Raw genomic sequence first — 144179 nt, 5'->3', positions numbered from 1 at the left:
GACCCTGGTCATTACCCTGCCATTATCCTAATCTCAAGAGCACTATAAGTACTTTTCTTTGGTCACCATTGGTTTCCCAACACCCCTTGTTTCTGTCTTCTAACACCTCATCCTGAAGCCATTCTTGCCAAAGAAGTACAATGACTCAAACCAACCAGGCTTTCTGAATGTATCTGCCAGCAAGGTTCCCCTCCAGGATCTGTTACTTAACCCTCAGGGCATAGCTGTCTCTCCCTGGCATCTCCTTTACCTCAGTTGACAGAACCCATTCCTGCTTTCCCACTGTTCATTTATAGATGCCTCTTAACTGCCACAAATCCCCCAGTTATCTCCTCCCTACACAGTTGGGGGCTTTTTGAGGACAGTGACCATCCCTTTAATCTCTGAATTTCTGGAACTGAGATCATGTGTGACCCATGGAGTAACCTCTGTCACATGTAATGATTTAATGCAGTGGTTCTCCACCTTCTTAATACTGCAGCCCTTAAATATAGTTCCTTATGTTGTGGTGACACCCACCCATAAAGTTAGTTCTTTGCTAGGTTGCAACTGTAATTTTGCAACTATTACGAATCATAAATGTCTGGTTTGCAGGATATTTGATATGCTACCCCAACAGGGTCTCGACACACAGGTTGAGAGCCACCGATTTAATGACTGTATTGTAAACCTCCATTCTTCTGATTCTTCGTTATCTCATTCCCCTCCTAGCAAAAATGACACTGATTTACTTTTAAGAAGCTGACACTCCTCCCTTGTCCCATACAAGGCCAACATGACCATATTTTAACCCTGAGCAGGGGGACACAGGATTTAATAATTTTGGTGATGGTGCCCGAATGTTCCTAACTGATGATGGTCAGTATTCGCTGAAGGAAAGGAGACGAGGTAGAAGACAGCACATTGGTTAAGTCTGCAGAGCCAGCTAGATTGTGTCATCCTGGCTGAGCTGCAGACAGGGCATCATAAACCCTGGGGTCTGGGTACCTCCTGCCTTCTTCATTAAACAGCTTTGTATCTGAATGGCTGCTTCCTCGCCTGAACTATTTTGGTACATCTATTATTGGCTTCCGTTTAGCGTCTGTTTATTTAAATCTGCTTTCCACTGGAACATAATTCTCTTGATTATTGGTTGATGCCGCGACACAGTAGGAATACAGATAATTGTCACTGTGCACATTCTGCTGGAAATGTAAAATTATTATCTTTAGAGCTGTTGAGTAGGGTGTTTGAGCGCTAATGTTATACAGCTCGGGCACGTGGAATTTGTAGAGTGCTAATTTGTTGGCTCCCTCGCCTTCCTCCACTGGCTGTCATCTGAGCCTCCCCAGGGACCCAGGCAGACACCCAACTCCCGGGAGCATCTACTATTCACTCCCGAGGAGGGGAGAAGAGAGGGTCACTTCCAAGCACTCAGAATATTGGGGCTTTCTTTGTGGTTATCAGAGACCCAGAGGTCTCAGATGAAGATCCCACCCTGGCCCCTCACTTGCTCAAGCCGTCCTTGGCTTTGCTGGGATTGTCTTACCCAACAGCAAAAATCAAAGTGTGTGGGGTATCCGCATAGCTCAAGTCTCACAGAGCAAAGACGCGGCCAGAGTGGAGGATGTGTCCGAGGTCTCCCCACTGTCCACCCATCCAATTCCTACCCCCCTTCTCTTTTCCCATCCACCCCCCCCCAGTCCCCATTCCTTTCTCACCTGCTCCAATCTCCACGTCCTCCCCCCCCTCCGCTTACCAGCCTCCGCACACCTACCTCCAGCTGTCAGCTCCCCACCCCAAACTCGCTGCCTCTTCATTTACAAGCAGCATCACTAATTGCTTTTTAGGGTCCCTTTTCTGCTCTCTGTTCAAAATTCACTGGGCGTTCCCAGCCCCTTTTATACTACTTTTTCTGAATCTTTTCAGCCTCTTTTACAAACTTAGCACTTTCTGTGCCTCTTTTAGTCTTTAGGAGAAGAAAGAGACTTGAGAGGGTTGGGTGTTTTTTTTTTTTTTTTTTTTTTTTTGGCAGTAAAGCGCCTTCTCTGGCACCCCCTCCCCCCGCTCCCTCCCCCCTCTGTCTCCACCCCCACTCCCCGCACAGCACACGCATTGGCCCTCCTCCCACTGAATGGGGCTTTGTGCAGGGAATTTCCGGAACATAGCCCAGTGCCCAGGCCCCAGTGTGAGGAGAGGAGAGGCCCAGCCTGCAAGGAGACCCTTAAGCCCACCCCATTACCACGGTCACTGTTTGCCCCGGATTCTCTAAAAGGCCTATTGTTGCCCGTTGCCAGGTGTTCCTTAGCAACGCTTGAGCCAAGCTGCCTACCCTATTTAGACCCAAAACTTTTCAATGGCCTCCAAAACCCGTGCTTGTCAGTGCTGTAGACCGCTCCTCAAACAGCCTCAGAAGGGAGGGAGAAACCAAACCATCCCCCAGCCGTCTGCTTTTCAAATATCTGTGTTTGAGGCTGCTTTGGGGCTTCTTGTCTTTTGCCTAAGATCAACGGGCCAAACAATCGCAATTAAAATTTCTCTCTCCTAATGCTTCAGCTCCGGGTTTTTTTTTTCCCCTTCCAGCCTCCACCCCCACCGAGTCACAGACCCCTCTCTAACTTAATATTCAGCCAGGACTGGGTTTCATCATGTTCTGCAAGCGCCTCATGACTTTTCTTCTTAAACCATTTCCAAGGAAATTGCTTTATTGCTCTAGGACAGTCGGGTGGGCTTGTGTGCAGGAGGTTGACCCTTCCTCTGCTCTGGTGGGGAGGAAGGTAAGAGAATCACAGACTGTGTGCTCCAGGAGAAATCTTGATGACCGTCCCAGATGAGGGTCTGGAAGTCCAGATCCAGGAATGGTCTGGCACAACTCACATAGTGATTTACAAACAGATGGGGGATTCTGGACCCAACTACCCCTGACCCCTAAACCCGAGTTTTCCCTGTACTCCATTGAGATGAAGAGGCACAAGCTGTACAAGGGAGATGGCAGAAAGGAACAAAAAGAAGAGAAAAGAGAAGAGAGGAAAGGAGGGGAGGGGAGAGGAGAAGAGAGGAGAAGAGAGAAGAAAGAAAAAAAGAAAAGAAAAAAGAAAAGAAAAAACTCTGTACCTCACAGATAAAAGCAAAACCGGCAGGAGAATAGGTTTGGTTTCCTAGGCATTTGAAGCATTAAGAGTTACCCACTCTCTTACCTAGGCCCTAGAGACAAAGCATGTCTTCTAAGGCATCCATTACTCTGAGTATAAACTGTCCCCGCAGACTCGTGTCTGATACCTGTTTGCTGGGCAGTGGTACACTTTAGGGAAGTTCTACAGACTTGTAGAATGTGGGTTCTTTCTGGAGGAAGTATACCACTTAACGGTGACCACTCTGAAGGCTGTACCTGCCCCCAGTCCTCTCTTTGCTTCCCTGAGGACGGTCACGTGCTCTTGCTACCATGATGTCCTGCCCAAGCAGGAGAGGCCAAAAAAGCATATACTCAATCCTCAGAAGCAGTGAGGCAAAATATAAGCCCTCCCTTAAGGAGCGAGTGTAAATAATATATCCTTGAATTTCTCTTTATCTATTTCCTTTCTGAAAGGTCCAGGAATCTCTGTAGATCCTGAATTACACAGAGCTGGTTATAGCATGGTGGAAGTTAAGAGCCGGTCTACAACGTGACTCTCATGATTATCACTTGGTGATAGGAATGGAATGATTCAGCCACGGCTACAGGGCATGCAGAGTAAACATCAAAACGGCTCTCTTTGCTGTCATGTCCAGGATGATCTGATGCCGCAGATCCTGTCTTGCCCCTCTTACACAGGCCACTATGGACCCTTGGACACAACAGGCTTCCTCTAGTCTCAGGACCTTGCTCTATTCTCTGCGTTGATATCTCTGCCCTTGAAGTCATTTTTAGACTGGATCCATCCCCATCCCCTGTGAGCAGATGATCCCAGACTCATACTCTCCAGGCTCCGTTTTTTTCTTGGTCTTCTGAAATTTCTATAACGTTTGGCATTATGCACACTTATGATTTGTTCTTATTTATGAGTTCTGACAGCTATAAGCCTATTCCTCATCCTCATTAAAAAAATAATTGCTCTATACAGGCATTTGTCATTGAGTTATCATACCCCAACCTCAAGCATAAACTCTCTGGGAGTGAGAGCTTTTGCCTTGTCTATGACCACAGTGCCCGACCCTAGTTCACAGTCTAGTACTGTGCCTAGGACACAGAAGGGGCTCACTGAATATTTGATAAATGCATAAGTGAATGGGATATGTTCGTTGGTGATAGAGAAGAATTTCCAATTTGGCTTCTTTCTTCCTAGGGGGAGAGTCATAAATGAGAAAGGGAATAGTTGTAAAGGGTCTGACTTCCTTGATTGGTTTTGTTGTCTACTTCTGTTTTCTGTTTGTGTTTGTGTTTTGTTTTGTTGTTGGGCAGGATATGACTTTAGAGCCTAGGCTAACTTTGAACTGGTGATGCTTGAGCCTTCATCACACAAATGCTGAAATTGAAGGCATAGACCCCCAACTGTTCTAATGGGCTTTTAGAGTTTTCTTGTGTTTCTCAACCTTGAAAACTGTTGTCACTTCTCTTTCTAAGGGACCTTTTGCCTTTGTTTTCCTCCACATGGTCCCCCATGAAATGATCAGATATACTCTCTATGTAGAATGGCCCTCAGAGGGGTTACTAATCATGGCAATCTAAGATTTCTTCCCATTTCAGGAGCCAAGTTTTGTGCCAAGTATTACCTCTGTTAAAAAAAAAGTGCATTATAGCTAGGACTATCTAAAATCTACCTGTTTCTGATGGTGCTACAGAGAAGGAAATCCACTGGATCTCAGATGAGAAGAAAAGGAACATTATCCAAGAGCTTAGGTTGGTGAGAACTGGGACCACAGGCTGGGCCTGGATGCAGACAGGAAGCAAGCAAGTAGGAGGTGGAATGATGGGAGAGAAAGAATGAGAAAGATTGGGGGAGAGATAGAAGATGCAAAGAAACCCAGTGGCTGGTGTGCTATGAGGAGAGGAGAACTGGAGATGGAAAGGCAGTTGCTGTCCTTGCTTCATGGGAAATGGTAGATTATACTGCCCATCAACAGAAATAGTAACAAACAGAAGTACTGGTGAGCCTATGCGTTTTCTTTTGAGAAAAGGAACACCAAGTCACTAGGACTTCCAGAGCTGCATCCTACCCAGGAAAAAGAGCAACACCTGCAGAGTGGACACCCACAGCTGACTGGACATGCCCAATTGTGTTTGCTTCTCATCATTAGCCTAGCTGCTGATCTCTCCAGGTGGTTGCGTGGTTCAACCACTGACAACTCCATGTTAAGTTACAGTTTTCTGTGTTGTGTCTGTGTCAGGGATTTATTTCCTTTGGACTCGTCGCATTGGACAAACATCTAGCCATCCTACTTTCAAAAGAAGATATCATTACTGATGCAGTGGGTGTGGGAGCCACTCCAGTGAGCAGATACCAGAGGGAGAGATGGGAGAGAAAGAAAATTAGAACGGTTTGTGCACCATGACGAGAGGCAGATCTGGAGACAGGAGAGCAGTAAGGAACAGCCTGATGTGAGTAGCCTGACTTGACACCTGAGGCCATGGGGAAGTCCCCCTCTATACTGCCACCAAGGGTCATGTCCGGGTCCATGGTCCTGCAGCAGAAGAGGTCTGTGATCATGTCTGGGTTACATGTTTACCACCAAAAGTCAAGCAGATGGCCCTTGTCTGGGCTGCTGCCTACAGCCGTGTAGATGTCTTAAGGCTGGGCAGAAATGGCCCCACCCCTCGCTTGCTGCAGCACTAGGAAGATCCCATGAGCCATGCAGTTGTGTAGGTACAAGAGAGATGCTACAGAGCTGGTCCTGGTGGCAGGGGTGCAGGAGAGCTGGTTCCAGAGTTTTGACTTAGCCCGTCCCTAACATCTACCCCATCTATAAACTGGAGCACGTGAAGGGGTCAGTCCTGCAAAACTAAAGCTGCAGCATCTACAGGACACAGAGCACTAGAAGGATATCCAAGAGGAGACCTGGGGAGGATCCAGAATTGAAAGTGTGGCACACACCTGAGGCCTTGAAACAGACCAAGGACTTATTGCAATGAACATTTGCAAGTGGAGCTATTAGTATAAAGGGTTTTGTTTTGTTTGGGGCAGAGGTTGCAGGGTGGAGGGCACATGTGGAGGGATGGAAGATGAGCGGGATTGGCATGATATGAAATTTACAAAGAATCAACTTTTTTAAAAGTTTAAAGAAAAGGAAATTTTGTTTAAAAACAGAAGAACTCAGACCACAAGGAGTGAGAGGACAATGACCTTTGCTACCTTTGGGCTTCAAGCCTGGCCTTCATGTTATACATTTCACAAAGGTCTTCAAAAGGGCTTTGCAAATATCCTCTTGCCTTTAATCTGAGCACTCAGGCAGCAAAGGTAAGGAGATCTCTTTGGGTTCGAGGCCAGCCTGATCTGCATAGCAAGCTCTGAGACAGCCAGGACTACATAGAGAAACCCCGTCCCGTCCAAGCAAGAAAAAACCAAACCAAACCTTTGGCTTAGGTTGATATGGGGTCAGAAACCACAGACTGTCAGCTTTCTACTCAGTCCTTGGTCAGACCATAGGAAGTTTCCTAGAGCCAGTGTGTTAGCTTGAAGTGGGTTTCCAACATGCTGTCTTGGAATTCTAAAATTTAAACTATTACTACCAGGTATGTCTAAACAATTACTACCAGGTATTTATAAAATAAATAAAATAAAATAAGATAAAATAAAATAAAAGTGCACTGAAAACAAAACACAAGTTAGATGTGGCGGTGCATACTTTTAATCCCAGCACTCGAGAGGCAGAGGCAGAGAATCTCTGAGTTCAACACAAGTCAACTAGGCATATATAGTAAGACTCTGTCTCACAACAAACAAAATGAATAACTTTTCCTGACACCTGCAAAACTACTTGTCAGTCAGAGATTGAAATGGCTGCTTTCAGCATACTCCCTCATGCAATGCACTTACTTAACAATTATTTCTCAAATCTCTTCTATGTGCCAAGCACTGTGCTGTGAGTTGTAGGGGCATTTTCTCCTTGTAGCTGTTTTGTTTACATTTCTATGGGGTATCAGGAAATCAGATTCATTCTTTGTCATGTGCAGACATAAAGGAATAATTATTAGTCTTTCTCAAATCGATTATTTGTTCTTAACAACATGACAGGAGTCCTACAGTCTCTCTGGTAGAAAAGGTAGGTCAGTAGAATGGTTTAATTTTCCACTGTGCAGCCCTAACTGCATTGTTGCCCATCCAGCATCCTCCATTTCTTTCTTGTGGCCACAACAGGCCCTTATTCTTTTGGGAACTAAGCTCTCCTATTCTGCATGGTTCTGGAATGACTGCAGTAGAGTGTCTCACTTTGCGCTTAGATGGTAGACAGACATTTTCACAAGTGTTTGTCACTGAACCTGTGGACCCAGTAAGACTGGAACTTTTTATCTGTCTGTTTCCACCTCACTAAAGTTTAAAAAAAAAGACTGTGTGGTGATGAGACCAGATTCAAAGGTACCAACGTTTTGTAGGCAAGGGGCCCAAAGAAAAGTATAAACAAATGCTAGAAGTTGAGGGGTCCCCAGGGATCATGAAGGATCCTGTCACTGATCTCACGGTGAAATGAGAAGTCAGAACTATAGGCCAGGCAACTGGGGCTCTGATAAGGGAGGTCAAGGGTTATGTTCCTGAATATCTAGATTTAGACGTGGGAGTCAAACCAGGAGTTTGGAGTTTATTAAGGAAGAGTTCAATACCGGAGAGCAAATAAGTCAGCAGCTTGCAAATGACACCTGGACAATTGCTTCATATTCTGGGTTGCTCTCTTTGCTGACTTTGTAGGTCAGTGATAAGGTGAACCCAGTGAAGATGAATGGTGGCTAACAGCACCAGCCCAGAAGTGCAGACCCTTGGAGGGTACTGTTTCTTCTTTTACAAATTCCTTGATCCAGGCCTGAGTTGTTGGCTCAGTCATTAACACGCTTGCTGTCCTAGTGTGAGAACCCAGATGGAATCTCTAGCACTCACCTGAAAGGCACGACCTGCTAGCATGTGTTTGCAAACTCAGTGATAGGAAAGCTGATCCAGGTGGCTCTCTGGGGCTCCCTAGCCCTCTAGCTGAGCCTACTTCCTAATCCTTCAAGAACCAAAGCACAATGAAAGAAGACTCTGTCTCAAAAATCAAGACAGGGGTATCCATTCTCTCCAGTCAATATAGTGCATGAAGGCTTAGCTCGAATCACAAGACAAAAGAGGAAAATTAAAAGAGATACAACTAGGAAAAGAAGGCAACTCATCTCTATTTACAGATGTTAATCTATACGTAAGAGATCCTAAAGACTCCACCAAAACACTTGTAGACATGAGATACATTTTCCGCACTCAGTTCAAGCTTCCAGATAACAGATTTATAGTTCATAGTAATTTGCTATAGCAACATTACTAAATGAATACAACCTATATCTCCTAATGATTTCAATTTTGTAGATCTATGGTACAACTGATGACTTGAAAAACTCCATGCTGATATTTTCCAACTCAGCTTGCTTCTCAGTGCCTTCCTCTGTAATGTTGAGAGCATCCCTGTCTACCTGGAAAAGACACATCAAGGAACTTCAAGAATCCTTTGATTCTTTCATTCGTTGTTTCCTATGAAGGATGGTTCGATCATGTCATCTGTTTACCTACTGAATCAATTACCCTAGTTCAGATCCTTATCACCGAGATGTAGACTACTCAATAGCCCCATCACTATCTCTTTCCCAACCACTCATAGTCAATGCCAACAAGGTCATCTTGGACAGCTAAGCCATCCTCTTACGGAGAACGTGACCTAGTCTGCACCAGCATATCTACAAAGCAAAGTCCAAGCTCTTTATCCAAATACCAATGGCATCTTGCTGCACTGTGTTACTCTCATCCCTTACCACTCTTTTCCCTTACACTGCACATGCATCACACCCAAGCATGTACATGGGTATGCATGAAGACAACCACAACCTGTCACTCCAATTCTCCTGTATTCTTCAGCATACACACCTCTTCTAATCCTTTGTTGTCCAATGTCAGTATGATACTACCCCAACCCTTCTCTCTCCATACCCAGAATAGACTTTATTTTGTGTTTCCACACATGTTATCCATGCTCACTTGTGGTACTCATCAATTGTACTGTGGTCTTTCATTTATGCATCTGCTTTCCCCACTGAAAGGTGAGCTCTTTCTTTGTTTTAATGACACCGTGGTTTGCTTCATCTCTTTTCTCTTAAACACCTGAATTCTAGTTTGTTGAACTTGGTGTTACTTCTGTGAGAGGCTATAGGGAGGGATCTGGATCAGCAGTGCCTTGTTTCTTGTTTCTGGCACACATGAACAGGTATAATTTAGGAATAATGAATGAAACTAACCTCTTGCATAAGTACATAGCAATAAACTTTCCTTTTTTAATTGATTCTTTGTGAATTTCACACCAGGTACCCCAATCCCACTCATCACCCTGTCCCTTTGGAGTCACCCTCTGCCCTTGCACCAAAGAAAAAAATCTACCCACCAAAAGAAAAAATAACTCATTGTGGAAGCTGTAGTGGAGTATGTCCCACAGGGCACCCATTTTTCCACACATTTTTACTTGCAAATGTTCATTGCAATGAGACATTGATGCGGTTTGAGGCTTCTGGCTTCTGCTACTCTATCCATGGTGGATCGTCACTGGAGCATCTCATGGATGGATAGCTTTTGTTTCCCCGTGTCGTGGAGATCATGCAGCTTTGGATCTTTTGGACAAGTCCCTTCATGGACCACGGCAGTTCATAGATGGGGTAGATGTTGGGGTAGGCCAACTCAAAGCCCAGGATCTGGGTCTGGGTGGTAGCTGAGATGGTCAGCTTGCCAGCTCTCCTGTGTTCACACCACTAGGGTGAGCTCTCCGCACTACCTGAGCAAGCTTACACAATGCTGCAACCAGCAAGGGGCAGAGGCTGCTCTCGCTCTCAGTCCCTTGGGGATGCTTCAGTTGCACCCATGCCAGCTCCATTGTGCTGCCCAGATGAGGTACCGGGCCATCTCCTAAGTGTGTACCCTATGAGGTACCGGGCCATCTCCTAAGTGTGTACCCTATGAGGGGCAGGGCCAGCTCTCCTGCCTGAGGTAAGTAGTAAGTGGCGAGAGGGACAAAAGGTATCTCTCCATCACCTATGATGTCAGGGCTGGCTCACCCATGCCATCAGTGGACTTTCTAACTCCGTGGCAAGGCATGCCTTCCAAGTTATGGGATCCTGGGATAAATATTTTGGTCCTTATAGATTTGGGGTTTATTGACACAGAATTCATATTTTTTTTTCCTCCAGAGGTATGTTTTCATGTTTAATGGAAGCCATTAGTTACCTGTAAAATATTAAATGGAACAAATTCATGTTGCAATAATTTTCACTTATAAAGTGCTCTCAAAGGCAGAAACCTACAAGGCAGTTTTTATTCAGGAATTTTCTATATATTTTTTAGAACCTCAGACTAACCTTATCCAGCACCTTCTGTGAAGTGAATTCTGGAGCATCATAGAATGACTAAGGTAAGGATTTGAAGTGGTCAGTTCTTCCTGGAGTGCACAGGACAAGCATTTTACATTAAGAAGGCAAGGAAATGAAAGGCAAGAGAGCTGCTTCCCTGTTTGTTGGTTATTAGTTGGCCAGTCAGTCAGTCAAGTCAGTCAGTCAGTCAGTCAGTCAGTCAGTCAGTCAGTCAGTCAATTAGTCAGTCAACCAGTCAGTCAGTCAGTCAGTCAGTCAGTCAGTCAGTCAGTCAATCAATCAGTTTTCATCAGTACAACCAAAACACCTGACAGAAACAACTTAAAGGAGAAAGGATTTTTTTTTTGGCTTGTGGCTTCAGAGGTTTCTGTCCATACCCATGCACTAGAGCAGAATGTGCTATCAGTCAGAACATGTGGTAGAGGAACTTCTTCACACTGTGTCAGACATGAAGTGGGAAGAGAGGAGTGGGCCCAAGACCAGGCATAACCTTAAAAGGCATACTTCCAGTGTCCTATTTTTCTCTAACTAAATCCTACTTCCTAAAGTTTTCAGAGCCTTACAAAAAATAACATCACCAACTAGAGACCAAGCATCCAATACGGTAGAATTTTATATTCAACTCATGGAAATATCCAAACTGAAATCTTGGGGCAGTGGGGATATGTCTACTTTTTAAATTGTTTTAACATCATATTTGGCATGAGTCAACTTTCAAATAAATTATTATTGTATTATAGAAGTGAAGGCTTTGGGATCTGGGGAGCTATCTCAGTTGGTAAGGTACTTAGAGTGTAAATATTAGTACCCAAGTTGCATCACCAGCATCCATGTAAAAACCATGCCACAGTAGTGTGACATTGTCATCCTAACCTCAGATAAACAGAGATAATGGATCCCTAGGGCTAGCCTAGACTAATTTTTAAACTCCAGGTCCCAGTGATCCTGTCAGAAGACAATATATATGGCTATTAAGGAAAGACATGCACAGTTGACCTCTGGCCTCTAGGTATGTACACATGCACAAACATTCATTCACACAAAGTGAAGAACTTCCGTGTGTGTGTGTGTGTGTGTGTGTGTGTGTGTGTGTGGTATCCTGTAAAAGTCACATCACAATTGGATTTTCTTTTCTAACATTGTGCTGTGCTGTTCTTGGTGGACTCCTTGACTATTATAAAGGGTAGATATGCTTTGTGAGGAGTTATGCTGGGAGTCTAAAGAAAGAGGATAAATAGAGTTATGAGATAGAGTTAAGAGTTGTGTTTCCGAATCTGTCTCCATGTTGTTGTTTCCCAAGAAATCAAAAGTACAACTAAAATAACTAAAAATTAAGGATACTAGAGAGAATACTAGAAGCCTAAGGGAAAAGCTTGTAATTTTCCAACCATTTGTTGGAAAACTAGCTCTAGAAAGATGGAGTAGGGAGGAAATAGGTAGAATACAAAGGCTTACTGGAACTTATTATTCCTAGTTTACAAGAAGCAATTTTCATAAATTGTATGAGTCAACTGCTTTAATATGGCCACAATGAAAAATTTCATGAAATAAAGTCACAACAAAATTAGTAATTATAAATGAAGTTACAACAAAATTACTAATCATTTTAAGTAACTAATATTTAGAACTCTCTACTCCCTGTTTGACTATATTTTGTTATTGACTATATTCTGAGGTTGTTTTGTGTATTGAATTTGTGCCTACGTGATGAGAATGTTATGTTAATGGTGTACTGCTTTTCATCACTTCTCAATTTGTTAACAATGCTGTGCTGGTTGTTTAAAACTTGCTGTGGCAGGAGGACTGTCTTCTGTGAGTCATGACAAATTATGTGACTTACAATGGATGCTTCCTTTTTTCTAGCAACACTATTTATTAAATATATTCTGATCAGAAACAAAATTTGATCTTATGGCTACAGGAATATTTACCAGAATAGTTACTATGTCTGATGGGAAGCAAAAGACACGTTTAAGCCCATACTGTGTAAAAGACTGGAGGACATAGTTTATATACATCGTGTCCTTTGATAATCGTCATACAAGCCTGATGATATTAGCTCTATTTCTATCAACAAGGAAAGTTAGAATCTAAAGTAAAAGATACCAAATCATTCTGCCATACACTGCTTTCAGTGGCAAAGATAGTCAAAAAGAGATGAGAGTCTTTCAATCCACAGTGGCTTTAATTTAAATGAGTAGTCAAAGCACATGAAGAGGGAATTTTTTTTCTTGGTTACAGAATGCTAATGTCAAACTATCTAAATCAATAAGAAAATATATTGGCTCCTATAACTACAAAAGACCAGATGTGCATATTTAGTTTGTGGTTCCATATAATGCCTCTACCACATTTCTTTTTGGTCTGCTGGCTTCACATCCTCTGACCTCATCTCCATACCTGTAGTAGCTTTGGACCTCACTGTGTTTAAAACTGCATCCAGATGGAAAGTTACCATTGCTTCCCCACAGATGATATCTCTTCAAAGAAAACCTTCTGTGGTGGTTTGAATAAGAAAGTACCCTTTTAGGCTCATGTGTTTGAATACTTATTCTCAGCTGGTAGAACTATTTGGGAAGGATTAGGAGGTGTGGCTTTGTGGGAAGTGGGCTTTGAGGTTTCGAGACTCCAGTAAATTCCAGTGTCTCTTTTTCTCTGCCTACTGGTAGTGACTCAAGATGTGAACTCACAGCTTTCCTTCACTCTGCCATCATGGATGTAAGCCAAATTAAATGCTTTGTTTTATAAGTTGGCTTTGTCATGGTGTTTTGACATGGCAACAGAAAGGTAAGTGAGCTACCTTGCTTAGTTCTAAGGCAAATTTGAGTTGCAAATCAATAATTGAGATTCTCTAGGGTCATAGAAAACCATGTACAAAATGCCTAAATTACCAGTCAATCACCCATGTTCACCCCTGAGAGTGAGACAAGCCTACTCTAAGCAAGGTCCTTTATTTTATTTTATTTTATTTTAATTAGGATGGATTGATTATATGTACTCTCTTCTTTAAAATAATCATCAAAAAAACCCAAATTAATAAGCAAGCAAATACCTAAATAAGACAAATAGACATAGATAGATAGATAGATAGATAGATAGATAGATAGATAAAACAATGATTTTCTAGATATAGAACATCTCAGATAAAGAAAGGCAAAATGAAAAACCAAACAGATAAACTCTTTTGATATCCAAACTTCATTCTAGAACCCAACTCTGAGCTGTACCCATGAGGAGTGTGAAGGGTCCAAATGATGCTTGTCCATATATCTGAAGGCTAAGTCTAAACATCTAAAGAGACCTAGGCAACCAGACACTGACAGCATGCAGTACTAGAGATGCGATAACTCCACAGAGAGTCGTAGAGACGTTCAGGGGTCATTCCTAGAGCCATTAGTGACTGCTCAGCAATGCATAGCTTTGAGGGACATACCCGACACTTTGGAAAGAATTGCCTGAAAGAATTAAAGCAAACAATCCCATGTCACACAATGACAATAATAATAATACACATTATCAAAAAACAGACTCAGAAATCTCATTTCGAGGGCATCAGTTACAGTTCTAAAAAGAAACATAAAATGATTTGCTTAAAGTAATTAACCCTAGTTTAAAGGAATGACTGGGTTTCTAAAATAAGAATCCCCCATAACTCTTAAATCAGTTTAACTATATTCCAGATTAGAGCTCAAGAATACGTGTAGGAATGTAAGAACATCTTGCACACAATAGGTTAAGCTCAAAATAACTCTGGTAATTTTCAAGCAAAAATTACCAGGCAGACACGCAAAGAAACAAAACAATAACATGAAAAATCAACTATTCAAATTGACCCAGAAATCTCAATGCTAGAATTAATAGATGAATATATTAACATAGTCATAACTATATAATTCAAGAATCCAAGAAAAGTTGTACATGTTAAATAGAGACATAGGAGAAAATTTTAAGCCCAATTAAACTTACAGAGATAAAAATTAAAATGCCTCAGATGAAATGAAAAGACTGATCCTAGCTTATATATTGACAATTACTGGATGTGAATACATAGCAATCAAAGAGATCTTAAGTGAATAGAAAAAGGAGAGGCCTAGGCTAGATGAAGCAGACAACAGTGAACATGGCAACACATGTAGCTTCATGTGTGCAAAACTGTAGACCGTAGGGGGTGGGGACCTATAGACTGTATAATGGACTAATACCAAAAAATGCTCAAAACTGAAGGAAGCTGTAAATTCATAAATTCAAGAATCTCAACAAGTCTCCAGTTAGGAAACATGAAGAAAATTACATAATAGTGAGGTTAGGATCAAATTGTTTAAATCAAAGCATGGAAATAAAATCTAAAAAAAAAAAATGAAACAGGAAGGAAGGTTTTATCACGCATGCGGAGAGCAAATGTAAGGAGAACATTATGCATTTCATCAGGAAAAAAAATACATGTGAGAAAACAATCCTTACAGGACTGAGGAGGTGAAGATGAAGGAGGGAGGAAGACCCTCCTCCCTTAAAGATGTTTTCCTGGTGAAAATAAATTTGAAAAACAAAGATGAAATAAAGGGTTTTGCAGACATAGAAAATCTCAGAGCTCATCGTCAGAATAAGAATATAGAAAGGATTATTATAAAAAGATGTAAGTTATACAAAATGAATATCTTGATCCACCTAAGTAATTAATAGCATCAAAATTAAATATACGAGAAAGAAATGACTGCACCGGTAGAAAGGATCATGTCTTACTCACAGGCTTCTTTTCACCAGGGATCAATCCCTGTAGAACCTGTGTAATTTCCAGGTCTTAGCAGTAGCAGCATATGTCAACTACTTCAGTGTATCAGTCCCTGGAAGTGTGCTTATGGTGAGGTTATTTGTGTCTGTTGTTGCTGAAACAGCATGTTCCTTTATATGTTAGTTTTCCTTGAACTCAGGAACCTCCTGACATTTGCTTGGATCCTTCAAAATGCTGGGATTATAGATATGAACTATCATGGACAGCTTTGTGAGATCCTCTTATCCTCAGTGGGTCACATAAGCGCATGCTAGTGAGGTGGTTGATTGAGCTGCCATTGAAAATCTCAAAATGGATCCTCCCAGCCCACCCTCATGTGTTTGGGACTTGACCACTTGATGTGGGTCCAGGGCCCCCTAGTTCTTCCCTGCTGTCCTTTCAGTCTTTTTAGATGGTCTTCATTCTTTTGTAGCGCCTACCAAAGCGCAGAATAGCTCACTACCAGGGACCTCAGACCTACCACACTCACATGCCTGAGATTCAGAGACCTCATAAGCTAGGACCCAGAGTGGACATCAAGAAACCAAAGAACAGAACACCTACCCAGTAAAGTTGAGACCATATATCTAAACCAAGAAATACTTCAGTTGTCATACTGTCAGATGTCTATATCTCAGTGAAAATGCACAGACCTGGACAACCAAGACGGTATGCCTCCTCCAAAAGCCAGCAACCCTATTTATTGTTTTAGGCTCTGATAAAAAGAAGCAAAAAAAGACAAGGACTTCGAAATAGCAATCACGATACACTCAAGGGCCTTAAAGAGGGTATTAATAGATGCCTTAATGAAGACCATGAGAATACCAACAGTTGAATGAAATCATGAAAATAATTTAATATATGAAAGTAGAATTTAACAAAAAAATTGGATCATTAAAGAAAATCCAATTTGAAATAAAACTAGAAATTAAAACTTAGGAAATCAAAGAATTTCAGTTCTTGAAGAGTAGATAGAAGAAATGAATACTCAGTAAAAACAAAAACAAAAACAAAAGCAAATTATGTTAAACCTAGAAAAAAATCAGCCACTTGGCCAAACCTATAATTAGTTATAGAGGAAGGAGAAAAAAACCAAGTAAAAGGGAAAGAAAAGATTTTTAGCAAATTCATAAATGACAATTTCCCCAATCTAATGAAAGAGATGCCTATCAAGGTACAAGAAGCATACAAAACATCAAATAGTCAGAATGAGAAAAGGAACTCCCCATGACACATAATAATCAAAACACTAACCTACTGAACAAAGGATATTAAAAGCTTTATGAGAAAAAGATCAAGTCGTTATAAAGGTTATTATAACTCCAGACTTTTCATATGGAGTCTGAAAGCCAGAAGCACTTGGATGGATATTCCACAAGTTCTAAGAGACAACAGATGCTACCCCAGAGAACTATGCCCAGCAAAATGATCAGTCACAATCTGTAAAGATAAAAACAAATTTAAGCAATTTCTGTCCATCAACCCAAGCTCCGTAGAAGCCACTAGAAGAGAACCTTCAGTCTAAAGACAAAGTTAACTATACTCAAGAGGACATAGGAATATGTAATCCCAGATCAGTTGATCAAAAGAGGAGGAGAAATACACCAAAACAAACAAAATGTGAATCAATGAACACTACGCATTAATAAATCTCAATACCAATGGTCTTAATTACCCAATAAAAAGACAGAAAAACAGACTAAGTTAGAAAACAAGATTCATCTTTCTGAGCATCAAAGAAACACTCCTCATTAACAAGGACAGAAGAATAAATAAAGTTTGTTCTTTTTTTTTTTTTTCAAAATCTTGAAAAAAGTTACAAGAAGATGGAAACATCTTTATATTAACAAGCACAAAACACAGATCTTTTGTTGCCTGGGATGAAAAAGAAAGCCAGTAAAATGAAATAATTGCAAAAGAGCACCCTGGAATACTTTCAGAAAAATATATTCATTATCTTGATTGTGATGGTGATGCAATATATATGTGTGAATATATTAGATATACACATATATATGTGCATATATGTGAATGAGTATGTCAAAGTTATAAAATGGTTCATATTAGCATATGCAATACAGACTATGCTAATCATTTCTAAAAATTGTTTCTAAAATGATGTTACAAGAAAAGAAAGGGGGGAATTGAATTTTCTTTAACTAATGAATGATAACTAAAGAGATTGGGTTTTCACCAGAGTCTTGTTAGTAATGTTGGATCCAATATTATAAACCTAAGCTATTTTATCCCACAATCACAATCTATTTGAGTGACAACTTGAGAGACATTGTCATCTATTGCAATAACAATGTTGTGTAATAAACCATCCCCAAAGTAACATTTGCTCTTGGTCATTCATCTGCAGTCCGTCTAGATGTCCAATGATTGACCCTGGGTGTGTCTGGCCTTGGTTCTAGGTATAGATTTGTGCTTCATAGAAGGACCTGGAATGATCAGAAGTTTTTGTCTTGGCTGTGTTAGATATACAACTGAGCAATGTTGACTTAACAAGAAAACTTAACTTCTGTTGGCAGTATGTCTGAAAATGTCGCATTGAACACAATAAGAGATCTTGAAAACCACATGACCTAACAACAGATGCAAAGAGTGAGGAACTGAGAAAAATAATGCAGTCTACCAAGAGCTGACCATTAAGAGAAAGAGAAAAGGAATATTTAAGATATTTTCAGGGTGTTTAAGGTTTGCAGAACTGGATAGGATAAAGGCCAACCAATTCTGTAGAGAGGCTTGGATAAACTCAAAAGGTGACAAAGATGATGTAAAGACAAAGGTACAGAAAGAAGTGTTGGGAGCAAGAACACAGAAGTCAACAATATCCAGGCTTCTATAATTCAGCTAAAGCAACCCCTCATTTCTATTGATGAGTATTTTCAACCTCAGGGGAGGCTCTGCAAGGCCTTGAAACCCTTGTAATGAGCTTTACTCTCAAACCGAGGCTAGAGTTGGAAGTGAAAAGTTCAGCTAAAGCTGAACTCAAGAGATTTTGCTTCCAGGATTATCAAAGGTATCTTCTGTTACAGGTTGTATAGTAAATGTCTCCCATCTATTAAAGGTGTGTTCCCCAATCCATGATGCTATTTAGAAGTGGTATGTGTAACTACTGGAAAGAAGTTGTTGTCTATTTTGTTTTGACTTTAGAGACAGAGCCTTACACATGTCACTTAGGCTAGACTTGAACTCCTTCTGATTCAGCCTAAGTGCTAGTATTGTAGATGCATACTATCACCTCCAGATGGGAGTATCAATACAATCTGTCCATACTACTTCTTTTTTTAATAAACATTTATTTTTTTTCATTTTGTGAGTATCTTCTTCATTTACATTGCCAATGGTAAGACCTTTCTCAATTTCCCCCCTCCCAAAAGCCCCTCTTCCCAACGATTCCCTACCCCTCCTCCCACCCCCTGCCTCCATGTATATGCCCCTCTACCTGACACAGTCCCACCTCTCCCCCAACTCTCCCCCTGTCTGTTTCCCTTTGTTGTGGCCTATATTGAGCCTTTACCTAACCAAAGACCACTCCTCCCACTGATGCCCATCAAGGCATCCCTCTGCCACACTTTTGGCTGGAACCATGTATAACCCTTGGTTGATGGTTCAGTCCCTAGGAGTCTTGGGGTGTCTGGGTGTCCGAAGTCATTGTTCTTCCCATGGGGCTATAAACCCCTTCAGCTCCTCCGGACCACCCTCCAGATCCTCCGTTGGGGACCCCAAGCTCAGTCCAATAGTTGGTTGCTAGTTTCTGCCTCTGTATTTGTAAGGCTCTGGCAGGACCCCTCTGGAGACAATGTGTGGAGCAGAGTCTGAAGTAAAGGCCACCCAGCAAGTGCCCTACCTGGGGATTCATCCTATAAACAGTCACCAAACCCAGACACTATGACAAGAAGTATGTACCAAAAGGAGCATGCCATGGCTGTCTCCATACTACTTCTTATAACGCAGATAACTTTCTTTAGCATAGTGGTCTTGGGTTAGAATAGCTGTGTTTGAATATATGCAGTAGAAAAATCATACGCTCTGTATGCAGTGACTTCCCTATGTAATTACGGCAAGACCTATGAGCCCTGCACAGATACTAACCTTTGTCTGCAAAGATAAAAGTGAGGTTGTGATAAAGAGAACAGAGAGGAGTAGACACTGAATCACTAAGCTAATGAATGAGGGATTTTTAAGGTTACTAAGAGAGGTGGTCAAACAAGTATCTCTTTGGTCTTACCCTTAGTTGGTCAAGTTGAAACAGGTCTGGGGAAACCAGCCATGCAATAATTTAGAGCTACCACGGAGAAGCATAGGCTGTACAGGTCATAGCATGTGAAAACAAGCAGGAGCTAATATTGGCCTTGTCAGAGACCCTGGAGCCTTAAAGAGCCTAAAACAGGGCCATAGCCTTTCTTCTATACCGGTTAGGAGCATCGGATATTTCCATGGTAGGAAAAGTTTCCATTAAGAGAGAGTGGGTCCGCTTTGTTGAACTGTGAGAAGACATGTATTGAGTTGAATAATCAAGCCAAAAAGGAGGTTCTTTTCATTAGAAAAAATCGGGGAAATCTCCCTGGCTTCAGAGAGCATGTGATTCTATTGCACTCAAAATGAAGTGCAATTTTAATAATTGGTATTAATTAAAATATTACTCTTTAAAAATGCTTTTAAGTATCTAATTATAGATCATCTTGCAGAACTCATTATGGACAGATAACCAAGATAAATGCAGTATAGGAATAGCCTTATTCAATCTTTGTAATAGTTCTTTGACATAGAGGATGTTAATAGCTCTTTCTTACAAAGAAGGGAAAGTCAGGCCTTGAAAGCGAGAGCATGTGTCTAGAGTCGCATAGAGCAAAGTCTCTACCTTAAGCCTGCCTAACTCCATGCAATCTGCATTTCTTTCTACTTCATCTTTCTAGGTACTTGTGAATACCACTGAGAGATGCATTTGCTCATTCCATTTCATAGAAGGCAGACTTCAACCAATCAAGAGACTTCTTCTCTGTAATATCACTCAGTAGAAAAATGATCAAAGAAGATCATCGGTTGGCCATACAGACACAAGGCATCATGGTTAAGAAGGGAAAAAATGTCTAAAATCATGTAGGATTGCATTCAAATGCTTACCGCTCAATGTATTACAGCGATTTATCAGGATCTCGGGGCTGTGCAGGGCTACATCGATGCCTCTATAAAAGGGGGATTTCAAAGTCTAAACAGAAAATACACATACCCAAACCGTACATGTTTTCATTTCCTTTTATTGAGAACGTCCTGTGTGCATGGTCATATCTGTTCTCCCACTACCCTTCCTTTTTAAAAATAGTTTAAAATGTTTATTATAATCTGTTTAAACACTGAGCTCAAATCATGAAAATGTGGATTTTGAGTATATTTAAAACATTGAAAAAATGTTTTTGTTTTTTTGTTTTTATGTTGATCAGATATTTTCTTTATTTACATTTCAAATGTTTTCTCCTTTCCAGGTCTCCCCATTCGGAACCCTCCATCCCATTCCACCTCCCTCTGCCTCTATGAGGGTGCTCCCCCACCCAACTACCCACCCACTCCTGTCCTCCCGCCCTGGCATTCCCCTACACTGGGGCATTGAATACCCTCAGACCCAAGGGTCTTTCCTCCCACTGATATCCAACAAGGCCATCCTCTGTCACATATGTGGCCATTGCCATGAGTTGCTTCATGTGTACTCTTTGGTTGGTGGTCCAGTTCCTGGGAACTCTGGGAGTCTCTCCTGTTGACACTGTTACTCCCTCCATGGGGCTGCAAATCCCCACAGCTCCTTCAGTCCTTTCTTCAACTCCTTCATAGCCCTTTCTTGTCCTTCTCCCACTCCCATTAAGTTCCTTCCTGTAGTCAGCAAGTCCCCTTTCCCACCTACCTTCATCTCTTTTCCTTTTGGGAACTACTGGTTTTCATTAGGGTCCCTCCGAGAGCAATGTGTGTGAACACTTAACACAGCGCAGACAATGAGAGGGCTGTTATAGCACTGGGGGAGATCGTTTCTCCCCCAGCAATTATTAACTGCCACTGATTGTTCTTCTGGGATGGGTTGAGCTTCATGAGTCATCACACATTTAAGATGGAATTTTGGCAAGGACTTAAATGTTTTCTTTAAAAAAAAAAAAAGACAAAACAAGTCCTTGGCATGCTCACCAAAGAGAGAGAATACAAATACTAGAATGAAATAGGCAATTACTATAGACACTGCAGAAATCAAGAGATTCTTTAAGGAATATTTTTAAAAACTATATGTTGATAACTTAAAAAATTTAAAAGTAATCAGTAAATTTCTAGATACAGATGACCTAACAAAATTTAACAAAGAACACAGAAATCTAAATAAATGAACCACAGGTAGGAAAGTGGCAGCTGCAACTAAACAGAAGCTTTGCAATCAAGTCAAAGGGTCAAACAGAAAACCTAACATTGTTAATCCTCAATAACATTTCATAAAATGGAAATTTACAAATGTACAACTGGACAAAGCTGGTATCACCCTAATCGAAAATTCTGACATGGACGTTAGGAATAGGAATAGGAAAACGATAGGCCAATATCAGCAGTCAAATGTTTACAAATTAAATTCAGCAATAGCAAAATAACATACAACAGCAACAAAACCACAAGTAAAAGCCACAACGAAACGAGGACAAAGTCTGACCATGCCAAGAGGTGAGAGACAGAGCACCTAAAACTCCATAATAAAAATGCTAAAACATCAGAGAAAGAAATCGAGGATGCCAGAGATGTTTGCGGGGAAGGAAAAGTGGTCATTTTAAAATGACCGTACTGCCAAAGTGATATGCAGAGTTAGTGCAACTGCCACCGAAATTATAATGCAATTCTTCACAGGTATTCTTTTAAAATTTAATTTTTCGTGTATAACACCAAAGACTCCAAATAACCAAACCAGTACTGAGTAAAAAGAAGAAATGCTACATCAATAATAACAAAAAACAGGGTGGTGTTGGTCTAAAGATATATATGGAGACCAATGGAATAAAAAATGACCTAGAAAAATACATCCAATTCTTTCTTCACACACACACACACACACACACACACACTTACTCACACAAGGGGGGGTTGGAGAGAGACGTGTTGGCTAATAAAAACAGCCTCCTCAGCAAATGATGCTGCAAACACTAGATTATACATATTCACACATATAAAAGGTTGAAACTAGATTCCTACATCTCACCGTAAATAGCTCATAATGGATTTGAGTCTGAAACCCCTAAAGGAAAACACTTCAGATATTGGTACATGCAATGAAAATAGCAATTGGCATACAGGACTACATCACATTTAAAACAAATAAACAATGAATAAAGCAAAAACAAATGAGCAAAGAGCGACATGTTAAAGACTATTGTCAACCGAATGAACGCAGCAGCACCTATAGAATAAAGAAAATCTTGGCCACCAATTTATCTCACAAGGAACTAATATCCTGTATATATCAGGGACTCAAAGAATTTAGTGACAGGAGATGGTAATCCAGTCAGCAAATGGGAAAATGATCTAAAGAGATACTTCTCAAAAGAAATAAAAATGGTCAATACATACATGGGAAAGTTTTTCTCACCACCTGTATCATTAGAAAAACAAAATAGAAACTTGCAATTCTGTCTCTGTCGGGATGGTTATCATTGTAATATAACATTTACTGGGGAGAACGTAGAGACAAAAGAAAGCCTTGCATTTATGGTTGGGAGGGAGGGAAAGCAGTTTGGAATTTCTTCAAGGATCCCAAACTGTAAGTTCTTCATGGTCCAGCTATGCCACTCCTGGTATATGCTCAAAAGAAACAAAGTCAGCAGTATGGTAGACACCCATGTGCCACGTTTGTTGCGGTGCTGTTCATAGTAGTGGAGCTTACTTAGGCTCCCATCTAGAGGTGAACAGAAGAGGGGAAAAGGAAACGTATGCACACAATGGAGGGGTTTTTCACTGAGGCATAATGATTCTTTGGGTGGGTATTATCAAGACATTTCATATGAGTTCTCCAATGTGAAGAACTTGTTTGTGTTAGCAGTTGAAACATTGTCCCTCTAAAACTGTGTGTGTGTGGGGGGGGGTGTATGTACCTTGCTCTGTAGATTAACCTTGAACTCATAGTTCTTCATGCCCTGTCCTGAGATTAAAGGTGTGTCTCGCTAGGCCTGGACTTAAGTTTTTCACCACCTAGAAATTGCTTTGTCCCAGGCTGACCTTGAACTCAGAGATCTACATTGCTTTATCTCCCAAGATTGAGATGTGTACCAACATTACTTAACCTAAATTTAGCTTGATGGGATCTTGCCCCAAGGTTACCACTCCCTTAATTCAATGTAATATTCTTGAACGCAGGATTCAGCTCCATTTCAGTTCCTGGTGCTCCTTTAATACTCAAACAATATATATTTTTTCCACAGTGACACACCTTCTAATCCTGCCACTCCCCAGGCCGAGCATATACAAACCATCACAACATATTTTCACAGCGTAGTAAAAGCTGGCTGAGCCGTGTTGGAGGTCATTATGTAATCTGCACTGAAATTAAAAAAAATGTTCCCTAAGCCAGTAATTTTGCCTTTTGATATCTAGCCTAGGGAGACTAGATAGATCACATATATATGGCAGTATACCTAAGGAGACCTTTACATGAACGGATGGCAGTGCATAATGTATAATGTTTAATGGCTGTCTCTAGAAACTAGATACAACTTTTGAAATTTTCTGTAGCTACTTTTATTAAGTGTGGTCTGTTTACATTACATTAATACAGTTCTTCACCTTCCTAATGCTTCAAGCCTTTAATACAATTCCCCCCATTGTGGTGATCCCCCAACCATAAAATTATTTTCATTGCTACCTCATAACTGTAATTTTTCTACTGTTAGGAATCATAATGTAAATACCTGATTGCATGGTGCCCAATATTGGACCCCCAAAGGGGTTGCGTGTGACACACATATTGAAAAACGCTGTCCTAATACATAAATAAGACATGTTTAATGTATTGTTCAGTTGTTTTAAAGATAAATTTAGAGTAGTATGTAAATGTGACATCACATATACTTTATAATTCATATACATGTTTGATTTTTTAAGAGAGCAATCTACTATAATTATATTTTTACATTATTTCATTAGTTCCTTGAGAATTTTATACTGTGTTGATCATAGTCACTTGAGCTCCCCCAACTCTTTGCTTATCATGATAATCTGCAGGCTCACCCATTTTTCTGCAAGTATGTGCACTGTAACTTTATTTTTTTTTAAAAAAAATATTATTCACTTATTAATGCTTATGTGTAGGGGTATGCATGCATCACTTTGGATGGGCATGCCAAATATGCTGGAGATGCATTTGAATGAGCCACTGGGGAGAACTGCTTTTAGAAAACCCATGTTTCCCTGCTCAGGCACCAACCTTAGCATCTCAAGGATTGCCTGAATGTGCCTGCATCCCCCCAGCTCCACCCAGTCCTGTTCTCCGTTGCATGACCTGTGCTATGCGGAGACACCTATGGATAAGACATCACTGCCTGTATCCTGATTGACCTTTACTTGGCTTGACAGCATGAGCTGTAAGATTTCTTTCTTTGGTAACAAACAGTGCCTGGCAAGGTTAGGGTTGGAATAATCCTCTTGTTCTAGATCAACTTTGACTGCATAGACAACACACTCAAGAACCTTGAAAATCACAGCTGCATAGGCTGCACCCCAGAGTCTCTGGAAACAGAACCAGGTCTCTATATCTCTGTGATTCTCAGGCCCTTCAGCACACCTGCCAAGTTTGAACACCATGCAGCTGCCAGGATAAAGTTGCCACCAGCTAGCTAAGTTACTGAAAGCCAGCTAGTTTTAAAGCACGTGATAGTACCAATGGACTCATAGACCACGGGGCCTTTGCTCTAGCTAGAATGCCTCCCCTTTAGACAGATGCTGGGCTGACTCCCTGTCTCCCTCAGGTGACTGCCAAATTACACTGGCCACCTGCTTCTTGTCTCACTACCCCTAAGCCCTTTTCTGTGGTTTGGCTGCTTCTTGCTGGTGGGTTCTGTCTTTTCCTTTTACCTGGTGGACAGACAATCAGCTTGTTTCTCTATTTCCGTGGTCATTGCATCTCTTTAGAATAGAAGCTTTCTGAACGCAGGGAACTTGGCTGCCCTCCTTAAGTGCCATCAGAGTCTGAAAGGATGACACTCACGAGAAGGTGTAGTTGCCCACAAATAGAAACCACAGGCAGAAAAGGCCTGCTGGGTGTCTTGCTTCTCCAGTGTTCTCATTGCTCTGAGAACAGCATAGTCTAGAGAAGAAAACAACTGGCAGTCCCAGAGCTGGCAGTGGTTAACTGTGAGCAGACTTTCCCCTGCCCACTACAGGTTCCCCAATCAGCATCCTTTCACCACACCCTGAGCAGGGTTCGTGTCCCACGTGTCCAAAAACTGTTACAAACACACAGCCATGGAACACAGCCTTTGTTTCTGTCTCAAACGTTCAAGTAGAGGACATTATTCACACTAGACATGGGTAAACCCCTTTTGAGGTTTGAAAATATCACTGAGCTACAGAATTGCTCTGAGCCTAGAGACCACCTGGGAAGATTTTAGTTTTAACCGGTCTTTTTTAAAAAAAAATTTTTTTTTTTTTGCTTTGTGTTGTGTTGTGTTGTTTTCCATAATCTGGGCCGAAATAAAGAAGCTGTGAGATCTAGGCTTTGAATGGTGTAATGAGCCCCCTGGTCCCCACACTTTTCAGCAAGATAAGGGCAGAATGGCATTTACAGAAGAGCCTGGCTATCTCTCTAGCAATCCGGCTCCTGTGCAGGCCCTTGGTAACAGCCTGGCAAATCCGCAGAAAGAATGCAACTATAGGGTTGGTGTGTGGACTGGGGAGTTAGTATGGCTTCCAAATTGCCTAGCAGGTCATTAATCATAGGCCAAGATAGGCCATCCCAGCAGCCCAGGGTAAAAGCAGACTGTATAATGGCAGCGAAATCATGTTTAACATGCAGCTTTTGGAGGCACAGATATGGAGGGGGAGAGGGAAGGGGAGGAAAAAAAAACCATTCCCCTTTTAGGAAAGAAAACTTCTACTTATCTTTGATTTGCATTCAGTCCTCCCTCAATAGTCCTTAAGCCTGTTATTTAATTCATTTTGGTGCCAGGGTTCATCACAAAGCAAAAACCTATGCAGTCTGTGACCTTCAAACCCCGTGTCTTTTCTTGTCAGTTCTATGTCATTTGTGCAGTTGAACTCCACCAATTTGAAATGCTGACCTCTTCCGTAGACGACCGTATTCTCCTTCAGTGAAAGAAAAGCCCTGGGCCGACAAACCACTCAAGCGGGAGATGGCAAGAAAAAACTGGTTGACTCGTAAATCAATTTCCACAGCCCACCCAAAACCCACACACACGCATTAAATTTGTATAAATTAAAAAAAAATGCTGAATGTGTTGATGAAGAGGAGGCCTCCAAGAACAAATTAAAAAAAAAAATATATGAATTGGAGTCAGGAAGAATGGAGGTAGGAACTCTGTCCCCAGCCAGCTAGAAATGCGTGGAGGCCCCTCTTTCTTTACACCTGTGCTTTCTGAAGTTGTTTGAAAAGAAAACGCCGAACATAAAATGCAGAAGAAAGTTGCTTGTCACTGCCAAAGAGAACAAAAGAGAAGTGTTTTCAAGGGACCAGAAAAATAGGACTCGAGTCATCGAGCCTAAGAGTTGATAGTATGAGGCCTGGGGTGTGTGTACGACCCAGGTCATAGGTAGGTGCTGTGTGAACCTTGTGCACATGAATAAGTGTTTCCCATTGCTAGGTCTTAACTCCTGCCTGCTGAAAATGTAGACCCTCCCTGGGAATGTGCAGATTTGTGTGACCACTTTTTTTTTTTTTTTTTTGGTTTTTTGGTTTTGGTTTTTTCAAGACAGGGTTTCTCTGTGTAGCCCTGGCTGTCCTGAAACTCACTCTGTAGACCAGGCTGGCCTCAAACTCAGAAATCCGCCTGCCTCTGCCTCCCAGAGTGCTGGGATTACAGGCGTGCGCCACCACTGCCTGGCTAATGTAACCATTTTTAATGCCCCCATTGCTCCTCAGCTAAGAGATTTTCCCAGTCGCTAGCACTCATCAGTTGTATGCCCTGCCATTTCATTAAACTCTTCATGCATTGAAAATCACCCGCGTGTCTGCCCTACACACTGAGAGCATAAAATATAGTCCCTTCCCTAAATGTCTAACAACTTGGTGTTCAAATAAAATATAAAAACTACCTCTTACATGGGAAAAAAAGAAGTCAGGAGAATAGCACATGAATCTGGTTCCCTTGAGCTTTGTTTCCCGCACCCCTTTGTTCTTACTGCTAGGCGGGTTTTGACCGAGAAGATAATTTCCAACTGAGAGCGCAGCATTTTGCTATAGATTATTCTTTCTGTTCCCTCGGCCTCCCGACTGACTCTAAAGAGTTAAAAAGAATAGTTCTCTTCCTGCGCTTGTGAACATTGAGTTTCCCCATTATGAGGCACAGTCTAATGAACTCTTTTATTTCAGTTTACTTTCAAGATTCATGCAACATTGCTAGACAATTAATGAGGATTCACAGACTGGTCTAGCTGAGGGAAGAGAAAGCCTAGTGGAGTTTCTGGTTCCCTTTCATAAGGGGCATTGTTCTCCACCCTACAGAATGCTCATTGTAAACTCCCGGTGGTCACTATGAAGACTCTCTCTCTCTCTCTCTCTCTCTCTCTCTCTCTCTCTCTCTCTCTCTCTCTCTCTCTCTCTCCCTTGCCCCCTCCCTCCCTCCCTCTCTCTCTCTCTTTCTCTCTCTCTTTCCTTTCCTCTCTCTCCCTCCTCCCCCCCCTCTCTCTCTCTCTCTCACACACACACACACACACATTCTATCAGACTATCAAATAAATGTGATTCTGGAAATTTGTCTGAATTTGAAGCGAAGTTGATAGTTGCTTCACTTTGACCATTTCTTCCTCCTAGAGCAAGAAGACGGACGAACTATGGAGAAGTTAGGGTATACAGTGAGCGGAGATATTAATGACAGCAAGGCATATGCATGTGTCAGAGGCGATGGGATTAACTTGTTGAAGTGGAACCGAGGAAGACTTTCCAGAGAAAATACTGCTTGAGGCACCAGATTTGTAAAGAGAATATTGACCTAAAAAGATACAAAGAGAGGAAGAAACAGACTGTTTGCTACTTAGGGCCAAAGGTCTAACAACATGGCTGGAGATTGTGGGGAGCCGGAGTCATACTTGTGAGCTTCCCCTGGCCTGGATAGCATGTTGATCAGATCCATACCAAGAACTTTCACAGTCACAGACTGAGTAAAACAGCCGCTATCATGACCAACGAGACACTAGGAACATGTGTGTCTAAGACAAGAGATGTGATAAGATATGATCCCGTGTTGGTGGCAATCATGTAGCCTCTACATTGTTTATAAAGTATTCTGGTGGCCACAAAGTGAAAGGCAGAAGGTAGAGAGACAAGAATAAAAAGACTAGGTAAGAGGCAAAGAAGAAACAATAATTTTATGAACAAAACCAGAAGTGCTGGGTTCAGAATACAGAAGCAGAATGTAAGAAACCTAAAAATGCCTGGAATCAGATAAATAATCATTTGCTGGAATATATATGTAATATTTAATATAATATACAATTAATATGTGATATATGGTATATGATTGATAGGCTATTCTGTGGTTTTTTTTTTTTTTTTTTTTTTGGTTTTCGAGACAGGGTTTCTCTGTATAGCTCTGCCTGTCCTGGAACTCACTCTTTAGACCAGGCTGGGCTCGAACTCAGAAATCTGTCCCAAGTGCTGGGATTAAAGGTATGTGCCACCACTGCCCAGCTATGGTATATGATTGAAATATAATATGTTAGAAATATATTATATATAATCCAAGGAAGAACTATAAAGAAGTTAGGGTATACAATTGAAGGAGAAATAAATAACAAAACATGTGTGTGTATCAGGGGGAATATTATGTATTTTTTTCTGGATTTTAAATTAAAAGCCAATAATATTTCCTTCAAATTGCAGATACCTTCACTGACAAATGTCTCTAAATATGAAACCTAATGCCTATAATTATTAACCTAGGTATGACTATAATAAATAACCTCAATTTTTTTTCTCTGGTTTCTAGAATTTGAGACATCATGCAGAAAGCCTTTGGACTTTGATATATACTGGAAAATGGACAGAGAAAAATGGCAAATGACTTGTTTCTGGCTGAAAATGTTGCACAGACGGAATATACAACAAGACTGGGAGAGCAAATTGGGCATTGTCCTTATAATAAAAATGTTTTTCAGAGCCAAGCAACTGTTAGTGAGTGTTAAATTAAGACCTTTAGATACCCTAGGAATGGGAAAAAAGGAAAATTGTTGATGTTCATTTCTTTGGGTTTGGCTGCCCAGCATCTGTGTAACCCTCCTTGAATATTGGCAGAGTCTAAGTTTCCATTTTCCCAGCCTCCTTTACATCTATGCCGTAACCAGCAAGGACATACAGTCCTGTCTGGATGGGTACATGATGGTAGGACAAAGAAGTAGGGACAGGGAACTTTGGTGTCACAGGGCCACACAGGGCTATGGCAACCATCCTGTCTGACTGGCGACACCATTAGCATCTAGTGCCTAGTCCTGGGGTTAGTATGTATGCAAACCTTCTTATCTAGAGACAAGAGGCAGCAGACTGTCACCAGATCCGTCTAGTCTGGGCAATACAGAGTTTGGGCTGCCTTGAAGCCTTGTTTGTAAGGCCTATTTTCCATCTCTGGATTTAGCATTTAAAGAAATTCTATAATGTAGCCAAAGTTCTTTCTCATTTAAAGGACAAAGTTTCTCTTTCTTGTGAACACATCAGGTGTGCTTCATAAATGATCTTCACACTCTTCCTCCTCTACTTACTCCTCCTCTCCCTCCTCCCCTTCCTTCCCTGCTTCCCCTGCTCCCCCTGCTCCCCCCTCCTCCTCTTCTTCTTTTGACAGTTCTGTGCAGTGTATTTATATGTGCCCTCAACAGGTGAAAAAGAAACTGGGGCTGTGTGAGGTTAAGCAACCTCTTCAGGACAACACTAGATAAAAATAGAAAGTGCTACTTTCCTATGCCAAGCAGGTAGAAATCTTTTTATTAACATCTTGCTTGTTGGTTTACTTATGAATTAAACAAGCCACTTATTTTCAAAGCCAGCAGAGGCAAGGGCTCTGCTAATCCTTATCAGCGTCATATCTTCTGATCTCTTTTATTCCTGTCCAGGTGGCTTTATTTTTCATTTGAAAATGCCACCGCCACGTCATTAGCAATGTGCTGCTACCTGACAGTAGGAAGGCTCATCCCCAGGCTGTATGGCCGGGTTGAATCTACACGGTCACGGTGTAATCCCCTTGAAATGGTTTCCCTTTGCAATCAAAACCGAATTTCACACTCTACCAAGATGGGCACAGCTCTTGTCTTCCCAGGAGTAATATAGATCTCCCCAGGCAGCCAAGGCCAATGGAAATGGCTTTCTTCTCCAGCTAGCAGCATGTGGGGGGCAGGGCTGGGAGGTCAACTTGAATGGGAAGAAGCTTGGAGGAGGGGAGGAGACACTAGGGAAATCAGAACCCAAAGCACTTCTCTCCATTCAGCCTCTCTGGATGACCACCAAGGATGGCCAACCCAAGTGACTTGGCAACATACATTTATGGAATATGTATGAACCTTTTTTTCTGATAAGTGGCTTTTCTAAATGACTTGAAGCTGGCATTTCTAGAGTTAATTATTTAGTATGTTACCCGCCCGCCCCCCAAACACACACACAGGTTGAGATGACTAGCTATCCATGTGCTGATCTTCTATCCAAGCCATCGGGTTGTTTAAAGGCCTCGTGAACGTTAAGCAACTCCCTCCTCCCATTTCTTAGAATGTATCCCACTCTGGTCACCTGTGTGAGAGTCCCTAATCTGAGTAAGTGTGATCCCAAAGTCAATGTCTCTGGTGCAATAAGACAAGCAGAAGAGAATGAGATAGCCCTTTTGCTTATTCAGCACATTTGTCGTGGTGATTTTATATTTGATTGTGTGTTAAGATTTTTGTGTCACATAAGGACATCCTAACACAAGTAAGCACTGTCATTGAGCATATGCGTTTTTATTTTTCAATAAGCAAACACCAATTGGCAAAGTTGTTTAAAGATTGGCAATATGCAGTGATTTGCATGGAAGTTGATACAGCGCTGATGACTTCATAATTGATTCAACCTTTCTGAATTCCAGAGGAGAAAATAAATTCAGATTTCTCTGACAAAGCAGCTTTCCTTCTGTAGTTTTGTCCTGAGGATAGAATGAAATTGGTTATAAAAAGAGGAAGAGAAAAAAAGTCTCTGCAAAAATAGATGAGAGATGGGGGTGGGCTAAGATATCACCCCACATTCAATCACCATTTAAAGTCTCATTGTAGAAAACAAAATGTTTATAAATATACGATCACTAGAATTTGAATTTCTATCTTACCATACCAACTGGGATGGGATCAGGGGAATATTTTGCACCATAATATTCTAGTGGTTTGGGACAGAATCTGGGAAAGTGTACATGGATTTAATAATGAATCTAGTAAACATACTATAAAAATGATAGGCACAATGTTATTTTGTGAAACAGTCAGATATTGGCTTCTGTCATGCGATGATGACAATGTCTTCTTTACACTTATGTATTATTAGATATCACGAATATGTTCCAATTTTGGTAAGCATAAATCTACATCATCATTTTAAAAGTTGGAATACAGGGCCAGCAAGATGGCTCAGAAAATAAAAGCATTTACAACTGAGCCCAAGAACCTGAGTTTGAGTTCCAGGCCCTACATGATGGAAAGAACAAATACCCCTGCCCTGAAAGTCGCCCTCTGACGTCACACTATGGCATAAGTACAAGAGGCCACCATGTACCCACAAAATAAATGTAATGGAAATTGCGGAATTACCAGCCATCTTTAGAGAAGCTTCCTCAGGCAGCTGGTGGGAACAAATACAGAGACCCACAGGCAGACATTACAGAGCACTCACCTCTAAATGGGATGTGTGCATCAGATCCTTCCCCCTGCAGAAGAAGAGCCAGAGGAATCTAAGACCAAGGCCTTCTAAATCAACTTGAGCAGAACTCATATGACCTCACGCATACTGAAGCAGCACCAATGGGGCTTGCCTGGTTCTGCACCAGGTCCTCTGTGTTCATATTATGACTTCCAGTTTAGTGTTTTTGTGGGATCCCTGAGTGTGCAAATGAGTGAGTCTTTGTTTCTTGTGTCTTCTCTTGTGTCTTTTCCTTCTGTTGGTTTATCCCATCTAACTTCGATGTGACAGTTCTTGCTTTCTCTTATTATATTTTATTTTGACATATTTTCTAAAATGGATGGATGGATGGATGAATGAATGAATGAATGAGAGAAAATGTAGCCATTGTAGTCAAGGTTAACAATTGAACTGTCATTATACCTACTGGGAGAAGGAAAGTTCATTTTCTCCAGGAGAGTGATGTGGGGTGTGTCAACTTCTCCAGAGCAGCCCGGCTTTCAGGAGTTCAGGAGTTCAGCTGACCAACATATAAAATTGACTTCACAGTTCTTTGTGTGCTTTTATTTGGTTACAGTTTGGTTGGTTTGGTGTGTGTGTGTGTGTGTGTGTGTGTGTGTGTGTGTGTTGTATTTTGTTTTCTTGGTTTGGCAAAGTTATTTGTATTGAGTGTTGTTATTTTTGAGAAAGGGCATAAAGTTGGCTGGGGAAGGAAAGGAAGAAAATCTGCAAAGACTGAGGGAAAGGGAATAATATGATCAAATATATTTAAATATTAAAATTATTTTAAATAATCAAAAATGCTGTAATGCTTTTTGGATTTATGTATAATTTTGAGAATGTACAAATAAATTATGTAAGCCATTATTTTAGAGTTTCAACTATCTTCATATAGTTAGCATTATTAAAAAAATCTACAAAAAATTCCTTGCTGTCTATGTTTTGAACTTGTCTGATTTTTTTTCCCTCATAAGCAAGTACCCAGGATTATATCAGAACTAGACATGTTGTCATTTTTAAAAGATCTCTGGCGATAGATGAACTACTCACAGATGTCACACAGTACATGTCCCTAACTTTTGAGCTTAGTAAATGAGGGTGCGGAAAGCAGCGTGAGTCGAGTACCTTCTAGGTTGCCCTCAGCCGGAGGAGGTGGGTCAGAGAAACACGAGCTTCTACTGCTTCCAAGTGATACATCCTCCATGGAGCAGGCTTGACCCCAGGAAGAGGAGATATGGGAAGCGGGAGCACTGAAGCAGACCTAGTCCAGCTTAATCTTCCCAGGGATGAAGCATTTGGTCACTGTGGTTTCTCATTGGTTTTGAAGAGCAAAGAGCTTACCACTAGTTTGCCAGGCCCAGGGTTGACACGATTCTTCAAACTCTCTGGTTTGCACTTAAGATGTCCTAGGTAAAATACCTGCGTGGGAGAGGCTGAGGCCTTGCTCATCAGGACAGCCTATGTGTCAAACATTACTGTAGTCTGAGAGTGTTCAGACAATATATTTTCTTAAAGCAGGCTCTCAGCCTCTATCCCACCATTATTTTGGTCAGCAGTCCATGAGATGATTTGTTGTGAATCTGAAATGCAAAGATGCTTTCCTGGAGGAGGAAAAGGAAGAGGAGGAAGAGGAGGAGGAGGAGGAGGAGGAGGAGGAGGAGGAGAGAGAGAGAGAGAGAGAGAGAGAGAGAGAGAGAGAGAGAGAGAGAGAGAGAGAAAGGGAGGGGGAAAGAGAGAAGGAGGGAGAAAGGAAGAGAGGGAGAGAGGGAGGGAGGGAGAGAAGGAGGAAGGAAGGGAGGGAGAGGGGGAGGAAGGGAGAAAGGGAGAGAGGAAAAGAGGGAGGGAGGGAGAGAGGGAAGGAGGGAGGAAGGGACAGAGGGAGGGAGGAAGGGAGAAAGGAAAGGAGGGAGGGAGAGAGAGAGAAAGAGAGAGAGGGAGAGAGAGAGAGGGAGAGGGAGAGAGAGAGAGAGAGAGAGAGAGAGAGAGAGAGAGAGAGAGAGAGAGCAGCCCTGATATCCAGAAACTAAAACATTATGCAGTGAATTAGTATAAAACTAAGAGGCTGAAAACTTTGGCGCAATTACTAAACACATGTGGGGTTATAAAATGATAGCTCTGTTTACCCTTTTCTGTTTGTATTGATGTTTGAAAACTGAAATAACTGATTGTAGGTAGAATCAGATCTGGAGGTGGACAGATCAGTGTAAGTTGGGCACCTTCTAGGTCACCCTCAGATCCTGATGCAGATCCTGGAGTTTAGGGGACACATCTAAAAAGTGTCACCAGTGTCTAAGGTGGTAGGAATCATGCTTACCTCCTAAATCTCGGTGTCTGGTTTCTGAAATGCTTCCTCCTGATCCCCGTGGAGGAACTATATTCTGACCCACTCAAAAACATGAAGAGGCTGAGTCTCTCCAAAGGAAGCAAGAGTTGCAGCTGATTCAAACACCCAGTGTTCATTTTCTCCCAACAGAGTAGTCCTGCCCTGGGGCTTCAGTATTCTCTTCCATGAAATGGGTTGACAATGACCTTACCTGCCTTTACTGAGGAAAAGCAGGCAAGGGACAAAACTACAGAAGGCCACCAGCTGATTGGCCACACTCCCTAATATTCCAATCACAATCTCGGCTCTAATAGTGTTGGCAGTGTTAACACCACAGAACAGTGGCACCCATGGTAACATTCCTTGTCACTCAGCTATAATTCAACATGTGTGTTTCATGGATGTTGTTGTGCGCATGCATAGAACATGCTTTCTTGATACATCAAAACAAAAGATGGCGTCTTATTTCACTCGCCACTGACTTTCTTGAGCATCTACAATGTGGCAGATTTCAGAGAAGCACGTTCACGGGGTTTATTTGACTCTGGCTTTACCACGGTCCTTGCACAGAACTAGTATTATCTTCATTTATGCAAATGGGGATTCACGTGATAACTGGCGATCCCTGGAATCCCACTTGGATCTCTTGACTCAGAATCAAATATCCATCAGAACAAAATAGTGCGCAAAGGAGATTCCAGTGACATTTCTGAAGAGTTCCTCTCGTGCTATCTCCCTTTCTTTCACAAGTTCATGGCTGTCGAGTAACCTGTGCCAAATCCTATTCTTTTTTTTTTAATTTATTGATATATTTTTATTTACATTTCAAATGATTTCCCCTTTTCTGGACCCCCACTCCCGGAAAGTCCCATCAGCCCCCTTCCCTCCCCCTGTTTTCCCACCCAACCCTTCCCACTTCCCTGTTCTGGTTTTGCCAAATCCTATTCTAAGCCAAGGAAGGCTTCTTCCTTGCCAGGACAAAACACCAGATAGAAACAGCGTAAAGGAAGGTTTGCTTTGGCTCAGGGTTTTCTGGATCGCAGTCAGTGGTGACAGGGAAGGCACGGTGGCAGGACTAACTTTGTCTATGGCAGCTGGGTACGACACTTGCAAACAGGAAACACAACTGCACCAGAAGTGAGAGTGGCCTTTAAGTCTGAAATACAACTTTTTATCTGCTGGACCCTCCATGTCCCAAACCTTCCCAAACAGCTCCACCGGCCAGGAGGCCCAGGGTTCAAGCACATTTTCCCATTCACATTTTCCATGTAGTCTGCAACCCGGGACTACTTGGAAGATGGCTAAGAACATGCTTGGGCACTGGTAATGCTTTCAGAAGCATGTGTGTATGTGCGTATTGCCTCCTGTACCTTAGTACAGAAACAAGACGCTTCATAGGTTGGAAAGCCTATAGTATTTGGAGCTGGCAAACCTGACTTCAAAGTCTTTCTCTGCCACCACCTGTGGCTGTGGCCATGGATAAGTCTTATCGTGTCTCTGCGACACACCATTTTATACCTGGAAGATAATTCTCATATATACCATATGCTATAATAGTACGCAGTCTTATGGGACTGCTCCAGTCACAAACATAGGATGTCTGGTGCTTGAAATACACTCAGGAAATGTGATGGTTCACATCTTTAATCCTAGCACTGGGAGGCAGAGGAAGGCAGATCTCTGTGAGTTCAAGGCCGGCCTTGGCTACATTAAGAGTTCTAAGACAGCCAGGGCTACACAAAGAGACCCTGCTTCAAGAGGGTTGGACAGGATCAGGGAAGGGGTGGGAAGGGGATAAACAAAACAAAAGAAAAATAATATAGTCTTTGATACGTATTTTAATCTTCCCATTATGAAACAAACAGGGCTGCCAAACAGCTTTCCTTAGCAAGAACTGTCTACTTACAGGGCTCTGCTGTGACCTCTCCCTGGAACCTGAGGAGAAAGCAGAAGCTGGGGACATCCACACACACCTAGGCGCTAACAGAAACAACACTCCCCGCGGACCGGACAGACCCCGGCTCCTTTGGCTTGCAAATCCTTGCTCCTTTGGCTGGCGACGTCAAGGGGTGGAGGGCCAATTCGCCATGGCGGTTTGTATGGGGCAGCATGTCTGACAGGCTAGGAGAGGAAGGCGTTAATGTTTTCTGACAGGCGACCCCTAATTGTGGGAGCTTTTCTTCTGGGGCTTTCTGTGAAATTCTGACTTAGGCAAGCAGCGTAACCGAGGCAGTCAGGCATTGAGCAGGGCTTGCCCTACACTGAGCTGGGGAGCTTGAGTTGGGGTGGGGGTGGGGGTGGGGTGGGGGGTGGCCCAGGATTATTCATGAAGACTTTTCAGCTGGTTTTGTCTTTTAACTAACCTTTGAGTTTGATCAGAGGGCTGGCCGGCCTCCCTTTCGCCAAAGGCCCTGCTGGCACCTGGACAATGGAGACAGACTGTTTCTCTAGTAAAGAAAGATAGCTGGGGAGGGTAGGGGGGGTTGGCGAGGGCGAGGGCGAGCTGTGTGGAGTCTGAGGGGAGGGGACACACCACCATTACTTCTGTCTGGGTCTTCTGGATAGGAAAGGCTGTTGACAGAATTCTGAGCCCGCCCCCCCCCCCCCAACACTGAGGCTAAGGTTGTGTCTGCTGCCTCTCCCCTCTCAACAACTCTATCTCCGCGGATGCACACAGTGGTCTGATTTTCCCATTGGTGTCTCCAGTGCCACGATTTTCTGTAGCAGTCTTCCATTGCTCCCTCTTTCCCTCCACCCCACCTTCTTCCAAAGGGCTTATTGGTTGGAAGCCGCTGCAATGTGGTAATGTGTGATTTTGCTGTTGAGAATTTAGACCGGAAATGGGGGCGCGGGGGATAAAGAGTGAGTGAGAGGAGGATGGAGAAAGAAGGAAAGGAGAGGTGGAGGCGACGACCAGGACAGTTCCAGCTGAAGCGGTTTGGTCCTGGAACGGCGGAAGGACAGATCCATGTTGTGAAACCTGGAACTGGCTAGGTCTTCCCGCGGGGACAGGAGTTGGGGAGATGGTCACTGAGTGCCCTCGCTTCTAGCGCATGGCAGCTTTGGGTCTCCTACATCCATTTCCGGTGCCGGACAGCTCAGACTCAGGACCCAAAACCTCTACTCCCACTTTGTAGAAAGTGACTCCCTTGAAGAAGCGTGGGTTGGCGGCTTTCCTCCAGCTCGTCCCCAAAATAGCCCCAGTAGCCATCGCATCAAAGGTGGCTTTGTGAGCGGCTGGCCGCCTGCAGAGGGGCGCACGCCAGACATTCTGGGAGCTTTTCCCACTGGGCTCTGCAACCTCTCTCCTTCATATTGGGCGCCTTTCTTCATTTCTTCCTCTCCCTTTCCTCTCCCTCTTCTGTCTCTCCAATCTCTCCTTATCCCTTCCCTCGCTCTACTGTCTCCCTTAATCTAATTCATCCAATTTGGGCCTCACCTTCTACCTACTCTGCCTTTTCACGTCCCCTCTAGCGAGCGGGTCCCCAGCCTCATCTCCTTTCCCCTGGGTCTCTACCTCCCTTCCCCACGCCCTCTGCATCAGGTAAGCCCCGCAAGGACCCAGCGCACGCAGCTGACAGCGGACGCATGCCCGCAGCCAATCAACGCCCGGATGCGCTGCGGCTTGAATAAATCATTAAGCCCGACACGCGCTCAGGGCTAGCGCTGCACACAGCAACGTGCTTCCTGCCATTAACCTACACACCCTCTTTTGTAACAACCTAATCTTGCATACAAAGGAAGAACGCATAGAACTTGGACCTGCGCTAGAGCCAAGCCAACCCCACAGGCAGCAGGGAAAGAGCATTGGGGTCAGGAAATCTATTTGCTTCCCTCCCTTTGCCTCTATAACTTGGAATTTCAGAGAGAAATTTGAAAACAGTCATGTATTGGCCCAAGAATGGAGGGACGTTCAGAGACTTCAAAGCCATGAATAAAGGGAAATACCCAAGGGTATTATTTAGTACCCAAGGTATATAATACCTTGGGTATTATATACCCAAGGCTTTATTTAGTACATGGGAAAGGCTTTCTTTTTCTTTTTTTGAAAGTGAGGTGGTTTTTATTTTATTTTATTGGATTAGATATTTTCTTTATTTACATTTCAAATATTTTCACTTTCTCACATCTCCCCTTCGGAAACCCCCTATGCCATCCCTCCTCCCCCTGCCTCTATGAGGGTGCTCCCCCCCCCACTCCTGTCCTCCTGCCCTGGCATTCCCTTACACTGGGACATCAAACACCCCTAGGCCCAAGGGTCTCCCCTCCCACTGATGTCCAACAAGGTCATCCTCTGCCACATACTCGGCCAGCGCCATGGGTCCCTGCATTTATATTCTTTGGTGGGTGGTCCGGTCCCCCGGGAGCTCCTAGGGTTGGCTGCCAGGTTCCACCTCTGTCTTTGTCAGTCTCTGGCACAGTCTCTCAGGAGACAGCCATATCAGGCTTCTGTCAGCAAGCACTTCTCTGCATCCATAACAGGGTCCGTCCGGGTTTGGTGGTTGTTTATGGGATGGATCCCCAGGTGGGGCAGTCTCTGGGTGGCCTTTCCTTCAGTCTCTGCTCCACACTTTGTCTCCATATTTCCTCCTATGAGTATTTTGTTCACCCTTCTAAAAGCATGGAAGCATCCACATTTTGGTCTTCCTTCTTCTTAGGCTTCATATGGTCTATGAATTGAATCTCGGGTATTCCAAACTTTGGAGCTATCATCCACCTATCAGTGAGCACAAACCTTGTTTGTTCTTCTGTGACTGGGTTACCTCACTCAGGATTGTATTTTCCAGTTCCATCCATTTGCCTGCGAATTTCATGAAGTCGTTGTTTTTAATAGCTGAGTAGTACTCCATTGTGTAAATGTACCACATTTTCTGTATCCATTCCTCTGTTGAGGTACATCTGGGTTGTTTCCAGCTTCTGGCTATTATAAATATGGCTGCTATGAACATAGTGGAGCATGTGTCCTTATTACATGTTGGAGAATCTTCTGGGTATATGCCCAGGAGTGGTATAGCTGGGTCCTCAGGTAGTACTGCATCCAATTTTCTGAGGAACTGCCAGACTGATTTCCAGAGTGGTTGTACCAGCTTGCAATCCCACCAGCAATGGAGGAATGTTCCTCTTTCTCCACATCCTCACCAGCATCTGCTGTCACCTGAGTTTTTGATCTTGGCCATTCCGGACTGGTGTGATGTGGAATCTCAGGGTTGTTTTGATTTGCATTTCCCTGATGACTAAGGATGTTGAACATTTCTTTAGGTGCTTTTCAGCCCTTCCAGTTTCCTCAGTTGAACATTCTCTGTTTAGCTCTAGTCCCCATTTTTTTAATAGGGTCATTTGATTCTCTGGAATCTAACTTCTTGAATTCTTTGTATATATTAGATACTAGCCCTCTATCCGATGTAGGATTGGTAAAGATCCTTTCCCAGTCTGCTGGTTGCTGTTTTAAACAGGAAAGGCATTCTTAGTGATCTTTCTTTTAAGTTGCACATGTTGACGATTCAAGCTATGAAGTCCTAGAGACGCTGGTGATTTACCAGCATTTCATCATTGCCTACCCCCCTTTAAATAAGTGCTTACTAATGGCCATGTGAGCATGGGGCGTGGCTCCACCTGCCCCTGCCTTTGCTTACCATACCCAGCACCATCTCTCTACCAAAATTTAAAAGATGAGTGGGAAAGGGGACAGTTGAAAGACAGCCATTGGCAGTTCTGAGGTCCTTTCATTTGGTATTGATCCCTATTAAAGCTATATTATACTCCACTGCCATCAAATGTGTACCTAACTTCTTTTTACACACTTGCAGGTAAGTCATTGCAGGTCTAAAGAGATAGAACAAGATTTTCCAGAGGTGATGTTAGAGTTTATAATCAACCGGAGACAGATTCCGACTTGAAAACTCTGAAAAATCTTACAGGGAAGTTATCCATCCATTTGATCATGAGGCATGATGGTTAAGAAGCAGTCAGGGGCAGCAGATTTGCTCCTTAAGGGGCAGACAAGAAGAATTAACAGAGAGACAGAAATATATATGGGTGAGGGCCAGTGAGCCCGGAGAGGCAGCACCTGAGCAGCAGAAACCAGTACCATGGGAAGCCACTGTTAGTAACCACTGAGCCTGCAAGAGGAAAGATTGTTATTGGACATTAGTAAAAGTTGTACTTGTGGCAGAAACAAGTTGACAAGCTGTGGCCTTGGACCAAGGAGCCTCCACTTCCAGAGCAAGTGAATAAGAGAATATGGATTCCCCCCAACCCATCTCTCTTCCTAACTCTATGCCCTTTTCTGGTGCCTCTCCCTGGCCGAACCCAGCAGGAAAGCCAGACAGCTCCGGTGATGAATTCTATGTCCCTGCTTGCTAAGACACAGGCGCAGAAAAAGACAGAAAGCAACTCTCAGTGTTAAAGGTAGCAGAACATGACACATCAGTAAAAGCCTGCAGAGCAAGGTGTTGATAATACAGAACTGCATGCATGCACCGCAAGTCACAGCAATCACATAAAAAACACAACTACAGAAGTTTCACATTAGTGGTTGAATCCTGGAAGGAACAGAAGGGTAGATGGCAGGCAGGTGAAGACTGGGTGGTGGGGAATGCTTCCTGGAGGAGCTGTCCAAGTTGAAGTTTCTAAGAAACTTTGATTCTGCTTTGATTCTCAGAGACTGTTCTGTGTGGGTTGACAGTACCAATTCAGTCCGGACAGTGATTTTGACAGGTTTGATTCTGACCACTATGTCAGAGTGGGGAAAAAAAATATCATGCAGGCACATTTGCATCGGGCTTGTAATTTCTACCATAAGGCTGGTTATCAGATCCCTTTATGTGGTTTAATGTACTTGCGGTTGATGCTGAGGAAATCAGGTTGTTCCTTCCCTGGCCTCTAATATCCCTGTGGTAAGTTAGAGTGGGAAAGCATGCTTCTGCCTCCTATGCTGTAAGTCAGCCCTACTCTCCTTTGAAATTCCAGATAGAGGACAGCAAGATAGCTCCCTCTCCCCCACTGCCTGGTGGGTCTACCTGGACTGTTCATCATTCATAGGAACCTACTCACACGGCTAAAAGACTCAATTTGGGAGGGGGAGGCATGTGGTCTAGTAGCTCCCCATCCCAGGCTCTGAGGAGACTCTGTGCAACCAGCTCCAGTGCTAACTAGTGCTCCTCCCCCAGCCCGTTTCCCTTTCTTCCTCCCCCCTTTCTCTCCTTCTCTCCATCTCTCATCCCACTTCACACCCTAGCTCCCCCTTCCTCTATTACAGGCAGATTTTCAGAGCCTTAACCTGTGGTCTTGGTCTCCAGGCTGTTTATAGAATAGGTAAGATCTCTCTAGGTCAATAACACAAACCAAGTCTTCCCCAGAGTGTTCCCCACGCTCCCCGCCCCGCCCCGCCCCGGGGAGGCTTAAAATGGGGCGGAGGGTGCACGATTGCTGGCCGCTGGGGTCTACATTTTGTATTTCGCTGACAGCCCTAAGCCCGCCGCGCAGCCAATGGGCAGCGGTGATTTATGGAGCTGACTGAATGCGGCCTGTCAGAGCTCTGTGAATGGCTTCCCTTTGCTGCACAAGCCCAGGCTTTGTGTCGCTAAGCGATTAGAGCAGATGTAATGAGATTTTGCCCATTTCTAGCTTCGGCAAAATTGTGTGTGTGTTTTGTGAATTTTTTTTTTTTTGGAGTTTGCCGTCACATTGTGGCAAACAACCCGCTAACTTTACCCAGAGTTTAACTGAGTCTTGCTATTTCCCATTCAGAAGCGGTTAAAAGAGCACCTGTCCTTACAGGCAAAAGAAGAAGAAAGAATTCCCTTTTGTAGGGATTGAAACATTATCCTAATGTTATATTCATAGCCATAAATGACTTGCAACACTTCCTTTGCATACCTTAGGCAGCTAAATCAAATGGAACGGGACCGGGAATGGGGGAGGGGGGAGGAACGGTGCGGAGGGGAGCGCTTAGCTCTGGTCTTTCAAATAAGATAAAAAACAAAAACCAGTAGGACAGAAGCCCTGCTTCCCCCAAGTAAGCTCTAAATTGGCCCACTACTGGCAGAAAGTCCGATTATTTATGGCGATGGGGAATTTACTGATTTTTTCCCCTTAATTACGCCCATCTCTATGAAAGGGACCGAAGCCTCCATGCACATTCTATAGAGGGTCATTTAGCAAAATGACATCAGACGCCGAGGCATGCTCCACGCATAGCGGCTTTTTTTTTTAAGGTTATTCCGTGCGACTAAATGGTATAGATATACCAACACAGACTAGATTTTTAACTCTGGAAGACGTGCGGGCTCCGCGCTCTTTGTTGGGTTTTGTAAGATGCATTTTGCGCCTGGCTTTCCGCTTGGCTGGAGACACGCAAACTGAATCTACAAGTGATGCAAGGCAGTGAGCGAGCGAGGAGGCTGCTAGAGGCCAAGTAGGATTCTAATCACGTCCTTGCTAACTGACAAGAAGCAAGCCAGCCAAAAAAAAAAAAAAAAAAAAAAAAAAAAAAAAAAAAAAAAAAAAAAAAAAAAAACCACCAATTTCTTTTTGAATCTTGGTAATTGGGTACTTTTACACGCCGCTCACGCTATTGGGATGGAGTCACGGGCTTAGATAGGCCAGCGTCTCAAAGCGACCACACATTTGTACTGCATTTAAGTATTCAAGTCTAATTCCTTCTGCAAGGAATTTGCATCGTATGGACCTTTTTACTTTAAATTGGGATGGAAAGAATATATATATATATATATATATGTGTGTGTGTGTGTGTGTGTGTGTGTGTGTGTGTGTATGTATATATGTGGAGGTGAAATGTGTGTATATATATTGAGTGGAAACCATGTGCCTAGAAATGAGAGCAGGGGCATCCACACCACCCCTGGAGTTTGTTTGCAGAGAGGAAGACCTACTCCAAATACCAACTTTCAGCACCTTCCAGGGACCCAGGCCTAGACGAACTCAGATAGCCCACGCCCACATCTCCTCACAAAGATAACCTCAAACAACTGAGTGGGAATGAGCAGAGGAGCCTCCCTCCCCAGGTTACTGTTTGGAGATTTTTTTAAAAATGCATGGTGTATGGTGGGATGACGGAGCCACGGGTTACCATCTATTTCCCTAAGAGCCAGGTACATGTGTGGTAAAGGGAACAGAAGAGCACCCCCCACACCCCCTACCCCCGTGCGCACGCACGCACGCACGCACCCTCCCTTTGGGGATTTTGATAGCTTAGCCAGCAGCAGCAGCAGCAGAGCCAAAGAAGACATAGAGGCAGCTGATGGTTCTCTCTTTCTCTTCTTTTTATATAAAAAAAGGAAAAAGTTTTATTACAAAACTAGTTTGTATAAAACAGGGTTATACATGTTTTTGTAAGTTTGTAATAAAACAGTAAGAGGGCTGGGGGGGGGGGAGGAAGGCAGTGGTAGGAACTTCCAAAAGGCACCCCATGGGAACCAACTGGCTGCCATCTTGCGTTTGGACAGTAGCTGCATAAACTTTTGTTCTCCTTGAACAGGTGTTTTTTTTTTTTTTAATAACATCATTAATACATTAACCACGTTTCTGTGAAGTAAGACACATTGGTGCTGAAGTCATTCTGGTGGCATTTAGATCTCACCTATGAGGAGAGTTCTTTACAAAACCACATCGGGGGTGGAGGGGAGGTGGCAGTTATAAAATGAACTACACATCTAAAGTATGCAGAGGTAATCGCATCGCATGTTAAAGTATCAAGATATACACATTTTAAACCGTTTGTACAAAACTTCTATAAATTTTTCTCTCTCTCTTTTCTTATGTACAAAAATATCTTAATATATCCCCCAAACTGGTTAGGATAGATACAAATAGATTTTTTTCTTATAATAAAAAAAAAAAAACAATTCACAAAGATTGGAAGCATTCTATGAAGAAAACAGAAGCAAAGACCATGGGTGGTTGAATGTGGGGTTTGGGGAGGAGGCCACCAGGAGAGGGAAGGCTGTCCATCTGAGAACTGAGCACAGCAGAACGGAGCTTCACTGCCATCGAATGTCCACGGCTCGCTGGAATGGGGGGTGACTGAGGAAAGACATCAACCCAGTTTCAGGGGGCTAAGACAGCTTTGACAGAGAGTGGGAGGTGAAGGCACTTGCTCGCGCTTTCAGCCCTGCCTGTTAGTGGTTGTCTGGGAGTTAATATATGGTGTGTGTGTGTGTGTGTGTGTGTGTGTTGCTCCAGGAAAGGAACCCATCACTTTGGCACACCATCTGTGACTCCGGGGGGGCGGGGGGGGGGGCTTAGTTAGCTTCAGACACCAGTCCCTTTTCTCATGTCTGGAAATGATGGGAGTGGAGCCCATCCCTGCTTGCTGAGAACATTAGCATCTTAGTCAAGGTGTCCCTGGAGGTTGTCTGTCCAGTTTGTTGGTTTGTTTTCTTCTTCTTCTTCTTCTTTTCCTTGTTTTTCTGCCTCCCCTTTTGACGACGTTGACTAGAAACATTAAAGACACAGGGTCTGCTGCCACCCTGTAATGAGAAACCAGAGAGGTTAGTGTGAATTTGGAGGGCTGTAGCAGAGGCTATGGAGGCTTGGGGGAGTCTGTCAAGTAAAACATCTCTTTGGACAAAGTCCAAGGACTCAGTACCCAGGATCTCTGCTCCTCACCTCTACCTTCCGTTCTTGAAAACTTGGGCAAAGCCATTTGCAGGGCCCAAGACTGAAGCTAACATACTAGAACTTAAAATAGACAAGCTAACAACATAGTAATCTCCTCCCCCCCCCCCCGCGTTCCTGGATACAGCCCTTACTTTCCATGACACACACACACACACACCCCCGCCCCAAAAGAGAATAAGGGGGTCCAGTCAAGAAAGGCTCTGCCTATGCCCACATGAAGTATACCTGCTTCCAAAGTCCATTCCCAGTAGGGCCTGGCAGTCCCTCAGAACCAGTTGGTAAAGTCCAGAAGCTCTTGTTCCTCTGGGCTAAGAGGGTCATAGGATCCCTCGTCGGAGGAGTAGGACGAGACCGGAGAACCCGCCATAGAGTTCAAGTCGTTGGAGTAGTTGGGGGAGATGGTGGGCGACAGGACGCCCGCCTGGAAGGCAGCGCTCACCGCGTCGTGCTCGTCCAGCAGCTGCTGCAGCGCGCGGATGTACTCGACCGCAGAGCGCAGCGTCTCCACCTTGCTCATCTTCTTGTTGGCAGCGCCGTTGGGGACATGCTCCCGGAGGGTGGCAAAGCCCAGGTTGACCAACTTGACCCGGTTGCGCTCGCGCTCGTTGCGGCGCGCCACGGCGGCCGGCTGCTGCTGTGGCAGGCTGTAGCCGAAGCCGCTGAAGTTGAGCCGGCGTTTGCAGCGCATCAGTTCCGGAGAGGACGAGCGCTGGCGCTTGACCTGCTTGGCCGCTGACTTGTGACCGCCCCCTGAGGGCTGGCCGTCGGCCACCGGGCTCAGCTGCGGCGCCTGCTGCGGCGGCGCCTGCTGCTGCTGCTGCTGCTGCTGCTGCTGCTGGTGGTGCTGCGCGCTCTGAGCTGCGGCTGCCGCTGCCGCCGCCGCCGCCGCCGCGGTCGCAAAGAAGCAGGCTGCGGGCGGCAGGAAGGGCTGCGGGGGCTGCGGCTGCTGGCCGGCTCCGCTCTCCATCTTGCCAGAGCTCTCCATGCCAGGCCAAACTGTCGCGGGGGAGAACGAGTTGGGGACGCAGGGCGCGCAGAGCGCTTGCGGGAAGCGGGACCGCGAAGCACGATCAAAGGGGGGCGAGGAAAAAGGAGAGAGGAGAAAACGAGCCCCGGAGGAAAGTTAAAAGGGAAGAAACGCGCAGAAGGAGGCAGAGTGGTCAGGCTGCAGCCGAGGAAGGTGCCTGGGCGATCGTCTTCCCTCCGCGCCGCCTCCTCCCTCCCCTCCTCCCGCCGCGGTTGGCTTCGGGAGCCTCGCGTGGCGCTCGCGTGTGCGGCCGCCGCTGGCGCCTTCTCGGTTTTAAAAGAGGAAAGGGGAAAGGAAAGCAGCCGCAAAAGTCAGCGCCGAGCGCGCTCTGCCAGGTCGAGCCGCTCCCGGGCTGCTGCTCTCTTGCGTCCGCTCTCCCTTGCTCCAGCCTGGGCTCGAGCCTGCTTCTGGGATTATTTGGTTGAACCCCCTTTCTTTCTAATTCCTCGCTCGTCTCCCCCCCAAGTTCGCCCTCCCTAACCGGCTCCCAGCCGGTACGCCTTCCACGTTCCCTGGCCAGCAGTGAGAGACTGCTGGGCGGCTGCGGTGCAGCCGCCTTTTCAATGGGACACCCAGCCCCACGCGCAGCCCTGGCCCCGCCTCGCCCCCCACTCCCCGCTGCTGCAGCGGGCGGCTGCAGCCCCCACTCCCCCTCCTCTTCCCCCACCCCCTCAGCTCCCTCCCTCTAACCACCCCCACCCCCCCTCTGGTTGCCCGCGCCCGCTCCTTGCAAACTCTCCATTCAGCCGGGTTTGTTGTTGCAGTGCGTGCGCCTGGCGCGTGCCGGACTCCCGGCTGAATAAACAGGCCGCGCGCTCGGGGCGGTGGCTCTGGGGGAGCCAGGGGGTGGCTCTAGAAATGGGGGTCTTTTTTTCAAAAGGGGGGCGCAAAAGACTTTGGGACTTGGGGAGCCTAGGTGGAAAAGTGTCTTTGGAGTCTCCTGAGAACTTGGAAGAAAATGCACGGCAGACAAAGTGGCAAAGGGAATTCATGGAAGTGGAGCATTGGGCTTCTGTTCCGAACCCCCCCCCCCTTTCTTCTCTCCGCAGTAACTCCGGAGGATTTTTTGGTGACCTTAACATATATATATATGCCATTAGGTTTGGGAAGGTGGGAGAGGAGAGCGTTTGCACACTAGGGAGCAAAATATTGGTCGCTCACCGCATGAGAACTTGAGTTCTATCTAGCCCCTTGCTAGTGCTTGGTAAGTTCTACCCTGTCTGAGCAGCCTTTCTCTCTGGCAAGCCCTACAGGGTTGCCACTGCTGTTCCATTCGGCATCAAGGACAGGATGTACTGGACCGCTAAAGGAGACATGAGCAGGATAGGCTGATAGTTCTCTAAGAAGCTGAGGCAGGAGAATAAGTTGGAAGCTAGCTTGAGCTTCATTGTGAGACACCCCTCAACTTAAAAAACAGTGTGTGTGTGTGTGTGTGTGTGTGTGTGCGCGCGCGCGTGCGCGCGCATACTGACAGGTGGCTGTGCAGAGGTGTGATTATTTGGTCAGTGGTGTAGAGAGAAGTCTATGCAGTAAGGCACTCAGGGTAATCTGTTTCTGGCCCTCTATACCACCCACTACTCCTATGTAGCTGTTTGATAGACGCAATGGCAAAGGAGAGCACTCTGGGATATTTCAAATCTTCTGGAGAAAGAAGCTGTGGGCTGTGCAGAATGGAGGGTGACTGAGTTAGAGCTAACAGAAAGGCTTCCCTCCTGGTCCCGCCCTGTCGTCGCAGGCGCCTTGGAGGCGTTGGCGCAGCATCCATCCCGCCCCAGGCGTGTGCCTGGCCGACCAGTGGCAGGCGACTGGGAGCGGAGCCCGCTAAGGCCGTGCGCTGGCACCGCCACCGCGAGAGAAGGGGAGGCGCCTACAGCGGTCACTGGGCTGCTGGGACAGTGCCTGCCCAGGCGCATTCCCTGGGCCCTTGGCCTGGCACTCTCTGTCCGAACCAAGTCCAGTTTAGAAAAGCCAAGCCCTGCTGGCAAAGGTCTCAGACTTCTCTGGTGCACCCTGGGGTAGTCTGTGGTCTGGCCTACATAGGCAGAACTAGGCGAAGGGCACTCACTCCTCTGGTAGATTTTTCCAGAAGTCTCCAGGTCTGATTAAGTACTGGAGTTCAGTAACGATTGTGGTGGTGAAGTACCAGGATAATGGCTTCTAGTTATCGTCGTTATTATTATTTTAATCATGATAGGAGCGATTTTTTTTTCAGTGTCTCATTGCATAGCCTCAGCTGGCCTAGACCTCTTGACAATCTTTCTACCTTAGCTTCCGTAGTACTGAGAATATGAGCATTGGCCACCACTTCCGGCTGGGAAAAATTGCTTCTAGCTGAGTTTCTTTTTGTGGAGATGGGTCATTCTAAAGGGACCACAAGGATGACCCAGAGAGATGTCCTAGACATCTACTGTCGAGTACTTAAGAGTACTCTGAGTAATCTTGGTACAGAAACAAAGGACGACTTCCTAAGTGATTCAGACACTTGCTCCTGTTGCAGGATTGCAGCCAGGCAGATTCTGTGGTGCTCCCCACTCGCACAGCTGGTGGGCTCTGTCATAGCTAGCTGACTGACCTCTGGAAATCTGTTTCCTCACCTGCACCATGGTTCCCTACACCCCACAGAAGCAGAGACTGGATCAGTGAAGCCACTCTCAAACACCCATCTAGGACACAAGTTGTGAGAGGGTGTGTGTGTGTATGGCAAAACCACTAAATGTCTCAAGTGCTTTATGAAAAAGAAGGATTCGTCTAAGCTCACAGTTTTAGAGATTTTAAGATGCAAACAATTGGCTCCTTTGTTCTGAACCTGTGTGAAATGGAGTATCGTGGGTGAAATACATAAAATAGTAAAATTACTTTTTTTTTACAGCCAGGGGTGGGGGGGGAGGATGGGCAAGAGAAGAGTTTTGTTGTTTTTCTTGTCAATTTGACATACCTAGACATATCTGGGGAAGTATAATCTTAATTGAGAAGATGCCTCTGTCAGATTGTCAATTTACAAATCTATGAGGGACTTTTTTATATTTTTTATTTTTATTTTTTTTATTACTGATAGATGTGAAGGGGCCCAGTTCACCTTGGGCAGTGCTACCCCTAGGCAAGTGGTCCTGGGTTGTCTAAGAAAAGAGGTCGAGCAAGTTATGAAGAAGAAACAATCTGGTAAGCAGTGCTTCTCTTTGGCTTCTGCTTTGGTTCCTGCCTGGAGTTCCTGTCCTGGATTTTCCTTCCCGGTGGGCTATCGCTGTAAAATAAAATTAACCCTTTCCTTACCAAGTTGCTCTTGGTCATGGTCTTTATCGTAGCACTAGGTCCCAGGTACAACGTTGTGAGGGCCTGACCATGTTGTTTTGGGAGGCTGTAGGGAGGGCTCGGGAACTTTGGGTTAGAAAAGCCATTGGATGTTCAGAGCTCAATGTGCTGTGGTGGGAGCTTGAGGCGTGGCTGAAAGAGATGCAGATGATGGAAAGCCTGGGGGTTGTCAAGTTTTACAGGGAAGCAAAGACCATTCGCATGTTATTTTTAAATGAAGAATCGTGTTTCTGGTCTTCCGAGGCTGAAATGTCAGCTGTGATTAACAAGAGGCCAGAAACACTAAAGTGAACTTTTTTGCTTTGCTAGGATAATTAATGGGTAAGAGTCACCCAGGTTCTACTAGTTTTGAAGGCCTGAGGCAACTTGAAGCACAACTTAGGCTTGGTATTGTATGGCAGGACTGAAGTCCTTGAAGAAACGCCTTGTGTGAGGGTGCATGCTCACTTAGAGTAGAGAATCTGGCACACCCACGATACCGGTAGCATGAGATTACTATCTTGGACAGCCGCAGCTGTAGAGTGGATCCACCTGAGCCGATGGCATAGTTTTGTGTGCTTTGTATGGCCAGAGAACTGGGGTTGCCCAGGCTCTTGGGAGGCCAGAAGATTATGAGTGAGTCCCAGATATTGGGCATTAAGTTATTCATACAACTGGGGTTTGGCTCTGCTCTGATTTGATGGTGACCGTGCCCTGATTCTTCTCTCTTAGAGTAAGAAAGCATTTAACTTATTTTTTTATTTTATAGGAGCCTAGAATGGAGAGACTTTGAACTTTTAAAGAGATGTTTAGGGGAAAATCACACTGGTTTTCCAGCGCCACGGGGTCAGTCTTGAAAACATGCATAGAAGTAACAGTACGAACAGGCTAGATTTAAGAAAAAATATATGCATACACATGTTTTCATGCAATAACAATGAAAATGAGGCTATAAAGTTGAATGAGGGTAGAGGAGGGTATGTGGAAAGGCTTAGAAGGAGCAAAGGGAAGGGATACATACTGTCATTAAATTATAATCTCAAAAATAAAGAACTAAAGAGATATTGGATATTCAAAGAAAACCTGGGCTTTTAAAATATTAAAAAATATTAAAAAATTTAAGATGGAGGCTTTTAAAGTTATGGTATGTTTTTATTTTGATATTAATGGGAAATCTTGGAGGTGAACAAGAAAGGGAAGGTTATGGTTTAATAACTGATGTGTTTGTGTGCATAATTGCTCCATTGTCAATTGCAATGGCTGGTTTTGCCAACTTGACACAAACTTAGACATAGTCGGGACGGGGACTCTTAGCTGAGAAATGCCTCCACCAGATTGGCTGCGGACAAGCCTGCGGGCACTTGTTTGGTTAATGATTGATGCGGGGATGCCTAGTCCATTGTGAGTGGTGCAGCACTGGGCAGGTGGTCCTAGTCCATTGTGAGTGGTGCAGCACTGGGCAGGTGGTCCCATCCTGACCAAGCCATCAGGAGCAAGCCACTAAGTAGCATTCGTCTATGGCTTCTCCTTCTGTTGCTGTGTTGAGTTCCTGCTTTGGTTTCTTTCAATGGAGATGTCTTCCCTCCTTCTTCCTCCAATGTGACTCAGAATATTTAAACCAAAACCAAGCTACCAGGCAGCCAGGCAACCAACCAACCAACCAACCAACCAACCAACAAGCCAATCAACTGACAAACAGATAAAAAAACCAACCAGACAAAATCCTTCCCTCCTTAAGTTTCTCTTGGTCATGGTGTTTTACCACAGCAACGGAAACCCTAGCTAATACAGAAAGGGATGAACATTCCATAATCCTCGTCAGGCCTGATGCCTGCAGGGATCTCAGAAGCTCCCAGGAAACCTTACCTTTTAAAGGTTCTACCACCATCCCATCGCATCACCCTGAAGAAAACAACCTTTCATTCATGAAGCATTACGGAATATTTAAGATCCAAAGTAGTGTGGAGCAGGAGACGCTTAGCTTTTGGCTTCCTGGAGTCTCTCACGGTGATGATTGTTCTAACTACTGGAAATTCAACACCACCCCCAATCCCCCACCCCCGCCCTAGCATTTAAGGTTAAAGCATTTCTTTTATTCATGAAGACCAATGATGATGGTGGTAGAGGTAGGAACTGCATTTTTCCAACACTAACAATCTTGAATGCATTAAATAGAGATATGCTGTGTGGTCTCCCATGAAAGAGGCTATAGCAGAACCAGTGGCCCAGTATTCCACATCAACTGTCTGTGGCTCCCTTGCCACCCAGTGCGTTGACTCTAACCAAGTCCCCAGGGCTTTCCTTGACCAGGTCACTTGAACAAAGTCCCATTTATCTGGACATGAAGGAATAAGATATTTCATAGAGTACTGCATACCTTTATCCCAAATGGGGCAGAGGCATACCCTTTGTCTATCTGTCAAAGCTGTTACGAGAATGAAGTCAGAAGTCATTGATGAGTTTCCTTCGTAAAAAGCTCCATGCATATCAGGAGCTGCTCTTCCAGTCTTCCAAGTGGCAGGACACAATGAGTGTTCTGTCCTGTGATGGGGATTGGGCCATGTTTGGCGTTACCCAGAATACAGACATTCTGGGGGGAAGGGGAACATTTATCTTGTCTTTAAACATAATAAGGGACTTAGTTTCTGCACTCGTTTTTTTTCTAGTAATATCCTTGAGCTGCACCATACTTTAGATTGGTTCTTGTCTATATTCAGGGCTGAGAATCTGTAAAGGGAGAAGGCTTTCCTAGTGAGCCTTTGGAAGTGCTTCCTAGACCAGAGACTGTGCCTGACTTCAGTGTTCTGGAATGTTAGGCTTTACCCACATTCTCTCTCTGTCTCTCTCTTTGTCTCTGTCTCTCTCTCTGTGTCTCTCAGTCTCTCTCTGTCTCTCTCTGTTTCTCTGTCTCTCTGTCTCTGTCTCTCTGTCTCTCTCTCTGTCTCTCTCTCTCTTGTGCTCTCTTTCTCTGCTCTATGATACAAGTATTTTCCGTGTAGCTCTCCCTGGCTGTCCTGGATGGAACTGACTCTGTAGACCAAGATGGCTTCAAACTCTGGGATCCTCCTGCCTCTGTTTCTCAAGTGCTGGGGATTAAATGCATGGGCCACTCCCACCCAGCTAAACTAGGTTTTCCATAGAACAACATCTCAATAATGTTGTGTTTATAGTGGCTTTTAAATGAGGGGTAAAGAGCAAAAACCAAATGCAGTTGAGTCTTGGACTCTGACTTTGGTCACAACATTTTTGGTTTTGGAGTAGTTTTGAATCCACAACATCAAGTTTTGGAGTAGTTTTGAATCCAAGAACCCCAGGTGCTCCAAGAAAAGAGGGTGTACAGTTCCTGCCAGCCACAACACAGGACCTCATTCCTGGAGGGTCAGCTGCCCCAAGCCGTGCTAGATACCAGCCTACCTGGGGAAAATAAAAAGCACATCCCTAAATGATGGCCGCTTGTCAGGCACACCCTGTCCCAGGTAACTTCGGTGTGACTGCAAGGTGTGACTCAGAGGCAGAGAGAGCCACTCTGGTGGACAGAGGAGCAGGGGCCTCACATTTGGTCTCTGCAGCTTTGTCCTAACAGCCTGTCTTGCACCTGCATCAAGAACTCCAGGCTTCTAACGAAGCTATTCACTTTTTCAATATGTCTTAAAAAGAAAAGGAAAAAAAAAGTTGGAGAAAACGAAACAAAACAAGCACAAAGTATATTTTATTGTGGCTTTTTGGATAAGGAGGGAAGGTGGGGGGCGGGGAGGGGGCAGTAATTTGCAGTCTCCCTTGCAGGAGCTTTTGAAGTTCTCCAAATAAGGAGAACTAATGCTAACTCTTTATTTTTTTTCTAAAGCCCCATTTACATTATGATTAAATACCTTCCTTGGATAAGCATAAAGAAAGTCGTTAATCTATATAGCTCTCCAAAGAATCAATACATTCTAAACTTTTGTAGGATTTGTTACACTCTATTTTCTTGTTACAGTAGGCCGGCCCAGCTCTGTCTAGGCCCGTGGGTCTTCTTCCAGCCCCTCCCCACCTCCTCCAAGAATGAAAACAAAGCAAAGGTCTTTCACTGTAAACAAAACCAGCTGATTCTTCACAGAGAACCCCTGAATAGCTTGAGAAGAAGAAGAAAAAGAAGGGAAAAAAACTTACAATAAATGGTGCATTTTTTTTTTCTCTGCTGGGTATAGTATTCAAGGATCAGGGCAGTATTCAAACAGAGGTCCATTTTTTTTGCTCAGCAAGAGAGTTTAGAAAAGAAGCGTGGGGTCTATTCAGAGCTTCTCCCTCACAATCACAGGGCTCTGTGAAACCTATCTTCCATGCCTTGTCAGAGTGTTTCTGGGGACCAATTAGCGCTTTGTTGCAGGGCTTCTTTGCTGAATCTTTGAGCAGCAGGAAAAAGCGCTCTTGAGTCTCCCCTTATTTTGACCATTTCAGTCATTACTCAGTGTAATAATTAATATGACAACTGGACGCTCCAGTTTGTATAGAAACACCTCAGCGACAGGAGTGAGTTTGCAGTGGGTGGTAATGAGCCTCACATCGGCTCCAGAAGCCACACACACAAAAAGGGAATGAATGGCGACAGAGAAGGGGAAGGAATAAAGATAAAATAGTTGGCACAACGCAGAGGGACATAAAACAGACTGGACCGGGGAGAGGGAGGAGGGACTGGGACAATTAGAAGGGGAGGGGTAAACACCCTGCGGAGGTTAACTTATTTTGAAACTGTTTTGTGAATAGAACTGTGGACGTGAGTGGCCAGATTTCAGCCCATCGCCCCCACCCCGCCCCCACCCCGCCCCTGCCCCTTTATGGACCATCTTGGAACGAGGGGGCGGAAGCAGAGTGGGGACAGAGTGCAGTCTTTAGATTGTTCTCAGACTCCTGGAAAGCTCACACTCTACCAAGCTTAAATCCCAGCAGTCCACTCACGTGGTGTTCAGCAGAAGCCGGGTTACCTCGGAGGGACCAGAACTATCCTACCGTCCCGGTGGAATGAATTTATGGGAAAGGACATTTCAGACACGCATCAACTCTGCACAGTCTACTGCTGCAGGGCCCCGGAGCCTCTCCGGTAGCAGCATGGCTACTGAGGTCCCAGTCTTGTGCTCTGCGCCCCTGGGCTGCGATCCCTATGGGATGGCATAATAAATAACTTGAGTGTTTAAGTGTGTTGGCCGCAGATAATGCTAATGAGGCAGATAAGAGCTTACTACTAAGTACGAGTGACCGTTTACTTATAAGACACGAAACCCAACCCAACCAAACCAAACCAAACCAAACCAAAAAAAAAAAAAAAAAAAAAAAAAATCTCTAAACCCAAACCCTGGTCTTCTCATCCCATCTTCGTTCTGAAATTACTGTCCTCAAACCTTTTCCTTACTTCTGATTTTTGCACACACCTCCCTTCCCTCAGCCACACACTCATGATTCCTTTCATCCAGCTGGGGCTCCTTGTGAAGTCACCCCATTCCCTGCCCGCCTCAGAACTCTGGAAGTTTACTTCCAGTCACACTGCCCAGCCAGATCACCCATGCGATGCTTTTCTTTACACAATATGGAACGAACCTAACTCATATCCTGAGAGTAGGACTCGAAAGCTCAGGAAATCAGGAGTTTCTGCAAGCCTGCAGATGCTTCCAGGGTCAAGGGGAACCTTCTGGCGGGTGAAGGACAGGGACACCTGGCACTCAGGAGTTCCTGAACTGCTCCTACAGCTTCCTGAAAGCCAGGACCGTTTACCCAAGTGTATGAGGTCAGTCGTGTGTCACCATTGTGTGGCCACGCGTCCTGTGTCCATCAGCACCTTCCCAAAGTCCAGACTCAGACTGACTCCTGGTGGTGCGGCCCGGGAATACTGTGGTTTATCAGTCAGTGTGGCAAGGGAAGCTCTCTCCACCTCAGGCAAACCCTGAATGCTGGCCCTGGAGGTCAAATGGAAAGTTTACTGGTAAGTAAGAGGTTTCAGGGGAGGCAGAAGCAGGCCAGTCACAGCAATCTTGCTGGTCTGGTTCTTCTAGGCCACTCTTCCATAGGCCCATTTGTAGAACAAGCAAGAAACAGAAGCCAGTCAATTTTCAGTGTGTGTGTGTGTGTGTGTGTGTGTGTGTGTGTGTGTGTGTGTATCAGAGGGTAATTTTTTAATTTTATTTTTTTTTGATTTATTCACTTTGCATTCTTCTCATTGCCCCTCCCAGTCACCCTTCCCATAATCCTCCTCCATCCCCCCTCTTCTCCTTTGGTTGGGTGAAGCCTCCTTGGGTATCTCTCCACCATGACACATTAAGTTTCCACAAGGTTTCGTCCATCTTTTCCCACTGAGGCCAGATAAGGCAGCCCAGCTAGAAGAACATATCCCACGGACAGGCAATAGCTTCGAGATACCACATGAAGACCAAGCTGCACATCTGCTACATATGTGTGGCGAGGCCTAGGTCCAGCCTGAGCATGTTCTTTGATTGGTGGTTCAGACTCTGAGGGCCCAAAGGGCCCAGGTCAGTTGACTATGTTGATTTTCCAGTGAAGTTCCTATCCCTTTGGCACATGCCTGCCCCTGTCCCTGCAATCCTTCCTAGGGCGTAATTTTAATAAGTATATTTCATGTTCATGAAGCCTCAGACAGCAGCAAAGACAAGATCTAAGGGCTTACTATTTATAAAATTCTGACATTGTCAAGCACAGAGAACCTGCAAGAGTGTGTAATAAGTAGAACGCTCACACTAAACTATGTAGCACGAGGTATACATCAGTCCTGTTAAGTGTTAGAAAATACTATTCAATCCAAAAATCGATTAAGGCTGCTATGATCATTGCTCTACCACAGAACTGTGGCAAACTGAAAGGTGGGCAGCAGGTCATGGTCGCCGCTTCTCATGAAGTCATAGTTGGAATAGTCGGTGTGGAAGGGAAGAAAGTCTATTAAGACACAGCAGGGCAAAAAACAAACAAACAAACAAAAAACAAAAAACAAAAAAACAACAACAAAAAATCCAAACAAAACAAAACAGGGGCCGGATTCCTCCATCTTCCTTATATCTCTAGACCCCACCCCACGTACTTAAATACACCCCAGATATAAATTTCGTGTAAAAGCAATGAACTTCAAATGCATGCAATCTTCAAATCACCCAGTCTCTCCCCTAAGCAGATGTTCTGACAGTGTAGAAAATACAAGCTGGACCACACAATCTCTAATGACAGCCACGTTCCTCTTTGAACTCCTATTTTTTTTTCTAGTCTCCCCTCTAAAATAACCTCCGGGGGCAAATGACATCACCCTTCGCTTTCATTATGTGGGCAATCGTGGTGCTCAAATTATGGGTCTTGCTAGCCAGAAGGCTTTCCAGAGTCAAATGATTAGTGCTAGGGACCAGGGTAAACGCCAGGTCTTTGGTGCATCGTGACTCGCGTGTAATGGAATGGAACACCACTGCTCTCCACAGCGTTGCTAGAGAAACAGGATACTCATATTTGACTAGACCAGGTTTCTCATCAGGAATTTGAGGACCTGGTAATTGACTTATTTTCCTTTGTGGGACGTGTGGGTCGCTTGCCACCTGCTGGTGGTTTGTTGAACTGCAGCACCAGGAACCGTGGCTGGGGAAAAGTCTTCAATGGGATTCATTCCACATACCTCAGTTGAATTCTATTAATTCTACAGTATGCAATGTACTTTAACCATGTCTATCATGGTGGCCACATTACAATATTTGAGATGTTCTCTGTCTCTCTCTGTCTCTCTCTGTCTCTGTTTGTCTGTCTCTGCCTCTGCCTCTGCCTCTGCCTCTGTCTCTGTCTCTGTCTCTCTCTCTCTCTGCTATATGTGTCTACATGTGTCTGGAACCAGAGGATGATAGGTCAACACTGAACACCTTCTTCCTCAGTCAGTCTCCACCTTGTTTTTTTGACACAGTATCTCTCACTGAGCCAGTAGCTAATCCATCTGGCGAGACTTTCTGGCCACCTCGTCTTCCTTGGTTTTTATTTTATTTTGCTTTTGCTGTTCTGAACTTGACTGCACATATTTGAGCTGCAAGAGCTTTATAGACTGAGCGAGCCGTCTCCCCAGACACTTGAGGTGTGCTTGACGTTCAGACTCTGAAGCTTCGTCTCGCGCCCACCCAAATATGACTGGACACGGTCTCTGTGTGCTCTCTCAACAAGCCACATTTCCTAAGCCAAGGATGGCAGCTGCCTCACCTGAAGCATGCTGACTGGTAAGGTCGTGACGATCCGAGAAGGCGGAGTCTTTTCTAACAAGAGCTTTGTATTTGTCCCGCAAGGTCAGGTACCCTGGGGGTTTGAGGGCAGGAGAAATGGGTATGTTATACGGAGATGGCTTTCTCGAATGGCCCTAGTAATTAGTCAGAAACCTGACTCAGAGGGAAAGGGACCAACAGAGAGCTTGCTCAGCGTCAGGGATATCTCTTTCTTGCCTCACTTGCACTCCACTGAGTCCTCCAGTGGAGGCTACTTATGGCATGGCTGTGACATCATCCTCAGGCTCCTCTCTATCCACATCCCCACTCTATCTCTTTCTTGCCTCTCTTGCACTCCACTGAGTCCTCCAGTGGAGGCTACTTCTTGGCCTGGCTGTGACATCATCCTCAGGCTCCTCTCTATCCACATCCCCACTCTATCTCTTTCCAGCATCCACGCCTTTCTTCCCATTAGGTTCCTTTGCAACTCAGTTCAGAAAAGCTTAATCAAGATCACCCTGTAGATTTATAACCACCTACCTTTCCTGGAAACGTCTTTAGAGAGGCCACGCCCACACTCTTCAGTGTCTCATCCTTCATTCTGGTCATTTCTCTTTCTCTCTCTATTTTATTATGTTTTATTTTGATTATATTTTATTTTTATCACTTAAAAAAATCTGAAATTTAAATATATTTTGGCCACATTTGTCCCCTCCCCCAAGTCCCAGATCCTCGCCCTCACCTCTACCCATGTGACTTCACATTCTGTCTCAAGAGCCCAATACAATCATAGAATCCTGCCCAAACCAAGAAAAAACATCCCCCAAAAGTCCCACTAAATTATAACCAAATAAAACACACAGAAAAAAAAAACCGTGGAGTCCTTTCTAGGTTGGGCAACTCTGCCTACACATGAGTTCTGCTGCAGAGTCTTTGATGTACCTAGTGTCACTATATATGGATTTTTTTTCGTCTTCTGGTCAATATAAGTAACAACTCAATAGTTAACTTTTGCCCCAGCAGCTAGGGCTTTTCATTCATTCATGTTTTTAAAATTATAACAAAATAAAATGTAGTAAGATAAAACAAAACCTATCAATCTATAGCTGGACAGACAAGCCAACAGAAGGAAAAGAGCCCAGAGGGAGTGAAAATCAAGGATCCAGTTGTCTACTCGCTCAGGGATCCCATAGATCCAGTTGCCCACTCACTCAGGGATCCCATAAGAACACTAGATGGGAAGCTGCATATGAACCCAGCCTGTGCACACTGTGAACTGGTGCTGACCTGTTCAGCCCCTTGCGCATGCTGCTTTCGTCTCTGTGAGTTCCTAAGAGCTTTGCCCTTGGAGACTTAGAGGTTCTCAGAGGGCTGTAACTCCTTTGCGAATTGAATGACTGGTGCATGTCAGATATTTTCATTGAGATTCATAACTGTAGCGCTGTAGTAAAACTGTAGTTATGAAGTGGCAGCAAGAAATACTTTTGTGATTGGGGGTCACCACAATGTGAGGAACTGTATTAAAGAGCTGTAGGAGGATCTTGATTTAGAGGGCCTTGCTTTCTTGATGCCCCTTTCCCCCTCTGGCTCTTACACTGGTTCTGCTTCCTCTTCCAAGGGTTTCTTGAGCTCTGAGTGGAGATTTTTTTTTTTTTTTGGCTTTTTGGATTTGGTTTTTTGAGACAGGGTTTCTCTGTATAGCCCTGGCTGTCCTGGAACTCACTCTGTAGACCAGGCTGGCCTCGAACTCAGAAATCCGCCTGCTTCTACCTCCCAGAGTGCTTGGATTACAGGTATGTGCCACCACTGCCCGGTTTGAGTGGAGAGATTTATAAACAGTCAATAACTTACTTGACTCAAGGCCTACTCCATGATCTAAAACCCACACCCACAACATTGCTTGGGTGACCACAAATCTGAGACTAGATCAAATACTAACGTTTTGTTTTGTTTGTTTTTGTTTGTTTCAAGAAAACTATAGTGATAAAATGACTCCTAATGATATTTTACTATTCTCATAGATCAGTGCCTTGTTCAGTCATCGTCAGAGAAACTTCCTCCTACAGTAGAAGGATCAGTAGGAACAGCCACAGAGACCCACAGCCAGCACAGACTCACAGCAAAGAGTGAGAGACCTTGGGACACGGAGCCTTATAGGATGTCTCCATCAAATCTTTCTCTAGATCCCATGCTTAAGGCTGCATCCTAGATCTAATATCTTTATTAAACCACAAATATGCTCACAAAACAAGAAAACAAAAGAAACTTTTTAGTTTCACCCCAAAAGAAAGGGTCCCATCCCTCGACTCTGTGATGAGCTTCATCCCGTTCACCAAAGGTCCTCAATTTCCTGCTTCGTAGTTCTGACTCTCAGAAGCACTCAAGACCGAGGCATTCGCCAATGACTTCATTTGGCTCAGCGAATCAGATGCTTCGAGCACCTGATTGGCACAACACGTTAGGCGCTACTGTTCTGTGACGTTAAGTCTGAGTTGTCAACATACATGAATCTAAGATTAATAGAAAGGCAAGACTTTGGGCACTCCTCTAAGGAGTGAATTTCTGAATCAGATTAATTGAAGCAAGAAGGACCTATCCTAAATGTTGATGCCACTTTTCAGAGGCAGCCCTCACAAAGGGAGATAAGAGGGAACTTTGTTGTCCTTCTCACTGGCGAGTTCATATACCTTGTCGCTGCTGCTTACCTTTGCTGACTCCAGATCCCGCTTCTTTGGTATTCCAGCATGGACTGAAGACCAGCAGCACTTCACGAATTCTCTGATCGTTCAGCGTTATGCTGGGATACCTAGCTTTATGTTTTGAGAAGCTACCTCAGTAGCCTCTCAAACAAACGCCTCTCCAGTGTGAGATATCCATCATTGGACTATCCAAACCACACAGTGTAAGCCAATCTAATCAATCCCCATTTAGTATATATTCATTTTTACCTATTCTGCCCCTCTAAATATGATACAAGTCCAAATAAGGATACCCAGAAAAGTCCTTCAGATCCTCTTCAATTCTCTTCCTGAAGTTACCATGGTTTTTTTTTTTTTTATCTCTTTGAACATAACAGAGAAAAAATAAAACAAAAGAGTGTATCTATATTTATTTATGTTTTATTATCAAGAATACCTCTCCACACACACACTTTTCTGTGATGCCCAGGGACAAGTCTACATGGCATTATTTTTAATTCCTGTAACTTAAAGAGAGCTACTTTACACAATGCCTGGAGCTCTTGATGTCCTGGAGATCAGGAAGGAGGATGCCCTCAGATTTCTTTCCACAGGAACCCACTTAGGTGCCACCAATCTTGACTTTCAAACGGAGTAGTAGATCTATAAAAAGTAGTGACTGATTCCAGAGCAGATCACCAGCCATTGTGCCCACAGACGCTTTTACAACCTGTTCACCTGTGCTCTGTAATAACACAGACTCTCTATGCTACGTGGACATTACCATCCCAGGCAATAAGGGACTTCACTCTGTGGCTCTGATGTGGTGGATCCTGGCCTGGGGAGTACTCCGCATGCGCGGCACTATCTCCTGTGAGCACCCGTAGGTTATGGCCGATTTCTGCTTCTACAGAGACCTGGGGAGATTGAGGAGGAGCCGGCTGATGCTGAGAAGACTGTGATCAAGGAGGAATCCCAGGGCAAATAGCCGGTGCAAACTCCTGAGTTAAACTGTTGCTTGGCCGGAAGTGACTGGCTAGTCCGAGGGTGTGCGGGTACCCTCTGTACACATTCGCTAGTTCTCCGCTGAAGATTGGAGCGCTCAGTCAGTCACTGAGAACTAAAGCACAAGTCACTGAGTGGGTTGGACCCACCAGAGTGGTCCCGAGCCGTTTTTCACACACCTGAGCAAAGGGAAATAGGTGGAAGGAAAATAAAACTCCTAAACGCTAAATAAACAAATAAGATCACTCCTGGCTAGGAATTTATAAAAAGTAGATGGTGCAGAACAGATTTCTCAAGACTATAAAATCTGATGGTGGGACGCTGCAGGAGCCATTTTTGGATGCCCAGCTTCAGGTCCATGAAATGACTTAATGCACCCACTAAACACACATGAAACGTATCCTTACCTCAACTTAACCATCTGGCTCTGAGAGTCTGTGCGGCCCCCAGCTGTGAGAAATGTAATGGGTGAGAGGCAACATCTAGGAGCATATTGTGCACTGTCTCCGCCATACACATAACTTTATGAGTATGGATGGTAATAAATTATAATGGAGTATTAGTGAGTGATGGGTTGTGTAGGCTTAGATTCTTTTAAACCTACATTAATAAAGGTTCTCAAATGCTTCACACACACACACCCCCATCTAGCCCATCATTTAAAGACTGGAGAGAAAAGATAGTAAACAGGACAAGGGGGTGTAGACCTGTTTAGAAACCCTGTCTCAAAAAAAAAAAAAAACCAAATCCCCCCCCCCCCCAAAAAAAAGAAGTGGTTCCTTGAGGCAATTCCAATCACCATTGTTAAGATATCTGCAGTCCAGGTCGGTGGTGTCAGAATACCAAACACAATCCAGCAGAAACATCCAGGCCTCCGCCTAACTGGCCCAAGTCAGCAGGGGTGACCAAGAACAACCAAGACACCAGGAGAAGTTCACTGCTGTGCCCCTCTCAACAAAGTAAAGATCGGCAAAAAAAACGAAGATGTGAGACCAATGAAGCATTGCAAACCTAGCTGTGCAAGGCTCCATCACTGCCCACTGAGTCCTGTTTACACTCTCTCCAAACATCACGTGTCCTCCCATGGGTCTTGCCTTAGCAAAACACCGCGTAGGTATGCATCACCTGACATATCTGAAACTTCCGCTCCAAGGCTGAGGCTCCTATTTTGATATACGTACTTTATTCAGTTTCGAGTTTATGTAATTAATTGTTAAGTTACAATTATAGTTAGTGTCAGGGATATCAAGTGCTCTAAAAAAATCAGCTCTCGAAAGCCTGGATAAGCTTGTCCTTGCCTGCCACTGATTATGGTACATCAGTGTGTGAACAGTTTCTGTTCCTTTGGTTCACCTAACCTCAGCTCACACCTTTCCCTCCTCCTCTGGGTACAAGTAGTTTTCAGTATCCTCCTGGATGTTCCCGAGAACTGTCCTATTTAACTCTACCCTAGAGATTGTATATACAGGGTTTCCTTCTGTTAGAAATTCCCTGTGCTCCTGAATCTTCTTCTTTGAAACCTTCTTCTTCTGACTCGGTTTTCAACACAGAGACTCTATGTTCAATAAGTCCTCTCTTGTTTTAACCAGCCTTCCTTAAAACCTCTTTCATAATAGCTCTTCACAAATCTTAACTTCTTCTTGGTCCGACTCAGGGCTGGGTTTATTTTACTTCTCTCTTTTCCTTTCTAGTCTTCATGTTTACCATTTATGTTCCTATTAGACCGGGAAATCAGTGGGGACAGTAACCCTGCCCATCCTCATCATCATTATCTAGAACAGTGCCTGGTAAATACGCATCCGACAAACATTTACTGAGTGCATGAGCCGACAGATGACCATACCCAGTGATCTCATTCTGATGCTGTCGGGACAGGATGCTGATGAGAAGGCTTTGGAAGCTGTGCTGCTTCCCCGAACATCTTCCTTTCATTGAATAGACCTTTAATCAAAGGCACTTGATTTACTAATTGATTTCATTATAAACCAACAATGTCTACGTTCTGCTAAGAATTCCTGGCATAGCTAGCCCTAAATATTATTCTGACAAAAAAAAAAAAAAAACCCAGCATGACTTCATATCTTAATCACATTTTGTGTATGGGGGTATTAGCCAGTAATGACATTCAGATTTCTGGGCTGTCGATGTGGGGAAGAACATGGAAAGGAAAGACATGAGAGAAACAAAGTTCTGTAGGAGGTGATTGTGTCCTTTCAGACATTGTGAAGAAAGAGCAGTTCTCCTAACATCCACCTTGTGTGTCCTTCCCTTGCATTTCATCTTGTTAGGATTAGATGTAGCTGCGGAAAAAAAGAAAACCTTCAAAACCCTGGGTTTAAGTGAAATAGCAGTTCATTCTTCTTTCCTACGAAATGCCAGTCAGTCAACTACCTGTCCTTTCTCTCCTGACTCCATTTTTTTTTATTTTTTTTTATTTTTTTATTTTTTGTTTTCTGCTTTAAAAAGTATGGATGGGTGACTTTGTAGTGGCTGGTGTTCTCTTGCTAATTGTGTTATTCCAAAAACCTCTCTGCAGTGTCCTGCACAAAGATTAAAGGAAGCCTTCCCTGCAGCTGGATTTGATTGGCAAATAGAGAATTGCCTTACAGCCAATGACTGAGCAAAGGGAGATGGGAGGGACCTTTAGAGTTTCCAGCTAAGAAGCAGGAGGAGGAAAAGAGAATCACCATGACATGGGAGAGACGCACAGAACAGACTTAGAGCTCCAGAGGGGGTGGAGAACATCCAAAATGTAGAAATAAAGGGAAAGAGGCCCCAGAAGGGCTTCTTAGAAGGTAAACAGGGCAGCAAAGTTAAAAGTAGATTTAGAAGGTGTAGAGCCAGGAGTCCCAGAAGGAAGAGCATGCTACCCATGGAAGGCTTAGAAGTGCCCTTAGAAGCACTAGTAAGGCACGTTAAAAATAACAAGCGAGCGTGCGTCTGTCTGTCTGTCTGTCTGTCTGTCTGTCTGTCTCTGTCTGTCTTTCATTCACGGATCCAAGAATAGCTCCTGGGTCAGTGCATGTACTTGTGACCTTTCTGGAGTAGCAAAAACTCCTGCTATATGACGTCCCTAAATTTATCTCATAATCCAATAGCTACTGCTCCAACAGGGTTTCCACATTAGAACGCTCAAGGGAAAAAAAGTTGAAGGAGAAGGGTGTACCTTCTCAAGAGCACTTCCGAGCAGTTATGCAGATTTTTATTTCCTTGCATTTCTTGGGTCACACATTTGATTTGTAGCTACAAGGAAGTCTGAGAATTGCACCTGTTATTCTACAAAGAATCTCAGCTACGGTCCACACCCCAGTTTCTGTTTTGATAAGTGAGAGGGATACAGTTGTACAGTGCAGGCGTGTGCGCTGCAAGTCCCTCCCTTCCCACTGGTTGGCTCTGTAGTTCCTGGACGTGGGCTGGTCATGCATCCGTCCAGCAGGCCTGTCCATTAACAGTAAGCATGAATGGACTGTTAGTGAAAACGTAAGAGATGCTAAGGCTCTCGTTGGTTCCGCTCATCAGTGTGGAATACCTTCCGGCAGGGTCTAAGCATCGAATGCTCTGCAGGGAGGACTGAGGGCAACTACTTACTGTTCTTTTCCAAAGACAGGCATGATGTTTAACTCCAGAATAAAGCATCTTTTCTTTTCTTTTCTTTTCTTTTCTTTTCTTTTCTTTTCTTTTCTTTTCTTTTTTCTTTTCTTTTCTTTTCTTTCCTTTCCTTTTCTCTTCTTTTTCCTTCCTTCCTTCCTTCCTTCCTTCCTTCCTTCCTTCCTTCCTCCCTCCCTTCCTTCCTTCCTTTCTTTTTTGAAGAAGAGGTAGACATTAATAACATGGAATATCAGGGCACTCATAAAACACTGCATCAGAGAAATAGAGTCTAGATTTAAAAAAAAAAAGAAAAGAAAAAGAAAATTTTAGATGACAGTATAATATCACACTGCAAAAGTTAGGAAAGTCCAACTGTCTGACATCCCTGTGGCTAGGTAGATTATAGGCCTTAGAGGAGAAATCAATATGATTATTCTCTTAAGTTGTTATAGTCTCTCCACCCCCATGACTTTTTTTTTTTACTGATTCTTTGCAAGTTCACATCTTCTACCTTGATCAAAATCCCTTCCCAGCCCTTCCATGTCTCTGCTTCCTTGTAACCCCATCCCCCCAAAGAAGTAAAGGATAAAAATAAAATTAAAAAGGAAGGAAAAGAGAACAAGAAAGTCTACTTTGTGTTATCATATACTCATTGGAGCCATGGTCAAATTCTTAGTGGCCTGCTCCTTAAAGAGAGCTGAGTCCTTCTCCCACACCTCTGCTAGAAGCCACGACTATGGAGAGCTACTCTTTGGCATCTCTGTCTCTGGGTAGGGTAGGAAGGCTGGGGGGTGGGGGGAGAGGTTGTCATAGAAGCCTTCCATGTCTCTCCTCAATTGTGTGTGTAGTCATTCATATCACAGCAAAACAGGCCTCCTTGCTCTTCCTAGTCAGTGGGAGAACAGATCATAGGTCTCCACTCAGTGTCTGGGGAGAGCACAGACTATGAACATGACCCCCAGCTGCAGTACAACCATGGACCTAGATAGGGTCCTTGGGGGCTGCATGGACCGTAGACATCAACATGGCCTCAAGGTGGCAGTACAGGTCACCCACAACCATATGGGCCCAGGCAGCATCATGGCCTACACAGATCCACGTGGCTTCGGGTTGAAACACAGACCACAGACATCTGCATGGTGGTAGTGTGGGCCACGGACAACAACACAGACTTTGGCTACAGTAGGACCACAGACCCAGATATAACCTCTGGTGGCAGCATGGGCCCAGGTGGCAGCACAGGCCACCCAGAACAGTATGGCCTGTGGTGGAAGCATGAACCGTGGACACCGTGGACATCAGCGTGGCTTGAGGCAGCAGCACAGACCACAGACATCTGCATGGCCTTTGGTGGTAACACTGGCCACAGACATCAATGCAGACCCCAGGTAGAGTAGGTCATGGAATCCCTACAGTCTGGTCGTGGACATTAACACAGCCTCCATGGATATAGTCTTAAGACAGCTCTGAAGGATTTCCTGCTTTTCCCATAAATCAGAGCGTCATTCAATCTAAACCAGAGAAGTTTCTCCTTTTAGTAGATGGTAACTAGCACAGATGATCCAGTTGGTCAATGTACAGACAGTAAGAAGATGCCAAGTGCTTAGCCCCAAATGGGGCATCCATACCTTTGCCCCAAGACGCATGGAGGATTGGGTAGAAACTTGTGAAACTCAGAGATGCTGGGCCCAATTCTGAAAACTAACTGGGCCACATGCACTTGACTGCTGGGGGGAAAGTATCTCTAAGTTGGATGGGAAGGGTTAGGAGAATGAAGAGGACACTTATTAGAGGAGCTAGGGGTCATGAATATGGCCAAAACACAAAGTAGGAAATTCTCAAAAAATTGCTAAATATGGTTAAAGAAAAAAGAAAGCATTTAAAAAAACTGTTTTGCAAAAAAGTTGCAACTATGGAATTTTTTCTGCCTCAGTGGATCTAGATATGTAAGTGGGTGCTGGGAAGAGACAATACCTTCATCATGCTTGATATTTTTTTAAAAAAATCTTTTTTATTTTATAGTAACTGAAAATAAATTATATTTATAGAAGCAAGGCTATAGCTCAGTGGTAGAACATTTATCTAGCATGTGCAAGATCCCAAGTTTAACCCCCAGCATCACAAATATTACATTAAAATATATGGAAGCATTGCTTACAATAAAATACATCATAATTTAAACTCATAGTGCATGAAACATGATGAGAATTGTTAATTAGTATACCTTCAACCAAACACACTTGATTTACTAAGTGATTTCATTAGGAGGTAATATAATGCATAAGTTCTAAGAATTCTAAGAATTCTTAGGTCTCTGCCCTTTTTATTGATATAGGATATAAATAAACATTATGAAATTCTTATGGATAGCTAAAGGCTACATGTCTGCATATGTAACATTTGTTTTGGCCCAATGCAATAAATCAATAATAAATAAATTTATTTTTGGTCAAATAAATAAATGCAAAAAACAGACTTCATAAAGTCTATTGCTTTGAATGGTTTACATTTATCCTATGGGGATTGGCTGTGGTAAGTGGGGAGTTCGCTTGGGTGTAAGGCAAAGTCATGCTATATCCTACTCATCTGAGCCTGCAGCACACACGTTACTTACATGTTATATTCGTTCCAGGTCTTTGCATCTAGGCAAGGTTCTCTCAGAATTCCTTTGGTGTCCTTTCCATTAGTCTGTGAGGTAAGGCGGGGAGGCAGGCTGCCTGAGGTCTGACAGTCACACAGGGGGTGTTGTCTCTGAAGGGAACTGACCTTGTGAAGACTGCAGGCTTCTCCCAAACCGTGGAAATGGCCTTTTTCTGTGAAAAATGACTAAGAAGACTGCACCCAGCACAGGAAGCTCAAGAAGAAGGAGAACTTATGCTTTGGTTCCTCTGAGAAAGGGAACAAAATACTCACAGGAGCAATAAGGGAGACAAAGTGTGGAGCAGAGACTGAAGTAAAGGCCACCCAGAGACTGCCCTACCTGGGGACTCATCCTATAAACAGTCACCAAACCCTGACACTACGAAAAGAAGTGGATACCAAAAGGAGCATGCAATGGTTGTCTCCAGAGAGGCCCTGCCAGAGCCTTACAAATACAGAGGCAGAAGCTAGCAACCCACTATTGGACTGGGCGTGGGGTCCCCAATGGAGGAACTGGAAGGTGGTCTGGAGGAGCTGAAGGGGTTTACAGCCCCATGGGAAGAACAATGCTTTTGGCCACCCAGATGCCCCAAGACTCCCAGGGACTGAACCATTAACCAAGGGGTACACATGGTTCTAGCCAAAAATGTGGCAGAGGAGGGCCTTGTTGGCCATCAGTGGGAGGAGTGGTCCTTGGTCAGGTAAAGGCTCAATAGAGGCCCCAACAAAGGGAAACCGAGGGGGGGAGGTGGGAGTGTGTTGGGTGGAGGGGCAAATGCATGAAGGCAGGGGGTGGGAGGAGTGGTTGGGGGTCTTTGGGGAGGGGGAAAATCAGGAAAGGTTTTACCATTGCCAATGTAAATGAAGACAATATTCAAAAAAAAAGAAGAAGACTGCTCAGATTTATTCAACTGATGATAGGCCTTTCTTTGAGTCTGACCTTATTGATATTTATCACTAGTGTTATATTCTAGCTCATGTTGTATTAGAATAGATTTAGAGAAAAAGTATTGCATTTTTCCAGTAGATAATAAATTGGTAGAGGCCAATTAGAGATAAAGCGGAAAGCCGAGACTGTCCCAAGTATCTGGAATTTAAATAATATACTCTTAAAACACTGAGGTTATTGAGAAGATTATATTCAAAACTTCAGACTGAACAAGAGTAAACCAAAAATAAATGGAACCCAACTATAATAGTACTTAGACACATTTAATTTTAAATGTATTTATTAGGAAAAACAGATGACTGAAAACAAGTTAGTGCTCAACCCAAGAAGTTGGGAAAAGACTAACAAAGCATAGTGGAGAAGGAAAGAAGGACAAGTGGATAGTAATCAATGAAAGAGAGACCGTTGTCACCAAGACCAGTGCTCAGAAATGCCCGCTCTTCATGGATAAATATCAGGCAAGACGAGAGAAGATACGAAGAAATAAAGCACACGCGGGGGAGATAGGCCAGTCTGAAAAGTGCTTGCTATGCAAGCAGGAAGAGCAAAGTTTCATCCTCAGAACCCAAACAAGAAGACGGGTGCAGTGTCAGATGACCCGTCCACCCCGGGACTGGGGAGGTAGCCAACCAAGCCAGCTTAATCAGAGTCCCGTGATCAAAAGACAGGTGGATGTCGTCTGAGAAGGAAGATATCCCAGGCCAGTCTCTGCACACCCGTGTATATAACATGTGTGCATGCACCCATATCCCAACAAAAAACAAACAATAAAAGACAGAAAAAAGATGTAAATAAATATAGTCAGGAAAATAATGTTATGAACAGTAATTTATCCTTTCCATGGAGCCCTTAAGAAGCTGCATTAATTTCTGGAAAAATATAAAACTGGCTGAAATAGATTTCAGGAACGACATAATAACTGTTAAAGAATCTGAATGTAACCTCGAACTTTCCCCTGAATGCCCCCACTCCCATATCTCAGGCCCAGCAAATGTGAAAAGGCTACCAAATTCTCAAGAAACAAACAACTTCTATCTTCTGTTGATGAGAATCAAAATGATAAGAATGCAGAAAGTTGTGCAAGGTTTTACATAAAGCAGTTATACTTGCTATTTCTATATGAGATGACATCTAAGTAAGGAGATGAAGGCTCCTCTTTTCCCATAAACATCAGCAGACAGATCCTGCATGGAGTATGAGGTGACGGACCTGTGAGATGGCCAAGTTGGTGATGAAGGGAAGGCTCTTGCTGCCAAGCCTGACAACTTGAGGGTGTCCTCTGCACCCCACATGGTGGAATGAAAAAATAACTATGCAAGCTGTCTATTGGCCTATACGCATGTGTTATGGGAGACTCAGGATTACACACACACACACACACACACACACACACACAAATGCATAAATAAAGAAAATTAAAATATATGAATAAACCATGTGAAATAGAGCATTAAAATTAATAAACCACAAACAAGGGTTACTTTAGAACAAAAACAATTTAACATCTGAAAAAAATCTGTGCCTATAATCCTAACATGTTATCATGTTAATGGTTAGCCACATTAACAGACTAAACAGAATAGATCCCATACTTAGCAAATTCTTAATGTCAGTTGTCCAACTCAACGTCTTATGTTGAAAACAAATGAATGTCTCTCTATAGTCGAAGGACTTTGCAAAGTCAACGGAGGTTACAACATTAGAAACCTACATCAAACAGCAACAATAACAGTTGCACACAGAGGACATTTTATACCAAAATGGATCATCAGAGAACTAAGTCCACACCCCGGGCCAGGCTTATGTTTTCAAAGCAGAATCTGAAATGTATAGTATGTCTACATGCTATAACACACCTATAGACCAGCATTACGTATCAAGAAAATGTATTCCAACATACACAGGTGTACATCTGACATCAAACAGAGCAGTGAAGGTACCAGGGAAATTATTCGACTTGAGTAATCAAGATAAGAGAGAAGGAACAAATCCCGTAAGAAAGGTGACTCGTGGGTTTTGGCTATGTGCCACGAACGGGTGGATTATGATTAACTCAGCCCTGTGTGCACGAAGTTAAGTAGAAAGAAGCCGATAAGCTAACAAAGGTTGGGAAATCTTCAACTTTTAAATCACTCAAGTCAGCTCTAGGGTTGCCAAGTTCAGAGCTAGCTGTTCATCTGACTACAAGGTGCTGACGTCTACACCCCCCCTACCAAGCCCCAGTGGTCTCCAGGGCACCTTCATCAATACTTCTAGATGATTTCTTTATTCTGGATTTTCTTAGTGTTCACCACTGCCCCTGTTGGTTCCAGCACACACTCTCCACCCAGTCGTCCACAGCGTGCTCTTCACCAGCAGTATCCTAGGATGTCAAGTTTTGTGTTGGTCCATAGCTGAATGTTACATTTTGCCCAAGTAAATTTTGTTTGTTTGCTTTTTGAAGACACATTTTCATATAGCTCAGGCTGAGTTTGAACTTACTTCAAAGCCAAGAGTATTCTCCAGTTTCTGATTTTCCTTCTTATACTATCATATTGCTGAGATTGTAGGCATGTGCCACCAAACTAAGTTTTCTAACGAAACCTAGGACTTCCAGCATTACGAACTCCTAAGCCACATCTGAGCCCACAAAGATTTCCTTGTATGTATGTATGTATGTATGTATGTATGTATGTATGTATGCATTATTTATTTATTTATTTATTTATTTGAAATAAACTGTTATATTCTTTTTTTGCAAGGACAGCAGCAAAGTATACTGTTTTTATTCAACCTAGACTCAGGGCAATTTTTAAAAAAGATTTATTTATTTATTTATTTTAAGTATATGAGTGTCTGTCTTCACATACACCCAGGAAACAGATCCCATTACAGATGATTGTGAGCCACCATGTCATTCTGGGACTTGAACTCAGAACCTTTGGAAGAGCAGCCAGTGTTCCTAACTTGTGACCTATTTCTCTAGCCTTAGAATTCTATTTTTAACTGGTGTTCAGAGAGAAGAGAAGGGTCATCACTGTGTTCTCAAAAAAAAAAAAAGGAGAGAAAGAATATTTTTTAAAAGCTTGGGCTTGAAACATTGTTTGAATTACAGCTGTGGATTTAAATATCTTGGGCAGGCATTGCTTTGTCTGCAAGACGAATGGCAGGAAGAAATGAAATCTCCCACAGGAAGAGCTTGGTTTGGTGCTTAGCACACAATGCATGCAGCTAAGGCCACTGTCACTGTCACCTGGTGCTTAGCACACAGTGTGCATGCAGTTAAGGTCTCCATCACTGTTGCCTGGTGCTTAGCACACAGTGTGCATGCAGATAGGGCCTCCATCACTGTTGCCTGGACTTTAACACACAGTGTGCATGTAGATAAGGCCACCATCACTATCGTCTGGTGCTTAGCACACAGTGTGCATGCAGATAAGGCCTCCATCACTGTTGCCTGGACTTTAACACACAGTGTGCATGTAGATAAGGCCACCATCACTATTGTCCGGTGCTTAGCACACAGTGTGCATGCAGATAAGGCCTCCATCACTGTTGCCTTCATTCATTTCTTCACTTTCATGCTGCAGGTTCTTTTGATGGCATTTTCCTCTGTAGTACATGGGCAAAAATAATGGATGGAGCGGCATTTCTAAGACAGTCCTGAGCTGAGGGTTCTATTTTACACCCACAACCTCTTGGCCAGTGGTTCTTATCATCCCTAACACGGCAACCCTTTAATAGAGTGCCTCGTGTTGTGGTGACCCTCAATCATAAAACTATTTCGTTGCCACTTCACAACCATAGTTGTTGCTGTTATGAATTGCAATGTAAATATTTTTGGAGCTAGGGGTTTGACAAAGGGCCCGTGACTCACGGGTTGAGGCTGTGGCTCAAGAGGAATAGTGAACTCAAACAGGTTGAAATTCAAACATGTGGCCTGGCAACTTACCAGAGGGAAGATTAACCAGATACCTAAGCATACCTTTTGGATAGAAATTGTTTTTACAGTGTTGATATTCTTGGAATTCAGGGGAAAGTCAATTGGATCATGGAGGTTCATGAAACCCTAAACCCATATTTTAAAGACAAAGACCCTAGGGTATGGACTAGAGCAGCTGTCCATCCAACGAAGAACTAATCAATCCACTTGTTTTGAATCTCCAACTTGAAATGTTGTTTTTCTCTTTTGTCAGATACTTACTTATTAGGTCAAAGAATTGTGGGAGGCAATGGGGTGGACTCCAAGCCCCTCTATTATTGGCCTGTTTCCTCACAGCCCATTAACTTTGCTCAGGTAAATATTAAGTGGACTTTGCGTCCCTAGATGCCCCCGACGTCTCCGTCTTTCTGGAACTGACCTTTCTGTTTTCATACCTCAGTTCCCTGCTAGCCATGAATATCTGCCTTCAGGTTCCTCTCTGAAAAATGGGGTTCTGACTTGCCACCTTTATGTCAACCTAAGACCACTCCCCAATACCTAATACTCAGCTCACTCCTTCTTCCTGTCTCTATTTGCCCCTCCCCGGAGACTTAGCCACGCCTGAATTTGCTTATTTTGCCTGACCACTAGAATGGCGCAGTGTTGATGGAGAGGCTGCTTGCTCCTGCTGAAGTCCCAGGGCCGAGGATCCCACCATGCACACAGAGCCAAATGTTCAGTGGTTGTCCGTTGTTTCAATTTTTTTTTGAGACAGACGTTTAAAGATTAGCTTTCATGGAAGCAGTGTGAATGGCAAGAGCAGCCCTGACTGAGGAAACAGAGCATCACCTCTTCTGCATTATTCATGCACGTGACAGGTCTTAGCGAGGTGGGCCTGTGCTCCTTGCAGAGTCTCAACCATCATACAAGCACCAATAGAACTGGCTGGATTCCAGCTCCCATGCCTTCTAGTTTTTGCCCATTCTCAGTCTCACAGGGTCATCTGGTGTGGCTTCCTAAATAAAAGTATGGCAAGGAGATTGACTTCTTTGGTGATTCATTAAAAATGAGTTAAGAGTGGAGAGAATTTAAATTATGATCCTGGCTCTACTTCTGTGCTTGCAGGGAACAATCATCCTTAATTATTATCCTTAATTATCATTATTATTCTTCCCTGTTTTCTCTGGTTGCAGAGAATCTACACAGCAGGCACTCCGCTGTCTCAGCACTGCCAAGCCTGTTGGGGCTTCAGGATGTAGGTGGTCTGGCCTCTCTGCCTTCTATGCTTGTCCAGGGCACTCCGCCAAATGAGTCCTGCTGTGGCTGCCACTGCTTCCACAACACCTCCCCTTTGGGCCAGCCCAGGACTGGTGACCTGAAGCTGGGCATGGGCTGTTCATGTCCATCACTGTTACGTCAGGGCAACGCCCACTGAAGAGTGACCTTGTAGACTGCAGTAGGAGACACCCTTTGAAACCTCTCTTCTCCTGTCCGGAGAGCCAGGTTAAAACTGTCAGCCCCACATCCTGAGTGCAAACCTTTCCTAACCCTGCTGCTAAGCTAGACACCTCACTCGCTGAGAGCCAGCATGGCAGCTGTTGTCCTAGAGAATGGATTCCTGAGCAGAAAACTCTCAGACTTTGGGCAGGTAAGCCTGGTGGGCTTCCACTGCTAGGGGAGAATTGCTTCCCCAGACAGATGTGAAAGCAGTCTTGGAAGTACTAGTATTTCCTACTTTACTAAGGCTACTACTAAGCAATATGAATTTATTTAGAGGTGAGGGAAATGCCCAGGAAGTCAAGCGGTGAAACTATCCTTAACAAGTTGAGGATGCAGAAGTTGGGGATCTGAGCTGTTACCAACATCTGTGTGTCTTCGGGTGCCTCATTGGCGTCCTCTGCCTATCTGGTTTATTTTCTGTACCCTGAGAGGAAAGGGCTGGGGTAGGAGTCCTATTGCATCTCTCCAAGGATATTTATTCAATCCTTTCTTCTGGGTATCAAAGTGACAAGTATGTAAGAAACTGTTCTCCTTTCAGGAGATGACGTAGCATGATGAGAATGTTGGGGCCCTTACTCAGATCCAAGGAGGGAGAAATTAAACAGAGAGGTAAATGAACAGGAGTTATCTCAGAGCCTGAAAGTGCCTTGGGGATTATGCTGGGGGTGGAGGGAATCCATTCTCTCGAGCGTTTGCTTGTTCCCCCCCAGGGATCTCTGGCAGAACTTGCTCTTTACTGTGATATTTGTACTTTCCCTAGCTTGGTAATCATGGTTTGTACAGTGAAATTCAGACCCTGGAGGTAATGTGCCTGCCTGTGCAGGCAGCTGCTGCATACAATCCTAGGGAAAGCCAAAGTCTCTAGAGAGCTGAGCAGTTCAGGACATTATTAGAGGGTGTATGTCAAAGTCAGGATAAGATAGACAGAAGAAATGTGTAGTTGGCAGTGTGTCCTGAATTAGGGGAGATGCATTTTCTAGCCTTTCCTCAGATAGGACTGAGGGGCTGAGGGCTGCCTGGAGTGAGAATGTGTGTTAAAGAAGGTTGGTATGAGGGGCAGGCAGGTGAGCCCACAGATTCTGGCTCTACCCTATTCTAAGCTCCTATATTGCTGGCCACACAGCCCCTTGGCCATATGGGGAGCTTGAGCCAGTAATCTGAGTGTGGGGACTTAGGGGAGGGGCCTACAGCTTTATTTATTAAACACTTAGGTGTTTGTTAATCTATAGATTGTTCCTACTAATAACGGGGACACTCGAAGAGGGTCCAGACATGTCTTGGTATATAGGCTCAGCATCAGAAGCAGAACATTTTCCTTCAAAAAATTAGAAAACCCCACCCCCATATTCTAGGATTAGGATGAAAACAACTGAACAATGCCTACAAATCTCTTACTACATTTTCTAGAACATTTGAAACTGCCAAAGTGCATTTGGTCAAAGCTGGTTACTTTGTTCAACAGAATGAGTCTTGAAGAGCAGGGAAGATTGACAGCAAGACAGATGTGTGTGGTAGTTTGCTCACAGGGAATCCACCACACAAACAGTCAAGACACCAGAGTTATCCTACTCGGACATTTAAGCTACGCACTGAGAAGTCACTTGGCTGGGATCAGGAGGTTGCTTAGTGTGTGTAAAATTGAGGTGGGCTGCTGGGATAGCTTAGGAATTAGGGTGTCTCCTAGCTCTGTTAATCTGCAAAAGAGACAAATTTATGCATTCTTATAACTTTCAATTATATTTATTTATGTGTGTGAGGAAGTGGATATGTATCACGGCATGTGTAGAAGTCAAAAGACAATTTGGAGAGTTACCTCTCTCCTCTCAGTGTGGGTCCTGGGAATTGAACTCAAGTTATCAGGTTTGTCAAGCAAGTTTTTTTCTTTTTTTTCTTTTTATTTTTTTATCCTGAGCAGTCTTTCCAGGCTTGTTTACTTCCCTTTAATACTTCTAACCCACATAAATAACATATATTTGATTTAATTCTAATAAGAGGGACATTGCAGGAAGGAGCCATCATTTGTTGAAGGTATATAATATGTCAAAGCTATACCCACCTAACAAGTATAAGCAGTCTGTCGGAGGGAGTGATTTAACATCTTCAGTCACCCAATAGATAAAGAAGCACCTACTGTGTGCCACATACAGCAGTATTTTTCTCTGGTAAAACTACTTTACCTCTAGAGTTCAGGAGATGAATGATAAAGGAAGTAACAGAATAAAAGCATTCTGTAGCTTCTTATCGAGACAAGTGTGGTGAAGAAAGCTTAGGCAGAGGAGAGGGATCAGGGAGGCGCCCAGAGCTAACCAGCAGCAGGGACAGGGCAGCCAGTGCGCAAATCTAATCTGCCTCCTGCAACTGAGCAAACATATTGCATTACTGGAACATTGCCTCCTGGGAAAATGCTGGTGTGGACACATGTGTCTAAACCCTGCCACATAGAGACATGTGGCTTAGGACGTTTGCATCTTGCATCTTCAGTGTAGATGTATGCAAGGGAATTGTGACCACATGTGCAAATGCACATGTCTTCTTAAGCCCCAGATCACCAATATTGATCCTAAAACACCACTGACAGAGAATATTGCTTGTCAATGTGATAGATGATTATTTCCAGAGATAACAGAAGGCATATCTAAAGAGAACAGTCAGTGTTTATTGCTGAGTGCATTGCTCAGTGATCAAAGTTCTTCACTCTCTGATTCCTGTTCTGGTCTTTTGCATAGTTTCTTCCTAGAAAGCTTTGGAGATACTCTTGCTTGTATGTCAATCCATATGCCTGTTAGAATCAAATAAGGTACAGCTCCCAAGGCAACAAAAATACACTATGAAAGAGATTTGCTCAAAGGCCCAGGATTGGCTTGATTGGACCTTGAATTCAGATCCACCAAGGCCCACAGCACTTCACGTAAAGTCCTTCATGCTTTGAAAAGAAGGAGCTGTTGTGTCCGTCGAGCGTGTCACTGGGAAGTAGAGTAATGGCGTTGAGAAAGCTAAACATGGGTTCTAGTCCAGGCTTTGTTATGCGTTAGCTGGATCACCTGGGACAAACCAATTGACCTCATTGACTCTGTCTTCATTTTCAAGATGGCAGCACCCCCAGCCCCTCAGAGGTTTGTGAGGACTGAAGGGTCTGTTACAGGTAAACCACGAAAAGAGTGGTTGGTAGTGGTGGTGCATGCCTTGAATTCCAGCACTCAGGAGGCAGAGGCAAGCAGATTTCTGAGTCTGAGGCCAGCCTGGTCTACAGAGTGAGTTCTAGGACAGCCAGGGCTACACAGAGAAACCCTGTCTTGAAGAACAAACAAACAAACAAACAAACAAACAAAAAACAAAAGAGAAAATAGTGATAGCTACTGCTGACGACAACATGTATTGAGAGTGAAATGACATGGTATAGGTCCTGTAAATAAGCGGATGCCCATTCAGAGACAGACCAGGCCAGTGTCACTAATAATAGCACGTAACATCATATAATGTCATAAATGTGAATTTTCAGGCAGCTTTGGGAAAAGGTACAATTTATGTAGATATTTATTATCAGTGGCTTTGAAATTTTCCATGGTTAAAATTCACTAACAGCGATTTTGATGATGAAAGACATGGGAAAACCCTGTTAGGATAAGATCATCATGGAGCACCCAGAGCTATATGCATGTGACATCAGTGGGAACAGTAGAGAAGGACCTGTCTCTTAAGAATCATATCTGGAGAAGAGGACACTGGACAGGGTGATTGCTGGGCACACAGGAGGGGAAGCTGGGGGAGCCCACTGGGTTTCTATTACAAGTATCTCTAACTCTGAACTGCCCTAGTCTGAGGAGGCACGTGTTGACCGTGTACCGACAAGACAATAGTGAACTAGAAACAGGGAATTCCTTTCTCGTTCCAAGGAAACCTGAAAGGACCCAGGGCTCAGTGTTCTGTGCTGTGAGAAAGAGACTGAAATTAGGATCGTCTGCATGTGTGTGGCAGGCTTTAGAAGAAAGGCTATCCATGGCTCATGGATAGCATGAGGAGTCTAAAGGCCCAGTTCAAACACTTACTCCAGTGCTGATCGTGGAATTAAGGGCCAGTTGCTTGATTCTTTCTCTCTCTCTCTCTCTCTCTCTCTCTCTCTCTCTCTCTCTCCCCACATCTCCACAAACACACACACAGAGAATTCATGTGTATACAGTTGTACAAATATATATGACATATATATATATATTACAAATATAAATGTATATGTACAAATATACAGCTTTGAGCTTCATTTCTTTGGCACCTTCTATCATATTTATTGAGACAGGTGTCTCAGTGGCTGAAACTTGCCACACAGCTAGCCTGGTGGCTAGGGAGCTCCAGGGATCCATCTGGTTCCACCTCCCAAATCTTGGGGTTAAAATCACATGTTTGAATTATCTCTCTTCTTTTTTTTTTGGATACTTCATTTACATACATTTCAAATGCTATCCCTTTCCAGGTTTCCCATCAGGAATCCCCCTAGCCCATCCTCCCTCCCCCTGCTTCTATGAGGGTGCCCACTCCTACCTCTCTGCCCTGCCATTCCCCTACACTGGGGCATTGAGACTTCCCAAGATTGAGGTCTTCTCCTCTCATTGATGCCCCACAAGACCATCCTCTCTTACTTACGTGGCTGGAGCCATGGATCCCTCCATGTGTACTCTCTTCGGTTGGTAGTTTAGTTCCTGGGAGCGCTGGGGGGTCTGGTTGGTTGATATTGTTGTTCTTCCTGTGGTTGCAAACCCTTTCAGCTCCTTCAGTCCTTTCTCTAACTCCTCCATTGGGGACCCTGTGCACTGTCCCTTGGTTGGCTGCGAGGTCTCCATCTGAGTTATCTCTGTAGCCCATTTCCTTAGCTTCTCTAAGTCTGAATCTTGCTATCAATGAAAGAGGGGACTTGGTGCCCAATAAAACCACTTCCTTGACTGTTTTCAAAGTTAAATGAGATTGTCCAAATCAAGTGAGGACCTTGATTAATATTAAAATCTTTTAAAAATAATATAGTGTTTTTCTTTTAAAATATTTATTTACTTTATGTGTATGTATGTACCCAAGTGTGTGCAAGCAGCAGCCCAGAGAGGTCAATGGAGGCTCTGGATCCTCTAGATCCTCGGAACTGGAGTTACAGATGGCTGTTAGCCACCACGTAGGAACGGAACCAAGGTCCTTTGTAAGGGCAACAAGTTCTCTTAACCACTGAGCCATCTTTCAGCCCCTACACATAACTATTTTTAGAAGATAGATGATAACTTAGTCCAGGTAGGGACAAATCTCAAATTCATTTTGAAGCTTCCTATAATTCTAACTTGCTGATAAATTTGGTACTTGCAGCTTCATCATATAAGGCTCTGGGAGGAAAAGATGAATTTTCTGAACTTAAATATTTTTTGTCCTAAGAGTCTTCAGCATTCTCAAGCTTATTATTCTGAGTCCCCGACTAGAATCTTCCCAACATTCCCTCCTGTCCCTGAGATGATTGAATATCCACGCCACTAACTTAATCAACTTGCTTATAAGAGAGTAATTGGTCTTCACATTTTCTACTCCTTTTTGGGGACGTGTTGCGTGTGCATTGGTGGGTACATACAGAATGTTGTGTATTATTTTAAAACTTAAGAAAAGGTCTTGACAAACTCTGGAATGCCCATGCGTATCCTGGCTTGGTTTGTTCCCTTATCGAAGGTACCCATTGTCTGATAGCTTAGTATCTATTTGTTCTTGTGACTCCTTTCAGCAATGAGCTGTCACTTATTGCTGCACACAGAGCAACTTGCTGCTTCTTGCCAAAACACAAAAGCCCATTAACATATGTGCAATAATATTTTTATCATTTTACAAATAACCCTAATATTCTATTTAAACTTATTTTTTTCTTTTTTCCCCCAACACTTGGATATTATTTGGCCAGGGCTAGTTCTACTATTATTTTGAGGTAATGAGGTAAATGAAGTATTGAGGACATGAGTAAAGTGATCTGCTCAGAATGGTTCAGGTGGTAAATGGATGAGAGTGGATAGCACCCAGGCCTTGGGTCCACAGCCTACTAATGTTCCATTTTTAATGCTTTATATATTTTGTTTCCTAGTGTCTTTTGAAGGAGATTTTTTTGCACCATTTGCTCTTCTTCTAAGAATCTCCTGGCTTTTTGTATATGTATCTTATGGTCAGAATTTTAGCACTAAAAGGATGGGCTTATTTACCATAATTCAAATTTATATCCTTTCAGATATGGGATAGGGTCTGGTATTGGGGTGCTCATTAAAAAATGTTGATTCTTGTCAGTGACTAGTGCCATCAATACATAATTTAAGGTTCTAGAAATTGAAAGCCAACCCAGGAGTGACTCATACTCTCATTGTCTTCAACTTAACTTATTTCTGATCACATTGCCTTCTGTGAAGAATACATGTGGTTCACTGTGTTCCAAAGCTTAATGAGCAGAAAAAGGTTATGCTTGCCTCTTCTTGAGAGGTTTCAAGGGAATAATTGCAAAGCTGTGAAAGACATTTTAACCAAGTGATCTAATTATGTAGGAAACAAGTTATATTGAAGACAACTCCAATCAAAATGGTGCCATATCTCTGATATTCTCACTCAAAGAGGAAGTTGGTGCCCTAGCTAAGGTCCTGCGCTTATTTGAGGTAAGTGTTTAATATATTTTGATCACATTCAGCCTTCCTCTGATTTCTTCTTGATCTATTCCTGGTGGTTGTCTATCCTTGACATCCAACTTTGTTGGCTTACCAGGGCCATACCCTTAAAAAAAAAAAACCCAAAACAAAAAACTCTTCTACCAGCAATCATGTGACAATAGTTCCTCAGTTAAGGGGAGGACTTCTGGTCTACCTCCACTTTCTATGGTATTGTTTTGTCTGGCTTGAGCTTGCACATGTCTTGTGCCTGCTACCACAAATGTTTTGAGCTCATATGCAAAACTGCACTGCTAGGTCTGGAAAATACTTTAGTCATCTATCCTTTGACTCTGACAGTTGTCCTGGTGCTTCTGCAATGACTCTGAAGCCTTGGAAGGAGGAATGTGATACATATGACTCATTTAAGGTTGAGCGTGCTATTCCCCTTTTCTCCCAAACTCCACCAGCGGTGGGTTTCTATTAAGCACCATCTACCGCAAACAGAAGTTTATCTGATGAGTGTTGAGAGATACACTGATCTGTAGGCATTATAGTGATAAGTTATTAGGGATTGGCTTAATATTATGTCAATTTAGCTGAATAAAAGTAGTAGGTTCTCCCCCCAAAACCTATGACTTGCAGGCATACCTTCACAAACACACCCAGATGTTTGTTTTTTAGGTGATTGCAAACCTAATCAAATTGATAATTTTGATTATCAATTGATCATTAGATGACATTAGATACAATTAACACAATACCAATAGCAGTGGCTTGGTACTGTGTATACCATCCAGAGTGTTTCACATGGCAGATAAGTGCTATAATGCTGAGAGACACCTTCAGCCCTATGACTCCATTTCAGACATCTAAAACTGCTCTAGAAAATGGAGTGTATTTAAAAATTAAAACCTGATGGTGGTGGTAGTTGTGGGTAAATGAATGTCCAATAGAAAGCAGAAGGCAGTGGTAAGGGGGAAAAGGTGTTTCTGAGGGACAAACTGCTCCTGAAAAGGACGATTTTTGTAAAATACTTCTGTGCTGAGCCTTTGTATCAGGGAATCACATGTTCTTGAGCAGTTGCCCCTTGGGTCTGAGTTAGTTAATGGATTACATAATAATAAATGGAGAAACTGTTGATAATATAATAAACAAACCACAAGCAGAACTGGATGAAGTGCACCCAAGGTGTGTGTGTGTGTGTGTGTGTTTATATATGTGTGTGTGTAAGTGTACATGTTTGCATTCATGCATGCACGTAAGAACTCTCCATGAATTCTTTGATCTCAATTCCTTGAGGACTTCACTTTATCCATTCTGCAGAGGATTGGTTGGTGGAAGGTTGTTATTAGTGTATGTTGATTTTTTTTCCTCCCAAATACCATCAGCAGTTATCATGGAAACTTCCCATCATGGTGTAGCTTTTATACCCCTCTTAACAGTCTGGTAAAGCTCATAGTACCATAACTCAAAGTACTGAGTTATTAAAGAAAGCAAATTTTAGTACACATGGCACCACACATATATGCCAGGCATATCAGGCTCTTGGTCTGATATCCGTGAAACTCAGGGCTGGAAGCCATTCTTTTACTGTATGGATGAGAGACCTGAGGCTCCAAGAAAGGTAGAGTAATTCATTCAAATCAGCCGGGGAATGTGTGGGTGGAGGTGGGTTTAAACCCTGAACCTCAGGCTTCCAAGTCCAGGATCTGTCTGTAACATCCACCTTTCTGCCAAACAAAAGGAGCTTGGCAGAGAAAGGAGGAGGGGAAGGTGTTGAGGTCACTGTGCATTTGTGTGTTTCTATCCTTTATTACACCATCAAGCTTTGACAAAGTTTCTGGATATAAAAAGTGAGACTGAAAGGAGTAAATAACAGAGCAAATGAAAAAAATCTCAACTGCACAATAAGGCAATACTGTCTTTAAAAGCATTCTAGCAAATTCTACATCGTTAAAAAAAAAAAGCACTCCAATAATCCATTCTATATCTGGATTTTGGAGAGCCACAGTGCACACACAAACACATGAAGGACCAGGAAGCCTGCAGTGGGAAGACCTTCTCAATGTGGTCCTGCTTTGTATGTCTTAAACACATTTGACCATGGCACCTTCTTAACTTCTAGGTTTTAGGATTGTGGTGGCTCAAGTTTTGAGCTCTAAACTATCAGCAACCACATGTGTGGTGTGGGAGACTTTTCCTGGGGAGACACAACACACATATACAATGCAGTCCTCTCAGCCGATAACAGACCAAAGTAATGATTGAAACAAAGGAGTTTTTCTTGGGGGGGGAGGGTCACTGTAAGAAATATGGGTAAGGTGTTAGTTACAGGAGCAGGAAAGCAGGAATGTTTTTTTTTTTAAAAAATAAAAAGTAGGCAAGAGGTTGCATCACCAAGCAAGAACCGTCCTGTGCGACCCCATGAGTGACAGTTCCTAAAACCTACAATCCTGGAGCTCTCTGCAAAACTTGCTCTCCCAGCACAGTTTATGCTATAAACCTGAGCCTGGGGGGTGGGGGGGGGGCGGTGGTCTTTGAGAATCTTCTGAGCTTTCATTTTCCAGGTCATGTGACTGTTTACCTCTAGAGTTTCCAGAGCCTTCTGTTCTCTCCTAGATAGAATCTTTCAGTTTGGATAAACTGCCATTCAGCAGCCTGAATTTGTGGAGCTGAGGAGTAGGAACTGAAGTAAAGAGTTTACTATTTAGAACCAAAGCTCAGTTGATCCACCTGTTATCAAGTTGGGCAAAAGAGCCTTTAACCTCTTGGCTAGGTTTCAAGGTGAAGGTAGCAAAAGCCTTCACTGATAGGGTTTCCACAGAAATCAAACCAAATCATTCGTGAAAACTAATTAGAGCAGCAACTGGCATAGAGTAAGGTCTCAATAAACATTTTTTTTCAAAAACTGTTTCTGTGTACTGTAGCCTAAAGGACCCTTAACTTCTTGAATATAGGAAAACTAGTAGAAGAATGAGGTCATTTGGTTTGAAAGGAAAAGACTTGGTATGGGAATACTCACCTCCCTGAAGTTGTCCATGGAAAAAGACTTCTAGATATTTTGTTAGTGTCAGAGACAAGACCACACTGAGTAGAAATACGGGGAATATACTTCACATCATTTACAAGTGACTTCCTTAATATGGAAGGCCATGGGAGGCATTCATTTCAAGTATCACTTGTGTTAAATTAGACCCCCAAAGGATAACATCAGTAAAAACTATAAAGATACTTATCTTTTCTTAATAGAGGCAAAAGGTAAAAGTCTATATTCTCAATATTGGTCTGAGAGGGAAAAGCACTGTGTGGGGGTAGACACCGAGCTCCTGCGACTTGACTTTCTTATTACACAGCCTTACAACGACTCTAGGCTTTGTGAGCAGCCCCAACACTCAATACCTGTAGCATGGCAGCCATATGACTGGATACCTAGCCAACTCTTACCAAATACTCAGAGGTCTAAGGAGAGACTCACAGTGATGTGATGTCTCTAGACTACGATGCGAAGGATCAGACCAGACCACCTACCTGGTCCTCCGGCCTGATGCATGTGGCCATGTTCTTGACTTGGCTCCTAGTAGGACACACTAAGGCATCCTAGCTTCTCAGAGAAAGAAAGGTCTGTAGTATGTGCATAGACTCCTCTTGGATTAGTCAGGATCAAGCACCTTCCATTCAACCTCATCACTCTGTGGGTGGGAGAATTATTGCAAAGCCACCACACCATAAAGGAACCACTTTGCCTGTCCCTGGCCTTATAGACCTGAGCTGGTAACTACATCACAATGCATTCCAATGTAACCCATATTTATTTGTTTTTTTTTTTTGTTTGTTTGTTTTTCCAGTAATTTTTTTCTAAGTTAGATTTCCAGTATTATAACAAATGAAGTCATGCTGTATGAACTGTTTTCTGGTTATTCCCAAAGCAAGGAGCTGGTATTGCCTGCCATTCTTCTCCTCTTCTTCCCCCTCTTCCTCCTCCCCTTCCTCCTTCTCTTCTTCCTCCTCTTCTTCTTCCACTCCTTCCTTCTCCTCTTCTTCCTCTTCCTCTCCTCCCTCCTTCTTCTCTTCCTTCTCCTCTTCCTCTCCCTCTTCTTCTTCCCTCCTCCTTTCCCAACTTCTCTTCCTTTCTCTTCTCCTTTTGATTTTTATTGGAATGGTCTCTCTAGATAGATAGTTTTAGCTATCTTGGGACTCATATAGAGCAGGTTGGCTTCATACAGAGGCCTCCTGCCTCTACCTCCCTTGTGTGCTACCATTTCTGGAGAACAAAGAGCTTCTGGGAGAAAGTGGCTATTTCCAGGGATGTCTTATGGGTGGGTGGTAACGTTCCCCTAAAGTGTGGTTTGATTTTTGGCATTTCTTCCACCACGTGCACACACATCTTCTCTTTGCCTTTGTACCGTCTCAAATGGTTAGACAAATACAGGAACTCACTTTGGTTCCTGGCTTTACTGTATTCCTTCCTGGTTTTTTTTGCATAATGGCATAAACTTTCTTGCCATTATTTATTAATTTTTATTATGCAATATATTTTAACCATGTTTCCCTACTCCCTCGGGTCTCCCAGATCCTCCTCACCTTGCTTTATACAACACAAACCTTAGTTGCCTCTTAAATTTCAACAGAAGTAAATAGGGGAGGGGATGTGACCCCATGGAGGGGTCACACATTCTCTCTCTTCCTAAGCCAAGAAGCATGACCTTGCTTTTTGCTTTGTTTAGGAAATGACCTCTGTTTGCTCTAGAAGCATCAGAGGTCTCGTTGTTTCTCTGACCTTCCCTCTGCAGAATTTCTCTGTCCTGCTTGGGGCTTTGATGTTTTCCACACCAGGCTTGGATTCTCTCTTCTGCAGACCAGGTTATAGCTCTCAGCTACTGTTTCAGCATATGCTGTCATGCTTCCTGCTGTGATAGTATTAGACTAAACCTCTGAAACTGTAAGCAAGCTTCTAATTTAAATGATTTCTTTTATAAGAGTTGCATTGATCATGATGTCTCTTCATAGTAATAGAACAGTGACTAAGACCCACACTCACACACACACACACACATGTACAAAATCATTTAAGGGAAACTGTGACCAGTGGTAACATCCTGTGTTCTCAGGGGACACAGAGAAGAATTGGCAGAAAGAGAGCATGGGTCAGGTTCATTATTCTGTTCCTTGTACCCAGAGATTCTGATTCTTTTGTGTTCAATGTCATATTAATGACAATGAAAAAAATCAACATTTTAAGAGAGCTTACTGTGTCCCTGGAAGAGAAGGTAGTATTTACAAAAGAACCATGACTTTGCAGTGAAACATGTGCTTTCTTCTTCTGTTCTCCACAGCAAAGCTTTTGCATCTATGATTTCAGTTTCTCTTCCTCAATTTCCTGAAAGACCAAAGAGAAGGGCCCATAAGTGACCTTCCTAGGAGGTATTTGAGAGGAGGAGCTATCACCATTGTAGTGACATATGTTCTCCTCAGCATCGCGTTGTTTATAACCGGACACAAAAAGGGTGAATTTCACTTTAAGTTTTAGATCTATTCAAGTCACTGCATCCACGGGACAAGTTTTGTCCATTTGAATGTTAGTATTTGTTTAGTTATGAATACATGGTGTGTCTTGGTTTTCTACTTAATGAACACTAGCATGGCTATACTGGTAGAATCAGTCTTAGTGAACAGCATATGATTTGTGAAGCACTTTTAAAATTTGGGAGCTCACATAAGTGATTCTATATGCAGGTGTATGTGTGTGTGCTAGTCATTGTTATTTGGTATGAAGAGACACCATGACTAGTACAACTCTTATAAAAGAAGGCATTTAGTTTGCACAAAGGTTCAGAGGTTTAGTCTAATATTGTCATGGCTGGGAACATGGCAGCATATGCTGGATCAGTAGCTGAGAGCTACATCATGAAATGAAGGCCCAGAGGGGAACCTGGGCCTGATGTGGGCTTTTTAAGCATCAAAGCCCACATCCTGTGACATATTTCTTCCAACAAAGCCACACCCACTCCAACAAGGCCTCACCTCCTAATCCTTCTAATCCTTTCAAACAGTTCCCTTCCCTGATGACTAAACATTCAAATATATGAGTCTATGGGGTCTGTTCTTATTCAAACCTCTACAGTGTGTTAAGAGCCACGTGAGCTAAACTATTACCATCTAAACCATTGAAGTTGAGGGGAAGCTGTACTAAGTAGCCCATGCTTTTGTGTTTTATGTTTTAAAGCAAGTAATAGCTCTTTAATGTGAAGTGGAAACAGGTATTTTGATTTGTCTGTCAAGCTTCTCTGTTTGGGAAATGCATAATGATTGCAAGCCAACTTCTTTATGTTGGAGTTCAGTGTGTTTTGTTAGATTTCACAAAGTCCAACATTTGCTTTTTAGTCAATTTCTTCTTCTGAATCAATTTAAAGTACCTAGATTTTGAAAGACTTGTTGATAGTAGAACTAGAGCAATAACCAGTACACTTGTTATTTCTCCAAAAGGCAATTCAAGAGTAAGTGAGACATTTGAGCTCTGCCTGTTTGAAATAAATACTGTTGTAGGGAATGAATTTGGGAAAATGAGATCTCTGGCCTTCTGGTTGCTCATGTTCTGGTGATCCCTCACCTGATCCTTAAGATGTCAAAATAAACCAGAGAAGCCCATGGACCTTGGCTTAGGAGCCCTTTAGACACAGAGAAAAGGATATCTGCTACTCAGGCCACAAAACAGGACAAGTTTCCTTTATCTGAGAATGTATTACAAGAAGCATTCCCTAAAACCTAATTGTTCTCATTTCCTGTTTCCCCACATCTTTTGAGATTCCTTAAAAAATTGTGTGAAGATATTTAAAAATAGACAAGGATAGTATTATTATGAAAATTAGTATACAATAGAATTAATATCAATCTATAAATAAGTATTACTGATCAGGAAAAGTAACTTTATTATGAAAAATGTCATGAATCACAAAAAAGAAAAAATGGCTACTAATAACAGGAAAAGATGTTTATTCTTATCAGCAAATAAGTAAAAGATTCAATAATGAATTATTAACCATTTTATATATCAGTTAAGAAAACAAATAGCATTGGGAATCCTGATAGTTGTACTGGTAAAGAATATAGATTCTCTCATGGAGGGTAGAACAGATGATGTAACCCTTTGAGAGCAGTGGGGTAAGATACAGAAACTTTAAGAATACTTTCTGATTCACTATGGAGGTCCCAAGGCACTTAATACAGGAAATCAGCTAGGTAACCAGGGATAAGCATGCATACAATGCCAGTCATTGTTTCTAGTGGCAAAAAATATGAGGAAACTCACATGCCAGTCACTAAAACACTGGTTGTAGAAATCAAGGCACATTCAGATAATGTACTCTAGCAAGTCCTGAGAAATCATACAACAGCTGGCTGGAAGATTGAATCTGCAGGTAAAGACATTTTCTGCCATGTATGTCTGATGACTTGTTTTTATCTCTGAGATCCACAGATATGTTAGGTATGGCTAATGTCAAATATGAAGTATTTGTTTATCTCTCTAGCTTTGCTATAGTATTTTAATCAAAGAAGAAACTCTAGGGAGATTTGTGTGTGTGTGTGTGTGTGTGTGTGTGTGTGTGTGTGTGTGTGTGCTTTCTCCTTCTTAGGAATTCTCAATTCTTACTCAGCTGCACAGTGTTTCAAAACAGTGGATGAAACGGGACCTACTGATCCCTTTCCATTTTGCTATCTACAAATTCCTCTCACAGTCCTTACAGTTTTGATATTTGAAGTCATTACATGAAGTATCAGCATGTGACTCTTCCTGACACTGTCACACTTGCCACCACAGTCACACCCACCGTCATATGGGCTTTCAGAAGTAACTACTCGGCAAGACTTAGGGGTTCTGTCAGGTCTACAAGGGTTAGTTTCAGCATGGATGACAGATTGATCATGCTAAGATAGTGAGATTGGGTTGTCTGTCGGCTCAAAACTTCATAAAGACCCCTATGAATTTCAGAATTGAGGCCAGACTCGTCAATAATTTGTCTAACTGTCCTTCATCTTTGTGGCTATTCTGACTTTTCAGACTTCTTTTATTACTTCTTCTAGGCCAACCCCACCCACCATCTCCATGGGGTCTCCATGACTATTAACTCCTTTAGGATCTGTATATGGTTTGATTTTACAAGGAGGCCTCATGTGCAGATCTTCTTAAATACTAGACTGTATCCTAACGCTACCCCAGGACAGTTCATTCATTTCATCTGTCCTGCTTTGTGTTTATTTTTATCCCCTGCCACTATAAAATAATACATAATTTAATTGCCTTTTACGGCTGCTGTCTTTCTTACCTCAACTTGAATGTAAACTTTAAAAAGAAAAAAAAAATCTAGATCTATTTTGTTTATCTAAAGAGTGATTGACATCTAGTGAATATTACATATATATTTGTACAGGTTATATATGTATATGTACATGTATTTTCACATATAATACAAATAATATATCTTATATAGTTATGTAACATATGATGCTATTAATAGTAGTTCTACACATCATGTTGCACCCATCAGAGTGTATGTATGTGTTAATTTGTCCAAGACCCCCAAAGAGCTCATGGAACAGGTATTAACAAGACCTCCCATGTGTAGATGGGAAAACTGAGGGATGCAGAAGCATGAAAACAAAACATCTAACATTTCCTAGATGATACAGTTTAGAGCTTATGAATGGGAAGCTTGTGCCCTGGGGATTATATACAAGCAAAACAACACTGAGTCTATAGTATTGATTGAGCTTCTGTGGCATTTCATTGGGTGGAAGGAAGGCTTTCCCATGCCATATCTTTACAACTATTGTCTTAAACATTTGATCCAAACCCAAGCCTTACCCAGGCAACTCTAGCCTGTTATTAGATTCCCATGTTATTACATTTGGCTGCACTTGACTTGTCCTTCCTACCTCCTGTCATTTGGTGCTTAGTTTTGCAGAAAGTAAAAAAGCATCTAAATATTTAAGGGCTTCCTTGTACTCATGTTTATGTTTTTAAACCTTGCTCTTCAGCCTGGTTTGCTGTCTTATGATGTGGCTCTGTATATTTTGGACTGTGGTCATAATGAATGTCAGTCCCTCACACCTGCAATTTTCTCTTTCAGGAGAACGATATCAACCTGACGCACATTGAATCCAGACCTTCTCGTTTAAACAAAGATGAGTATGAGTTTTTCACCTATCTAGATAAGCGTAGCAAGCCTGTCCTGGGAAGCATCATCAAGAGCCTGAGGAATGACATTGGCGCCACTGTCCATGAGCTTTCCCGAGATAAGGAAAAGAACACAGGTGAGAGTCCGAAGAATCTCATGACCTAAACAATACCGCACTGTTTTTGTTTAATAGTAACATACATAACAGCATGGGCACAATGGAGAGGAACTAAGCTGAGAACCTAGACAGAAAACTAGCATATCATAGGTACATAGCTATCTCTTTCCCTCTTCTTCAGCGTAGCTGTTTCTTAAGCTCACTGAATATGTTTAAAAGACAAGATATTGTCTTAACCCAGAGTGATCTCAAGCTCATTAAGTTAAGCCAAGGTTGCTCTTGAACTTCTGATCTTTCTGCTGGTACTAAGATGAAACACCATGACAAAAAGCAATGTAGGGGAGAAAAGATTTATTTCAGCTTATCATTCCCTGTTACTGTCCATCATTGTGGAGGAAGTTAAAGGTGACAGAAGCATGGAGCAATTAGTTATATAGTATTCAGTCAAGAACAGAGAGAAAATAAGGGCATGCATGCCTAGTGGTTAGCTCAGTTTCTCTACTCTTGTACAAGCCAGGATCCAAACCTAGGGGCTGGTGCTGCCGACTTTTAGGATAGGTTTTTCCACATAAGTTAACCAGAATGATTGCTGGCCCAAAGACATGCCCACGGGCCAACTTCATCTAGACAATTCCTCAGTGAGACTCTTTCCCAATGTGAGTGAAGATGATAATTAACCATGGCATTCAGTATGGTTTCTAGATGAACACCAAGTGAAAACACGATGCTGTTATCTCTACCCCAACCAAAGAGCTTTCCCCAAATTCTTATAATATGCCAAGCCTGGATCCGGGATCACTTAGGTCCTTCATCCTGGTACTTTCATCGTCATCTTCCATCCATTTATCTTGCTCTTCCACCGAATCACTTGTCTCTTTTATTCACATCTATATCTGCAGAACGTAGCACAATATGTGGTGCCTAGTAACCATCGAGGAGGGAACAACCAATATAGGCATTGTTAACAAAACAAAACAAAACAAAACAAATCAAGACAAAACAACAACAACAACAACAAAAAAAAAAAACAGTGTTTCACCGGTCACTTATGGTAAGACTTATAGATAGATAGATAGATAGATGGATGGATGGATGGATGGATGGATGGATAGATAGATAGATAGATAGATAGATAGGTTTGGAGCTGGATCAGTTTGGGCTCAAATCTTTCCTTCAGTTCCTAACTTTGAAATCTCTTCTTTGTGTTTTCCTAGAGCTTTTTTTTTTATGAATAAGACCGTAGCATCCTGTCTAGCATATTATAGGGACTGGCTCAATGGCAATATAGGGTTGCTACGCTTAGGTGTAGCCTCTGAAGAATATGGGCAAGCAAGATGCTTGATTGCTTTTTATTTTAGGATGAAAGGTATATTCATATGAACTATTTTGAAGAGAATTCATTTTTAATTTTTAGAGAAAATTAAAAAATATGTACAGAGAATTTTTTTGTATTGTATTCCCCCTTGTTACCAATCTGCATTCATACAGCACATCTTTTAAAAAAATAATTGATGGGCCAGTAGTGATTGATTTATTACTAGGAAGTGAAGTCCAATGATCTTATTCAAAATCTGCTTTGTGTTGTAGAGTTTTATTGTTTTTAACCAATTTGTGGTGCTCTGTGTCTGCCGCCACTGTGGCATACAGTGTAGTAGCCATGTCGTAAATCTGTTTGTGCTGTCCACCCTCCTTCATACTGCCTTTCTCTTATTACAGTCTTATCATTTTGCCTTTTCCAGAAGCAACATTTTAGATGGGCTTCATTCACTTTTGACTTTATATATCATTTCATTTTTACTCTACAATAATATTCTAATGCATTAACTTAACCCCAGATTTCCCATTCACCTATTTTAATGGCATCTTGGTTGACTCCAATTTGGGATTATTACAGATGAGCATATTATAAACATTCATGTATAGGTGTTCAATGCATTTTTGCAGACACTTAAGAGCATGCTTTTTGAGACGAACCTAATTTCAATTAACTCCTTTTCTACCTCAGAATCTAGAGTAGCTTTCCCAAACACCAAATGCTTTGGGTCAAGAACACACTGTCACTGAATTGGGCTATAGGTACAGATACTAAGCATTAGTAAGATATAAGAAACAAGTCCTGGTGTTCTGCTGTACCAAAGTATGTATGACTCCAGGTAACAATAATGTGCTCTATTCAATAAAATAAAAAAATAGAAGAAACATTTTTAAACATTTGACCAAGTGACCAATGCTTGAGGGGGATAAGTATGATTGCTCCAATCTAAACATTACATAATTTACATGTGTATGAAAATATTACTTGGTACCATCTGAATTCCCCACCCACCCTTCCTCTCTTTGTTCAGGGTATCAAGCCTATATCCTGGAGCTTGATACAGAATCGGTACAGGTCTTAGGTGCCAATGAAAAGTTATTTATAAAAATTTTACATAAAGGAGTCCTTAAATAAGACAAGATGCACCTCACAGAACAGGCAACCGAAACATCTCCTGAAAGGCATCTCTAAAAATCTCTAAAGAAGTCTTCTCTATCCTTGCTTCTCATAGATATAGCTCTAGCAAGAAGCCCCATCTCTGGCGCGCCTTTGCCTGGAGTGGTCATATAGGCGCAGGTCTTGGGAGGGACCCTTGAGATTCCTCTTATTCAGATTTCTTTGTCTCTGCCATCTTCTTCCCAGACTGATAAGTGTCCTCTCCTGCTTTTTTAGGCCACCTGCTCCCAACAGGAACCTCAGGCCCTCTGGACAAAGAAAAGGCCTGCTGGGTCCAGGGGCAAACTCTGCCTCTGGTTGGAGCAGGTGGAGTCTGGGCCAGCTGGGCTCTGGAGTCTGAAATCAAAGCAATTGACAGGCAGGCAGGCAGGCAGGCGCCACTGGGAGAGCCAGGAAGATGTATGTAGGCCAGCTGGACAGCTGTAGCCTGAGCTGGAAGCTCCAAAAGGAGGTTCTTGGAGAGGATATAAAGAATTAATTAAGAGCTCAGTTTCTTGAGTCAAAACATAGCACACTTGGTGTGATTTTGGACAAACTAGTGAAGCTGACGATCTCAAACTGTATCCAGAGGAAGAAACAAGAGTTCCTGGCATTACAGGGCTAATGAGATCACATCGGCAGGCACTGGAAATAGAGCAGAGGTTGTTGAGGAGCTTCATAAATGGTCTATATTCTTGTCATTATTATCACTTATGCTAAAAGACACAACTACCAGAGTTCCAGCAATCCAGCTTGTACTGATACTTTATAGATTTCAAGAGCAGGAATATGATCTCGGAGGTCATGTGGTCCTACCGAGCACTGAATTTTACATAGTGCCAATAGAGATTGTGACTTGGCTTTAAGGCAGGGTAAAGTCTGTATAGTCATGGGCCGCAGTATGTTAAGAACCGACTGATCTATGTCAGATGCTGTGTTAGGAGCTGGAGAAAAAAAAAATAAAAATAAGTCAAGTGCTTGTTCCTAAGTAGCTCACAGTATGGCAAAGGGCACAAGACTGTTGTAGACACAGAAAAGGGACTGTTGCCCGAGGAAGACAAATGCTGTATCATGTAACTCTCAAGATGTAGCAGTGAGAAAGTAAAAAACAAAACAAAACAAAAACAAAACAAACAAACAAAAAACCTACTATTTTGCTACAGAGTATCTTGCAATCACTGCTGAGTTTTTTAGACAGTAAAAGTTGCTCAGATTTAATAATGCCTTAGGAGGCTGCTTGGCTAATCACCTCCTGGCTCAGACAGCAGGGTGCTAATGTTTGAAAAAAGTGTGGGTGTGCGATGGGGGTGGCAAGTTTATGTAGTAAAGAAGAAATAGCCAGCACTGTTTGACTTGTTTTGTGATATTATTGCTTTGTGGGCTCTACTTCGTTGGCAGCTGGTCATTCACCCATAGGGCTGTTCCCACCTGGGGCTGAACTTGTCTGTGACTCAACAGCTGCTACGGACATGGCAGATGCTGAGGTGACACCTGCTGAGACAGAGGGGGGTATCAGGACTCCAGCGGTAGATTTGCGCAAAGGAGTCTGGGTCCGGAAGTAGGGATTTTGAAAGAAAAGCAAGCATGGCTCTGTATAGTCGCACTTTTTCTGTCAGCCTCACTCGGGGAATGGCAAGAGGAAGAAAGCTTAGGAGTAGATCGGAACCTTTGATTCTTTCTCCGGACAAAATGCCCTTTTTAATGAGGGGCTCAGATCTCAGGGGCAAGTCTGACAGCAGGTTCAAGTGAGAGACCTGAACCCCTCAAATCAATTAAGCTAAACCACTTTGCACTCTGGTCTCTAAAGCATTCAAACAGCGGCATGGATGATGGAAAATGAAAGTTTCTCAGTTTCTTAATTGCTGATGTGCCCCACCCAAAACAGCTAGGGGGGAGGTTAATTATGGTGACAGGTTAAAGAAACCCCAACCTCCCCAAATGCCTCCGGGAGAAGCTGATGGGAACTTAATAGGATTTTAATCCAGAGAGCCTTTTGAATACTTAGTCTATTCTCCTGCCGCCTTCTCTCCTGATGACCTCAAATCCTTCTTCAACCCAACATGAAAGAGCATTAATATCGGCCATCGATCCATCTACTAATCCGTTTACTTTCCCTTTGAGATCTTCTGCATGACATTGCATTTAGTGGGGGGTAGAAAATACCTACATGGAGACAGACTGCAGCCAGGGGTAGCAGACACCAAGGCAGTGTCTTAGATAGTTAGAGGTTAGGGGCACAGCCTTTCAAGAGACTTTCCTCTTTGTAGATGCTTCTTAAAAGCAAATGGACACTCCTTAGACTTTCTCCAAATGGAGATTGGTTAACAAGATAGTGTGTGGAAACAGTAAACCCAGTTTCTCCTTACTTTGTATTATATTCCGTGAAAGATTGGCTGTTATCTGTCTGTCTATCTGTCTATCTATCTATCATTTATCTATCGTTCATCCATTCACCTGTTTTGCCTGTGTATATGCACAATAACACATGTTTATATATATATGTGTCATCTGTTTATCCTGTCTGTGTGTCTGTTTATTCTATCTATCTATCTATCTATCTATCTATCTATCTATCTATTAATCATCTACCCATTCACCTGCTTTCCCATCAGTCTACATATATACATAAGAATATATGTATGTATATATGTATATATCATCTATCTATACATCTATTTATCCACCCATTGTTACATTGTTAGTTTATCTATCTATCTATCTATCTATCTATCATCTATCATCTATATCTATCTATCTATCTATCTATCTATCTATCTATCTATCTATCTATCTATCTATCTATCTATCTATCCATCTCTATACTATTGCTTATTTATCTACCTAGCACAGAGTTAAGATTATTGATAGAAGACAAAAGAATCATTATTACACACATTTCTTCCCTCTTAGCTCAGTCCCCTATAGATTTCTCTTTTCTTCTTCAGGATTGCTGCTCTGCAGAGCCATCCTGAGTAAGACAGATGTTTTACATTCATTTAGGATTTTTGTGATCAGTGATAGGATCCCATAAAAGGCTCTGACCTGCCCCTCCCACGACTTGGAAAAGTGGCGCACATGTGTGCACGCCTATTTGCTTTTAAGACGAGAACACTTTTCAAAGGAGTCATGGTTCCTAAGAGTCTTTAGCAGAAAGCTGCTTAAGGCTGAGTGGTCCAGATGGTTGGAGTTTCTTTAGTCTCACCACCTGCATCTTTATTTTTTCTATTGCTTTATCTGTCTGTGTATTCTGTTTCTAAATGTCTCCTTCCCCTGTCAATTCAAACTTTCTCCCATACATTTGGCTTTGCCCTGTGTATGGCTTTTACAGCCATAACTGTAGCCACTCATGGTCCTGTAACCACAGGAGATTATGTATCTTTGGATTTGTGGAAATTCACAGTTGGGTCAGATGCTCCCTGGATGCATTGATATGGCTGTAAGCCCTGGAAGTTGGGGAGATGGCTCCTATATCTTCAGACTGCCACCATTAAGACAAGCTGACCCAATCTGGGAGAATCAATTCTGGGACTCTATGCAGAACCACATAATGCTATTGATATTCTGCTTGCTCTCCCAATATGTCAATAATTCATTAATTAGGGTTGACGTTACCCAACTTTCATGTGTGGGGTTTGGTGGTGGCCCTGCAAATAGGTTTCCATTCTAAGCCTTTGGGTGTGTGGCTGTGCCATTTGGCTATGTGTTTAATTGGGCATAGCTGGGACATGGGAGCCAGCAAGCTGGAGTTTCTCCTTCCCCTCTTGCTCTACTTTCCTTCCTTCTTCCATTCCTAATTCCTTCCCTCCATGTTTTCCTCCTTCCTTCCTCTTCCCCTTCCTACCAATTCTGACAACACTTGTTACCCAAATGATGTCTTTCCAGAGAGTATTTTGACCATATTTTACATCTTCGCATCATCTGATTCCCTTATCTCTGGTTCCTTACCATTTTATACATTGTATGACCCTTTCTTCTTAAAACCCCACCTATTGTGATTTGCTCCCCTTGACTACTGTTCTTCTTGAACTTGGGTTAACTTTCCCACTCTTTTCTCTTTTGTTCACATTTACCCTCTGACTTTACTTCATTCATGCCATTCAGGGTTAACAGTAGGAAAGCACATGTGGTACCCACTCTGGTGTGGAGTCATATCACGTGACATATGGCAATGATGGGGAAAAATGGTATCTCTAAGGAGAATCCTTTTGTGTGCACTGAACTCAGTCTTTGGTCCAATAGGTGAGAGGAGAGGAAGACCTGGGGTTAGAGAAGGCATTGCATGTATTACGTTTTACCTGATATAGGCAAGTTGACCATAACTCAAGTCATGAGTGACGTATCAGCTGATCTCAGATCATGTAAGCATTTAGAAGGCAGAACTGGATGTTTAGGGGATATAATGGGTAGCCTGCCACTCTAACACCTGTAAGAGACATGTAGTATCTTTGAGGCTAGAGAGAGAGATGGTTCATAGTTTAAAACATGTTTTACTCTTTATGAAGTTGGGAGTTGGGTGTCTGACACCCAAGTGGGGTTACTCATTAATTCTTGTAACTCCATCCCTAAGAGGCTCCATTGACCTGGTCTCTTCTGACTCCGGCACTCACACACCCGTGCTTCCCCCTGGTTAAAAATAAAATAAATCTTAAAAAATGGAGACACATGGCCCTTTGGAAGGGTCAGTGGGAGAGTAGCTGCAGTTTAGTCCCTACAGTTAAGGGCCCTACAGATTTTTATTTATTTATCATTTCAACGTTTCACTGAAATGTCTAGTCTTCACTTACATCTATGTCTGATTCTAAGAATTTGATTAGTAAATAGAGGCCGTGTGCTTTGCCCAGGTTCCCATCACTGCAGACACTGCTCTGTCCAGGATGCAAAGCTTATCCTACCAGCCAAGCTTGGACTCCTTTGCTCTTGCCAAGACCTTGCTGATGGATTTTCTTTCCCTAGAAACAGACATAGAAGTTCTCTCAAGGAAAAATAAGACCCTGGAGGTCTTCACCTGCAAGATCGGGTAGCCATGGCCTCTCCCTTTGCAATGGCTCCTGGAACTCACACAGTAGCTGCTTCAGTAGGAAGCTGGGGCCATGGCCTCGGAGGAGACACAGGGGAGCCTGGAGTTGGGCTGAGAATACCCTTCTGTTGTGGGTCTCTGTACTGGAGGATTTATTGCTCTTCCTGAGACAGGCTGGCCACCATCCTGGGTGCCTTGTTGACTCAGCCCCGGGGGCTGGTGAACATCTGATGGAAGATGAGAGTTAGACTAGGATCTGTCTGCCTTGAACGACTGTGGATTTAATGGACTCGCGCTGACCCACGAAGCAGGAAGTCGGCTCTTGGGAGCCTTTTCTTTGGGAGCACTCTGGAGCCAGCGGTCCCTTGACGTCTGGGTAGAACAGTTGACCCTGACTTAATGGGACCACAACGTGGGTGTCCGATGTCCAGGAGCCTGCTCTCCCGCAGGCTGCTTCCTTTGGAGCCAAATCAATATTTATTAATGATCTGCACCCCCTCCCGGGTGCCACTGGCTTCACAGAGAGCTTCTGTTGCTCCAGCAGGCTCAGTAATTCATTAACCCCAAGCCCAGGCCTGTGGAGGGGTTTGGGGAGCCTGACCCACCACTGGGGTATTTGGCAAGGTCATTAATGAGCTAATCTGATTTAAGTCTTTAAAATGAAGGCCCGGGGTCACGAGGGTCAGTGTCTATTCTCAGCATTGTGAGTGAGACCCCTGTGTGTGTGTGTGGGGTGAGGGGCTGCAGCCCTACTGAGGAGAAGAAAGTGTACAGAGAAGAAGGTGGGTTTTTCACTCACTGATATCCAGGAAAGACCAGATGGAAGACAGGAAGGAATTCTTCAAGGCCCTGTTGGGTCCTGATTTAGCTCATCAAAGAAAAAAGAAAAGGTAATTAGAACTTTTTGGCTGACAAATTGGTCAGGCCTACAGGCTGAGGGCACTAAAGCAGGCTTGGGCTCTGTCACCAGCAGCTTGAATCACCGTATTTACTTAGCCAGACAAGCACCTGTGGACTTTGTTATGAGGTTCAAACGCAATGGCTGGCAAGAGTGCCACCTGTTACAGGTTGACTGTTTCCCATACCAAAGAAGGAGACAGATGGCTGGCTTAATTTTCCCATAAATTTTACAGAGGAAAAGCCAGACTCTTGGGGGAGCAAGTAACTCAACTCAGATTCACTTATGCTTATAGATTATGCTTAGGAAGATATACTTGGGCACAGAGAGACCTGCTGGCTTCCTATCTTGGGTGTTCATCCTTTTGTGCATGGTGTCAGGGTAGATGTGTTTGGAGCTGAGTGCAAAAGGTGCTTTTTCTGGGCTCTATACTTTTAACTTGGGGGGGGGGTCCCCAGACTGCGTGTACTTCAGACTCTGAAGAGAAATGAAGTTATGTACCTCTGGCCACTCTTACCCCTGTACTGGGACCTTGTCTCCACTGGGTCTCTTTTCCCAAGACTCCTGCCTTATTCCAAGGTGATAGCCTGCAAACTTTTAATGGACCCAAGTCCTTCTATTCCATAGGACACAGGCTGCTGGCAAGGGCCTTGGAAGGGGGAGGGGAGGGGCAGGGGGAGGGGGAGGGCGAGGTGGTGGTGGTGTTGAATTCAGGTAGGCCTGGGCAGCTGCTGACAGTGAACTCTAATTCTTCCACCAGTTACCTTTTGGCTTCCTAACAGCAATAATAATAAGAAGAAGACAAAATACTTTAAAATCCCTTACTATGTTTTAAACACTGCTGTAAGACTTCTTTATGGGCTTATACAAAGGCTCATCATTTTTAATCTCTCTTGTGTGTACGTGTGCGTGTGGGTGTGCACACACAGTGTGCAGTGTGTACTTGTCCCAGCGTTTGAGTGTGGAGGTCAGAGGACAACCTCTGGTATTGGTCCCCTCCTCCTACTTTGAAGCAGTGCCTCTTTGTTTCCCCTTCTGTGTATTCTAGATCACCTGGCCCCTGAGCTACCAGTGTGTCTCTTGTCTCTGCCTCCCATTTTGCAGTAGGAGCCTAGTCATCTCCCCATCCCCACGGAGTTCATCTTGATCGGCACCAACTCTGAGAGACATATGATATTTATGTTCATTTTATCAGATGAGACGCTAGGAAACCACCGAGAGATTGAACAAACTGCATAAAGTCCAAAAGCTGTGAACGAGCAGAGAAATCTTCCAACACAAGCCTCTGTCAGGAGAGCCCCGTGCTTTTCATTTCTCCTGCCTGGCTTTGTATTCTGGACATTTCTGTATGATAATGGGGCTTGAAATTCACCAGAGGCCCCTGAACCCCATGCCCTTATAAAGAGGCCTCGGGGTCTCCCACACTCTCTTGACCAGTAGACCTCAATGCCTGGGGCCTACCAACCAGGCTGTTGAGTTGTTTATGCCTTGGACTCTTTGTCTTTGACTTGTTTATGATAATTTATTTAATTAAGTCATTTATTTTCTAAGACGAGGCCACATGAGACCAAATAGAATGCTTTTGCTCTGAGGGAGAGCTGGGAGTGGCTGTCTTTGTTGCCCTCTGGGGTTCAGTTGGGGGATAGCACAGCTCAGTCTGTGGGCTCATTCATGGAGGAGAGACGCTGTGGATGGGGACTGAAAATGTCGTGACTCTACTCCCAGAAGGAGTAAACACAGCTGCCCTGCTGATTGTGGTGGAAGCATCTTTTCCTGGGTCCTCTGGCCCGCTTCTCACAGCGTTCCACACGCCTCAGAACACAAAACTCACCCAGGACCTCAGCAAAAAGTAAACACAACATGCATGGCTTGTAGGGGGAAACTGAGGCAGAGTATTCAGAAGGGTGTTAATATCAGGCCTGGGGGGAGAAACAGTCCTTCACTCCAAACTCTGGTTCTCCTCTTCCTTTCATCACGGCCAGGATGATTAAATCTGTTATCATGGTAAACACGGACCGAGCACTGTCTGTGTGCTGACCACAGGGCTGAGATGCGTCCTGTCTGCTGTAGCATTCAATTCATCCAGCAGCAAACAAAGATGATTTGAATCTGTTTTGTGGATCCAGAAGACAAAGCACAACAGTGTACATAATTATATTACAAAGGAAGTGGCATGTTTATTAGTTTTCCTGGAAGTTTTACTCTGCTTTTTATGTGATGAAGAACCCATCTCTCTCTCTCTCTCTCTCTCTCTCTCTCTCTCTCTCTCTCTCTCTCTCTCTCCTTTCCTCCTCCCCTTCTTCCCTTCCACATTCTCCCCTCCTGTGTGTGTGTGTGCTCACGTGCGCGTGTGTGCACACATATGTTACAATATATGCAGTCAGGCTCATATAAAGATGTTATAGACAACAGTGGACCCCCATGTAGTGCTTAGTGATAGTGATGTATGATCTAGCATGATTATTGTCAAGACCACATAGGATGAAATTGTGCACTTCTCAGAATGTATTTGGTAAGCAATATGTGACTCTCTCCCTGTGTATGTGTGTGTGTTTACAATTGACCAATAATACTATTCATTATGAGCCATGACTTTTCAGAAAAAACATATATATTGACTCATTAAGTGCCTATTGTTCTTATGGAGGTATACCCTAGTAATTCCCCCGTTAACATTTAACAGAAAAAATATTGAGGCCCAGGAGGCTTCTCTCTTTTCTGGTCCCTTAGAGGGTAAGAACAGAGCAAGCCTGCCCTCTCTTGGGGCTCTTTGTCATCTCCAGACGTCTGTCCTCAGAAGACACAGGACAACAGTGAAGCAGGCAACAAACTTTGACTTCTCAGATCCCTTGGGCTCCAGCAGAGTAGGACTGAGTCACTAGCGTCTTGAGGAGCAGGAGGCATGGAGTTCCTTACATAGCAGTCTGTGACTCATGATGTGGATCAGAGAAAACTAGTGTGGGTAAGGGCATGGGAAAAGAAAATCTTTTACACTGTCAAATGTGCAGTACATTGGTTCAGTTTAATGGGGCCCAGTATGTCATGGCCCCTCATAGTAAATTAGAACAGCATATGACCCAGCTATACCACCTAAGGTTATACATTCAAAGAATATGAAATCAGTACCTTAAAAGCACACCGGAACTTCCTTGTTTACTGTGGAGAAATCTCCACAGATATATGAGTAGGTACAGAAAATGTCGTGTGTGTATGTGTGTGTGTATGTGTGTGTGTGTGAGTGAGTGTGTGTGTGTGAGTGTGTAAATTGAATCTCATTCAGCCACGGTAGGTGACTTTCTGTTTGCTGTAATATGAATGGGGGCCTTTGCTATGGAAAATGAGCTTATTATAGGAAAACAAATGCTTCAGACCTTTCTTACACAGGGAACCTAGAAAGTCAAACACAGGGGCAGAGAATGGCTCTTTCCAGGTGTTTGGGGGAGAGAAATGAAGAGAGATTGGTCAAATGGTACAAAGTTTAAGATGTATGGTAAATAAGCTCTGGAGATCTAACATGTAACATATAATAATAATAATACAGTGTATACTTAAAGTTGATGAAAAATATTTTGTGTCCTCAACACACACATATGCATGCACATGGACACACACACACATGCATGTACACAGATATAGACATGCACACACATACATACATGTACATATAGCTGCACACATACAGTGGTAGCTCTAAGAAGCAATGAATGAGTTCATTAACCTGTGGTAATGATTTCACGATACATATGTATATAAAATTATTATTGCTAAATACATACATATATGTGTTTCATTTGCTAACTATACCTCAACGAAGCTGGAGAATTTTTAAAAGAAATTCAGTAGCACACCGACGACTCCCATCTTCTGGCTCCGCCTTCTTCTTTGGGAACTTCTGGTGCTGATGTGTATTTGTGCTTTTGTTTTGTTTTGTTTTGTTTTGTATTGCTTGTTTTGTGCTGCTCCCCATAGAACATAATCACGACAGGGTAGCACTCAGTGTTGTCACCTCTCACGCCCAGGACCTGCAGTGCAGGGGCGCTCAGTGCATGCCAGGATGCTCCGTGCATGCCGGGATGCTCCATGCATGCCGTGATGCTCAGTGCATGCCGGGATGCTCAATGCATGCTGGGGCACTCCGGAGTCTTGAGTGTCCATGTTTGGAGGGCAGAGCCACGAGAAAGTGTGGCCAGTGCTTTTGCTGGCAGGAGCTACCTGACCTGCAAGTGACTCTCAGGCAGTGGAAACATGAGCTTTAAGCCCAAGGGGTCGTGGGCACTGGGAACTGAGGAGATGGGGCTGTTAATTGTGCTCTATGTAGGGGAGAGAGGCAGGACTCATTGTCCAGGCCAGGGCCATTCAGAGAGGCCCCTTGGTAGCAACACCTGAAGAGACAGTGAGGTCTCATGGGAGAGTTGGCCTCTTCTTGGCACTTGTGATCTTACTAGCAAACAGACACCGGTTTCAATGCTGATAGCAAGAGTTTCAATACGCCAGGGAAACACTGGACTCGAGGAGAAAGGGCAGCTTGGGGCAAAGCTTAGGGGACAGGGCTGGAAAGCAGGTCTCCTAGCTGCGGGTGTCCCTGCAAAGAGAAATGTTTCTTGTGAGGCAAGAAGGAAATCTAGCTCAATATGACCTAGTTAGCTGGTGTTGGTTCAGACTTCTAGATCTGATTCCGGTCCGTTTATAGTTTTAGGCATTTTAAGAACAGTAGTATTTTTGGAAAAGATTTTCTGGTACCATTTATCTTAATGCCACGTGTGCTGTGAAGCTTAAGGGAGCTTGAGAGCCTAGGGGAGAATCAGGTGTGGTCTCCATCACACCAGATGTACATGTGACGTCTCCCTGAGGGATGGTTTCTCTTCAGCGAGAAACAGTGCTGAAGCTAAAGAGGTCTTGAGAGGAAGGGTCTGGGATAAATGTAACAGTCTGAGGGACTGGGGTGTGGCCTGGCCCTAGAGACAGCACAGATCACCAGGCTGCTAACTGCATCCACTCCCAGCCCTCTGGGTAGGAAACAGGTATACACATCCCTTTCATTGAAGAGGTACGCCTCCACGTGTAACATTCTTGGTTTCCCTAGGACACTAGAATCTTGTACCCCCTATATGTGGTGGATAGGAAGAATCTATTGTTGAGTAGAGACTCCAAAGTTCCAGAAGTCGGGAGTAAGAAGTTTTCTTTCTAGACTTTTCTCCCTGCTCCTCAGTTCCCTCATGTGTAGGAAAAAAAAGTGACCTGCCTCATGGTGCCACATGAGAGCGGGAGGAAGCAGCTTCCGTATCTCGGTGAGGACGATACCTGTCACATAAGTGACCTATGCTAAGACAGCTTCTGTTGTCACCACTCAAAGGGTGCTGCAGACAAGTGACCCGTGCTTTAAAGTCATGGAAACCCCAGTGTGAGAAACTACAGAGCCAGGCAGGCTTGAGAGCTGGTGCTGTCAATCAGGTGACCCTGTCACTGCCCCAGGGGCCAGCTGGGTGTGAATCTTGACCCCCCATCATTCACTAGCAGTGCTTACACGTCTGTGCATGTGTGCATATGCGTGTATGTGACTGGGAGCACGCATGTGTCTGTGAGCTTTGCAGTTGTGTATGTATATTGTCTGTGACCTATGGAACTCTGAAATTGAGATATCCCTGATATTAGCCAGAAATAAAGGTCTGGTTTTGGGGATAAGTTTCAGCTAAAGTAGAGACACACTTAAAAACCTGTTCATCTGCAGAACAAAGCCTTTGAGCACTCCGGTGCATTTGTTATATTGATACCGAAAGAGCTCACCGTGTAAAGAATATTCAGAGCTGCGCCTGCGGTAGCATCACGCCCAGTTTTCTGAGGAACCGCCAGACTGATTTCCAGAGTGGTTGTACCAGCTGGCAATCCCACCAGCGGTGGAGGAGTGTTCCTCTTTCTCCACAACCTCTCCAACACCTGCTGTCTCCTGAGTTTTTTTTAAACTTAGCCATTCTGACTGGTGTGAGAAAGAGTCTTTGAAGGGCCCACTGAGATTTGCAGTGCTATAGAAGGAACAACAATATGAGCTACCCAGTACACCCAGAGCTCCCAGGGACAAAAGCATCAACCAGATAGTACACATGGTGTTACCCGTGGCTCCAGATGCATAGGCAGCAGAGGATGGCCTTGTTGGACATCAAAGGGAGGAGAGGAGGACCCTGGTCCTGGAAAGGCTCCATGCAGCAGTGTAGGGGAATACCAGGACAGGGAAGTGGGAAGGGGTGGATTGGGGAACAGGGGGGGAGGGGAGATGGCTTATGAGACTTTCGGGGAATGGGGGAACTAGGAAAGGGGAAATCATTTGAAATCTGTATCTAATAAAAAAGAGAAAAATGAAATCATTAAATCCATAAAAAAGAGCTGCACCTGCATTATTAGTTAATGTGGAAAGCGTAGAGTTTAGGCAGCTTGGATTCACAAAAACCAGGCTCTTCCTTCATGAGCACAGTTGGGAAAGTTTTAGGGAAGTCCTTGCAGCTTAGATCTCCAGGGGTCATTTCCTCAAATTGGCCACTAGATGGCAGGAGTGTTCTTTCTCAGCCCACTTGAGCCAGTAGTGGAAGGAACCTTACTGTACCCACTGCTTCCTTCTGTCCTTCCTCACAGCAACCTCCAATTAAAGGACAAACTCCATCTCAAACGTAACCCCAGTACCTAGCACATGGTAATGCTTCAGATAACATCAGCTGCCCTTCCTATTGTTACCATTTCGAATTTCACAGAGCAGGGTGTGGGCACAGAGTTGCTGATCCTCTGAAGCCAGACTGGGTGGGGCTCCTTGCAAATACAACCCTGGGCCTGGGGCAGCTTGCAAATCCAACCTTGGGCTCTGCCACCTCCTTCAGGGTTAATAACCACTGCCTTGGCTCACTTCACGAACACTGCATGTGTATCTGGCCCTGCCTTAGTCTGGTGCGATCTTAAGCCAATTTATTTTGATCTTCTGATTTTTAAATCCTTCGTTTTTTCATCTGCATAATAGAGGCTGTAATATCTTCCTTATCTGGGGAAAGACTTCAGAAACAGAAACTAGGTCAGAGTAGATAGAGGCTGTGAATAGTGTCACTATGGTTAAAACCTTATATGTTAATATAACCAGAGACCTTCCTTTTTTTTTTTTTTTATTTTAATCTTCCCATTGACCTCTCCACAACCACTCACACTCATGGCTCTTAGAGTTCACACTTTCCCGGTCTCTGTGCATACACAGGGCACTTGGACCCGGTACATCTCTTACAAGGCTCAAGGATTCAGGTGGTATCATCTCTTTCTCTAGGAAGGATACCATCATTACAGACACAAAACTCATATACCTTGGCCTTCCCCCTTGGTGTTACTTTGGAAAGCAAGCTCCAATCGACCTGCCTTTGCCACTTTCTCAGGGACTGTAAATGGCTTTGAGATCAAAAGGTTTTGTAGGGGTGCCCAAGATACTCAGGAGGGAGTCACAGGTACAATCTTGGTGCCTGAGGGCTCCTCTTTTGCTGCTAAAGAACATCTTTGTTGACAGCTACTGAAAAGGGTGGGCAGGGGATGAATTAGAGACAATTCATGAAAACTCTCAGGTGTGTGTGGGTTCTGCTTCAGAGTTCTGAAGTCTAATATTCCAGAGTGCAGAGCTTGTCTTTGCCCTGTGTTCTGAGGACAGGGAGAGTCCTTTAGTGGGCTCCAGTAGAGGACTGGGTAGAAGACCCTCTCATTCTTTAATCTCTGAGGAACCCAAAGAACAGCCTAGGCCAACGTTCAGTCTAAGTCTAGTGGCCTCTTTGGGATGTGTTTTAAAATCAGTTTCCCAAGAAAATGGAATTTAAATATAAGAGTTACACAGAACCTTGTTTACCACCACCATCGACATGACGAATTGGGGCTCGGAGAGGCAGCCCGCCACATGTCCTACAATCTGCACTCAGGACTTGGCCTTTTCTGTGTTACAGTGCCCTGGTTTCCAAGGACCATTCAGGAGCTGGACAGATTCGCCAATCAGATTCTCAGCTACGGAGCCGAATTGGATGCGGACCACCCAGTGAGTGCAGGACTCTGAGGATTAGAGTCTCCCGACCTTCTTCTCTCCACCTTCCCCCATCTCCTCTTCCTCTCCCCTCCTCCTACACCTTTACACCTTCCACTTGGAGAAATATGTTTGTTTATTTGGTTAAGAGAATTTTACCGAGCAAGCTCCTACGGATGCCAGGGCTGGGAAAGCGAAGATTAACAAGAGCATGAGACCTCACTGTCGTCATTTCTTCCGTCATTACTGTTAGAACGACTGTGAGCCAATGGCCAGAAAAATGCTATCCCTACACAGTTGTGTGTATTTATTTTCCTACCTTTGTACATTTTATGGACATTTAAATCAAGCACTGTTAGGGGACGGGGAGAGAGGTGACATTGGGCCCTCAAAGAGTAGAGAAGAAGGTTCTAGTCATATGAGGGAAGCAGGAGTGGGGTGGGGTGGGGTGGGGTATTTGACTGAGAGACTCACATCTGCTTTGAAGAGTTCGGCCAGTGGTGGAGATGGGTGGGTGGTACCTTAGGTATGACAGCGAGAGAGCCGGCTGATGCATGGGTTGGGTCAGATTTTCAAAAGTCTTACACAGGAGTGGTGGTGAAGGTCACCGTGCCCTGCATCTTGTGGCGGAGGGCATCATTTTTTTTATTGTTTTGTTTTGTCTTTCAATGAATTCTCACTAGGGGTGTGTGTGTCTCTCTCTGTGTGTGTCTGTGTGTGTATGTGTGTGCGTGGAGAGAGAGAGTGGGGGGCATCTTCTTATTCCTTACTCTTGGGCCAATGGTCCTTGAAGTGAACAGTCTAAGCCGAAGCTCAGAATGGTCTGGCAGCATTTCTGGTGGGCAGTGTGTTATGATGACCTTGGGTTCTCTTCTCTCTGCTGGGCAGTGGACTCCGGCCTTTAATAACCAGGCAACTGTTCACACAAACAAGGTGTCAGTGTGGCTGGTGCTGGAGTGTGCGCATCTACGCAGTGTCTCCTCACTACCTTGTGTGGTCCAGCAGCTAACAAGAGACAGTTGCTCTTCCCAGAGACAGTTTCCCATAAGCAGGTTGAGGTTTCCATCCCACGGAGGTCCAGCCATGACAGGTACCTTCTCCAGCGTCCTCTGTCATTTGAACCTTAGGTCCTTGGACATTACTCCAGTGCTCAGGGTAGTTGAAGACACAGGCCTGGCTGGTGGCAGAAACTCAGGAAACGGGGGAGCCAAGGGGTAGCCTTTTAGAGCATGAGCATCCGGTGTAGCAAACTCCCTGTGAGCAGACTTGGGATGCACAAGAAAAGCCGTGGGGCTTCAGTTATCTGGCAACTTCACTTATCCAGAATCTTCTCTTTATCCTGTTCTCCAATTAAAAAAAAAAAAAGGGAGGAGGATGTACTTTTTGAACAGAAACAAGGTGTGAATTGCTCCTATCCTTTAGATTTCAAAGCAGGAAAGAAAAACTATTTTCAGACTTTTAAAAAATAATATTGATGTATGGGAGAGTCCCCCTACACTCGGGTTCCCAAGGGTGCATATGCCCACCCAATGCTGTCACTTCACAGGCATTGCCAATCTCAAACTCATCTTCACTGTTACAGGAGTGTCAGTCTCTGCCTCACATCTTCATAAGGACTCACAATGGCTTTCCTGAACCTTAGCTGTGACCTTAGAATAATTATCCTACATTTAAGGACAGAAATGTCTGTCGGCATCCTATGTAAGCCTGACGTATGCTGTCTCACAGACATATGTGGTAGTGAGTGCTGGTGAGCCTCAGGCAGGAGGCTCCTGAATTCTGACCTATGCAGTAAGACTCTAAAACCAAACCAAAACAGAGCAGACCAAAACTAGGTCAAACCAAACGAAATCGAACCAAACTGAAAACAATTTGAAAAATACCAGCTTGGGGGAAGACAGACTCTCTGTTGTCTTCCTGGAGATGACACAGCCCATGTCATGGAGCCTAGAGGTGGCAGAGGACACCCTTGGAACACTCTGACAAGCCTCTGCCTCTCAGCTGGGCGCCCTGCAAGCAAAAACAACTCTGGAGATTTCTTCCCCCAGGAAAGCAAGTCCAACCTGACTCAACCTGCAGGGTGTACACATCAGGACTTTTCTTCTCTCACCAGCCCCCAACGTCCTGCCTTGACCCTCTGTTCTTCCCCTTGGCCTCAGTCCTAGACATTTGGGTGGGTGGGAGAGGCCAGGCCAGAGAGAGAGGGACATGTCCTTCCCATTAGTCTTGTGTCCCCTCGAAAGCCAAAGCTGGCCTTAAAACTCTCCGGAATTCATTTCTCTCTGCCAACCCAGGCCACATCTTTGGCTTCCCGACCTCTCCATGTCATGAATTTTATCATAAAAACGCAGTGTATCAGGTACACAGTCCCCCTGTAGAGGAGGCGCCAGGGTCTTTCTGTTCCCTCCATCTTTCATCACATGCTGGGAACCGGGGCCAACCACAGAGCAAAATGGAGGGTGTTCCCCGGCAGCCACCAGGCCCCACAGGCCTGGCCTCAAGGTGTGAACTGCAAGCAGACACCAGCCTCGCTGTGAAGGGGCTGTTCTTCTTCAAGGACCCGCTGTTCTTCCCTGTCCCTCGCAGTCAGTATGATCCCTTCCTTCCCTGACCCCCTGCCCTTGGCAAGATGCGTTTCTGTGTGACCTTGTGCTGCAGAGCCTCCCAAACAGCCGCTTTGTGAAAAGAGGAGAAGAAAGGATTGTTCTAGAAATCCAGGGTGAAAGTACTCGGCCTAAAGCTTCAATGGATTAGGACAGCAGTCCATCATCCTTCACTCTGTCCTTCCTGCCTTATTTGCATTTTCCCTCCCTCCCTCCCTCCCTCCCTCCCTCCCTCCCTTCCTCCCTCCCTCCCTCCCTCCCTCCTTCCCTCTCTGTCTGTCTGTCTCTCTGTCTGTCTGTCTGTCTCTCTGTCTGTCTCTCTCTGTCTCTCTGTCTCTGTCTCTCTCTCTCTCCCTCCTTCATATACTTTATCCCCTCTTCTTTTCCACAAGTATTTGTCAAGCATTGACTAGTTAACCTGTTTCGATTATGGGCTGGGAACTAGGCTAACTCCCCTCCTCTGCATGTGGTTAATTCTAGAGTCAATCGACACCCTGGGAGGGTCGGACTCTTCATTTTCAGGTGAGGACTCCCAGGAGGTTGTATCTGTGAGCCTTGTTCCCTAGCAGTAAGGATAGGGAGCTGAAGTGGCACCGGGATCTCGTCCGTGCCCATCAGTCTCTCAACTGCACGGCGGAAGGGAAAGAAGTTGCATCAGAGCCCAGGGGAACGTGAGATGGCAACTATAAGCTTTGTGTAAGAATCCCAAGGGATGTGTTGAATTTCCCTGCTGTGTCCTCTACCTGAGGTGCTCCTCGCCACACCATCTCTGTTCTTTCCCACTGGCAAACCTCATCTCTTGCCCCTGAAAGCTGTTCTTCCGTCTCTGTCTCTTCCTCGGGTGCCAGCATTGCCTGCTGTTACCACGGGACTGTGTGCGTGTGGGTTTACCTGGGAGTATGAGAGCTCGGCTTTCCACGCTTCGAGAGACCTCACACCGTTTTCTGCATTGGCTACACTATTTTATGTGCCCCACAAATAGAATGCAATCAGTTCCTCTTCTTTACAAAAATTCAACATCCGTGTTGCAAGAAATATTAAAACAGTGGCACCATCCCGCGCTAAACCCAGCTACGCTCTGCCCCGTGGTCTCTCCGCCCGCCCCTGCCTCTAGGCTAGCCCCTGCAGCGACCGGTCGGTCGGTAGGTCGCAGTTCTCTTGCGGCAGATTCTGCTCACATTCCCAGCCACCACAATGACCATCCCTTGTGGCCAGCGGTCCCAAATCCCAGTAACTCGGTAAAATCAAAACTCTAGAGGTTTGCAATTTATAAGTCGGATTTATATCAGTAAAATCTCATCCCACAGAACGTCCACACAATTTACTCAGAGCCAATTGATATAGATATAAATTGCCCACCTAGATAAGACAAATAGTCCCGTAATTATCCATTTCTTGTATGATATGCATAGCTTCCTGTGGCTATTTAAAGTCACCGGGAATCTAGATCGTCCCGTTCCTCTATTTTCTTTCCCTCTCCTCTGTCTGTCTCTGCAAACCTTAGCTCCACTTCCCTTTTCTCTGTCCAATCACAGGCTTGTTGTTGTATTAATACTAAAATTGATCGGACAGGGAAAATTCTGCTACATACCTGTTCTCTTTTATTTTAAAAATTAATTTATAAGCTGTGCTTGGTGCTACACGATTTTAATTCCAGCACTTGGGAGATCAAGTCAGGCAGATCTCTGAGTCTGAGGCCAGCCTGGTCTACATAGTGAGTTGTAAGACAGCCAGGGCTAGGTAGAGAGATCCTATCTCCAAAATTCTAATTATTAGGGAGGAAGATAGAATGTGTGCTCATGCATGAGGTATGTGTATGTGCGCATGTGTGCTCATGAACTCCTGTGCAGACCAGAGAACAGCTTGAGAGTCTCTTCTTTCCTTCCATGTGGGTCCCAGGTACCAACCTCAGGTCAGGCTTGGGGGAGCAAAGATCCCCCAAGATGCTGAGCCATCTGGCTGGCCCTGTGGGTGCCTTTAAAAGGCCTAAGGATGTTTCTGGCTTTTTGCACACATATGTTATTCTTTGAGTGCCTGTTCTGGGCTCACATTTTAATTAATTAATTAATTAATTAATTAATTAATTAATTAATTTTTATTAGTTTTATTCATTAGTTAATTTTAATTAATTAATTATCCACTTCACATCCCAGTATCAGTCCCCCTCTCCTCCCAGAACCCCCTCACAAGATCCTCCCCCCTTCTCCTCCCCCTTCTCCTCTGAGAAGGGGACCCCCCCCAGTATCCTTCCCCCCAAAAAACAATCAAATTACTGCAGGCAAACAAGGCAGCTCAATCAGGGAAACTGGATCCACAGGCAGGCAACAGAGTCAGGGGCAGCCCCTGATCCAATTGTTGAAGGACCTGCATAAAGACCAAGCTGCACTTCTGTTACATATGTGGGGGGGGGATGGGGGGAGGGGCAGATCCAGCCTGTTGTGCTCATGTTTTTACATGTGTTCTGCCTGTGATGTAATCTATCCATGTTGCTCTGTTAAGCAGGTGGGATCAGTGATCTCATTTGGCCTAAGCTGACCACCAGGAGGCCACACTCGTAGTGAGTGTGCAGGGCAGCTTGAAAACCTTGCTGTCCTGAAGATGGCAGGTCTTCTGAGCTTTAACTGCAGCAGTGACAGGGAACATGATGAACCAGATATGTTAGCCTAGAAGAGTCCTCAGAAGGCTTGTCACAAATATGCTTAAGTAATAAAATTTCTGAGGGAGAAAAAGGGATTGCATACGGATTCTGATGGTGCCACGATGTCTTATCTTACAGACTCCTTTCTCCTCCTTCGGACACCCTTCCCTTCACCTCTTCCTCACTGACAATGTTTTCCTGTCGAAACACACTTGGTTCCGGGCAGGGCAGCCCGCATCACTGCTATTAGTGCAACCGAGACAGGATGATTATAAATAAACTACACGCAGTGTTAGTGACATGGCTGCTGTTAGTCTAAACGGAGGCAGGGCGATCAGTCAACACCAGTCACAGCTTAGCTTAGAGTGCAGCTCACGGGCATGGCCACTTGACAACCCAGAGAGCCAAGGCCCTGAAAGGATAGGTTTCAAGGTCCCAAGTCTAAGCAGAGGTGAGCCGAACTCAGCGGAAGTGACAGAGATCGGGGTGGCGGGAGCTCTTGGCAGGTGATGATGAATGGTTTAGAGACTCAGGACTGGAAAAGAGCAGAGGAGAACCTTCCCAAATGGTGGCTCTCCAAAACACGCAATGCACGGCTCTCCGTGGACTGAATCTCCTGCCTCTATTTTCAAGTAATTTGAAATGGAGCTAGAATATTATTTTGCTTCCTCCCTATTACAAAAAAATTTACATATTCACAGCAGGAAACTTTAAAAACACACAAAGCATTGGTGGCTATCCGCTATCCGCACGGCGTCCATGGACTGTTTGTTAGGGTTAGATGTATTCCATGCATTGCTCCCTTAGGTATTTCCCTCGACACAGGGACTGTCTATTAGATATGTCATTTTGCGTGGAGTTTTTATTTTCACAGGTAGAAAAATCCCTAAAGCATCCAGACAAGGCACATTAATGACGAATCGTAGTTGAGTGTGGATGGGAATCAGGCCCGGGCAACCCCTTCCTGGAGGCAGTGTGAAATGGAAATTCTTCTGTTAAAATGTATTTTCTCCTGTGTCCCTAATTTCCTGGTGCAGTTACCAAATCTCAGCTTGCCAGTGTAGTTAGGCATGGAAAACCTTAATGAAAATGTTGCATTTAGTATTTATTTATTTATTTATTTATTTATTTATTTATTTATCTATTTATCGATGTGTTTATTATTTTTGCACTCCAGGGCCCTTCAGCAGACAGCCTAATAGGGCTTCACTGTCTACCCTTCTGATATCAAAACAAAACTAGGTATTCTTCAGAGTTCCCGCTGCTGTGAAAATCTTTCTTTTATATTTGAGGGGACACATACTATCATCTTGTTAAGACTGTCTAGTTGGGATGACAATTGCTCAATTTAAGTTAATATTATGAGTTCAAGTATGATGATATGATAAATAAATGCTTATTCAGTCTACTTGAGATGTCCCTGTGATGACACGCTGATGTTTGGAAATTAAACTAGTTTTCCTCCTAGGATACCTAAAGACGCTCACAATTGATCAGCATAAATGAACCCTATGTTAATTGTAAGTTCTTAGGTTTTTGGAGCATGTGTGGTTTATGTGCACCTATGACCCCAATACCCATGATGGTGATCAAAAGTTAGCCTGAGTTACAGAGTAGGACCCTGTCTCAAATACTGACAGCAAACAAACAAACAGAAACTCCAAAATTCAATATTTGTTTTATTTTAGTTTCACTTATGCGCAGGTGTGTGCATTTGTGTCAGAGTATTTGAGGGCGAATGGAGCCCAGCAGAGGGTGTGGCCCCTGGAGCTGGGGTTACAAGTATCTGTGAGCCATCTCACTGTGAGTGCTGGAAACCTCTGGAATCCTCTGGAAGAGCAGCAAGAGCTCTTAACCGCTGAGCCATCTCTCCAGTGCCCCTATTTGTAATTAATGATTTTAATCCAGCCAGTGCTTTAGAGACATCAACAGCTTGTACTTTGTAACAACCCATTCCATAGAATCTTTAAACTGAGGAACATTTCTTATCATTGGGATGTGGGTTTGGAATAACTATATAATTTTACTTTCCTAGTATGAAGCATTCTGGGCTTTTAAAAATTATCATTATTTCTTAAAATGTATTCTAGTAGACACCTAGAAATATCCCTACCCACATCTTTCCTATTGTCCCTCCATCCCTCCCTCCCTCTTCCTAGCTCTCTCATTTCTTCTTTCTATGCCCCGATGCTTCAGGTTCTCAACTAAAATTTCCTTATATAAAATGCTTTCCTTTTTTATTTTTTGAAAATGTTGGTTGACCCTGATTTAAAAAAACAAGCAAAACCTAACCAGCCAGTCATGAAAAGAAAGCAAAAGCAACATTTAAAAGTCAGGGAACATTGATCTTCTTCAAAGGCATCTTTAAACACTGCCCAGGATACAAAGCCTTAGTTGTCAAGTCCCTAAGTCTATGGTTTGGGGGACTGGAGAGACAGAGAAATTGCAAACTGAAGTGATTTCTGAAAGGGATTGCCGGGAAATGTTTGCAAGGAACAAAGAAGAGTTCTATGGCGATGGACCAGTCTCGAGTCTCACCACAACCCAGTCCACAGTGAACAATTCCATAAAACACTCTTCTCATCTATTGGGACACTTCCCACTCATGATGGGCCCACTCCACCCTAAACATTCAGAGACACACTTGGCCGCTTCACGCTCGGAATTGTGCTGCTTGGCAGGACTGGGAAGTCGGCCTTCCAGTCCGTCTCCGAGAAGACACTGCCATCCCTCGGTCTAGGGTGGTTTGCTCAGTCAGTGGGGCGCCTGCCAGGTCAGAAAGATTCACAAGTACTGAAGGGTCATAAAAGGAGCAGGAAGTGGGAGGGGCACAGCGTCCTTTCTGGTTCTACTTCCGGGGACTCTGTTGACTCTGGAAGAACATGCTTACTGATCAACCTGACAGGCTTGTACCAAAAGGTGGAGAATGACATTTTCCTAGCACTTCTGGGAGGCTGAGGCAAGAGAACTGAGGTCTGCCCAGAGACACCCTATTTCAAGAGATTAAAATGCAAAACAAAATTACCATAGCAGTAAACACATATTCATCTGTCTACCAAGGAATGAAGAGGAGACTCCATGCTAGTTTCTAGAGTGGTGATTATTTTAAAACGGAAGCTGTGGAGAGCGCTGATTTGGAAAGCACATATGTAAAGCTTGAAGACCCATGTTCCGTCCTCAGCATCCATGTAAAGAGCTAGGCACATTGCCACATGCTTTTCTCATAAAACAAGGCAGAAGGTTCCTGAATATTGACACCCAAGGTTGATATTTGGATTCAGCATGTTCTCAATTTCCACCCCTCATAATGTACATGTATCCCAACACATACACACACACACACACACACACACACACTCATATAAGTACATACACATACTCACACATACACACACATACATACTCACATACATGCACATACACATATACATACTCACATACATGCACATACACATACATAGAGACATACACATGTATACATACTCACATACACACATATGTGCATTTACACACACATACATAGAGACATACACACATATGCACACTTACACACACATACATAGAGACATACACACACACACACAAACACACACATATACACACACATATACAGACATGAGGAGGCATTACTAAACACAACACTTGCCAGAAATTGTGTGAATAATCTATGCCTTCACAGGCATCTGATTTGGCTTGATCAAGTTAGTTTAGAAGTCAGGAATGGAGTAGATGAGCATTTCTTTGTGACCAGAGTATATGTGTAGATACTGAAATCTCAGCATGGAGATTTCCCGAACTAAAGGCGTGGTAGACTGTGCCACTCCCTCTCTCTGTTTTACAGAGATCTCATTTTAGAACATCATCAAGGAGACACATGTTGTCATAACTCAAAGGCTTCCACTCGGATCACTGCTGGAGGTGCCAGGCCTCTCCCTCTGCAGACTTGAGTCACCAAGTGTCTTCTCTCTCTTAGGGCTTTAAAGATCCTGTGTACCGGGCGAGACGGAAGCAGTTTGCAGACATTGCCTACAGCTACCGCCAGTAAGTCTTCCTTTTGGACAACAGAAAAGAACATACCCAACCCCCAGTCTAGGTTGGAAACCATCGGCCTAGAACCCCCTGATTTGTGTGTGTGCTCTTGTCTGTCTATGTGTGTATTTGTGTGTATGTATGTGTATATGTGTGTATGTGTGTGTGTATGTATGTATGTATGTATGTATGTATATATGTGCATGTGTGTACATATGTGCATGTGTATGTGTGTGCATGTGTATGTATGTGTGTATATGTGTACATGTGCATGTATGCATGTATATATGTACATATGTGCATGTGTGTATGTGTGTGTATGTGTGTGCATGTGTATGTATGTGTGTATATGTGTACATGTGTATGTATGCATGTATGTATGTATGTTTGTATGTGTGTCTATATATGTGTATGTGTACATATGTGTGTGTGTTTAAACTATCTACTTAATAACACATTTTGAAATGTCGCCTCTAGATCAGACAAACTATGCACTGTGCTGCAGCCCAGGTCTCTGCTCAACTTTGTTAGCTAATTATTTGTTGTGTCTGAAATGATTGGAAAGGCTTCCATCATGAAGGAAACAGGCTCTGGTCTTTTCCACATTAGACCAGGAAGAAGAGAGTTGTTTGCTCCAGTGGAGTAACTCATCACTGGAGCTTTCGGGCCAGCTGCACTCCTGTGTTCTACTTATCTGGTTTGACACAGTTCTGTAGGGCAACTGCCAGATGGGATGTATTGTTTTTTCCTCTGTCCAGAATTCTATCTTATTTTAGCCAAGAGAAAATGGCCATATCAAATGTGTTGTTTGGGAACACAATGGCTTTGCTGCTGTGAGTCCTCAGGGAATACTATGTAAATTGGGACTTGGGAAACTTGGTGTTTTGGAGACAGCAGTTTCTGAGTTAAGGGAATAAATAAAAAGATATACTCAAAACGAAACTCTAGAACTGTCCCAGAGGCTGAGGTATTAGTTCTTTAACAGCATTGGTAGGACATCAGCGGCATAAGGAAACGCTAGGGCTTTATGTGGTGAACACAAACCTATGTGTGGATGGAGAGACATCTAGAACACTACCTTCTCTGAGATGTGTGTATGTGTGTGCGTGTGTGTGTGTGTGTGTGTGTGTGTGTGTGTGTGTGTGTGTGTGCATTTAGTGCTGTAATAAGTTCTCATTTTTCAGATGAGGAAACTGAAGGTGAAAGTAGTTAAGTAACTTCATAAAGTCATTTACCTAGCAGTTGTCAGCATCTCCGCTGTGTCTATTAAGCCTGTGCTTAGGCAGGTCCAGAACTCGGGGCCTCATGCTGCCTTTCTGACTCAAGTTCTTAGACCTGTTCTTGTTTTCAGGCTCAGCCTCATCTGTCTCAGAGATAGGTCCCACGTGATGTCCCAACTCAGAAGTCCTAAGCCTTTCCTACAAGGAGTGCTAAGGTTCCGAGATTGGGTCTCAGTTCTGAGACGTGGACCCATGTGTCAGCTGATCGCTGTGGTCAGGATAAAGAAGCTCCGTGACTGTACAAGCCAGACCACGGTCCCACATGTGGAGGGAGCATTGAGTGTGCTTTCTCAGACCCCACACATTGAAAGAGGTGGGAGGTGCTTTGTTGCAAGAAGGGGAAGAGAGACGCTGGGTCACTGGGAGACGAAGTGTGAGCTGGGACGTGTGAGAGGAAGTGTGAACTGTATGTTCAAAATGTCACTGCTTATGGAAATTTGTCACAGCAGAAGTACCAGTTGTCTTTCTTGTCTTTGTTTTTACATTAATTAATTAATTAATTAATTATTGGTGTGTGTGTGTGTGTGTGTGTGTGTGTGTGTGTGTGTATACCTGCTATGACTCATGTGTGGAACTGTATGAATCTCAGCTTTCTCTGCCATGTAGGTTCCGGGTAGACTTGGTAGCAAGTCCCCTTAACCACAGAGCTATGCCACTGGTCCCATCAATCCCTATCTTTGTAATGAGAACTAGTTATTTTAATAACAAGGTGTTACTGAAGTTCCAATATCAGGAATATAATCACAAATTTGTGTGTGTGTATGTGTGTGTGTATGTATACATATACATATATATACACACACATAAAGTAATATATTCAGATATATACCTACATATATTACTTCATGCATACAAACATTCACACTAAGAATACTTGTCAAGTGCAGGACTAAGGCTCATAGAAGTTTACTAAATTACCTGAGATTACATCCAAAGCCTCTTTCTTTTCTTCCTTCACTACTTAACCCTGGAGTATGGTACAGTCTTAGGCAAACATTCGCCTGACACGGTTTTGCGGTCTTTCCCGGGTAACCAGAAGATCCTCTGAGCCTGAGACCTTTTTTTTATTTCTCAGTCAACAATCTGTCTTTCCTCCCCAGTCCCTGCCCACCTTTCTCTAGAAAATAATAGTCTTTGCTCTAATGTCCTTGGATGAGGTTCAAGTTTGAAAGTTCAGGAGGAGCCTAGTTTGGAACCAGATCCACAGTTCCAAGGTAAACAGTCCCACTTTGTCCCAGACTCTGTGTCCCTAGTGAGAGGAACAGGCCTGCAGCCCAGGGAGCAATCGCTGGCCCGGGACGGCAGGCTTTGTTTGGTTTTCATTGTTTCAGGACACAGCCTAGAAGCTTCCAGACTAATGGATCTTAAACTACAGCTTGCGTCAGTCACCTAGGGAGCTTGTTAAGATCCACTCGGACCTTGACAGTCCCTCTCAGGGCATTCAGGACAGTGGGACAGGGGTCTCAGGTAGATGCTTTGGCATATACAAACTTATCTTAGCATGGGCTTGCTCATTCTGTTCCCCCATCCCCATATTTATAAGTGTCAGACTTTTGGTCCAGAACTTTGCTACTTGACAAATCTCTGTACTTATGACACACAGCATCTCCCTCTGTGTGTGTGTGTGTGTGTGTCTGTTTCTCTCTCTCTCTCACACACACACATGCACACACACACACACACACACACACCTTAAGGTATGTAGATTTATTCACAGTAGAACCCTAGCCTAATTTTTAACAACTTCATAATTTCCCAGGTCCAGAAGTAGCAAACTCAGCAACTGCAAACTCCCCAGACAAGTTGTTAAAACACACACACACACACACACACACACACACACACACACACGTGCGCGCGTCTATTAAATCCAGGTTAGCTAGAGTTGATTGCTTTCATGGATATAATGCAATAGTGTTTTCACTGAACTTAAGTATCTTTGCTTGGAAAGAAGATGCATTGTCCAGTCCTCTCTGCTCCCAGTCTTCCTACTGCCCTGGACAATGTGATCCACACATGGGCCACCTGCTTAGCCCCTGAAAATAAGTTCCTATCTTGAACAAACAGTCTAGAACAATGGTTCTCAACTTGTGGGTCACGGCCCTTTTGGGGTCAAGTGATCTTTTCTCAGGGGTCACATATAAGACATCCCTCATCTCAGATATTTACATTAGAATTCATAACAGTAGCCAATTTATAGTTATGAAGTAGCAATGAAAATAATTTTATGGTTGGGGGGATCACCACATCATGAGGAACTGTGTAAAAGGTCTGTAGACTTAAGAAGGTTAAGAACCATTGGCTTAGGCTCTGAGAAGAGCAGAAAGGCCAGATGACTTCCAAAAATGATATCAAATCCTCAACCAAACTATGTTTCCGTGGGGAAACCAACACAATAAGGTTTCCTATGAAACATTTGTCTTTCAAACTATGCTGGAAGTCCGTGCTGGTCACTGACAGCATCTCACAAATTCTGGGGCCCTGACTCCCTGTGCTGACCTCACCACATCATGTGCCCTGACCCTTCCCTGCTGATGACACCTTCTCCATGCCTGTATTCTAGTGGGCAGCCCATCCCCCGAGTGGAATACACAGAGGAGGAGAAGAAGACCTGGGGAACGGTGTTCAGGACTCTGAAGGCCTTGTATAAAACACACGCCTGCTACGAGCACAACCATATTTTCCCACTTCTGGAAAAGTACTGCGGTTTCCGTGAAGACAACATTCCACAGCTGGAAGATGTTTCTCAGTTTCTGCAGAGTAAGTCCGCATCAGGGTCAAAACCTGGCAGACAGTGGAGGGCGGGGGAGGGGGAAAATAGAGGCTGTTGTGAGGCGTGCGGTGCAGGATGAAGTCTCCCAGGAAGAACCCAGCTGTCTTGTCTACTGCCTTCCCTTTCCCCTCCATTATCAATCTTCCATCTATGCAAGAATGTCGAGTGTATATATATACATATATATATATATATATATTTATATATATATATATATATTTACTGTATGCCTCTGAAAGAAGCTTTTTCATATTCAAAGCCCAAGGTGCCTTGTCTAGTGTTCACTCTACAGCTCACTGTTAGGAAATGACTGCAACGTCAGCTCAAGGAAAAAGTATGCTCTCAGTGGGCCAGTGCCAAGAGTCCCTCACTCTGAGTCTATGCATCTGGACCGATCCTGCCTTTGACCTTTTCTGCTTGTGTAATAAAGCTGTCTTCATGTTGTCATCTGTCAAATAGACACAGTCGCCCTATTGTCATCCCTTATAGGGAAATTGCAAATAGACTGAGATTTTGCATGAGAGCACTGGGCACAGAACTGGATCCGACGTCAGTGTTCTGTGAGTCTGGGGTTAGGGGTGATGTGAGATGCCCAGTGGAGCATTATCTGAGTGATGGGCTTCAGCGTAGCCTTCCCAGGGGGAGAGGAGTATGGCTTTCTTCCTGATGCTTATTCAGCAAAACCCAAATAGTTGACTAATTTGGATTGAACACCTACTATGCTACTGAATAAGGAGAGGTAGGGAGACAGACCACAGTCCTATTGAAGGGAAGATTTTTTCTATACATCAGAACCATGAATAGATAGGAAATGGACCAGAAAACTATATGGCAGGGAGGGGGGTGAGGATGGGAACAGATTGGATGAGGTGATGATCTTTGAGGTCTTTTCCACTTCTAGGATAGAGCAAGGAGCAAATGTTCAAACAGTAACTAACAGTGAATGTACAGTGGCAGGAGAGAGAGAGAGAGCAGGTCCTAAAGACAGTCTGCATCTTTAACCCTAAGGCTGTGGCCAGTAGTAAGAATGATAAAACATCCATGCTAGCAGTTGGGAAGTTATATAGCTTGTGCAAAATGCTTAGAGCTGTGCCTGGCATATGTTATGTAGTATGTGGTGTTAGCCATTGTCATTTGCAATGCCACTATTCTAGTTCCACTCTAGAGTAGACCAAGAAGCAGATATAGGAAGTGGAGGATGGTTATGAATTGGTAGCTTTAAAGAAAAGCTATTTAGAGGGTGTGGTGTAGATGTGTGCTCACAAACATTCCAGTACTCTAGCTCTTGACTAGGGAAACACCTACCAGTTATCAGTGCATCCTGTGCTGTAAAACTAAGAGAAACCAGAATGCACTGTATTGTGGATAGGAGAAGGGGGAGGGAGAGGGAAAAGGCAAAGGAGAGGAAGAGGGAGGGGAAAGGGGAAGGGGAAAGAAGAAAGGGAGAGACAGAGGGAGAGGAAGGGGAGGGAGAGTGAGAGGGAGGAACACAGAGAGGGAGAGAGGGAGGGAGAGAGAGAAGGGGAAGGGGAGAGGAAGAGAGGAGGAGAGGGGGAGGGAAAGACAGAAGGGGAGAAGGGGAAAAGGGAAGAGTAGGAGAGGGGGAGGGGGAGAGGGGGAAGGAGAGGGAGAGAGAGAAATTGAATGCAAGTTTCTCTTCCCTGTTGCACCAGTCAGACAGAATATTTCTCCTCCCAGGATGGCCTGTGTGTGACATGACAGAGAAGGTGGAAATGTCTGTAGTATGCTCTACTCCTGATGTTGATCATACATCTCCTTGCTACTCAGAGAACATGTGAAATAGTAGAAAAGTGTTTGGTCCTAATTAACACTAACCAAAGAGAAATTTACTTGGATGGTTGCAATGGACTAGTCTCTGCTACGTAACTTTTAGTCATTATTGTTTTGATGTTTACGACATCCCTCAGTAGTGCCAAGAGACATTTTGCTTGGGAGAAAACTGAGGCTCAATAATGTGAGGTTACGTGACCCAAAGCAGTCAAGGAGGCAGAGACCAGAAACCAAGTCTCTCTTAGCAAAGCTCACGATCTTGGGTATTGATTCTTGACAAGGGGGCTTGCATCCTCTCAGGATTTTCTGTAAGGCTTACGATCCTCCACTTTCCTAATGCTGCAACTCTGTAATGCCGTCCCTCATCTTGTGGTGATCCCCCCCCCAACCATAAAATTACACTGTTGCTACATCATAACTGCAATTTGGCTAGAATTATGAATCGTAACATTTGATTCCTTCAATATGCAGGGTATATCTAAGGTGCAACCCCCGTGAGGGTCATAACCCACAGGTTGTGAAACGCTTATGATAAGCCTTGAGTTTTATGGTTTTTTTTTTTCTCTGCTTTCTAGCTTGTACTGGTTTCCGTCTCCGACCTGTTGCTGGATTACTGTCATCTCGAGATTTCTTGGGTGGCCTGGCCTTCCGAGTCTTCCACTGCACACAGTACATCAGGCATGGCTCGAAGCCCATGTACACACCGGAGCCGTATGTATCATTCTCCAGCCAATGCTGACACTCACAATGGACACAAGCTCTACCTGCCCTAAGAACACGATCAGGCTCATTGCAGGCTGGCCCCCAAGATACATTGCCTGCTTTATTTGATCATAGTTCTAAGAGAAACTCATACTCTGTGGATTTTTCTCTGTCCAAATAGATGAAATTTGGACACACAGATGTGGACATCCTGTGAACCAAGGATTTGGAACTCCTTGAGTACCAGGAAAAGAGGTTCCATCAAGCTCCAAAGTTCCAAATAGGACAGGAACAAGAGGATCCAAGTGATCTCAGCATCTCCTAAATGCACATCTGGATGATTCCAGTTCTTTGCCTCGATTATTGGCTAAGGAGAGCATTGGTGGTCACTGTGCTTCCTATTTGGAACATTAGCCTACTTGGGTCATTAGCCACATGGAAATCGATCCAAAGAGATCAGTATGAATCCCCTAATCTTCGTGATGTCAATGGCTCCTAATTAGAAAAGGACACATTGCTATGGACCTGGCACTGTTTTAGATAAATGTAACCTTTCTCTTTTCACTGCTGACCTACTCTGGGCCAAGAGAAGAGCAATACTATTGTTTTAAGTCCTTATTGGAAAAACTGAACACATTATCCGTTTTCACATAAGCTAGTGATGAGAAGATTTGGAGTGGGAGGAGTCTGTAATCCACAACTCAGTCAGGCATCTGAGAAGAGAACCATAGGCATTCTGGGTCCTGAGCTCTGCATCCTAGGCTCCTCCTGTCTCCCAAGGTTCATGAGGACTCTGCCTCTCCTTTCTTTTGTCCCTTTTCTTTCATCTCCTTTTGTCAAGGGATTCTTTGCTCTGCCTAGTGCTTATTCTTGAGAGCAAAGCCCCAGGTGTCTATGAGTTATTTCTTCATGTGAAACCATTGAGTCTAGCTTAGTTTAACTTGCCTTTCCTCTAAGCACTGTGCCCTCTGTGTTTTAGTGACATCTGCCATGAGCTCTTGGGACATGTGCCCTTATTTTCAGATCGCAGCTTTGCCCAGTTTTCTCAGGTAAGCAACAAAGACCTAGTCATTGGGTTGGCACTGTATTGCTGGAATGAATGAATCCCTCATGAAGGGGCTGTCACATGCTCTGTTAGAATGGAAACACTGTACAATTACATGGTCCTGATTTTGCCTGAGAAGAATGGTAGGGAGAAGGGTGTGTGGTTTAATGGACCTGGTTGAATGCTCATTCTAGGAACCGTAGCCTGGGGTTGTTGGTGATTGCCTATCCTCTGGTCAATTTGCCGACCTCAACGATCTTAAGAGATGCACACTAAGAGCCTTCTCACTGATGAAAGCATCTCGGATCTCCATGCAGACATCAGCTCCTACTTTCCATCCAGTACACTTTTTAGAGATCTTGGCACTTTGCATCTTGTCATGTAGTCATGTGCATGCATACTTGAACTCCATAAGACGACATTTACCAAGAATCCAATGTCAACTATCTTATGTATACTTGACTAAAGAAAGAAGGAAACAAAAAATAAAAAGAAAAAAGAGCCAGATGTGTTACGGTAGTCTTTCAACCCAATTACTGGGTAAAAGAAATCATAACTCAATCAGTATTTAGACAAGATATAAGCCTAGATTGGCTTATACTACACTACTCTATTCCCATCTAAGTTATCCCATATTACTTTCGGTTTTATCCAGGCCATGTCTTTTTTCCCTCCTCTTCCACCTCCTCTGTTGATCCTCTCAGCTCCTCCTCCTGCCCAATCATTGGCTCTAGCCTTTATATGAAAAGTTAAGGTAGGGAGAAGGTTGACAAGGCACCTGTATATGTGTGATTAACTCCTTGGTTTGCAGCCCCTCCCAGGAGTGGGTTTAGCATCAAAATACAAGCCCAGGGCTATCCACAACACAGATGTCTCATTGCCACTGTCAAAACAGTACCATGGCCTTAACTCATTTTTTACAGCAGTGAGAAAGCTCACAACTGTTTTCTGATGAATTAAAACTTTTGCTTATTCTCTCATCACTAAGGAGTCTAAAATCACGGTTTCTGGGTGTGGGGAATGTGAGGGTAGGTCTAGGGAGGTGGCTCAGTAGTTGGAAGAGTACACCTCTCTTGCAGAGGACCAGTTTTTGTCTAAGCACTCACATCAGGTAATTAATGGCCATCTGTAACTCTCTCTTCATTGGATCTGATGACTGTGAGCTCTACAAGCATCTGCACTTGTGTGAGCATACCCACGCAGGGACACACGGGAGTATGGATGATTGATTAAAAGACTATAAAATATTTGAAAACACAGATGGGCAGCTGGGATCATGGAAGAGTAAATGATCTCTCTAAGGTACTCATTGGCCCAATCCAGAGCACGGATGACCCATAGCTGTGTGAACTACTAGGACAAGCTGTGGGGCTGTCCTGTGCCTCAGTTTCCACAGATTTGTATCAGTGACATGCATTCCTTATTAGTCTTCTTCCTCACTAGAAAGAACTATGATCCAAGGATGACTCATGAGTAAACATTGCCCTAAGTAGGAATTTCAAAGTAGTGATTGTGCGTGCGAGTTTACAAGCATTTCCCATTATCTGGAAGAAGTTATGTCCATCGTGGAACAATGAAGCTGCCCTTGATATTAGAAAGAAACCAAATAAAAAGTTCAACCAATTCCTTGACTTCTTAGAAGTTGAATGTTCTCCAAACAAAAACACCTGTTCCTTCCATGTGAGGTTTTGGGAAATATGGAGCCCAGAAACCATTGGACTAGAGACATGGGAGTGCCTGGTTGAACTTTAACTGTGGAAGTGTTATTGCCAATAGTGTAGTTAGAGCTGCCAAGATGGTGTTGATTGCTCAAGATGGTTTGAAAACATGGCCTTGTTACTGTGACAGGAGAATTAGATGCTTTCTCCTTGGAGAATAGAAATCTTGAGTTTTTAACTCCAGAGATATTCTGTCTAGCTGGAGGGCAGTTGCAAGTCTTGCTTAAATCATTTGCATTTTGGGTGACCCTGGGGAGGAGTGGACAGTTGATATCAACAGACATTGTAGGATCTTTGTTTGACACGCTCTCAACTTTAACATAGATGGTCCCAGGGCAAAGAGTTGTTTTTTGAGAATATTTTCTTTTGATTTAAAGGCAGATTTTTTTTTATAACACAGTAAGAAAGGATAGGATGATGGTCAAGTACAGAGGAATATTGGGGGCCCTTGTTTTATTCACGCCCTTGGCTTGCAAAGAACTATGACAAGATGTTGTGTGTTGACATACACCTGTAATCTCAGCACTCGGGAGATGTAGGCTGGAAGATCAGGAATTAGAGCCTGTCCTTGACTATGTAGTCAATTTTTGGCTAACCGGAAATACGTGAGACCCTACCTTAACAAATGATGTCAAGAGAAAAGTTGAGGGATTTGACCTCAGTTTTATCAATGGATTCTGTTTAACTTGGGACTGGCCTATCGAATAAAGGGAGTAGAGTAGACATGGAAGAGAGATGGGGTGGTAGAGCCAGACTAGGGGCAATGTGAATTTGGTTTAAATCAGACAGTACTTTTTATATGGATAGTGTAGGCCAAACTCTGGGTGGGACCCAGAGAGAGATACAGTGACATACAGTATGTAAGCCTCTTGCTTCATGATAGACAAAATCTTTAGTCTTTTTATCTGTTCACACACATTATCTTCATGGCTTTGAATACCATCTATAATATAATAACGAACATTCATGTTTTGTCTTCAATGCCAATTTCAGGCTTACATCAAGTCAGCACCTCCACTTTGGTGTTGATTATACATCTCTATATTCCTGTCCAAAGCTGAAATTAGAGTCTTCTTCAAGGTGTCTCTACCTTTAGGGTTCTTCATATGTGTGCATGGCAACTCTATTCTCTGACTCACCCAAACCAAAAACACATCTGGGGGGCTATTATTGACTCCTTTCCCTGAAACAACCAAGTATTTCTGAAAATTGTATGTGTTCTCCCTTCAAACTGTATAAAAACTGATTGTTTTTCATTGTATCCACCAACACCAACATAATCTCAGCTGCTCTCAATCATGATGGATTTTCTCTAGCTTCCTCGGTGCCATCCTGCTCTTGACAACTATAGTCTATTCTTACAAAGTAGCTAGAGCAGTCTTTGATGACATACACTAGGTCTTGTCCACTGAAGAATAATTTATATACATGCATAAAATTACCAAAGAAGAAAACTTATAAAAGTTGTTAAAAGCCTGGAATAGGTTTTTTTTTTGTTTCACTGCAAAGAAAAACCCAAGTCCTAAAATCTTTTAAAAAGCCCACACGATTGCATTTAGAATCTCCCATGTTACTTACTTACCAATATTCTCATTGTGCTCTAGACATGTTTGCCCTGAAGTAGCCCACATTTCCTTTGCTTAGAGGGGTTTCTAACTGATTGCATGCTTGCTATTTGGTCTGGCTCTTGGACCAGATGATTAGAACAGATTGTTAGAGTTATATTGAGATCAAGCAGAACAATTCAGGAGAGACTGAGAGAGAAGCCAGATTGAATCAGTCAGCTTGGGGAGGAGTTCGAGCCAGAACAGCTAGGTTGAACCAACTAGCAAGAGATCAGAAAGAAAAGAAAGGATTAGCTTATTCAGCTGCAAGTCTCAGAGGATGAAAACATTCTAGACCTACATTAGATTGCATTGGAGGCTAGAAGCTTCCAAGATTAAGCCTAGTTTAGCACATGGAGGCAGTAAGCCTCAAAGATGAGAATTAAATCAGGTGAATAAAAGGTACTCTTGCAATGTGTATTTCTGGAATGATAGAATCACTTATTTGCAATCTTTCTGTGGTATTTTAAAGATACCTGATTAAGATTCATTCCATATCCCAGAAATTTCTGTCTCATGCTGAGTGTGTGGGACTCAGTAGGCTGCTGTCAAAAGATGATGCATTAGGTGCTAACTGGCCTTGAATAGGCTACCTTATTATTCCTTTTTGTAAAGTGAGTCCAAAGAACCAAATATTGGTGACAAATTTTTCTCTGCTCTTGAGGTCTGTGCCTCTTTAGTGTGTGGCCAGCTGGGGCAGATGTCTAAGAATATTCAGGGTCTGTCTGGGCCCTTCAGAAGGTACTTAGTCATCCATTGCCCTGCCCACAATTGTGTGCCAGGTTGACACTGAGGGTAAAGTTTTAATATAGTCCATGCCAGTGACTCTGTTTCTTCACACACAGGAAATTGGGCTTGCATCGCTGGGGGCACCTGATGAGTACATCGAGAAACTGGCCACAGTAAGTGTTTCTTGTCCATGGGGATGAGATTATGGATATGGTATAGGCTGTGGTCTTCATATCTTTGAAGATTTATTCTCTTCCTGCCAGCTGGGCCATTTGAAATAATGGTAAGAATGTGGCAAGGCCCATTCACATGAATGAAATGTCACATTTTGGTTTCTCTTTAATGGGCTGAGTTTTACATCAGCTTACATGTGGACATTCTCACATACTTATTAATAGAATCTCCTTGGAAACACCATCCGGCTATAATTACAGCCCTGGAAATCCTTTGGCCCAAAGTGTGTCAGGCACTGGTTGACTTTACAGTCCTGCTTGGAGAGTTGTTACCTCTCTGCCTCTGCACTAGAAGCAACCTTAGGGTCATTCTCAGACAGATGGTAAAAATGATACTGGGCTTCCCATTCTTGTCAAACATTTCCCACTTACAAGAGAAGCCAGGAGTTATGGAAACACCAGATATGTACCATTGGCAAATTCATTTTTTACATTCTGCAGTTTCAGTGTATCCCTCTCCAGGTATAGAACCATATTCCTTACCATACACCCAGCCTGGAAGATTAAGAAGCAAACTTCATATTAAATTAAAAACTACCATGGATATAAAGCTAGAATTGAGATATTGTCCAGTTAAGAGTTTACATGTTCACTTCCTCAGAAAGGCTAGAAATTTCTAGGTTTTGGTTTCTGGGCATCTACTTTTAGATTCAGGGTAAGTGTCTTTTGGTTGTTGTTTATTTCTAAAAAATGGGCATAAAAGTTTGTTGTCCATCTCAAAAGTATTTCATGAGGGTATAAAGAGTTAAATTTGTGTGAACATGAGATTTTTATATTTTAGATATCTTAGAGGAGCAGCTTTCAAAAGGGTTGAGGAAAACTGGATAGAATTTATTTATAGAAAGTAAAGTCTTAAAATTCAGAGAACCAGCCGGGCAGTGGTGGCGCACACCTTTAATCCCAGCACTTGGGAGGCAGTGGCAGGTGGATTTCTAGGTTAGAGTCCAGCCTGGTCTACAGAGTGAGTTCCAGGACAGCCAGGGCTACACAGAGATACCCTGTCTTAAATAAACCAAAAAAGAAAAAAAAGAAAAAACAAGAAAAAATTCAGAAAACCTTATCATGTTCCTTACTGATAACAAACGAACCACCATGTTGGTACACTGGACTTGGAACAGACTAATGCCTCTTCTGTGCCTTTAATTTTGTGTCTCAGTGTAAATATGTTGCTTTGACTTCCTGGGCTAAAGACTTGCTGTGTATGATGAAGTCATACTGACCAAGCTCTGATGAACTTCTCAGACTTAATGTTTCTTAGTCTAACAAAGAGACGTATCTGTTAATCCACCTCTAATTCTCCAAGATGGTGATCATCTTGAACATCTAATGAGCTCCCTGGTATTCTCTGGGCACCAGAACTCCAAGGTGGTTAACCAGGCCAGGTATCAAAGACAGGTTGGAACAGAGGGTGCTGAAGGAAGAGGGTGTGATTATTTGGGAATATACCTGTAGAGGCTGACTTAAACAGCATCCTCTCCCATGTTTTCATTCCATGTTTCTTCCATGCTCCCATAGCAGATGAAGTGTGCACCTCATTGACTCTCACAATCCAATCCTTTAACCATCCACTTTTTTCCTGATAAAATTACCAAATGAACACAAATAATCTAAGAACAACATAAAGAATCTATCATTTTGGCTTGTGACACAGACAAAAAAGCAACAGGTGTGGAGAAGTTTCTGTCAAACAGGTAGGAATGTGTTGGGGATGTCTTTGTAGGATCTCAGTACATGCTAACATCACATGCTAGCTATCACACTGAAACTCATCCACCATTGATTCAACAGGTGACTGGATAGAATAAGATATGGGATACAGAGGTAATGCTAAGTCACACTAGTTCAGAGGACATATCTACACAGACTCCTACCAGCTGGATCTGTCTTAGTGCTTTGGGTATCTGGATGCCTTGTTCATTTCTGACATGTGATGTTTGCTTGCTTTCTGTTTCAGATTTACTGGTTTACTGTGGAATTTGGGCTTTGCAAGGAAGGAGATTCTATAAAGGCATATGGTGCTGGGCTCCTGTCATCTTTTGGAGAATTACAGGTATGAGTCTAATAGAAAGCACGCACGAGTACTTAAGAGCAGGGGTATGGAGGTTCACTCTTAGCCTCACAGCTTTGTCGAAGTACAAGTATCTATTAGTAGATATTTGTGGGTGCGCTTTCACAGGCAATTGATACCTTTGCCACTATGGTTTGACTACATTTGTGTTGTTAGAGATAGAAATTAAAGTATGAGACTACAGGGCTGGGTGGAGAAGAGGCCTCCTGAGCCCAAGGCTGATCTAGAACTATAAGTTTGTAGGTATGGTCGTCTCTTATAATGTCTATTGAACTGCCCATTAGAAAGGGTTTGATATTAATTAGCTCAGAAACCCTGAATAACCAAGGCACAAATCGTATAACAAATGACTCCCATGAAGAAGTATGGAGAAGGTCCTGATCCTGGAAAGGATTGATCTAGCATTGGAGGGGAATATAAGGACAGAGAAGAAAAGGAGGGAGGTAATGGGAGAATGGATGGAGAGAAGAAGGTTTATGGGACATATGGGGAGGGGGGATCCAGGAAAGGGGAAATCATTTGGAATGTAAACAAAGAATATAGAAAATAAAAATATTAATAAAAAAGAAAGGGTTTGAAATGAGTTGCTACCTTCTAGTTAACTGTAGGTTTCAGAAGAGCTATGAAGAGTTCAATCTAGTCTATGCTAAATATCTCAGTGTTAGTGAATGTGCACTGGGGGAGGAAAATGGGGAAATAGGAGAAGCTTTGCAGGTGCACTGTGGGATGCATGAGGGAACACAGGCTTACCTGGAAACTTTTTATTGCAGTACTGTTTATCAGACAAGCCAAAGCACCTGCCCCTGGAGCTAGAGAAGATAGCCTGCCAGGAATATTCTGTCACAGAGTTCCAGCCCCTGTACTACGTGGCAGAGAGTTTCAATGATGCCAAGGAGAAAGTGAGGTGAGGTTACCAAGGAGGATCACTGGCTGTCTGGGTTTCCTGGATCGGGCTAGCAATGCTACCTGGACTCCAATGTCCACAGCAACTGTGCACAGCAGATAGACCCCGCACCTCTGCTCTCCACACTTACCCTTTCCCATTTCGTTGGGAGGTTGGATGCACTGACCTCATTTCCCTATCACAGTTTAAATCCAGAAAACCTTGTCATCTATCTGTTCAACACAGACACAGAGTCCTGTGTGCAGAGCAGCTATAACAGTGCACCACACCAAACCAACCAGATGCCTCTGAGTCTTGGAGAGAACCTTCTCTTCTTTTTTTCTCCTAGATACCAGCAGGGCTCACTTCATCGCCTCTTCATATCTTCACCCAAACTCATCGGTTTGCCAGCCAAACACAATCACACCTAAAATCGAGTGAGCTGTTTCTGAGAAATAGGCTATTTCATGATTTCAACACTGTATGAAGATCTTAGCAGATTACATACACACGCATAGAAGATGATATCTACTTCAGATATAGATTCTGAGACATATAAAGTGCATGGTTTAAGGCCATGATGAACCAAATAACATAAAATCACATAAGAGTAAATGACAGAAATGACATAATAAATTCAAGCTTTTTGAGGCTGTTGTGGGTATAATATAGCATGTTATTTTATCTTTATAAGCAGAAGGACACTGGAATTAAAACATGGTTAGTATATAAGCCAGTAGCAGAGGAACTTGCAGGCATTACTAAGTACTGACTATGCATATTTCTAACCACAACACCTTTGTACAGCTGTTAATGCTGGGTCACTTACCCTCACATAGACATAAACACATGAGTTGTAAACACATGAGTTGCATGCTTGCGTAGGATGCCTCTTGGAGATAATCATCTTGCAACTTTACTGTAATTATATGGCATCCTGAATGGACTTCATTGGTAGAATTTGATTATATGATTTGTGCCTACTAAATCTCTCACCCTCACCTTCTGTGATTGATCTTTTCTTCACAGTAATTATTGACTACCAGCAATTCATTTAGGAATGCACCATATATAGAATTTTTTAAACTTCTTTTAATGTCCATGACTTTCTTTAGTCCCCTGAACAGTGCCTGGCACATAGCAAGCACTTGATAAATAACTGATGACAGAGTGGTCTCAGAGAAGTTCAGAGAAGGCTGACCGTGGTACCCCAGACCCTAGGACTCTCAGCTCCCTCAGTTGAGAACCCTGGCTATGATCTATGCCACCTTTGAGCTATGTAACCTCATCTAAGCAGGGGACAGTCTACTTGGAGTTCCACCTGGGCATGGATGTACTGATACTGCTACCATTTTTAGAAAACCACCTTATTGAGGTGGATGGTGGACAGAGGGCATTTAGGTCTCTGCAATGTCAGCTTTTGTGCACATGTCTTAAGAAATTAAAGCGCTGGCCCACAAGTCCATTTGTTGATGCCTATGATGGCCCCCTTTCTCCTCTCACCAAACTCCTGCACTGGTTTTAGACTTTTTTATACTCTGGGGTTTCTTCTTCATCCTATCCCCAAGACTCCACTATCTGAACTTCAATGAAACCTGATGAATCCATTTAGTGTTCTTATGGATATATGTGTTTGGAGCTGACTATTTGGGATTGGATCAGCTATCAGGGGGACTTGCTCCTGGAGAGGACTGTTTCTCTCTCTCACACACAACAGCTATTAATTGAATGTAGCTTTTCTTTTTGTCTCTGTGAGCTGCCCCTCAGAAGAATGGAACAAAATGGGTATTCTCCCCTGGATCCTGGCCCTGGTGGCACAACTGAGACCTTAAAGATATGACAGGCTGCATGCTGACAATCTTTTTCTTGCTGGTGTGGGCTGATCACTTATTGGCTAGGGGCTCATTTCTAGAAGAGCCCATCTTGAAAGCTCCTTTCAGAGGGGAAAGCTGGGGAGGTAGACATAACAAATTTGTAAGTGTCCAGCCACTAATAGAAGCCAAAATTAACCGAGATTTACTCTGTGGCATGATAGCACTTGCCATGTCCTTCTGAGCTGAAGACTGTAAGAATAAGGAAGTGGAAAACCAAGGAGGTGAATCACTGCCTGGTCATGAGGGCTATATCTGAGGAGGAAGGACCCAGGCAGCCCGGCTTGGGAGCTCAGGATGCTGCTCTTTCCAGGCCTGGGGCAAGTAGCTGTCTGTCCCAATAATTGCCAATTTCAATATGGTAGCATTTACTTTCATCATAAAAATAGTATCTGGGGTGTCTCTGAAATGCCTTGTTAATAATATTAATGTCACTTGTAAAGATCCTCCTGGGAGGTACCTGCAGAAGTCATACGTAGGGAACACAGGAGAGCACCCAGATCAGAAGCAGGCTGCCAGGCTCAGTGCCATTATTTAATTCTTAGGGCTTCTTTTGTAAATGGTAATGTAAGAATGATATTTTTTAAGGGGTGAGAGCAGTTAGAATTTGTTGTGGTCCTCAGTTCATATCACACACCTAATCCATGCTGTTCTTTCTGCCACTACAATGTTTTATTCAATTGTCCAGGGCTGTGTTTCTGTTTGCATTGTCAAGTACCTTAGAGATATGTTTTTAAAAATAGTTTTCTTTGTCCAGGTTTCATTTACTCTTTTATCTTACATAATAAGTGCTTGTGGTTTCATTGTATTTTGTCACATTCACACACAGTAGGACCTCATTTCAATTGTAGTTCACAACTCAGCCCAGCATCTAAGCCACTGTTCTAGGAAGCTTCAGGGCTCACAGCAAGGTAAAAGCCACTTGGAACTCCTTCTGGATAACCTATCTCTAAATGGTGTCCTTCATTTCGGGCCCCTGGTTTTGGTTTCAGGACATTCGCTGCCACAATCCCTCGGCCCTTCTCGGTTCGCTACGACCCCTACAGTCAAAGGGTTGAGGTCCTGGACAATACTCAGCAGTTGAAGATTTTAGCTGACTCCATTAATAGTAAGTAGCTCACACCTGTTGGGTACCTTTTTTCCCCCCAGAAATAGAGGCTGGTGTCTCCTTAAATTTCCTATAGGGACAAAAATAAACTTCTTAAGTGTTGACTTAAGGAGAAAACATCTCCACATATGTCATAGGTGGGGGGAAAGAACTACACAAATTGCCTCACTTGCCTCTTTCCTTTGACCTCCGACATCCCATCTCTATAGCCTAAATCTCTAGAGCCACTGAAATAACACTCAGCAACACGAATCAGCTTCTGGGCCCTGTGCTCTCTCCAGGCTTTTGCCTTCATCCTTTCTGTTTAAGAAAGTCCTCATCTATGCCTATGTGCAATGTCTAAAGCCGATTTATCTCATGTGTCTAGAATAGACCTCTCTCTTCTCTTCTCTTCTCTTCTCTTCTCTTCTCTTCTCTTCTCTTCTCTTCTCTTCTCTTCTCTTCTCTTCTCTCTTCTCTTCTCTCTTCTCTTCTCTCCTCCTCCTCCTCCTCCTCCTCCTCCTCCTCCTCCTCCTCCTCCTCCTCCTCCTCCTCCTCCTCCTCCTCCTCCTTCTTCTTCTTCTTCTTCTTCTTCTTTTTCTTCTTCTTCTTTTTCTTCTTCTTCCTCCCCCTCCCTCCCTCCCTCTCTCTTCCTCTCTCTCAGAATTCACCACTGTATTTTAAAATTGTTTACTCTCTGCTTCTTATGATTATCAAAGTTTTCACAACCCTAACCAACATTCAATTACACAAAACTTGGTCTGAGCATCCAACAATATACCCTGAGTTTTCTTTGTAAACTTTAGTGTGTATCAGAACCTCTTGGAGAACTACAGCAACTCTTATGAAGGAAACCATTTCACTGAGATTTGCTTACAGTTTCAGGGGCCTGGTTCATTATCAGCATGGCAGTGAGCGTGGTGGCAGGCAAGCAGACATGGTGCTGGAGAGGCAGCTGAGAGTTCTATGTCTGAACAGACAGGTAGCAGGAAGAGAGAGCCATAGAGCTTGGCCTGGGCTTCTGAAACCCCAAAGCCCACTTCCAGTCACACCCTTCCCCCAACAAGGCCACACCCACTCCCTTGAGGCCACACCTCTTTTTCTTGAGTAGCTCTACTTCCTTATGACCTACCACACATTCAATATTTGAGCCTGTGGGGGCCATTCCTATTGAATCACCACAAGAATCGGAAAAACAAACAAACAAACAAACAAACAAACAAACAAACATAGCTCTGAGTTATAGTCCCAAAATAACTTTACTAAATTTGTGTAGACACTTGGAACCTCAGATGATTCTAACATGGGAGACTTAAATAAACCCCACCTAAATAAATTCCACTCCTTTAGGTTTCGCAACTTAGTGCCTTGAAGTTTTTATGGATAGGTATGTCAAAAAGAGCTACGCATTTTTTTTGAAAACTTGTTTAGGGGGAAAAAAAGACCTTTGAAGCTCCAGGAAACAGTTTGTGAAAGAAGGAAGTAGATTATGCAGGTGATCCCAGGTCTCATTACACACACCAGAATAGGAGTAGTGTAGTCTCCGCTGTAAGCGTCGTGAGGTGTAGGATGATACATCCCAGAACCATATTGGGTTTTGCATTTATTAACGAGTGGCTCACTTTTCTTGTTGTTCTTCTTTGTAGGTGAGGTTGGAATCCTTTGCAATGCCCTGCAGAAAATAAAGCCATGAACAGAAAATGATGTCATGGGCAGAACTTAGAAGATCAACCAAAAACCAGCTGATAGAATGATAGTCACTGCTTCTTCCCCTTGAAGAAAAAAAAGTTTTATTTGAAATGTCAGCTTTTATTATTTTTTGCTAACATGGTGGAACATCACCAAATAAATCAAAATTCTCTGAAATGAAAGCATATTAGAGCCCTCCAGGGGTAGATCATTCAGAGTCACATTTGATTTAGTTATTTAGTTACCTTCAATTTGGTTTAAAATATAATTTCTCAGCTCTCATCAACATTCATCCAATTTGGGGCTCGTATCACTTGGGCTTCGTCTGTTCACTTTTAATCTCTCAGGTTAGCTCTGACGGAATGCATATGGCTACGCGTGAATTGCAAGACTGTCGTCAGGAGTGAATTATTCCATTCTGCACAGATTGTAATCTACAGAGTTGAGTTTCTACACTCATTCATTAGGGCTCTGAGAACTGCTTTGTAAACCTGCTTATGTAAATCTCCTCTAATCGAAGACCCTATTAAGATAATTACAAGCAATAAAAATTTAGAGCATTATACAAAACATTCTGTGTGCTCTACTCTATGTGTTGCAAACTGTTGGGAGAGATAGACCTGCTCACCTGATCCCATGACTTCTGACACCATCGTATGGTATTTTTCAAATGTTTGTTTGAAAGAGATTTGGAAGGTACTGGTGATTCAGCAGACATTAGCCAAAGACACAGTAGATATCTGTATAAACATTGGGGAATAGCTGGATACATTTTAAAATAGTAAATTCACTAGAAAAGTGAGTTTTATCTATGTTGGAGAAAAATAGTAATAATATTAATATCACAAAATTTAAAGTTTCAAATGCTTGCTTGAATGAAATAGTTCTCTCACCACTTGAGACATATATTAGTTGGGAAAATCTTGTGATACAAATTAGTTGCTCAGGAGCCCAGTCCACTGCACAAATCATTGTGATAATTGAAGTCAGTTGTGGAGAGTTAACAGATTTTGATTTTTGTTGGTTATGAATTTTATGAGTGTAAATGTTGCTTTTATTTCTCCAGATGAAGGGAAGAGATGAGAGTCATACTCAAGCTGTGTGAATGCATGGCTTGGGCTGAGTCCAGAGCATTTTATTCTTTGATCTATCTCTAGGCCTAGGCCTGGAAGCTTCTAATCTCTATACAATCTAATCTTACAAGCTGACTGATTCAATTGGCTTCTCTTGGCGTCTGAATGAATTGCTCTGTCTGGCCTCATACTAACTTTGGCAATATGTTCCAATCTTCTGGCTCCTTCTGTCTTCACCTGTGTCTAGCTTGTTCTTTCTGCAACCTGTCTCAGTAAAATGTCCTGGTAAAACTGCCACACACACACACACACACACACACACACACACACACACACCACTCTCTCTTGTTGCTCTTAAGTCTCCTCTCTTTCCTCTGTTGTTCTCACGTGAGTTGGGCGTATCCTATCTTTGACCCATTCTGTCAAATCTCTCTCTGATTCATCACTTTGTTTGCCCCTCAATTAAATGTCATATTCAAACATGGCTGCTTCCTTCTACAAACTAGCCTTACCTTCATTGTTAGAAATTAAAGGTATGTACTAAGGGTGTGTCTGTATTCCAGTCAGATCGTAGTGTAATCCAGGGTGCATATGCTTTCTGGCTGGGTCATATTTTTGGATGTGATCCCTTGCCAGAGCAGCTATGGTACTAGATTAAAATTTCTCTACATACATGAATATATGTAACGTATGAGATGCAAAGAGGAGATATAAAGGTCTTTAATGCTGAGATTTAACATGTTTACATGCCTCAAAATTGTTAAAGCAGTTAAGTCTTAGAGAATTTGCACAGTGCTTCTCCAAATGTACTGCTAAGACCAGATGTAGCATCAACAGTAAACCTGGACACTCTATCTCTTCCCATTTATGGTTACTGGGCAAGATGCTCAGAGAGCTACATTTTAAGCACCCCAGGTTATTCTTTCTTTTACATTCACTTATTTATTTAGTTGGGGTCTGTGTGCATGTGTAATATATGCATGCATCTGTGTGTTTATGTGTGAGCAATATATGCATATACAGATGTGTTTCCCTGTGCTTGTTCATCCGAAGGTCAGAAATAAATGTTAGGTTTCTTCTCCTAATATTGTTCACCTTAATGTTTGAGGCATGGTCTCCCATTGAACCTTGAGCTCACTGATTATCTATAATAGGCAGCCAATTAGCTCATGAACCTCTGGTTTCCACTCCTCAGTGCTGGGATTGCAAGTGGATGCAGTCTTACCTGCCCTTTGGCTTGGGTGCTGGGGATCTGAACTAAGGTCCTTATGCTTACACAGCAAGAACTTTGCCTACTATGCTCTCTCTACCTCTACTCTCTATTGCTAACACAACAAGAACTTTACTCACCACGCTATCTCTCTGCCCTGTACCCCACATTGGAAATTACTAAGAAGAAAGACAAATGGAGAGATATACTATGTTCATGGACTAGAAGAAATAATATTGTTAATAAGCCCATCGAAGGATGTTTTCCCCCTCCACCATCAAGAGTATATGAGAAGCACAAATGGACTTGGTGAAGTATTAAAACATGAAGGGAACATGAAGTTGGGCAGGGGGCTGGATCAGGAAGTCATTGAGAGGAAAGTGGGGTGAATATGGTTAAAATACAATATATGAAATCTAAAAAATTAACTTAAAGTGATCATGTAATATAACATGATTAACATATATAATGTAATCCCTGCTAAAATTCCACTGATCTTTAACAGAAATGGAAATATATACCTAAAATTCATAAGACCCCCCCTCAAAGATCCTTATTAGCTAAGGAAATCTTGAACAAAAAGAATAAAACTTGAGATACCACACTACTTGATCTCATAATGTCCCATAATTCTTAATAATAAAAATATCATGAAATTGTCACATGAAAAAGACATATAGAGCAATAACAGAATAGAAATACCAGCAATAAATCCACATTTATAGTAAGTTGAAATTTGACAAATGTGTCACAGATATACCAAGGGGAAAAGACAAATTTTAAAATATAATATTGTAATATAATACTGTAATATACATATACAGAAGACTACAGTTGGGGTTTTATCTCATACCATATATGAAAATCAGTTCAAAATGGATTAAAGAAACACAGCAAGACAACCAAAAGTGAAAAGACAACCTGTGGAATAAAAATATTATCTATCATCTATCTATCTATCTATCTATCTATCTATCTATCTATCTATCTATCAAAAATATATAAAAAGTTCAACTAAAAGGGAAGAAAAACATTTGATTGCAAAATGTGTAAAGGACCAAATTTAGCAACTCCAAACTCTTCCCAGAGGTTGCCCCAAGCTGGGACTGACCATGGCCTTAAATACCAACTTGGCAATGCTGGCCAGGACCAAGGACAGCTCCCAGTCCCTGGTCCTTGTATTGTGTATGAATCAGTCTCCAGTCTAACCATTGGAATAAGCATTTTGCTGATAGAACTGTCTTTTACTAGTTATGGAATTGTCTATCCACCCCTATGTGTTCCCTGGGCTGCTAGAGTTCAGCCTTGAGTTAGGAGGCCTGCCAAGTTCCAGAACTAAAGAACTGAAGAAGGAATTCCCTGCGAAGGACAATGTTTGCAGCAGGCTGGAGCTCAGCATCCATGTCCTCATATGACAAGTGACAATTTACTAGGACACCCAGCAGAGAAAGAAGCAGATAGAGGGGTAGAGATATTAGGGCCTAAGTCACTGTTCTTTCTTTAGTGAGTGATGTTGGTGATGAAATGACTCGTTAAAAAGAGGCCAGGCCTGCTTCCTTTGTGGTCTTATTCATATCCAAGAATGGAAAAGATGAGAGACACGTCAGAGTTCTCCACGCAGTAGATATATGGATAGAGATGAATTAGATAGATAGATGATAGATAGATAGATAGATAGATAGATAGATAGATAGATAGATAGACAGACGGACAGGTAGACAGACAGACAGAAAGACAGACAGACAAAGTTAGTTTTATGTTAGTATATATGTATGTGCTTGGACATGTGGAGTTAGGAGGTCAGTGTTGAGTGTTTTCTTCAATTGCTCTCCACCTCATTTTCTGAGACAGTCTTTCACTGAACCTGGAGTTCCCTGACCGAGCGGATATGACTTGTTAAGGACAGAGCTGAGATTGTTAGTCAAAATTGGCAGCGCCTCTCCTCTCCCTTCTCCTCACTTCTTGTACCCCCACCTGTTTCTAGCAGAGGGTCTTTCTGTTTAATATTGCTCTTCTCAATGTCGATGTTTCAGCCACCATTGGAAGGTCTTAACACTCTTGTACTCCCCTTCCTTTTCTTTTAAGATCAATATTCTTATGTAGTCTTTGAAAATCTCATGTCATTTGAAAATCAATGCATTATACAATGCATTTTGCTCATAGCCACTGCCTTCCTCTGCTCTAGTGCTCCCAACCCTCTCAACTTCCTAACTTTGTGTCCTCCGTTTGATTGTTATTAATAATGCCCAGTTAGGGCTACCCATGTATGCAAGAGTATGGAGCCATCTGTTGGAGCCTGGACAACCTACCAGTAGCTACATCCCCAAAGGTGAGTGACTAATCTCTCCCTCAGCAGCCATCAATCATCGATAATTCATCCACCAGGGGAGATGCCTCAAGGGCTCTGCCCCCATCTATGCTGGAGTTTTGACTGGCTCAACCTTGCTCGGGTCTTGTGCAGGTATCCATAGCTGCTGCAAGTTGGTATGTACAGCAGCTATATCTTAGCACTCAGAAGTCATCATTTCACAGCTATCCTCCTGCACGAGTTAGTTTTGATTGATTCCTTGATACAATCTAGCATCACCTGGGAAGAGGAAACCTCAAATGAAGAATTGACTTCATCAGGATAGCCTGTGGACATGATCTGTGGGACATCATCTTTATTGATACTTGATGGAGTATGGTCCAGTCTTAGACAGGTAGACCTAGCTTGTATTAAAAGCTAGCCAAGCAAGCTAGAGAGGGAGCAACATTACTCTATGGGTCCTACTGTGTTCTTTCTTAAGTTTCTACACTGGATACTCTGAATGATCAGACTTGTAAGCCTGAATAGACTGTCCTTCCCAAGTTCCTTCAGTTATATTATGTGTTATAATATAACGTATAAGCAAAAAGAAGCTTATGTGTTATATGAGTAAGTTTCTTGAAACAAACTTCTATCAGGAAAAGGTTGGTTAGATATCGTCTGTGTAGTGGAATATGGTACATACAAATTCTTGCTAAAGAAATCTAGTATATATTATAAAATGAAGAAAAGACAACATTTTCAGTTTTCAGAAGATAGTAACATCTTCTCATAGCTAATAGAAGAAATAACGTATGGCAATTAGGAATGTCTACAGTGGTCACCTCTGTGACTGGGACCCAAGCTGATATCTGCTTTCTTTATCTTATACTATCCTTCCTCTCTTTCAAAATTCAAGTCAAACATTAATTCCAGTTATGAGATAGTGAGTGGTGGGAACAGATAGCATCATAAGAGGTGCTTAGGGCTCTTGGATTAATCATTTGTGTGATTAATGAGTTAAATGGGTTTCTTGATATAAGAACCACCTCAGCTGTGTCTTTTGGGTGCTCTGCACTTCTCATGTGACATGTGTTTGTCTAAATAATCTTCTCCTTTTCTTATAGTGTTCATGCATATGTGTATGTGTGCATATGTTCACGTATGTCTGTATATATGTGTGTGTATTTGTGTATATGTGTATGTATGTGTGTATTATGTGTGTATGAGGATGTGTGTATATGTGTGTATGTATGTGTATATAGTGTGTATGTGTGTATATGTGTATATGTATCTGTGTGTATATGAATGTGTATGTGTGTATATGTGTAAATATGTGTATGTATATGCATGTATTATATGTGTGGATTCGAGTATGTATGTGAGTAAATAGGTGTATGAATATGTATGTATGTGTATTTATTTGCATTTATATATTTTAACTCAGTTTTGGTGATTATAGTATTAATAAGCAACAAAGGATGAACAAAAGAAATTGTCTTAAATAGAAAAAAGTGATATGGTTGAAGTTGATATGAATTTTATTTTGGCTGTTGATTTTATTTTCATTCCAATATTATATGACAAATACTATTGAAATCAGAAAAGACCCCAGTATGTGAAGATGTTATTCACTAATATGTACCTTCTTTTAACCCCTTGGAGAAAGATTTTCCATCTATAGCCCAGAACTGTTTCGAACACCAAGGGCAATTTGGCCTGAGGGAAATTCACAAGCAACAAGACATTCCTAAGTTTTGTGCTAGCCTATATATCTATATCATAAAACAAGGAACAGTTACATGCATGCCTGCCTCAAAAGGAAGGACATCTCATTGTGTTTCAGACTTTATAGAGCAAATAGGATAGAGATGATACTCTGTCAGTCGTCCTGGACTGGCTATGTGTACTAAGCTTGTTTCATTTTAAAGGCTGTTCATGGCACCATGGAGTGGTGCAGTTTAGACAAGGGGCAGCAGAGCATATTATGCAAGTAAGTCACAGAGACTGAACCCTGGTTTCTCAGTCACTGAGTATATGGCCTCAGGCTAGTTGTTTTCTTATCTGTAGTTTGCCTTCTTCATCAGTACAGGGAATCCACTAGAAACAACTGTAGAGGTGTGATAAGGGGATTGAGAAGATGCGTAGAGTTTAGGCGAATGCTAATTGCCATCTGTCTTTATTACTAGCCCTGCCTAGGAGAATTTGAATTTAGTTGCAGAAGAAGCTATGAGAAACAACATGTGTGTTTTTCCAGAAAAAAAATTTCATCTAGCATAGACAAGAAAGCTGGATTTGGAGAAGCAACCATAGATTAAGAAGCCAGAATAGTGGCTCACTCTCATTATCAGCATTTGGGAGGTTGAGACAGAAGAAATAATCATTACTTTGAGGCCAGCTACAGTCCTGCATCAAGATAGATGGAATAACATGATTGATTTCAGAGTGAGGATCACTGGGTTCAACTCCTGCCTTAACCAAGTGCCAGCCACCCCCGCACAGGCAATCACATCACAGATCCGTCCTTTTCTTAGGCAAAAGTGCCAACAAGAACGGTGCCTGAGTTATGCATGCAGTTAAGTGTTAGCTGCACGCCTTCTCCTATTAAAGCAACTGGTTCCTGACTCTGTTGGTGGCCAGTTTATTTCTTGTGCTATTTATTCTTTGGTGTGACATGTCACAATTCCAGCTCTTAATGGTTTTTGTTAAGTTTAGTTGTATTCCAAGGCAATTTACTTCCCCCTATGGTGAATCAGGAATGCATAAAAATGAACGAGCCTCCAGTGGTTCTCCACCAATGACCGGGAGAACTGACAAATATTTTCTCACTGGCTCCCAAGTTTTACCTGTGGGACTGAGCTCAGTTGCCTCTAATAGTAGCTGCTCAATCATTCAGCATTTAACCTTCATTGTCCCTTCCCTGTCCCCCTCTCCTCTCTTCAGTGGTAATAAAGAAATGATATGCAGTATCATCTTTCCCTTAGTGCCCACTCATGAGAGCTCCAATACTATGACAAAGGCAATCAAGCACAATGGCAGGAATGATGACAAGGTTGATGACAATGATGATGGCAGCCATGACAATGATGTCATAGGTTGTTCATACACATTCCAGAATAGTTGTCTTTCAAGATTAGAAACCACAAACTCTTACTTAAAGAAACGATTAATTTCCATGTTTCTTTTTTCTTTCAAATTTTATGTATATTCACATATATTTTGTATAGCTACATGGATTCCAGAATACACACCCACTAACTGTTAACCAAGTAAAAAAATCAATATAGACTACTGTCAGTCCACAAGCACTACCTTGGTCATCATTTCATCCTAGAACTTGTCATTTATCTCTCTAACAGTTAGTAGAGGATTCCAAGTGACTGCTACTCTGTACCCAAACTAAATACTGCTAAGGTCATAATCATGCAGCATTTTGACTGGTAGACTCATACTTTCTTTAAAAGTATGTGATTTATGAACATGGATTCATTCAGATCAGTACATGTGCTACACCTTAACCCCAAATGCATAGATAGCTGTAAACTGAGCTCTCATGCTCCTATGTACCCAAGAACTGTGATTCTACAAACTCTAGAAAGACTAGGCTCACATCTTGGCTATTTCACTGCTAGGTATGTAAGCAATGAGACATATACAGATACGACGTTAGGGGAGAAGTTGGTAGGAATTAAATAAGCCAGCGCATTCCAAGTACTTAAACATCTGGCATGGGTTAGTCCCCACTCTTCCTCTGGATACCAAGAGCATCACTTTAGGAGAGAACCACAAAGGGTCACGGATCACAATGTGATTTATAGATCCTGAGGCTGGAAAGGGGCCATGCTATCGCAGAGCGCAACACTCCTGACTGAGGTGAGTTGAGAAGGTGTTACAGAGTTGATTAAACAAGCAAATGTTTCTTAGAATTATTGGTGCTAGGGTTATTACCACAATTGTTAAGAAGGAAAAAAGTCTGTAGGTCTGTGTAAACACCACAGATCAGAAGCAATACCAAACACCTGCTAAAACTAGAAGACAATTTCTATTTATAGGTGAGGCTATTGCCAGTAATCTGTTTACCGAGGAAGGGAACCGGGCCTTGCAGTGTATCGTTTTCTAGAAGGAAGCACAGTGTAACCGGATAAACACTGAGGTGCAGAGGATGAAAACAGCAAAGGAAGCATGGCTTCCTTATGTTTACACATTCTTGGTGGACTTAGGTCTTAATCAACTAGTTTCCAAGAGAGAAAGATACCCATAAGGCACAGGTCCATCACTATCAGGAGCAGACAGCGGGATTCAACATAGGAAGTTTTAGACCTTTCCTTAAAACCTGTGTCTTGGAGCAACTATTCAGAGTGAGCTACAGGATGATCAATTCAGAA

At 43.3% G+C, this 144179-nt stretch overlaps 2 protein-coding genes across 2 annotated transcripts; one reads left to right on the top strand and one right to left on the bottom strand.

Moving 5' to 3' along the window:
• Positions 1–45629: 45629 nt before the first annotated feature.
• Ascl1 (achaete-scute family bHLH transcription factor 1) lies at positions 45630–46349 on the bottom strand. Its single transcript, XM_052165024.1, has one exon. The coding sequence runs from the start codon at positions 46347–46349 to the stop codon at positions 45630–45632; it is 720 nt and encodes a 239-aa protein (XP_052020984.1).
• A 27749-nt stretch (positions 46350–74098) lies between these two features.
• Pah (phenylalanine hydroxylase) lies at positions 74099–135788 on the top strand. Its single transcript, XM_052165021.1, has 13 exons — positions 74099–74289; positions 80681–80788; positions 89905–90088; positions 106408–106496; positions 115696–115763; positions 119595–119791; positions 122171–122306; positions 123277–123346; positions 127510–127566; positions 129581–129676; positions 130465–130598; positions 133441–133556; positions 135182–135788. The coding sequence occupies exons 1-13, from the start codon at positions 74230–74232 to the stop codon at positions 135226–135228; spliced, it is 1362 nt and encodes a 453-aa protein (XP_052020981.1). The 5' UTR covers positions 74099–74229; the 3' UTR covers positions 135229–135788.
• Positions 135789–144179: the final 8391 nt, after the last annotated feature.

This window comes from Apodemus sylvaticus, chromosome 20, assembly GCF_947179515.1.
Source record: "Apodemus sylvaticus chromosome 20, mApoSyl1.1, whole genome shotgun sequence".
Classification (NCBI taxonomy): Eukaryota; Metazoa; Chordata; class Mammalia; order Rodentia; family Muridae; genus Apodemus; species Apodemus sylvaticus.
This window is presented reverse-complemented; position numbering and strand designations above follow the sequence as displayed.

Coding starts and splice junctions, on each gene's coding strand:
- Ascl1 (XM_052165024.1), bottom strand. CDS start 46,349: ATGGAGAGCTCTGGCAAGATGGAGAGCGGAGCCGGCCAGCAGCCGCAG.
- Pah (XM_052165021.1), top strand. CDS start 74,230: ATGGCAGCTGTTGTCCTAGAGAATGGATTCCTGAGCAGAAAACTCTCA. Junction 115,764..119,594: donor ATTGCCTACAGCTACCGCCA/GTAAGTCTTCCT, acceptor CCTGTATTCTAG/TGGGCAGCCCATCCCCCGAG. Junction 133,557..135,181: donor TTTAGCTGACTCCATTAATA/GTAAGTAGCTCA, acceptor TCTTCTTTGTAG/GTGAGGTTGGAATCCTTTGC.